General features: G+C 31.5%; 16 protein-coding genes and 1 pseudogene across 22 annotated transcripts; 7 read left to right on the top strand and 10 right to left on the bottom strand.

The window, feature by feature from the left end:
- The first annotated feature begins 3,079 nt into the window (after positions 1–3,079).
- On the top strand, positions 3,080–4,074 carry LOC114401513 (thioredoxin H2-like). Its single transcript, XM_028364065.1, has 3 exons — positions 3,080–3,267; positions 3,381–3,503; positions 3,692–4,074. Exons 1-3 carry the CDS (start codon positions 3,148–3,150, stop codon positions 3,821–3,823), a joined length of 375 nt encoding a protein of 124 aa, XP_028219866.1. The 5' UTR covers positions 3,080–3,147; the 3' UTR covers positions 3,824–4,074.
- Positions 4,075–5,244: 1,170 nt separating this feature from the next.
- LOC114410681 (pre-mRNA-splicing factor ATP-dependent RNA helicase DEAH1-like) lies at positions 5,245–10,449 on the top strand. Of its 3 annotated transcripts, none has more exons than XM_028374641.1 (3): positions 5,245–8,679; positions 9,347–9,712; positions 9,872–10,449. In XM_028374641.1, exon 1 carries the CDS (start codon positions 5,517–5,519, stop codon positions 8,613–8,615), a length of 3,099 nt encoding a protein of 1,032 aa, XP_028230442.1. In that variant the 5' UTR covers positions 5,245–5,516; the 3' UTR covers positions 8,616–8,679; positions 9,347–9,712; positions 9,872–10,449. The 3 variants fall into 3 exon arrangements, with proteins under 3 accessions (XP_028230442.1, XP_028230437.1, XP_028230430.1); XM_028374636.1 differs by having other exon boundaries at positions 9,848–10,449; XM_028374629.1 differs by having other exon boundaries at positions 9,347–10,449.
- A 3,863-nt stretch (positions 10,450–14,312) lies between these two features.
- On the top strand, positions 14,313–15,509 carry LOC114410707 (thioredoxin H2-like). The gene is made up of 3 exons (XM_028374652.1): positions 14,313–14,570; positions 14,658–14,780; positions 15,111–15,509. The coding sequence occupies exons 1-3, from the start codon at positions 14,409–14,411 to the stop codon at positions 15,240–15,242; spliced, it is 417 nt and encodes a 138-aa protein (XP_028230453.1). The 5' UTR covers positions 14,313–14,408; the 3' UTR covers positions 15,243–15,509.
- A 286-nt stretch (positions 15,510–15,795) lies between these two features.
- Positions 15,796–18,298, bottom strand: LOC114410698 (dnaJ homolog subfamily B member 5-like). Its single transcript, XM_028374646.1, has 2 exons — positions 17,694–18,298; positions 15,796–16,519 (listed from the first exon to the last, which is right to left on the bottom strand). Exons 1-2 carry the CDS (start codon positions 18,077–18,079, stop codon positions 16,072–16,074), a joined length of 834 nt encoding a protein of 277 aa, XP_028230447.1. The 5' UTR covers positions 18,080–18,298; the 3' UTR covers positions 15,796–16,071.
- Positions 18,299–24,725: 6,427 nt separating this feature from the next.
- LOC114410674 lies at positions 24,726–26,746 on the bottom strand. Its single transcript, XM_028374622.1, has 2 exons — positions 26,014–26,746; positions 24,726–25,340 (listed from the first exon to the last, which is right to left on the bottom strand). The coding sequence occupies exons 1-2, from the start codon at positions 26,562–26,564 to the stop codon at positions 24,926–24,928; spliced, it is 966 nt and encodes a 321-aa protein (XP_028230423.1). The 5' UTR covers positions 26,565–26,746; the 3' UTR covers positions 24,726–24,925.
- Positions 26,747–28,869: 2,123 nt separating this feature from the next.
- LOC114410664 lies at positions 28,870–37,853 on the bottom strand. The gene is made up of 5 exons (XM_028374618.1): positions 37,480–37,853; positions 37,047–37,352; positions 31,000–31,608; positions 30,000–30,279; positions 28,870–29,359 (listed from the first exon to the last, which is right to left on the bottom strand). Exons 1-5 carry the CDS (start codon positions 37,795–37,797, stop codon positions 29,325–29,327), a joined length of 1,548 nt encoding a protein of 515 aa, XP_028230419.1. The 5' UTR covers positions 37,798–37,853; the 3' UTR covers positions 28,870–29,324.
- An 11,024-nt stretch (positions 37,854–48,877) lies between these two features.
- On the bottom strand, positions 48,878–54,470 carry LOC114410655 (tetratricopeptide repeat protein 38-like). Its single transcript, XM_028374611.1, has 14 exons — positions 54,264–54,470; positions 54,008–54,160; positions 53,793–53,891; positions 52,278–52,379; positions 51,494–51,637; positions 51,014–51,108; positions 50,809–50,938; positions 50,619–50,723; positions 49,996–50,102; positions 49,862–49,913; positions 49,561–49,650; positions 49,390–49,474; positions 49,243–49,307; positions 48,878–49,135 (listed from the first exon to the last, which is right to left on the bottom strand). The coding sequence occupies exons 1-14, from the start codon at positions 54,354–54,356 to the stop codon at positions 49,046–49,048; spliced, it is 1,410 nt and encodes a 469-aa protein (XP_028230412.1). The 5' UTR covers positions 54,357–54,470; the 3' UTR covers positions 48,878–49,045.
- A 5,799-nt stretch (positions 54,471–60,269) lies between these two features.
- LOC114410646 (glutathione S-transferase U18-like) lies at positions 60,270–61,884 on the bottom strand. The gene is made up of 2 exons (XM_028374601.1): positions 61,496–61,884; positions 60,270–60,844 (listed from the first exon to the last, which is right to left on the bottom strand). The coding sequence occupies exons 1-2, from the start codon at positions 61,814–61,816 to the stop codon at positions 60,461–60,463; spliced, it is 705 nt and encodes a 234-aa protein (XP_028230402.1). The 5' UTR covers positions 61,817–61,884; the 3' UTR covers positions 60,270–60,460.
- Positions 61,885–64,804: 2,920 nt separating this feature from the next.
- On the bottom strand, positions 64,805–67,325 carry LOC114401417 (annotated as a pseudogene).
- A 2,316-nt stretch (positions 67,326–69,641) lies between these two features.
- LOC114410638 (glutathione S-transferase U18-like) lies at positions 69,642–71,274 on the bottom strand. The gene is made up of 2 exons (XM_028374596.1): positions 70,771–71,274; positions 69,642–70,193 (listed from the first exon to the last, which is right to left on the bottom strand). Exons 1-2 carry the CDS (start codon positions 71,089–71,091, stop codon positions 69,807–69,809), a joined length of 708 nt encoding a protein of 235 aa, XP_028230397.1. The 5' UTR covers positions 71,092–71,274; the 3' UTR covers positions 69,642–69,806.
- A 1,302-nt stretch (positions 71,275–72,576) lies between these two features.
- Positions 72,577–73,155, top strand: LOC114406550. The gene has a single exon (XM_028369286.1). It carries the CDS (start codon positions 72,577–72,579, stop codon positions 73,153–73,155), a length of 579 nt encoding a protein of 192 aa, XP_028225087.1.
- An 8,547-nt stretch (positions 73,156–81,702) lies between these two features.
- On the top strand, positions 81,703–83,469 carry LOC114410635 (wall-associated receptor kinase-like 15). The gene is made up of 2 exons (XM_028374591.1): positions 81,703–82,727; positions 83,073–83,469. Exons 1-2 carry the CDS (start codon positions 81,899–81,901, stop codon positions 83,126–83,128), a joined length of 885 nt encoding a protein of 294 aa, XP_028230392.1. The 5' UTR covers positions 81,703–81,898; the 3' UTR covers positions 83,129–83,469.
- Positions 83,470–85,794: 2,325 nt separating this feature from the next.
- LOC114410599 (hydroxyproline O-galactosyltransferase GALT6-like) lies at positions 85,795–91,419 on the bottom strand. The gene is made up of 7 exons (XM_028374563.1): positions 90,342–91,419; positions 89,087–89,319; positions 88,710–89,000; positions 88,483–88,611; positions 88,199–88,369; positions 86,624–86,731; positions 85,795–86,425 (listed from the first exon to the last, which is right to left on the bottom strand). The coding sequence occupies exons 1-7, from the start codon at positions 91,114–91,116 to the stop codon at positions 86,216–86,218; spliced, it is 1,917 nt and encodes a 638-aa protein (XP_028230364.1). The 5' UTR covers positions 91,117–91,419; the 3' UTR covers positions 85,795–86,215.
- Positions 91,365–102,987, top strand: LOC114410589 (exocyst complex component EXO84A-like). Its single transcript, XM_028374555.1, has 8 exons — positions 91,365–91,418; positions 97,347–97,490; positions 98,477–98,574; positions 99,699–100,749; positions 101,030–101,509; positions 101,686–101,874; positions 102,156–102,292; positions 102,753–102,987. Exons 1-8 carry the CDS (start codon positions 91,365–91,367, stop codon positions 102,877–102,879), a joined length of 2,280 nt encoding a protein of 759 aa, XP_028230356.1. The 3' UTR covers positions 102,880–102,987.
- On the bottom strand, positions 102,759–117,648 carry LOC114410614. Of its 4 annotated transcripts, XM_028374580.1 has the most exons (11): positions 117,262–117,648; positions 117,109–117,152; positions 116,729–116,972; positions 115,514–115,594; positions 114,991–115,404; positions 114,586–114,721; positions 114,273–114,435; positions 113,958–114,086; positions 113,446–113,640; positions 112,456–112,578; positions 111,637–112,369 (listed from the first exon to the last, which is right to left on the bottom strand). In XM_028374580.1, the coding sequence occupies exons 3-11, from the start codon at positions 116,916–116,918 to the stop codon at positions 112,262–112,264; spliced, it is 1,539 nt and encodes a 512-aa protein (XP_028230381.1). In that variant the 5' UTR covers positions 116,919–116,972; positions 117,109–117,152; positions 117,262–117,648; the 3' UTR covers positions 111,637–112,261. The 4 variants fall into 4 exon arrangements, with proteins under 4 accessions (XP_028230387.1, XP_028230381.1, XP_028230384.1 ...); XM_028374583.1 differs by lacking the exon at positions 117,262–117,648 and having other exon boundaries at positions 117,091–117,237; XM_028374574.1 differs by lacking the exon at positions 117,262–117,648 and having other exon boundaries at positions 117,109–117,237.
- Positions 104,841–107,267, top strand: LOC114410608 (LRR receptor-like serine/threonine-protein kinase FLS2). Its single transcript, XM_028374569.1, has one exon. It carries the CDS (start codon positions 105,114–105,116, stop codon positions 107,028–107,030), a length of 1,917 nt encoding a protein of 638 aa, XP_028230370.1. The 5' UTR covers positions 104,841–105,113; the 3' UTR covers positions 107,031–107,267.
- A 14,602-nt stretch (positions 117,649–132,250) lies between the features above and the next one.
- On the bottom strand, positions 132,251–136,760 carry LOC114410575 (myosin-11-like). Of its 2 annotated transcripts, XM_028374547.1 has the most exons (11): positions 136,618–136,760; positions 136,496–136,540; positions 136,300–136,398; positions 136,088–136,198; positions 135,365–135,539; positions 135,196–135,252; positions 134,754–135,053; positions 134,587–134,664; positions 134,076–134,149; positions 133,729–133,800; positions 132,251–132,748 (listed from the first exon to the last, which is right to left on the bottom strand). In XM_028374547.1, exons 1-7 carry the CDS (start codon positions 136,687–136,689, stop codon positions 134,872–134,874), a joined length of 741 nt encoding a protein of 246 aa, XP_028230348.1. In that variant the 5' UTR covers positions 136,690–136,760; the 3' UTR covers positions 132,251–132,748; positions 133,729–133,800; positions 134,076–134,149; positions 134,587–134,664; positions 134,754–134,871. The 2 variants fall into 2 exon arrangements, with proteins under 2 accessions (XP_028230348.1, XP_028230350.1); XM_028374549.1 differs by lacking the exons at positions 132,251–132,748; positions 133,729–133,800; positions 134,076–134,149; positions 134,587–134,664 and having other exon boundaries at positions 134,938–135,053; positions 135,152–135,252.
- Positions 136,761–143,665: the final 6,905 nt, after the last annotated feature.

The following is a 143,665-nucleotide window of genomic DNA, read 5'->3' as shown; positions in this document are numbered from 1 at the left end:
TAAGCTCTATACACTTATATTCAACACGACCATCACCTACATAAACAAGTTGGCGGTAAAAAAGGTTCAGTAAAATTCCACTACCTTCGATGGAGTATGTAATTGTTTTCCTTAAAGTATCAAGCGACATATCCTCACTTATTCTAACGACTTCAGAATAACTGGGACATTTAAACCATACCCCTTCAGATGATAAAATTATGTCACCCTTGTAATACACAACAATAGGTACATTCTCAATGTTTTCAACAATATGGTGAATATTAGGGCAAGAAAAACAATTGGAACTTTAGGAACAATTGTAACCAGGCTTTTGGTCCAAGCAATAGTAATTGGAACTCTAACAAATCCTCTTAGAGTGCTAGGAATGAAAACAAGAATTCTAACTGGAGTTTTGGGGTTCTTGGAAATAAAGATTCTAATTGGGAAAGAAAAGTAATTAGAATTGTGACTCTAGTGATGCTAATCAAAACACCACTTTGAGAAACAATAACAACTGGAACACAACAAATACCTTAAGCGATGATGGTGTAATTGAAGGTTCAAATGAAAATTTCTAATGGAATAAGTGGTGTGAACTAGAGGAGGTGGTTACTAAGGTAGATGTGACTTTAAAGGTAGAGGTTTTCGGGCTAAAGGAGAATGTGATGGCTTTGGTCTAACAATATAGATGGTTTAGACTACGTCTATATTTAATAGTGTTCGGTCAATACGTCTTAGGAAAAGTAGTGTTCAGTCAATACGTCTCAGAAAAAATAATGTTTAGTCAATAAATGTAGTGTTGCAGTATTCAATCAATAAAAAACACAAAATGTATTTTTATTTTATTCAATTTTTTAAAAAACAGTATAACAGAATCATGATTCTATTTTGATAAGGGGGTGTAAAAAAAATAACAATGGAATCGAGATTCCATTGTGATAAATGGGTGCCAATTAAAAGAAAAATAACAATAGAATTATAATTTCATTGTCGTGATTTCATTTATATTATACAACAAAATCATTATTTTGTTGTGATAAAAAGGGTGCGAATTTGGACATTCAACAAAATCATGATTTTGTTGTGCATTTTATTCAATAGAGTCATAATTCCATGGGAAGAACATTCACATAATAGAAAAAGCTATTAGTCCCAAGGTAGGGGCCAAAAGAAATTTCTATGAGACCAATAGCAACCCTTTAACTCAAATCCAAATGGCCCCAATAGACCTAAGACAACAAAAGGTAACCAACCTTGTCCAATAGGCCCAAATAAAAAAAAATTAAGGATAACTAACACATGATGATCAGGAATCTCTTAACAACGAATAATTCAAAGGTGTTAGTTCTCATATTAAGAGATAATTACTTTATGAGATGGAAGCTTCTTATATTATCTTATCACATCATGTCAATACTAGAAAAGGTCTATATACGAACTTAGATCACAAACCTAGGATGACCTTAATTGTAATCATATTATAGCCACATTCTAGCTTTGATTTGAATTGACTTTACCATCAAAATTCTTGTAGGTGGCTTCTCCCACTCCTCCAACTAGGAGATCACAATGAAGACATATACCCATTGAAGACCAACTTAAATGCTAATTAGATACATGTGCTTCTTAGCTTTGGGCTGATAAGAAACAAGATTTAACTCATTTAACATGTGATTAGATATTTTCTATTATTAAATTTGTTTTGAATAGATTTTTATTAGTTTGACATGTATCCTAAGCTTTTCATGTAAGAAAGTGAACCTAAATTAAAAATAAAACATAATTTTATATTCATAGAAATAGACATAAAACATTTGTTTTTAGAACATTAATGAATTTAATTAATGAACATATAATATAAAGAGTTTTTACACTATATTTATCTAATCATATATGATAAATTTATTAATTTTTATGATAATTATCTTAAAAGTTTTACATAATATAATTTTTTATTGCATTACTAAAAGGGAATATTAAAAGCGATAAGTAATTATAAAAATTAAATATATACAAACAAAAATACAAGAATTTGAGATAGTTGATTTTTTTTACCAATTACATGTATAATGTATGAAATACACTTCCAAGAAGTGAAAAAAAAACAAAAAGAATATTAGGAGTTCGAATTGAGAGAGTGAGAATACTAGTTTGTGCATTTTAATTTATAATATGAGTAAATAAAATGAAAATTATTTAAATTTAATTTATGTATAAGTGAGTCAAGTTTAAAATAATTGTTTAACATGATTTATAAATGTCATGTGAATTTGTTTCAATTTGACATAACTCATATCCAACTAGTCCCAATAGACCTAAGATGACTAAAGCCTAATGGTAGACAACCTTGTCCAATAGGACCAGTTCAACAAAATCAAGGACAGCTAACTCATGGCAAGGAATTTCTTAAAGATAATTTAAAGATTTTATTTTTTTTCTAAATATAATTCAAAGGTCTTAGTTCTCCTCTTAAGAGATAATATTCCTCTATCACATAACAGCTTATTATATTATCTTATCACATAATATTAACGTTAAAAAGAGTCTATATAAAAACATATATCACATATATCACTGGAAATTAACCCTTAAAAGATTATTTAAGCTCTTAAAAAAAAGGATTATTTAAGGAGTATGTTGCTATCATTCATGATCCACAAATTACCCAAACATTAAAAATATGTATTACTACAAAAAAAAAACACTTTTAAAGATGGTTCTCTGTAACTTTTCATGATAATTTTTAATTGTCTTTGAATCTGACGTTGTTTAACACTTTTCACGATGGTTTTTAGACCGTCTCAAAATCTCATATTCCACATCAATTCTATCAAAAAGCGTCTTAAAATATGTTTCTATTGTTTTAAAAAAGTTAAAAAAATTGTTAATTCTAAGATAATTGTTTCAAAATTTAGGATTCTAATTAAGCAGTGCTATTTTCTCCCAACTCGTGTATGGTAAGTGTCCATTCGAGTACTTACTAGCATGACAGTTAGCAAAGAATCCGATACGCTTGCAAAACTAATTAATTCCTTGTACTTTTCTAGTCCTATAAATGAGGCTCTCCTAGAAAATGCTTTCATCAGCAAGAAGCAAAACCTCTTCTAACTAGAGAATTATACAAACAAATTGTGGTTTTCTCAGCCACCAAAAGAAAGGAGCAAGATGGGAGCCAACTTATCCAACGTGGAGAATGCTCATAAATCATCCGGCCACCTTCTCACCTTCCATTCCACCGCTAAATGGAAGACTCACTTTGATGCCTCCAAACAAACTAACAAGTTGGTATGTACATACAGCTACAATTGTTAGCCCTTCATTTTTTAATTTTTCACTTTTTAGCTTTCATGATGAGATATTGTGTCCCCATTTTTTACTTTTAATTTTTTTTGCTAAAGATGGTGATCGATTTCACGGCTACATGGTGTGGACCTTGCAAATCCATGGACCCAATTATCCAAGAGTATGCTGCAAAGTACACCAACGTGGAATTCATCAAAATTGATGTGGATGAATTGATGGTATTGCTCTTTTTCTTTTCTTTCACTATTACTCATATGCCTCTTAATGTCAAGAGAAACAGACTATATAGTATATAGTATATGTACATTATTGTACATGTATTATTATTTTTGTGCGCTGTATCCTCGTTTAGATATTTAAAATCGACGAATCGTATCAATGTTCATATTTAATTAATTGTAAACAGGAGGTCTCTCAAGAATTCAAGGTGCAGGCAATGCCAACATTCATATTGATAAAGAAAGGCAAAGTTGTTGATAAGGTGGTGGGTGCAAAAAAGGAAGAGCTGCAAAAGCTTATTGAGAAACATCTAAATTAAACTGAGCTGCAAAAAGCTTATAGTAAACGAAGAGGAATAAGGAGAAATTCTTCAATATCTCCTGCCATACCCCATTATCAAGTAAAATGGTGTGATGTGTGCTTAGCTAATTTTCTTGAAACTCAAAAAAACAAAAATGTTTTGTTGGCGTTCAAAGAATGTATGGGGTAACAAATTGTCATTTATTTTGTAAGAGACATCAATGTCAGACGAGCGTTGGTTAATTACAATTTTATTTATGTGTCTTTGACATAATTTGAATGGATGACAACATTTCTTTTTTGGTTATGGATAATATTTTATGTGAAGTTATTTGGTTTATGAGACGTAATTTAATCTTAAGCAATATTTTTTGGTATGAAATATTTTATTATTTTTAACTAATAAGAAGGTCAGGAATGTATAAGTGAAGAGAGAATACATAAATTGATTAGAGAAAAATATTATCGGAATAATTTTAATGTAATTTGAATAGAGAGGATACAAAGATTTTTTTTAATCATGATACTTGTATGAAGTAGAGTGATGATTAACTTTTGTAGAAAATTGTAAACATATATAGAGTAAGTATTCTTCTTTTAATATAATTTATTTTATATCCAAAGGTTAATTAAAATTTAAAACCTAAACTACTTAGTTAAAAAACACAAATCCAAATGATCAATTACAACTATTTAATTAAATTTAAAGTAAATTATACAAACTTTTCCTAAATTTTAAAAAAATTACATATGTATATTCTCTTCTTTTAAAACATACACAAATCTCTCCTAAGGTATAAGAGAGTTACATATGCCTTCAATATGTTTTAAAATATATCTAGATTTAGTGTTATTAGTACTTATATGAAGTTAATTCAGGTGATTTTATGCATTAGATTTTTTATAGCTTGATTAGAGTAATTTCATTTGCTCTATGAAACCCATAATTGTCCATTTGATATATGGGTTGATTGAGTTTTCTACACATTGGTTTTCTTTCTTTCTTATCAAAATTATCTCATACTTAAAAGATGATGATAAAGATATTGTTGAAAAAATACTCATGTACAACACAAATGACTTATTATTGTCAAATATTTAAATTATATTTAGTAAGATTTATGTATGTTTTAAAAAATTGAGGAGAAACAATTTTCTTAAATCTCATATAAGATTTGCGTAGGTTTCAAATAGTAAGACATGTGTAGTTTTTTAAATCTTGAAGGAAATTTATGTAATTTACTCTTATATTTAATTAATTTTTTGTATTGTATTATGTATTTGAGAAGGAACTTGTTTCCCAAGGAGCTGACACATCTCTGGCTTGCTTCCCACGAAACAACTAATGTCTACTTGCTTCCCACGCAAGTTCTGAATTCCTTTTTATCATAATTATATATATATATATATATATTCTATTCCCAAAAGATTAACCCTAAACTAACCAAGCGGTATAAGATAAACGTCCACACCTTAATAGGCTTTCATCCATTGATTCACAATTTCTTCGAGTTTTTTACTTTGTGCGTGTGCTGTGCCATACTCTGTTCTCTCGCGCCAAGAACAGAGCTTGGGTCTGTCTTCTCAAACAGAGCGTGCGTGCGTCACTGTCGAAGCTCCACCTCACACCACCGCTCTACCGTCGCGTTTGGGGTTTCGCCACCACCGCTGCAGAGGGTTGTTGCCGCCGCCGCCGCCGCCGCCGTGTGACGATGGATAATGATGACAGTCTAAAGAATTGGGTATCCGACAAATTGATGTCTCTATTAGGATATTCTCAGCCCACCCTTGTTCGGTACATGATCGGACTATCCCACCAAGCTTCTTCACCGGCTCATTTGGTTGACAAACTAGTGGAGTTTCGGATCCCATCATCAAGCGACACTCGCGCATTCGCGGAGGAAATTTTTTCTAGGGTTCCTCGTGTACCATCGAGTTTGAATCAGTATCAGAAACAAGAGAGGGAGGCTGCAATACTGGCAAGGAAGCAGAAGACTTACACAATTTTAAAGGCTGATGACAATAGTGACCATGCATATGCATATAAATCTAGAAAGCCTGATAATCGTAGCAAACGTTTCAGGAAGAAATCAGAAGTTCACGATGATGAGGGAATTGCGAGAAAGGAGAGGGGGAGACAAGTTAAGAGAAGAATTTCCCCTCATAAAGATAATCATTCAGATTCAGAAGAAGAAGAAGAAATATTGGAAGATCAAAGAGAGAAGAAGGAATTAGAGCGGCATATGAGAGAAAGAGACGAAGCAGTGACACGGAAGTTGGTGACTGAACCGAGATTAACGCGAAAGGAGAAAGAAGAGGCCATTCGAAGATCTAATGCTGCAGAGAATGATGACATTCAAACCTTGAGAAATTTTTCGAGGCAAGAATACTTGAAGAAAAGGGAGGAAAAGAAATTGCTACAACTGAGAGATGATATAGAAGATGAGCAATATCTGTTTGAAGGTGTTGAGCTTTCAGAAGCAGAATTATGCAAACTGAGGTACGATAAAGAGATGTATGAGCTTGTGAAGAAGCGGTCGAAAGAGGATGATAATGTGAATGAGTACTATAGAATGCCAGAAGCTTATGATCATGAAGGCGGTGTTAACCAGGAGAAGAGGTTTTCTGTGGCTATGCAGCGTTACAGGGATCCAAATGCTGAGGATAAGATGAATCCATTCGCCGAACAGGAGGCCTTGGAGGAACGTCAAATTCGAAAGGCAACGTTGAAGTTTGACTCAAGAAATAGAAAACAAGCCTTTGATGAGTATCAGTTTGTGTTTGATGATCAGATTGATTTTGTCAAGACATCGGTAATAGATGGAGATAAGTTTGATTATGAAGAGATGGTGGAAGATTCACATGAAAAGTCCAGAGCAAAGACAGCTAGGGAAGCACTTCAGGAAGAGAGGGAAAAGCTACCCATTTACCCTTATCGGGAGCAATTGCTCCAAGCTGTTCACGATCACCAGGTACTTATCATTGATGGTGAAACTGGTTCGGGGAAGACTACACAAATTCCTCAATACCTTCATGAAGCGGGCTACACAAAACATGGAATGGTTGCGTGTACTCAGCCGCGACGCCTTGCTGCTATAAGTGTTGCTGCTCGAGTTTCCAAAGAAATGGGTGTTAAATTAGGACATGAGGTTGGCTACTCCATCCGTTTTGAAGATTGTACAACAGATAAGACAGTGATTAAATACATGACAGATGGAATGTTGCTGAGGGAATTCCTTGGTGAACCTGATTTGGCAAGTTATAGTGTTTTGATCGTGGATGAGGCTCACGAAAGAACACTATCAACAGATATTCTGTTTGGATTAGTAAAGGATATTGCTCGTTTCAGACCTGATCTCAAGTTGCTGATATCAAGTGCTACACTTGATGCTGACAAGTTCAGCGATTACTTTGATTCTGCACCAAAATTCAAAATTCCAGGGAGACGGTATCCTTATGAAATATTTAACTTTACCGAAGCACCAAGTGACTACTTAGATGCAGCAATTGAGGCCTCACTCAAAATCCATGTCACTGAACCTCCTGGAGATATATTGGTATTCCTTACGGGTCAAGAAGAAATTGAAACAGCTGAAGAAAACTTGAAGCATCGGATCAGAGGCTTGGGGACTAAGATTGGTGAGTTAAAAATCTGCCCTATATATGCCAACCTACCAACTGAACTTCAAGCTAAAATATTTGATCCCACTCCTGAAAGGGTGCGAAAGGTTGTCCTTGCTACTAATATTGCAGAAACGTCATTGACAATTGATGGCATCAAGTATGTCATTGATCCAGGATATTGTAAGATGAAGAGTTATAATCCAAGAACCGGAATGGAGTCTTTGAAAGTAACTCCAATCTCAAAAGCTTCAGCTATGCAAAGAGCCGGTCGTTGTGGAAGAACAGGTCCTGGTAAGTGCTTCCAACTGTATACTGCATATACTTTTCACAAGGAAATGGACGATAACACTGTACCAGAAATACAGCGGACTAACCTTGCAAATGTGGTTTTAACTTTAAAATGTCTTGGTATTGACAATGTAATGCATTTTGATTTTATGGATCCTCCATCTGATGATGCCTTATTGAAAGCTCTTGAGCTTTTATATGCATTAAGTGCATTGAATAAGTTTGGTGAGTTAACTAAGGTTGGTAGACGGATGGCAGAGTTCCCTCTTGATCCTACATTGTCAAAAATGATAGTGGCCTCAGAAAAGTTCAAGTGTTCAGATGATATAATCTCTATTGCTGCTATGCTTTCTGTTGGTAAGTCAATATTCTACCGTCCAAAGGATAAACAAGTATATGCAGACAATGCAATGAGGAATTTTCACACTGGAAATGTTGGAGACCATATTGCATTACTAAGGGTCTACAATTCATGGAAGGAGACCAATTATTCAACACAATGGTGTTATGAAAATTACATACAGGTAAGGAGCATGAGACAGGCTAGGGATATCCGTGATCAACTTGCAGGTCTTTTAGAGAGGGTTGAGATCGAACTAACTTCAAATTCTAGTGATTTCGATGCCATCAAGAAATCCATTACATCTGGGTTTTTCCCACACTCTGCGAGACTGCAAAAGTATGGAATATATAAGACTGTTAAACAATCACAGAATGTTCGCATACACCCTGGTTCGGGGCTGGCGCAGGTTCTTCCTAGATGGGTTGTATACCATGAACTAGTACTCACAACCAAGGAATATATGAGGCAGGTGACAGAGATAAATCCAGGGTGGCTGGCGGAGATAGCCCCTCACTATTACCAGCTGAAGGATGTTGAAGATTCATATTCCAACTAGATGCCTCATGGAGCAGGACGTGCATATTTGGACAGCTAGCGGGCACAGTGGCACATTTGTTTAGGTTACTCTTCATTTATATGCTCTATTTTTGTCATATTACTAGTAATGTGGATGGAAGATCTTCAACACTAACTATATATTAGTTTCTGTGTTATTTTTTTGGTTTTAGCTATCATAAAGTTAAATACCTCATTTGTTGCTTTATCTTGCATATACAATAAATAAGTTCGTTATCTGCTGTTAATTAGACTGAACACCAAAAAGTTGTAGTCATGTTTTGTGTCGGTGTCCACACCTTATAAGTCGGTGATGTTCATAATTTTGTGTTTAGGCAGGAACAATAAAATTTACATAGATTACAACATTTTGTTAAGTTTTTGGCAAGGAAGACCTTAATCTTTAGGATATGAAATGGTTAAAAGTGAAGCAATCATACAAGCTTCTACATGTACTGTTATTATACACAAATGGAATATTTAACATACATAGCCTAGATAAGAACTCAAATTTTCCATTATTTCAACTCAATTCTTTAATTCTCATTTGACTACTTACTAGCATAGCAGTGTGGCAGCTATCAAGAATCCGTATCCAGTATGTTTTCAAGTGATTCCTTGTACTTTTCTAGTCCTATAAATGAGACTTTCTTGCATAATGTTTTCATCCAAACAAGTATGCTGCAAAACCTCTTCTAACTAGAGTTATACAAATAAATTTGGTTTTCTCAGTCACTCAAAAGAAAGGAACATGATGCGAGCCGACTTATCCAACAAGGAGAATGCTCATAAATCATCAAAGGCATCCAGCCACATTCTCACCTACTATTCTGGTGCTAAGGAAGGCTCATTTTGATGCTTCCAAAGAAACTAACAAATTGGTATGTTATGACAGCTATAATCGTTTTCTTTTTCATTTTTAGCTTTCATGATGAGATTGGCTCCCCCTTAATTTTATTTTATTTTTACCATTTTTGCTAAATATGATGATCGATGTCATGGCTACATGGTGTGAACCATTTAAATACATGGACACAATTATCGAGAATTTGCTGCAAAGTACAGGAACGTGGGATTCATGATGTGGATGAACTGATGGTAATGTTATGACTTAAGAGCAACACACTATATACATCATACATTCATAATGCATTATTACTTTTTTGCGCTGTATCCATTTACATATTCAAAATAACTTTTCTAAGGTGTGGGAATTCTGTTTCAAATGGATAGGGATTTTGACAGTTCTGAATGCAGATATACGAAGTCAATTTCATCAGTTTTGTGATTCGGTAGGTGTTTGTGGATTGGATGGGGAGGGGTGGAGGGTGGCGTGGTTTTCTGTTATAAGAGCAATGTGGATTGGCAGGAATCAGATTATTTTTAGACATGAAAAGCCTTCACCCTAAGGATATTTTTGATAATGCTTTACTGCAAGCTTGGAAGTGACTTAAAGCAAAAAAGAAGGTTTCTGCTATTCGTTGACAGATTGGATGCAGAACCCGATTGTTTCGGGTGTAGAAATTTATGAAAAAGCTCCAATTTTGCAGGAGAAGGTTGAATGTTGATGGTGGTTTTGTCACGGGTTTTTTAATCATGTGGCGAGCTTGGGAGATGCTGGTAGATTGTAGAATGTACTGAAATGTGGCTACGGACAAAAATTATCAGAACAGAACACAACAGTCTTGGTTTTGTTTTTAATTTATTCATGTAGAGAAGTTTTATTATGGGAGTAGAATTGATGCTGTTGGATTGGTGTAAGGAGCTGTCTCGTTAAATGGCAGGACTTTGTTATGGTTTGAAGCATATGGTAGTATCTAAAGTATTCGTATGCAGCTGGTTTTTTGTGTAGAAGGTGGTGCGTCAGGTATGTTATGCAGATCTTTCATTGCAGCAGATTTGGGTTTTTTCATCATTAATTTATTAAAATTGATATATTCTTAATATATTAAGAGAACTATATAGTTTTAACAAATTTCTAAAAGATGTATCAAAATTTTCATTCAATTTAATTTTTTATGTATTGGCTATCATTCAATTTACACTCCTATAAAAAAGTTACGCATAAATAACTGTATATAAGGTTATCCCCTAAGAGAAAAAACATATACACAATATACATATTTAATAATTTTATACAATTATATTTCTTATAACTCTCTATTTTCTTTTTCTTTTTCTTTTTTCCTTTCTGATCCAATCTCCAATTACATCTCACATTTTCTATCTCTCTCATCTTCATATCTCAACCATCATTTTCAATAATTTTTCAATGCCTCTCTACTTTTCTCTAAATGTTTCTTAATGAGAAATTAAAATAATATTATTTCATTTTTTTTGAAGTGGATTTATTTTCTAATTATTCTCATGTTAAAAAATAAATTTTGCTTTGACAAAATTTGAGGGTTAAGTATGCTTTTAAAACTTTAAACATGATATTTAAATATAATAAATATTTCCAATAATTGCTATCATGAATTTTAAAAATTAAATGTTATTATTTTTCCTGCTACAACGTTATAATTTTGTATCTTTTATTTGGTTTATATAATTTTGTTTTTATCTTTACAATTTTGTTTTTTTATTTTAACATTGAAACAGAGATAGGTTTCTTCAAATTTGGTAGTAAAAGCTAAAACAAATGAGATTAAGTTTAATTTTTCATTTTCTCTCTCTTAATTAAATCCAACATTGAACATCACACTCTATTACATTTATTCTAACACACTTTTTATTATTGAATAATTTTTTTAGAAACTGTAGAATTATGAATAAAACTCATTATATAAGAAACAAGACTTACAAATTTTTCTAATTTTCAATGAAGTTAAAAAAAAAAATGTATAACCACTCTCCATTCAATCTTTGCTTGTAATAATTGGTGACTCCGTTGTCTTGGCTATACTAGTTGTTGGTTTCGGGTAAAATTAGAAAGCCATTGCTTAGACTTATTTATAGTATATTTTAATGTTGTCGACATGGGCAAGAGTTAAAAGCAGTGATCACAATAATAATTTAAAGATTGTTGTATATATATATTAATGAAAGAGGCAATGATTTTCTTATTTTTTGTCAAAAAAAAACCATTGCTTATACAATAAATAACGACTTAGACGCTATAAAATATAATGACATAGACTACATTTATAAAACTGTTAATGTTAGACAACTGCTGTTCTAATAGATGTCCCATCAATATATACTATAGTAAGTTACTTAGCTACAACAATCTCTTAGTTATAAGACACTTGCTTCTTTGTCTCTATTTTCTTTTTTTAAGATTTTAATTTTTTGAAGATAATTTGTCACCACTTACTTGTTATGTGGCATTCATTAAATTATATTACGATATTTGACTATTAAATTAAGTAACTCATTTTAGAAAGAAAAAAAAAAGAAGAAAAGAAAAGGTAATCTCAATTATTGATGAAAAGTTCAATGTTTATTACATACACGTGTTGAAATATCAATAGTTAATCTTCTCATTAACAATTAAAATAAACAAATTTATATTTATAAAACTATAAATATATTTAAGTGTTTTTATTTCTCATGTTTATTTTTGTTATTTTATAACAATAAATTTTTTTCCTGTATACTTTTTGTCTTTGTCATGTTGTTTTCTTCATTAGCTTTTAAGATTACAATATCATTATAGTTGACTAAATATTAAGGGATATACTACATACGCGTTCACTCTGGAAAAAATAAATAAATTAGGGGACAATGATTCGTGGTTAGAACTTTTATTTCAAGTTAGAGAAAGTCTTGTACAGTTACCAACCTTACACATCATATAAGTAGTATCTACGTGTGTGTAGAACTCAATACTGATTCATGTGTTTTTTAACACATCACATCGATCATTTCATTAAAGATCAAACATTTAATACAGGTTGGTGCAAAATCAAACAAATGGTAACTAGCATAAAATCTTGATATCCTAGTAAGGGAGTGTGTAACACGATTAGATTGCCTCTTAATAAAACGAATCGCAACGCTTTGAAGATCATGCATAAGATTGAGAACATACATGCGTTGTCATAAAGATATGCTCTCGCAATCCAATTGTGTAACAGCTCATTGGTGGTTCCACAAAAGTAGATGACTATGCAACTAGATCTTTTGATGAGGGTTACATCAGAATCTTGAGATGCTGCAATAGTTCAATAAAAAACTTCTTGCTGATATAGAAATCATGCTTTTACTTCAAGCTGTGCCAAGGGGGAATGTACACCCTTCTTCTTGATCATTTTGGATTTTTCTTTTCATAAGGTTTCTGTCTGAGGCTTAGATGAATTTAAGCGCGAGATTCTTAAATGCCATGTTGCATTGAGCCAAATACAATTCCTAGTATGGTTGCAGCAGAGTTGCACCACAGAAAACAAATTCAATTGAGAGAATATTAATCATTTTGAGGAAGAATTTACGTTAACATGCATATGAATCATTGTTGACAGGTTATCATTATTATTCTTTTTAATTTTACTCTTGAGAAATTTTATTCAGGAATGTTGTTTAGTTTAGCCTTCTATTTTTGGAATAAACTTTCTGGAAACATTCATGGCCAAAATTGGTTCTTGAGATCGAATGATCTTTGCCTAATATTCCTACACTTACATTCCCTTGTGATAAAAGAGGGTTTTCTCATGGCATGAAAACACATTGATCCGAAAAAAGAAAATCGACGGCAATGAGAAATGATAAATAGTCAATTAATTAAAAGGAGAGAATAAGATACAGTTATAACTTATATATCAATAAGAATAGAACATATATCATATAAATACTAACAAGTCATTGATACAAAGTAGAATTAAGTTTGTATCACTTAAACAAAGTTTCATATATTTTTTTGATGAAAAAAACAATTGAAAAAATAAATTTTATTAAAAGGGATCGACTAAATTTTCTAATGAAACTTAATTAACAACAAAATTAATGAATACTTTGTTCTAAAAACACAATTAAAAAAAAAGGTTTCAATCCATTTCTTTTCATTTTCAGACCAATTCTAACATATCATGTTTATTAGGTATAGTCAATTAAAAACTCAAAAATACACTAATAGTAAGCAAAAAATGAGATAATGTGATTAACATAGATAGAAAGCAAGATGAGATAGAAGAGTTGAAAGAGGAAACAATTGTATAAATATTATTCTTCTTTTCGTCTCATCTCAAATTTTATAGGTTGTGCATGATCATGCACGAATTTTCTGCTCTACTTTAGCCAATCATCAGCGATATAATTTGATAACGATTAATGTTAATAAAATAATTAATTTTTTTATTTTTTTTAAATATTAATAAAAGTATAATTATCTCATCAAAATAAACTAATTCATGTGACAGTATAGTTCTAGTACTTTTAAAACCTTGGTTGAAAGCAGGATTATACCTTTTTCTGGGGGGAAACATGAAAACTCAAAATGGCTATACTTTATTTATTTATTGGTTTATTTCACAATAACGTCATGTTATGCGAACAGCCATTTAACTAACGTGAATAATGAATGGTGCTACTAGCACCAGCTACTGATTCTAGCACTTGTGCTCTCGAATTTGTCTAATAAGCTCCAATGGTCCATTTTACAGCTTTCCCCACTTGAAAGAATATGATTCATTTCAAAAGAAATCACATAGTAGTTTAGTTTCCTACAACTTTGTTAATCTTTCTATATATATTCCAAGTTTTCAACCAGTTTGCCATCGTCCAAAGTCCAAAACAATTAAGAAACCTTAGACTTCTCTAGCTTCTTGGTTTATCATTCCCTGCCAGAAGAAGAACCAACATGGCTCCCACCATCTATAATTTTTCGTATTCTAAAAGGTTTTCAGAGTCATTCAATTCTTCAAAATCAAAAAGAGAGTCATCCAGTTCCAACATCCTTGCTTTCCACTCCACAGCTCAATGGAATGCTCATTATAAAGCCACCAAAGAAACTAACAAACTGGTATGTTTGTGTGGCTACACTCTTTTAACTAGTAACATAATCAGAAGGTAAAGTTGGTTTTTCTTATACAGTCTTTCTTTGGTGTAGATGGTACTTGATTTCACAGCCACATGGTGTGGACCTTGCAAACTCATGGACCCAGTTATCCAAGAGTTTGCTGGAAATTACACAGATGTTGACTTCATCAAGATTGATGTGGAGGAGTTAACGGTATGTCCCTCATATCCCTTTACCTAATTTGTTAGTTATTGTAAAAGCAACATGAGAAGGACTAGAAACATACTTCAAACATATTTTCTTTAATTAATTAAAATTTATTGAAAATTACAAAATAAGGAAAGAAAATCATTAACCTACAAAATTTTGTCATCTTCAAAAAAATTTAACTAATAAAACAGGATGTGTTCAAAAGAATGTGTGAAAAAGTGTATTGCTAGCATTTTTGCAACATACATAATATATAAATGATATTTTTTTTTTCTGATAATTGATTTTCACCACTTGAGAACTGATTTGTATTCATGGTATAAATGATAACAGGAAGTGTCTCAAGCACTCCAGGTCTACCAATTGCCAACATTCATACTCGTTAAGAAAGGCAAAGTTGCTGATAGAGTGGTGGGGGTGAAAAAGGAGGAGCTGAAAAGGTCGATTGAGAAGCACAGAAAATAAATGAATGATGTAATAAAATCAGAAAGGCTCAACAGCACATTCTGCCATAACCAATTCCAGGAAAAAAAAAAAAACAAAACTACCAACAACTGAGATTGCAATAAGTTGTTGTCCTCATCATTTTCTCCCAATGAGAAGATATGTGTCATTCTTTTACCATCACAAGTATGCAATGTAATATGACACGTGTAGTTGCTCACGTTTAACCTACAAGGGCATCTATTAACATATATATCAATATTATTGGCCAGTTTTGGGTTTATTTTACTCTTCCCATCAAAATCTTCAACCACTAAATTTTATTGTTGGCCACCAAATATAGTTCTCTCTTAGAAGGAAAAACAAAACAGAAATAATACTCTAACTGTCAACTTAAGAAGAGGTTCTGTTAAATAAAAGGCAAAATTTGAAACAGAAATGATGGGACCAAAACGAATGGACATTGAGACACGAAAGATTCTCACTTAATAATGAAAATATCTTCAAATTAGTCCATGTCAAACTAATCACATCATAACAAACAAGACACCTCTATTTAGGTGAAAACAGTCAATGCACAGATAACCATAGTTCTATTTCTTTTTCCTTAATCTAGAACAGCAGAGTCAAAATACCAAAAGTGTAAAATATTTATATAGACTTGTTTACAAAGCTGCATCATGCTTCATATATGGTAGCAAGTAGCAACTATGCTAGGTATATTTGTAATATACACAAATTTCATATAGATTAGAGGAATTACTTAAAAGTTATTTACAGTGTAAACTAATCTTCATGTGAAAGAGGATGGTTAATGGATAGTTACAGCCATTAGACTCAAAATATTGGCTTAGTAATAAACATCACTGAGAATCCTTCTCAGATCACACTTCTGTTGTGTGGTCAGCCTTGATGGAAAAATAACATCAAACATGATTCTGAGGTTTCCTTTCTTGCCAGGTTCCTTTGAGATTGGCATGCCTTCATTTAAGATCACCAGCTCATAGCCAGGTTTCACAATATCAGCCATTTGGATTGTGAGATCTCTTCCATCCAAGGTAGCCAAGTTGAGAGTCTTTCCTATGAGAGCATCTACAAGTAATATCTTCTGGATCGCCACAAGATCATTTCCATCCCTCTTGAAAATAGCATGAGGACTCTCATCCAACACAAATATTAGATCAGCTGGAGCAAATCCTGGTTCTTGGTTGCCTTTCCCAGGAAAAGTGATTTTTGTGCCCTTCTTCCAACCAGGTTTTATGTCTATCTTCAAAATTTCTTCTACAGACTTCAACTCTCTGCCAAAACAAAAAAAAAAAAAAAAAGGGCTCCTAGTGAAAATGAAATGAGGCAAAAATGAAAAATCTATATGCTCCAACGTTTATGTTTTAGATACAAATTTGATCCAAATAGCCAAGTTCAACAGGAAATAAGCCTTATATTCGAATAAACCAAAGAAACATATTTTACAAGCCTGATATTCACACAAACCAATGAAACATATTTTACATACTAACACATAACATCAAGGGGGCAAACGCAAATCCCCAAAACAATTAAATTTCACCTTCCTCTCTTCACTTGTGGGCACAGAATACAGATAAATGTTTAGGTATGCGTGACTGCACAAACGTGCATGATCAAGCCAAATAAGCGTAAAGTCAAAAGAAAAAACCTACCAAAACATAATAATAATGAAGACGACAATAATAATAATGACAACCAAACAAAATGACAGACACCCAAGGCATGGCTAAAGGGTCATCCAACTACCATGTAAACTATCCTAGATTTATCGTACAACAAAAAAAAAATTATATTGTCTTTAATACAATTCCATACTAGCAGCAAATTTTCCTCTTTTTCCAGTACATACAGCTTTGATAACAGTAACACAAAAGTGTTTTTAGTTTTAATATTAGTAAGACAAATACTAATCAATACTTTAGGACATTGATTATGAAATTAAAAGAAAAAAGGTTTTTTTATTGGAATGTGCAAAATTGTAATGTTCATAACTTTTTTTACGATAAATATTTTCTGTTTTAGTTCCTTAACCATTACCTTAAGTACACAGGATAACAGGATCCTATTATTAATATCTCAATTCAAATGCTACCCTTGAAGCCAACACAAACTTGCAATCTTAATCAATGAAAGTAGTCGTATGTACCAGGAATTTACATCGGCCCTTCCAATTCTGTTATGGACAAAGCTTAGATACAGTTCATCAGGTGTTTTTAGTGTTATTTTTCAATCAAAATTAGAGCTTCACCATGCTAATTCACGAAATAAATGTTCATATTAAATGTCAACATAAATTTTATGAAACTTTTCAATTCTGATTGAAGAAGGGCACCAACATACCTAAGAATCAGTATCTAAATTTTGTCCACAGAATTCTGCACCAACAAAAAACACAAATCTCTGCATGCAATGAACTAATTAGAACGGCATGGATTAGTTAATTACCCGAATTCATCAGGAGCAACAATCCTTGAGACCTTCAACTTCTTTTTGCAACCGTTGTAAAGTTCTTCAAGGGTACAAAGCAAGCTGCTTTCAACCACCCCTGCATCCTTCATGTTCCCACCACCATATTCCTTGGTGAAGCGTTGAGAGTTAAGGGGATAGTGACCGTACAAGTCATAGATCTGGCGCTTCTTGGGGTCACTTAGCACATCATAGGCCTCAGAAACTTGTTTAAACTTGGCCTCAAACTCTTCTTTCCTAAGAGGGTCTTCAAGGTTCTTATCTGGGTGCCATTTCATGGCCAACTTTTTATAAGCCTTCTTCAACTCTTCATCCGTGGCATCATGCTTCACCTTCAGTATCCTGTAGTAGTCACCAGCAACCATGTCAATGAATGAAACAAGAACAGAACAACTAGCTCTGCGTCAAAATCAGTGCTTTATGAGGGGAAGAGACTTTGTATGGCTTTGTCAATGACTTTGTATAAGTGGCTGCAAAAGGGTAGGTAGGTAGTAGCGGAAATCACGCTCTGGAAGAAGAGGAGATAAACACTGAAACCACACTCAGACGCGTACTTTCAATTTTCTCTTTTTTTTCGAATTATAGTTAAGAAAACAGTTGCTAGCTGTTAATGCTATTTGATGCTTCACATGACAGCATGTGCAACAAAATGCGTCCAATACACGGATAATGACTGAGAATAATATATTGGTGAAATTACTTACTTGATTCTTTTTTTATTTTTTTAGTTTAATATAGTTTTTTCTCTTTTAAAAAGTTTAATTTGATATTTTATTTTTTTAATTCAGTTTAGTCTTTTATTTTTAAAAAAGATTATTTTGATCATTTATTTTATTTTTTTAATTTAATCATTTAATCTATTTAAGATTCAGGTTGCATTTAAGAATAATTTTTTTTTGGTTAAAAATAAAGTGAAGGAAATGATTAATACATCAATTTCATTAGGAAATGATTGCCTTTTAACAATACATTCTAAAAGGATAATTAGTCGAAAACAATCTTAATTAAATAAATTGAAGAATCACAAACTAAAAAAAAGTAAGATAAAGAATTAAACTAAATCAAAAGATTAAGATAAAAAAACCAAATAATTTTTTTAAAAAGATAAGCTATTAAATTGAATATAAAAAAAATAAAAAATTAAATTAAATTTTTTAAAAGATAAAAGATCAAATTAAATAAAAAATAAGATAAAAGAAATCAAATATATCATTTAACCTAACGCAACTTGATAAGTCAATAGTTGAAATCTTGATAGAATACAAGGGTTAAAAATTGTGATACAATGCTGTTATTTGTTATACAGAGAATGACCGAGAGTAACGGCATGGTTTATCACTATTATTGATTTTTTTCTCTCTCACTATTGTAGATTTTGCTTTTTTGTGTGTGTGAATTAGGGTTTATCCCGTGGTACCACGATCTATTAAACGAATTGACATTTTTCATGCATGAATAAAAATCAAATTTTTAATTACATATTTAAAAAATAGGATAATTTTAATTGTATACTTAAGAAATAAATTATCTGTTAATCACGTTATATTATGGTAAATTTTACTTTTACTTTTTTTAAAAAATTTCAGGAAAGGTTCTCTAAAATATCTAGTGTAGCCTTTACGCGTTGTAGAGTAATTTTGATTTGAAATATAAAGGCATACATAGTATTTTATTTTATGATGTGGAGTATTATTTAATAAGAACCTGACACATGACAATCAGTATTACTGATTAATTAACAATTAATGTTTAATTGTGGTCTAAAGAATTAATATTATATGATTTTATAAAATAAGAGATCAAATTTGAGAATTAAATTATTGAAATTAAATTCAAAATTAAAAATAAATTGGGAAACTAAATTTATTTTACCTTTATTAAATTGAGACTTTTTTATATAAAAATATATTAAATTGTCTGAACGTACAGATGTACTTTGTATGAGATAGACTAAGATACTTTCTAATATTAAAGAGAGTTGAATGAAGGACTGACAAGATAGAATTGAGTCAACTATTTTTTTTTTCACATACTATTTCTGTCCTTTTATATAAAAATATTATATAAAATTAAATTATAACTAGTAGGCAGTTGTAAGGGTACACGCTTTACTTTGGAATTTCTTTTATTATTGACCTGGTTTTCCGTGTAGTGCACTACAATAAACGTACAGTAACTTTTAAGACAGTATTTTTTAGACAATAATAATAAATTTAAAATATTCCTTTTATTATAGATTCATTGAATTTATTTTTGGTTAAATTAATTTTTTAGATTCAACTTGGTCATCTAGTTTTTTTTTTTAATTTGATCCTCAAATTTTTTAAATTGATCCAATTTGATCTTTTAATTTATATTGTAAGAAATTTTTGTGATGGTTTAAAATCACACTAAGTGATTTTAAAGTGCTATAAAATACATATTTTTTAAAAAAAAATTAAAATTTAGAAGATCAAATTAAACTAAAAAAAACAAAGGAATGGATTTACCCTAAATAATAAATTAGAGAAATAAAAGATTAATTTAACCTTTATTTTTTAATCACTAGTGTGTCATAAAGAAATTTGGTCGATTGAAATTTTAAGTATGTTTTTGTGTGAAAATAATTTAAAATTATAATTAAAACAAATGATATGAATATTATAAGATGTTGAAAGGAAAATTTTAACATAAATGTAGTAAAAATATTGAGTAAATCATAGTTTGATACCTACGGTCTATATATATAAAAAAAATCCTAATTTGACACAGAATCCTTAGGAAACCAAACTAAATAAAAAAAACATATAATATTGTATAGGAACATGTAATTTAGTAAATAAAAAATAAAAAAATACCTTAAATAGGAGAATTTCTTAAATTTTCAACAACTTGCCTCTAGTTTGCATAAAATTTTCAACAAATATTTATAAGAAAAAAAATAAAGAGATAAAATCTGTCAACCATCTTTCATAAATTAAAATCAACTTATATGTATTAATTTTTATAAATTCTAAATGATAATTTTTTTGGAAATATATTATTTTTTTTTTTTATAAATATTTACTGATACTATTTAATATTTATTTAATGCAAAAGATCTGCTTCTGCCCAAGTTCATAGTTCCCCTTTCCTCTGCCCGTAGTAAAGCAAGAAAACAATGGTCCAATTCGTCGCCCAGTTGTTGAGGAGCCCATTTATTGTTAGGTCTATTCGGCCCAAACCATAGCTCATTGATAAAGTGCGTTAAGATAACGCTTATCTTTAGGGACATGCTAGGTGTACCCAGCAATGAACATTGCTGGTGTACCCAGCAATTAGGTGAATGGGTAAAATTATCCTTGTGTCAAAGTTTGAAAATAAAATTAATTTTAAAAAAAATAATTCCTTCTTTCGGAAGAAGTTTCTTCCGGTAGAACAATTTATTCTACCGGAAGAATTTGTTCTACCCGAAGAACCTTCTTCTGGAGAAGCTACCGGAAGAAGTTTTTCCGGTAACTTCTCCGGAAGAAGATTCTTTCGGATGAACAATTTATTCTACCGGAATAACCTTCTTTCGGTAGAAGCTACCGGAAGAACTTCTTTCGGTAACTCCTCCGGAAGAACACAAATTGTTCTTCCGGAAGAAGCTTCCAGAAAAACCTTCTCCTGAAAGAAGAAATTATTTTTTTTAACACAAGGGCAATTTTATCCATTCACCTAATTGCTGGATGCACCAACAATATTTCTGGGTGCACTAGCATGTCCCTTATCTTTAGACATAAAATAGAATAAGGCTTCTCTCACATTCAGTGTCGTTTTCTTTTTTTACTTTTTGGTTTTCTTCCCTTGGTCGTTGGTGTGACAAATACAACGCACGCTGCTAAACAGTATTTAAGTTTGGTAAGTTCTAATTTTTTAACATTGAGATATTAAATTGCTTCATCCATATCTTTGTGTTTGTGAAATTGCACCTGTTTCCTTTTGTGCAAAACAACAGAGAATTGTTCTTGTGCACCTTGTAATTGGACTAGTGCAACAGTTAGTTTATGAGTGGAAATGAAATTGAAGTTGAGGTGGGAATAAATGCATGTTCACTATTTGAGGTGCTTGGAAGAAGACGACGGCAATTTTGTCCAAGATTTTAATTAAACAAACATGTTCATGACACATGATGCAAGAGATGGGTTTAAATGACTTTTTTTTTATTCATTGGAATAATGATAATAACAATTTGTCCTCGCTATTTTAATAAAATGGCTTAAATGTTTTTTATTTTTTATAAATATTCAATTTGTATATTTACTTTTTTAAACTTTTGTTTTATGTTGAGTCTCTTATAAAATAATAATTTTATTTTTTATCTTTGGCATTTTTTTAGTTCCAGATGAATTGGCAAATTTTATGTTTATTTCTTTATTCATCAAGGACTAAAACAAAATATTAAAGAGCAAAAATAAAATTTTTATTTAATTAGAAAGTCAACACAAAACAAAAATTTATTAAAAAAACATAAAAATTAAACATTTATTAGGGATAAAAAAATGTTTAAACCTTTAAAAAATTATTTGTTGAATACTATGAATATTACCAATGACATTATGTTTTGTTGCACAAATTGAATATATTGAAATGCCGTAACAATGCAGGGGTACTGCTGGCACTCTTCAACGTAATAAAATTTAGTTTCTGCGGTGAAAAAGAAAATATTAAGAAAATCCTGAATGTCTTCAAATTAACGAAATGCTGTTGATATTTAATGTTTTCATCGTACTTCAACAAAATACTTTGCAAGCTTCTAAACAACCATATAAGATTTCTTTTCAATCTTTTATGTATTTAGTTATAACTAAGGGGGAGAATGGAGGAAGAGTTTAACCGCTCACACTCTACTCAACTCCTTAAAACATGGTATGGTCCAAATCTAATTAAATCAGTGATGGCTCTTTGTGGGGGTTAAGATTAGGCCTAAGCTTCTTGCACTCCGTGAAAAAAACAAACACCTCATTTATAGTTCGATATGTAAAAATTACATTTCGAATTAGACTTACTGGAATACAGAGAGAGTATTGTTTATTTTATGGAGTGCAAGAAGAAATACCCTTAAGATCAAATTGTAGCCAGGCATGAAGGCCTAACTGAAGAATTTAGTCCAAGAGGAAGATTGAAAAATTTGAGATCAAAAGCATTGAACTTCTTCACAGTCACGTAAAGCATGCATGCATGCATGCATGCATGATTGTTTCGGGGGATGAGTAAGGAAGTGAGGGCAAGTTTATCAGTATCCATATTTCTGGAAACCCTCTCTTCATTGGTAAGCGGTTTTCCATAAGAAACCTTTTATATGCTGAGGACCAGGCCATTTCCAAATAGATTGGAAAATTATGAGCTGAAGAGGCAGAGAAATGAAGAGAGGAAAGAACATTGTTGAGTGATGTGAAAACAAAATCCAATTCTTTTCATGTTGTCATGCATGGTTGAGATATTATACAACTCTAGATTAACATGTAAAGATCCAAAAAGAACTTTTGAAAAGACCCGGCCTTACTGAATCAAAGAAATGTAAGTTAAATACAAAACAAGGAATATATAGTGTAAATTTAAATGCAGTCCCAGGTATGAGGACATGCCCAAGTTACCCAAGAAAAGTCACGATAGTATAATTGCTCAGGCATGTGATTATCCCATTCTTCTTCTGTCTATTCCTGATTTTCTGTGTTATTAAAGATATTAAAACCTTCCTAGAGACTGAAATAGAGGTTTTATGTGTTTTAGCAGCCCTCATATGACTCCTTGGCCTAGTGAAGGACTTGGATATGTGAAGTCATACCGAGTTGGGTTTTGCTAGATTGAACCTAACAGGGTAGACTAAGAATGGGCAGAAACCTCATTCATAGAATTTATCTCACAATGTCCATGGCTTTTGCCAAATATAGAGCAGTAGTAGCACCACATGGGACTTTGACCAAAGTCAATGATAATAATAATTTAGACTTATCATAAATTTCACCAAACTTTTGTTCTAAATCATGAGAAAGTAAAGTTTCTTTAACCTTGTTCTAAGTCTAAAATTCACGATTCACAAGCAGCTTATATATTAGGAGCTGACAATAAAGTTTCAACATGAACATATTAGACATGGATCTACTGATAAACAAAATATTATACATGGATCATGGATATTTTTCTTTAGAGAGGGAGATTCTGAGCAATGGGCAGAAATAATACTCAAATCAGTATCCTTATAATACAACCATAATTGTTAAAAGAAATCAACCTTTACATGTATTATCTCCAAAATCTCCCTAAACTGTTAACCATGATGGAGATTATCAAGACAAAACTTTTCATCCAAAATACAATGAAGTCTGGAGAATCATTGTTTAGAACAACATCTCGGGCTTATTTTATTCACAATAGAACAAAACACTTGGAACATGAACATACCTTAAAGAACTTGAGATTTTGGGATACGGCAAAATAAATATTTAAACAAAAAGTGGAGGTACTTGTTCATAATACTACATGCATATAGGAAAAATAAGTGGACAATTGAGATGCAGAAATTTGATGATTATTCAGATTAGAGATTATTTATCAAATTCCCAACACCAGTAGATCAAAGAGCAAAATAGACTTGAGAAAGATTTAACTTTCGTACACTGTAAATGAATAACTTCTTAACACAGTTGTCGGATAACGTGTGGACAAATCATTAAAGGACTCTGACTATCAGAAAAAACTACCTAAGAGGTCAAACTCTGCCAATATTGCATCAACATACCATTGGATGATAGTGTAAAAAAATTTAAAATAACAAAGGACTAAATTTAGAATCAACTATTCTTTCCTTGACAAATGAGGATGTATTCAATCAGTAATCTACTTTCAAAGCAGAAGACGCAAAGTTATAGCTTAAAGATACTCAGGCTCAGCTTTAATTTAAAGAACAGGATATGGTGTGATCCATCTTAATGCACCACAAAGTTATAATTTAATTAGTTCAAAAGCTTCCCAATTGAAGTTATACTCCACATAAGAAAAGAAAAAATCTCCAACAAGGAATATCAGTCAGCCCATGATTTTTAAAACATCAGAAAAAGGGTATATACAAGACATAAGCCTTTTCATTTTTACATATCACTGAACTAGGATGCTCAATTATGAAAATATAAGAAAATGAAAACCAAGAGAATGAACAACAAAACTAACAATTGTCATCATGTTGGTAAAGGAAAATCAGACATTTCACGTCAATTTGACGAGCTCAAACCTTTTTTAAGATTTCTAAGGACACTCCACATGAATGTGGAAACAAAGAAAAGGATGACACCAGTAATGATGGCATACTTCAGACCAAGGTTCACTAACAAATTTACTAGCAACCCAGCAAATACAACACCAAAGAAATTAGCAGACACAGCAGCCCAAAATGGCATATCAAGAATGGATGCTATAAAGGCTCCGGTCCATGCTCCTGTTCCAGGAAAAGGAACAGCCACAAAGAGCATCAGACCAAGCCACTGAAACTCCTCCACTGGACCAGCCTTCTCTTTGGCATTCTCGAACAGCATGTCAAGGAATCGAGACGCAGAAGGGCTCCTCGCAGCAACGAAAGACGCAATTTTTTTAAGGTAGAGCACGATGAATGGCACAGGGACCATGTTCCTACATTAATTACTCAAAACTGGTTCATCTAACCATGGGAAAATCCCCAATATTACCAAAAGACAATCCAAATTACATCAATGGGCGCTAAGGAAACATCTTCTAAGCTCTAATAGGCCAACAACAAACCCTCTTCTCTCCATGAGTCAAAATTACATAGGAAAATATAGGGCTTGTTTGATTCACTTCTCACATTTTGTTTTAAAAAATGTTTTATTTAATAATTTACACTACTCGGTAATCAAATTCTCATCCAAATTCTACTAAGTCTTGAAATCTGTTTCCAAAACAAGTGTTATAAAAAACAAAAAACAGAAACAACTAGGAGATGTTTTCTCATTCTCTTTTTCATGTGCTATGTTCAACTGTTCAGAGGACAAATCTTTAGAAAACAGAAATGTGTTCATGGGACAAATACTTTCATATATGTTGAGGGGACAAACAAATTTTAGAAAACAGAAAACTGTTAGACCAAGTGAAGGTTCAATCTCTAACATAACTATTCCAAGTGAAGGTGCAATGCCACAACAAGGCAAACACATTAACCAAGAGGGATTCTAGAAAGCCAAGTAAGCAAATGGGTATCATGATTGCAGTGAATTCAAATAGTATCTCACATAAGTCAGCCAAAGAAGGGTGTACTTAAAAGAACTTGAAGAAGAAAAATACTAACCCCAGAATAGATAACACTGTTAAAGTTACAGGGTTAAGTTGCATCCAGTAACCAACAGGTATAGCCCCACGAAGCTCAAGCACAGGAAGAGTGGCAAGGGTGAACACCACAACCCAATCAGGCCAACCCAATTTCCTCAACGAATTGGCAATGTTGAAGCCAAAGCCAGAGGCTTTGATGGAGGATTCAACAGCAGCATTAGCATCCCTTGAAACAGCAAACCAAGCCAGGGACAAAGAGGCCCAAAATATGACCCAGAAAGCAAAATTAACTGGTTTTTCCTCAGAAAGCAGCAACCTTTGGGCTTCACCAGCAGGGTCAAAGCATTCATCAGAGGAAGAAGCTCTTGTTAGGGTCAGTGTGGAAGGAGCAATGGCAATAGGGGGTCTGAAGTGGGGGGAAGCATTCAGGGTTGAGAATGAGAAGTTTGATTTAAGAGATTGTTTACCCTTTTGGATGAGAATGAGAGGATGAGCATTGAGAGGTGAAACCCTGTTGTGGGGTTTTCTGAAATGGAATGGGGATGTTAGTGACAAAGCTGAGGCAGCCATTAATCCAACAAGTGGGGAAAGATGAAAAATTTGTTTGATAAATGATAAGAGAGGGAGTGGGAACTTATGAGTGAGAAAGCTTGGTATTCAGATTCATCGTTAGATTAGAGTGAGTGATGAGGCTGAGGACCTGAGGTTAAATGCTCTCTATGTATACCCACTACTACCCTCCTGTGTAACTGTAAGCAAATATTTTCAAAATATTTTGTTTGAATTGAAGAAAGAAACACATGAGAAAAAAAAATAAATGTCATGATGCATTTCAGTTTTATTTAATTAAATACAAATAAAATTTAGAAATTTTATATAGATAACTATTTAAATTTAAAGTTTAATGTATTGATAATTGGAAAGCAACATTTATTTGAATTTTAAGGTAATTATTACGAAAAATAATATATTTATTTCGTTATCAGATATGTGTGAGAGTTGTTCATTTAAAATATTTTAAAATCAATTTGATAAATAAACTCACACTGTCTTTGGATCATATGTTGCAATCCACCTATGTTTTCACATCCAAAACTCTCATGACACGGAAACACAAGTATTTTTTTTTTTTTTTTAAACTTAGTCCACGTTGAAGCCAGCAAATACCAATCCAAACATGCTATTAATAAAGTTTAATCTAAAAATACACTCAATGATATGTAATATTTATTGAGTTTGGATAGTTGGTAAGAAATTCTAAGATTTGAATCTTCTTGTTGTTTGTACACTAAAAATCTTTTCACTAGTTGTTTTTAAATTAAATTATTTTCTTTTCCAAATATCCGATTAGAAGAAAAAGGGATGTTATCATAGCTTTTTCTTTTTCGCGACATGAACCGATCTCAAATTTCTCTACACAAACAAACAGTTTCGAGGAATTAAAGGAAATAGTAATTAACAAGGATAAATCTTAGATAGACACAAAACGCAATCATCAAGGGGTATTACGTTACAAACAATGGGAGGACTTATCAAAGTGGTTTTTCTGACTGCTGATTTGTTAATATACCTTTTGGGAAGCATAGTTCGAGTGATGTCCAAGAGAAGATTGACCCTTTGATTGAGATGCGGAAAATATTGGGAATGGTCACTGTACAATCAAGTTAAGTTAGCTATCCCTACCAAAAAAAAGTTGAGTTAGTTATTCATTTGTATTTTGTTAATTGCAAGTTTAATGTAGTTTGTATGAAATGATACTACTATAATTTGAACATTTATTAAATTAAATTTATTCTACTTTATGTAACATTACCATGTTAAGAAAAAAAGTGGCAACACAGCTAGAAATTGCTTTTGATGGCATCGCACGATGGAAAACGGTGTCGAACGAAGGAAGAGTTTAGATAAGATGTATAGGATTCCTAATAATGTGCACTCTAGATTAATTCAAAAGCTGTTAATAATAGTACACCATGAGTCACATGGAGTAGTGATGCACCGTAGAACCCATCACAAGTTACTAGTTATCACTACTCTTTTGTAGTTCATTTCGTCCATTTTGTTTTTTTATGATGGATTCAAGAATAATAAAGCATAAATTATATGCATTCCAAGTAGCAAGGTATAAGTTTGAACTTTACACTATTTATGTACATGTACATTATACATTTAGTGTGAGTTTAGATTGGTGGTGAGTGAAACTCATCATGATTTTTTTAAATAAATAAATAAAATCATGATGACTTCATCACAAAAGCAACTACTTGTTGCTTTCAAAATAATAATCATTTAAAACCACCATTAATCCAAATATACGTATACTGAGATTATAAAAAGTAATCGTGAATCCTTTTATAAGTTATTTCAAGAAATACCACCAAAAGTAACTATGAATTAACCAAAAATGCACTCTTTTGGTAAAAATTATTTCCTAGTTCTGGAGAATCGGTTCAGTGTAGGTTTCCCTATTCATAAATAGAAGCATTCCACTTTCATGTAGTACATCTACTAAAAGCTGCTACTTTGAAATGAACTTTGAATAAATATGATGAATGTGTAATGAATAGGCTAACTCCTTCATAGAAGTGAAGCATAGTCCTCAACCAACTACTTTCAAACCTAGATAGTAGAAACATGCTCAACAGAACAATATGCATTCATTATTCTTTTGGGCCAATCTCGATATCATAGTTTTGTAAATTAAATTACCGTTTGGTTACATCGGATGTTCAAAATATGGGTTGTAATGCATACAACCCTTTTGGAATTATCTTCACGTATTCTCTGTTTTGAGTTGTGTAACTATCAGTCATACCACTCACTTCGCTTGAATCCACAAATTTCATTCAGAGACAACTAAGCAAGAAATAAACTCTGATTAAACAAAAATGTTTCTAAATTTCTGAAGAATATTAGAAATTTATATTTATATCTGATAAAAGAAAATCTTCTATTGCTGACAAAACTTATACTATTTACATGCGGTATATCCACCTAGAGAAAAAATCATGAACAAAAAATTACATAAACCATCAAACAACAAAATTCCCGGAATCCACATGCAACACATGCTTATATTGAAGCTGGAGTTAATGAAAAAGAAGCCCCAACAAAATCCACCATCAGAATCGCCTATAACACATGTCATTGATGAAAGGACATTGCTGTTTTGATCCATGCAATGACAACTCTAAGCTTCCCTCACAGGACCATGATGAACTCTGCTTAATAAATGAAATGGACTAGAACATATTCCTAAATTCTGAACTGGCTTCGATCAGTACATAACTACATATACGTAGGCTTTCGTTGCAAAACTCTAAAGGCTTCTCACAGTAAGCCTTGTGCCTCAAAGTCTCTTGCCACTGAAAAGGAAAAGACAGCAAATGTTATTAAGGTAACAAGATAGGACATTTGAAGGAGAGGAAGATATAGATTGGAACAAACAGAAATATGATTGATGTCTAATGTGAATGCAATGCCAGAAGTCAAAGCAGTAACACCAAAACTCTTCTCAAAGTTTAATTACATGATATGTTTCGTAGAAGCTAGAGATGCAAAGTTCTTATTCATCAGGTGCGGAAATTAATCGAATAAGATATTAATTATTAGTTGCATAACATTTCTGACAATTGACGAAGCTTCGCTTAACTAGTTGGTCCACCACGAAATTACCTCTTTCTTCTAATCACTTGGTCCTCCGCACCACAAAACATTTTTCTATGTATGAAGGTTGATGTATAATACCAAGGTGGTGTTCGAATTGTAGTTGGAAACTAAGATTTGTCCCAAAAGAAAAGTAACTTTCTTTCACTTCTCACGAAACATCGTGATCATGTCTAAATACCATTCAACCATAATTTTGACAAATATGAATAAAACAAAGTTTACTTTCTCCAAACTAAAATTTAGGGTATACAATCTTACAAGCCAAACATGTAATAAGCAAGTGAGCATCCAGAAGAAGGAAAAATTCAACAAGAAGGAATAGAAAAGAAAACTCACAATTTGACATGGGAAGAACCAAAACAACCCGCATGGTGACAGTGTTTGGAGGAAGCTGCAAGCGAAGAGGATAAAGCTTTCCATTCAAAGGACTCCGATTACACACAATGATTCCCTCTAGCCCTGTCTCTTCCTCGAACTTTCGAGTCAATTCTTCAACTCCATTCCCTTTGAAAATCAAAGAATACCCCTGCACACCTTCATCCAGCACCTCTCCATTGTCTTCAGCAATATGGTAGTATATAGTTCTCCCTTCCACCTTCGGTGATAAATCATTGGGCTGCAAACAAAACCAAACACAATCAACACCCACACACGCAAAAAATAATAATAATAAAAAGTGACAACTTAGGTTATTTTAATCATAAAAGAGAAAATGCTAATGAACGCATCAATGCTAATGAATCCATTATCGACTCCTTGATTAGCTAATACCAATAAACACTCTTTATGTAACAAGGTCCTCCTAAAATATACGTATTTATATAAATTAGTCCCCAAAAGATAGTACTCACAAACAAATTCATCGTATCAAACTCGTAAACAATTTCATCCCTCAAATAGATAACCAGTTCCTTTCAGATTTTGAATCATTTTTGGTATTATTCATTGTCAATATATTTAATACAAAACTTCATTATGAAAATCAAGGTTCTAAAAAATAATCCACAACTGCAATTTCATATTATGTCAAGAATCAGGACTAAACTGCAACTCAGATCACAATTTGAAACCTTGATGCAAAATTCGCCTGCAATTTCCAGTCATGTCAGGGATTGCGAAAAAACTGCAATCGCGATCACAATTTAAAACATCGATGCAAATTACTATAATAAAACTCAAATTCTGATTAAAGAACACTACTATTTATGAATAAAAGAATAACACCTAAAAAAATGATATGAATTTTGATCATTATGTAATAATCATGCTAAACCAAAGCAAGGACAACCCCGACAAAAACATCAAAGCTTTTCCAAGAATCTTATCTGATACATACCTGTTGCCTTGAAAAGCTAGCAGACACAGTTGGCGGTGGCGGCGGCGGCGCGCTCGCTAGTATGGGAACAGAGTCCTCAACCGGCAACGGCGGAGCGGAGGGTCTATCATGATTCGCGGGAGAGTTCACGTAAATCTCAACAACATCCACGTCCCACAGGATCCAATCCTGCGTGGCGGTCCTGTGCGGAATATCATGAGTAACGGAGTTTCTCCACGGCGGCAACCCGCCATTTGCCCTGAGGAAATTCCCGTAACGGGACTTGAGCTTCACGCGCCCTCCGTCCTTGACGGGTTCCCACTCGACAGAAGAGTCCAGCCTCGAGGGAAGCGTCTGGAGAACCTTGTGGCCCGTCATGCCCAAGAGGAAGAGGTGGTTGGAAGCGGTGAGGTACTTGCCGTAACAGCTCTTCAGGCGAATTATGTTGTCGTATTCGGCCACGTATTCTACCGTCCACCGTGCGCTTTTGGAGGAGCCGTTGCGGTCCTGCGTCACCGACTCCTCGTCCTCCTCCGCGAGGAGGTACTTGTCGTGGTGGCTGCGGAGGCGCACCGCCTTCGCGCGGTGGAAGAAATCCATGCCGCTCCTGAACTTGTTCGAACTTATTGTCTGCATGTGTATGGAGAATAAATTAAAAAAACAAAAGAATAATATATGATCAGAAAGATTGATTTGTGTCGGAAGCAGAGGCTCTGATATGGTTTTGAGTATGAAATGAAAATGGTAGAGGGTATTTATTTGTGAACGTGAATGGGGACCATTTTCTTGGGTTTTGAAATTGTTACGTTGTTACTGTTATTTTTTTCTATGTGTTGGGTAAGAGTTAGTGTGCGTGACTGGTTGACTGGTTTAGGTGTGTTGTTTGGACTGTGAATAGTGAAAAATGGGAAGAGGAAGTCCAACAGTGGCGACTTTGGGGTATAACACGTTTGGGTGCACGCGTGTATTACGTGGGCAAAGAGGGTAGGTAATCTCATTCATCTCTTGTCATGGTTTAGTTTGTGTTCAGTGTTGAGTGCGTCTAACTAGGGGTTAGGGAGTTAAGGGTAGGTGGAAAAAAAGAGAAAGGTGGGATCGTGGGCATTGATCATTCACATGTGGGTTTAGGAACATTGGGGGGGGCAGGGGAATGCATCATCAAGTTGAGTTTCTTAACCTGAAAATGAAATATGATAAGACCTAGCAATTATTGAGGTCACTTGAGACCCACTTGTAAGGTTGGATTTTTTGCCAAAAGTAATCCTTGGTAATTTATTTGGTTTTAAGTTGTGAATCCTCATATTATGATACACACACAAAAAAGTAAACAAAAACCCAATATATCTACTTATGGCATAGTAAGACAGCAAGTTAACATGCCAATGATAATTTCACTTCAAAATATAGAAAATAATATCTAATAAGAATTTTGTTCGTGTGTGATTGAGTTGATGATAAAATTACCATTATATTACTTATATAAATTATTAGGCGTGTTTAGAATTAAAAGAATCTATTTTGCTTGATTAATTGAATTAAGTTACATTAAGCGTAAAATTGTAAACTTAGCGTGTTTAACAAATACTAGTATTTGATTCATCCCAAATAAATTTCTTTCACGTTTCCCCCGACATAGTGTGCAACATTTTTTTAATGAACAAAAGCGATCAAGCTCACTTTAATCTTAGCATAAACCCAATTATTCACCCCAAAAAAAAAAGCATAAACCCAATTAGATGTAGGTTAAAAAGTTATAAACAGAATCCATAGCCCAATCCGACTAATCTTTTTACCATTGCTGACTCAACCCAATTAAATAAGGATTCATAATAAGTCAGTGGGTATTGGATATACTATGGCAGCTAGGTTGAATTGCTGACTCAACCCAAATCAATAAAGAGTCCCAATCAGTCACTGGTTTTGGATATACTATGGCATTTGATAATAATATGCGGTTTGTCGCTGCCTTGGCGTGTTTGTGGATACCACAGAAATTAAAAAAAGAGAATCAAAACAAAACGGCCTCTGACTAGAAAGCACCTTACGAAGACCTCAATCCAACAAATAAAAAAAAATAACAAGGGCATAAAGGAAGAGAGACCAATAAAAGAAGGAAAAAAGAAACAATATATACATGGGGTGAAAGCTATATATACGGAGATTTACATAGAGACAAGACAAAAGCCACTTAAAAGTATAAAACTATCGTCTACACAAGATGTCTTAGACAAATAGACAATGTGTTATTGAATAGGTTTCATTTACAGATAAATAAAATTAAATGTTGTTAACTTGTATTTCTCCATTTTACTCCCAATTATTATTGAAAACCCACCATACAAAAACTATATTCGGCTTCTAGTCCTTGTCAAGGCAGACGACATGAATGTGTACTTCCAACCCCCTTCCCCCGCCCACATGAATATGCTCTAATCCTCAGATGAAATCAGGTGAAAATCTATTTATCTTTCTATATATGTGTGAATGTGTGTGTGTGTGCGTGTCTAATCGGTATAGTATTAATATCCTTCTTATCTCACTCAAAAATCTTTTCATCTATACTAATTGTCTTGACGTAGACGTATAACTCCTTATAAGAAGTAGCATATAGACAACTTTAATTAATGTTATATCCGTATAGTATATTTCCAAGTTACTAGGTCACTCCGCATGTTATTAGTTAGAAACACGCAACCATCTATTGACCTTAATTATTTCAAGTTGAGCTTTATTTTTTTTATTAGATCAGAAGTTCAGATTTATACACTTTGATCTTAAGCCCCAAAAAAGAAAAAGAAAAGACTGGGCGTTGGAGAAAGCAATTGATTGCGGGAATAATATTACTCCCACACCAAGGAAATATATTAAGACAACAACTTTGCGATATGCTAGGGATCCATTTTAACAGAACTTTGAAATTTTGTTAAATGTGCACCCCATTTTTTGGGTGAATGGGTATAAGGAAAAGAAGAGATAGAGAGAAAAATACAAAAGAATATAAAAAAATTAACAAATGATATGATTGAATATAAAGAAAAAAATATTAAAAAATAAGATAAAATTAAGTTGTTAAAGAAATTGAATATATGAATACAGTAACTCCACAATTTTTTATTTGATACGTTATAAGTCCAAAACTTTTATAAAGGAAGAAAAATAAATCAAATTAGTATATAAGCATATCATAATTTATAAAGAGTGTGTTTGATTTTTCATTGAAAATCATGTTCAACCGAATTTTTTCACTTTCTAAAACAAGAAGGTAGAAACAAGTTTTGCTTTATAATGAAAGCTAGTTATATTCAACATTATCCAAACACACTCGAAATGTTTGGTAATAATTTTGTGAAAATGACTGATATTTCTCTAATTTGTTATATATAAATCAATTGTTCCAAGAATATTCATTAGGATTAATCTAATGGTAGGGGTTAGAATAGATATATAAGGAGTTAGATTCGATCAATATATATTGTTGTCTTTGTATACCAAAAATTATTCCAAGAATTAAAGTGTGCAGTAAACTGCTATTGTTTCAGTTTCTTCCTTTATGAAAGCTTTTTATTTTTCAATTTTTTTTGTAAAAAAAAGGGTTAATGTCAAATAACCAATTTTAGTAGTGCGTTTACTGTTTGGACTTTGGAGTGTGAAAGCATTAGTTTATGTATGAAGTGAGTGACTAAATTTTCGTTGGTGGAAAAGAGTTGGTGAAGGCATGAAGCAAACATCGCCTCAAATCCAACCAAGTGTCAATCAAATTGGTAGTGGACGACTCCCATGGTCATATAGGGGTTAGACTAAAACACTCGGCGTGTGAACGTCCTTAATTTTCTTTGGACATATATGAAAGCCAAATAAATCATACTTTATAAAAGCTAATTGGGGCCACATAAATTTTACTGCAATTTGGAAATGAAATAGATATTCGAGTGTTTCTACTATGGAAGTAAACAAAACCCTTCTCATAGACCTAAAGTACCTAAAAACCTAATGTATATGTGCATTACTACCACGGAATAGGATAGGTAACAATGCAACATGTTAAGGAGATATAGCTTAACTCACGTTAGCAGAGATAGGTCGTCAAATTGTTTATTAAATGAGTTAAGACTTTTTAAAGTTATTTAATTAAAAAGATAAGACTTTAGACTATTCAAATAAGACAATTTATTTAGGTAAATAATAATAATGACTAATAAAAAAATAGATTGTTAACTTGAAAAAAATGCATTGTTATGTTTTTTTTTTTACAGCAGATTGTTATGTTTTAAGATTATATATTATCAATTTATTTAGATATTTAAGCCTACTAATGTATACATAAATTTAGGTTCTTTAGAGACAATTTTTAACTCGTTTAACAGACATTCCAATTAAGTAGAATTTAGAAAACCCAGATTGAAGTATTGAACTAAACCTTCACAAAAGTAAGATACATTTAAAAAAAAGATTATATCAAATCAAATTGGTCAAGTCGTGAATATTTCAATAAAAAAAAAAGTAGGATAGATGTGGACCTTAAAAAATTTAACTTGCTAGTGCATTTTCAGCCTTATTTCAAAATCACCAATTTGAACTATTTGATTCAAGATTATGTTTTGATACTTTATTTATTGAATTTAATTTAAATTTGCTGAGACCATCTCATCTAATTATTTTAAAAATTTCAAACTAATAAAAATCATTTCATCTAAACTCAACTCCCAATAAATGTATTTTTACTGCAAAATATTTTCTATACGATGACATTACAAGTTTTATACTTACCCATTACATTACTCAACAATTTCACTTCACTTTAGCAAAATCAAATGCTTATCTAACTTTTATGCGTGTACATTATAATTTTTAAATAAAACAATGTTTATATATATAATTACGTTTTATCAATGGATTATACTGTTTGTATAAAACATATGATACGACAAATATTACAAGGTTATCTTACTAAAAAAATTTAATTAGATCGAATATATTAATACATTTTTTAACATTATTATTCAATCATGAATTGTTATGTTTATTAAGATTATTCAACTATTATGATATTACTTAAAAAAATATTTAAAATTATATCTAATCAATTAATAATATAATTTTTTATATTGATAATATATTAAAATTAAACTAAAAAAGACACTCTGTTTTTGGGCATATTTTGCATTCATTAGAATTTTCGAAGAGAGAATTCAATTACGTTCCCAAAATATCGACGGTTGAAAGTAGTACTCTTTTTCTGTTTGTTCTGTTTTTAGTTTTAGGGGCTTCAATTTGGTCAAGGGAATCAAGAGTCAAGACCGAACAGTGTGAACGTTTGTTTCAGAAAAATAAACACGGTATTCTCTAAATCAGTCAAGCCGTTAAACCATGGAGTAGTCATTTATAACAAAAAACTAGGAACTTTCCCTGAAGTACAGGGGTATTTTAAATTTTCAATAAAGCTTATAAATAAAAATTAAAAAATAATATCAATGATTAATTTTCTTACCAATAGCTAAAATTATTTACGTTACTCTTTCTCAATATTTCACAGGAGCCAAATTTCATAACAATTACACTATTATTCAAAGAATAACAAATTAAAGCAAACACATACTTAACGAAAAACTCTTAATAATAAATATTAAGTAAATGCATACGCTGGATAATCATCTGTGTTTCCTAGATTAAAAAAAATGTACTTACAGTCTTAAATAACAAAAAATTTGAGAATAAAAAAAACATATTAAAATCTCACATTTATTTAAGATAATATCAAAATAAAATATATAAATATAAAATAATTATCATCACAACCCGATTTTATAGATTGATTTAGACTCAAACAAATGTTTTAGATTATTAATTTTTATTAATAATTAAGATTATTTATATTAGTTTTAGTCAAATCACATAGAATTCCACTATTTTTTTAATAGTTGTTAACACGTTTGTTATTATTATTAATTTTAGCACAAATTGTCTCTAGAATCCGTTAGAAAAAAAAATTCGATCAAACAAAATCAACGCACGAAATTTCACCCCAAAAACGCAAGAAACCAAAAGTCAGTCCACGAAAACATACATACCTGCATCAGCAGCAGCTTGGAGTTCCGTCTAACCGGCGGCGACCGGAGCGAGAAAACCGACATCGGCGACGCCGGCTCCGAATCCACCGATAATACATCATCCGAAGCAAAAGAAGAAACGACGTCGTCGTTCTCACACAAAAACTCATCCACCAGCTCCTCCATGGCCTCCACAGGCTCCACGTCCCACAGAACCCAATCCCTCGTCGCCGAGCTGTGCGGTTCGTCCACTGTCACGGTGTTGCGCCACGGCGGCGTCCCTCCGTTGGCCCTCAGAAACTTCCCGCTCCAGCTCCGCAACCTCACCTGAAACCCATCGAAAGGAGTTATAAGATTGACTTATTGATAAAAAAAGAATGAAGAGAGAAGAAGTTGTGGTTCCAATCTTTTCACTAACAAAGTAACATTTGTGTATAAATTTTTTTAAAAGAACCTGAAATCCGTCGCGTATCACTTCCCACTCGTGCTTGAAATCCGCGCCGGCCTCGAACTCCGTTTGCAGCACCGTCTTCCCCGTCATGCCTAGCAGAAACGGCGTCTCTGTCGCCGTTAAGAGCCTCCCGTGGCAGCTCCTCAGGCGAACCTTATTATTAATCCCTCCTTCCGCCGCCACTTCCTCCACCGTCCACCACGTCCCCCTGCCGGAGCTCCTCCGGCTCTGGCGGACCCGCGCGCCGTCGGCATCCGCCACGAGGTACTTGTCCAGGTGGCTCCTCAGCTTCACCACGCTCGTTTTCGTGAAAAACTCCATCTTGTGCGTGTTAATCGATGGGCTGATGAAGCTGAAAACTATGACTATATAGATATAGGTGTAAGTGCGAGGAAGAAATCATAACTGTTTTTATATACTACTAATCCAGGTGGTGACTCATTAAAATATAATGAAAAAATTGTAAATTTGATTTTACTATTTTTCTCTTAATTTAATTTTGATTTCCTTATATTTTAATTTACAATTTTACGTTTTTTTTAATCTGGTTATTTAAGTTTAATAGATGTTGACGGTCAAATATTGTAATTTTATCTGAATTTGATGTTAATTAAATGTATGAAATTAATGTTTAATAAAATTGTGACACCTTAAATAATAGTCAATATTTAATTTTGAAATTATGACTCAAATGTTTATAAAATTAAATTCATGAATTAAATTATAAAGAATAAAAATCAAATTATAAAATAAATAGAAAAATCAAATTTACAATTAATTTGGCAAATAGAGGTGTTGTGCTGATGCCTACACAACAGAGTGCAGAAGGATGCACCGGTTCACTTGTAAATTACCTGTTATATCAGGTTTGGGATCATCTTATATAGACTTAAATCTTAAGTTATTGAAAATATAGAATGAGTCCTCTTACTAGTATTTTAAAATGTTTTTCAGTCCTTTTAACATAGCCTACATAAGTGACCTTAATTTTCATTGGTTTTTGCAAAATCTAATTATTTCGCTTTTCCTATAGAGAAATTTTTGCATCAACATAGATTCAATGTTTCATCTTTACACATAATTAATAATAAAAATATTTTAAAATAAAATAAAAAATCAACCAGTGAAATAAGATTTAAAAAAATGTTTACATTTAAAATAAAAAAAATTGCAAGAAATTATAAGATTGACTTAATAATGATAAAAAAAAACAGAGAGATATTATAGGTTTAAATTTTCCTTTTAATAAAAATTAACAATTAATATTTATTAATAAAATAAAGATTACGGTTATTTCCTCCATCTTTGTGTAAAAAGTGAAAATTATGATTCTTCCCTACATTTATAAATATGTAACCATAAAGTTTGTATGAAAAGCATAAATATACATATGCACTATTACAGTGTTTTATTAGAGTTAATTTTATTATATTTCGTCTGCTACGAAAAGAAGAAAGCATAATAACAAAAATGTTTGATTTTAATTTCACATGTTTCAATTATGTCATGTGTTCTCAATATTGCAAATATATGATTTTATTCAATTCTCTTAAATATCCTAATTGCACCAATTAGGTCCCTTAAAAGTGTGCCATTTCTAGTCCCTTTGGCAGTCAAAATGCCTAACATTGATTGATGACATGTCATATGTGGCATTTGTATAATAATGTTATGGATGACTAACATGGCATGCCTTTGTGGTTCCGGATTGAACGTATGCAATTTTAACCTCTCAAGTTTTATAATTATACAATTTTAGTTCTTGAGTTTTTGTGATTTTAGTTTCCTAAATTTTATAATTATGTAATTTAATCTCCCAAATTCCAATTCATTGTGTTTACGCTGTAAACAAAAGTGAGGGGAAATTAAAAAGTACTTATTATTATTATTATTATTATTATTATTATTAAATATAATTAATTTTGTTTATTATTAAATGTATTTATTAAAATATAATTTTATAAGTCTTTAAGGTAAATATTAAATATATTTAATAATAAATATTATAAATATTTATTATATTTTAATAAATACTTATATATTTAATTTTAAATATACTCATTTTTAATAAATATATTTCATAATAAATATAAGTATATTCTATACATTATATTATTTTTAATTTATCAATAAGTATAATATAAGAATTCATTGGTTTATAACATAATTTTTATATATATTTATGTTTTACTTTTTGCATAGCCAAACAATGATGATAGACTTGTGAAAAAAAAAATACTTGAATTGAATTAACATGCAGAGGATTGAAATTCTACAAAAATATATCATCATTGATTCAGTTATACTTACAAGACAGAAGTATTAATACATTGCTTGTACCTCTAATTAAGTGTTTATAGTTAATTTTCATAAACACAATTAGATAAGAGGGCCTAAATGAGGGGAAAAAATTCAAAGACCCAATTAAAAAAAATAGAAATATAATTAAAAATTTGATAAAAGTATGAGGTCTAATAGAATAATTAAATCTTCTTTTTATATAGCCTACATAAGTGACTATAATTTTCATTGGTTTTTGTAAAATCTTACAGTATTTCACTTTTATCTGCATGTATTTTAAGGTTGTTTTTGTAGAAATCAAATAATACAATAAATTTTGTTGGGTTTCTTATTTTATCCCATTTTCTTTTCATTTCTTAATAAATATATGTGTAAATTAATTAAATAATAGGATATGATTAAGGATATAATTTGTTAAAAGAATAATTAATGTAATTTTAAAATTTGTAAATAATAGATAAATAGAAGCAAAATTTTTCTAAAAATTTGAAAATTAAAAAGTAACGAATGGTAGTATTAGTATATGCAGTACCCAAAAATCCAAAATTGAACTTAAAACTAAAATTACACCTAAAACTAAACATTTGACATTGTTGAGCAATAAAAGACACAAGGGCAACCAGCACAGCAAAGTGTGACATTATCATCCTTCTTCTGATCCAGAAGTACACTAACAACTAACCAATTCCAATAAAAAAAGATTAATGAATCAGATCAACTCCCTATCTTACGAATCAGAGTTGCTGCAATGAGTGAGAGAGGAATCAATACACACATAAGCACCTGATTAGAGAGTGAATCAAAGATAGTGCTATTTGGTCATTAAATGATCCTAAAATTTAGCATGCGAAGTTACAAAAGGAATCAAGCCCCAAAACTCCACTGACTTGTCCTTCAAACATATCACATTGGCCAAAAATTTCTTTAATTATCAGACTACTTGCTTCCACAAGTTATTTTCCATAGTTATTTAGAAGTTTCATTGCCAATCCTTAAAAAAAATTTAAACGGCCAAACACAAGTTCATACGAAACATAAACATTCTTATTTTATGTAATCAGCCTCTTATGTGGGACATTCATCGAACTAACTTCCTGCTATGGAATGAAGACAAAAATTAAATGCATTCAGGTTTACAGAAACCCAATAGCATAAAGTTGAAGGTGTACTTTACATAAGTTCCATTTAAACGGAATATATGCCCAATTGACTAAATAAATAAAACTATATAAATTGCTTTTAATTTGCAATATGCTGGGAGAAAATCCAGCTAAGTACAAGTGGAAGGCTGGTAATTCAAATTAACAATGCAAACACCACCATGACCACAAATACACCACACCAAACCCAAACATAAAGCTTCACATTCCATACCCAAATAGAAATGGAAATGGTACCTGTCAACACTAGATCAATGGCATTGCATTTCAATCAAATACAGAGAACTGCAGCATACCATATGCCATCCATATTATGGATTATGCTCCCACCTATCTAATCGGCAAAACTAGATTATCAATATGTTAGCAACATTTTGTCTAATCCACATATTCTTTCAAGATAACATTTCAATTTTGTACATGTTCAATTTCATGCTGAGTTATCCAAAATCATGTTAAAATATACCAGCTGTTCTGGAGCTATTTTGGGTCCAGCCACGCGGCATAGGGCCCGTGATAAATATTTAATTACCTTTCCCATCACTTTATCACTATATTAGGTATTTCTTGCTTACAAGTACGTATCAAAATCTCGTTACTCATCTAACACATTTTCTAAATTAATCGTTGGAGTGTTTTTTGCAAATTTCATCGCTCACTAGAGATTGCAAAACAACCTCATGTGTCCACCATGTTTGGGTACCAAAATTCTCCCCAAAAGTTATGATTTTAAGTAAATGTTTATATGTTCACTTCTGCATTGAAAAAATGATTTTCAGTTGAAACAATTTTATATAATTTTTCTTTTATCGAAAATTTTATACTGATCTTTACTACCAACTTATTAATTAGATTACTAGGTCACGATTTCAATAGTTCATTAATTATGAAATGTAATTATGATTTTTTTATTTTGTTCCATTTGTAATTTTGATTATCTCATTTTAAAATTGAGATATTTAATTTTTTTATTTTTAAAAATTTATAATTTTGGTCTTTTCATTTTAAAAGAGAGACATTTAGTCCTTATGTTTTTAAAAATTTGTAATATTGGTCAAATTTTTAATTTTATCTATCTTTTATTTCTTTTCTTATAATCCAATTGAATCATAAAACTAACATATTCATTTAAGATATCATCAAAAAATGATTCAATTAACTATAAAGTAAGAAATAAAATTTAGGAAAAATTAAATATCAAAATTGTAGATTATTTAAAATATGGGACCAAAATTACGAATTTTTTAAAATATGAGAACCAAATATTTGTATTTTGAAATAGAAAATCAAAATTGTGAATTTTTTTAAAATTTAAAAATCAAATATCTTAATTTTAAAATATAGAGATCAATAAAATAAAAATAGCAAAACCTTAATTTATTAATTAGATAACGAAAATGATCTCATGTAGTCATACAATACTTAGACGCGGCATAAATAAACCTTGGTATTAATTAGTGAATTGTACAACGAACATTGGGGTTGAATCTCCGTGGAAATTGCGATGTAGTTTCTACGTTTTTATTATGGTGTTACGTACTTGTTGATGGGATATATATTTTACAGGGTTTTCAAAAATTTAAAAGATAAAATCAGTTTTATATTAATCTACTAATTAAATAAAAATTAATTATTAATATAATGTGATATGATTAACAAATAATCCTGTTCGCTCAATCTGTGATTAGGAATTCAATTCATTCATAATTCCTGCAGCATATACAAAAACATACCTAAAGAGATATCAAACACGTAAATAGATCTCAATATTTTGAAGAATATCCTGTTCACAAATAAAAAAACTCATGAAAATATATTTTAAAATTAAAAAATTAATCATATTTACATTTCTGTTAACATTATAAAGTATATATATATAAAAGGTTTGACTTGGTCACTTGTAGCTTGTAAAATAATATCTTTGACTTGATTTCTCACAAAATTTTGAAACTTCTTTTTAATTCGACGACTGTTTTGATTTTCTTTTTAGTCTATTTCTATGTTTAATTAGTTAAACTTTTATCTTATCATAAAAATATCAATAGTATAACATATTTATTTAGGACTCCGTGTTATTAATTTAACGTTGCAAATAAATCTCTAAGAACAAATAACACGTTAACTGCTCATTTGCAGTGACGAATCCAAGGAGTAGAAACCACGGCCTTGACTTCTCCTTCCTTATCATCTTTTATGTATATATCAAGAAAAAATTAAAGTTAACATTAAAAAGTATTAATAAAAAAAAGTATAAAAAATATATTTTTGAGTTAATATATATATGCTGATTTTTTTAGTAGTAGATCATTATATATATCTAGTTTTATACCTAATTAATAATAATTTTTTTTGTTAAACTTATTATTATTTATTAGAAGTTAAATATTTAAATAATTATGTAAAAAAAAATTGTCTCCCCTTAATACATTTTTGGATCCTTCCTGCTCATTTGGCTAACATATTTTTCAGTTGTTAAAAAATTAGAGTAATGATGTTGCATATACTTTCGTCACAATGAAAAGGCTAATCAAAAGGTTAATCATGTTCGGCCTTAACTTGTTTGCAAGTGGTATTATGTGATTTTCTTAATTAGTGGATATGATTAGAGATTAAGACAGCAGAAAATATTGAAACGAAAACCTTCTAGTGCGTACGTGGTTGATTCAAAAGAGTAATATAGAGTCTAGAATCGAATAAATATGGTTGACGACAGAGAAGGTTCCAGGTAATACAAATGCTTGAGACCAAGAACAAGAAGATTAATTGCTATCATTTTTGCGTGTGAAAATGAAAGTGGAAAACCAAAAATTGTCAGGGAAGGTGATGGAAGATTTGTAATGGAGCCATGATGACCCAGGTAAAATCAACTCAACCAACTTAAAAATAATTTGAAATTTAATTTCACAATTAATTCCTTCAATTTAATTTATGAACTAAAATTGATAAATTAAATTTAAGTTAAAAATTAAACTCATTAAATAAATAAGTCCAACTTCAATTACTTACCATTTAACTTGATTTCTGAATCGGCTCACACACATATATATATAAATTGATTTTTTATTATGTTATATATACATAGTGCAATAGTTTTCATTAATGTTGACTTTAGTTATAATTATATTTTTGTCATATGATTCAACAAAGCTAATAAAATAAATTTAGTTTTATCTTTTTAAGAAAATTAAATAATTATTTTATCTAAAATTTACTAATAAATTAAAATTTTAAATATATAGGATTTAAAAAATTTGAATGTTGGATTCAGTAAGTCAAGTAAATTAAGAACTAAACTAAATATTAAAGAGCCAAATTATACTAAACTTAACTTCACTCAAGCTCGACTTATTTTATTCATTGTTGGGATCATTGGAGTAGCTTTCATAGAGGGCGGTGTCATTTGCATTAGGGGTTTATTTGATGGGTAAGTTCCAAAAAAGATCTTTCAAATTTATCTTTCTCATAGTTGTTTGTTTAAAAATACTTAATAGTTCTTAAGGAAAAAATCATTCATTACGTGACGGATTCAAAAGTGTATTAAAAAAGTCAAAAATATTTTTTCTTTCAATATGAATATTATTTGTTTTTACAAATACTTTTTTCTTTTTACGGTCTTCATTGTTAAAATTGTTATTTTTTCCTTTTTTAAACAAAAAATTTGAGTGTTATTTATTTTCTTTTTTAATATTTTTCCTTTTATACTATATTTTAAAGATTATAAATATTTATATTTCTAATCAAATAACTTTATTATCCTTTCTCTTTATATCGATTTGAGAAATTAAATGGTAAGGAACAACTTGAATAGAATACTACACGCAATTTGAATTTTGAGACATACCAATAATTTTTTTTTTATTATTCATATATATCTTTTTGTTTCTCTCATCTGAATTTTGTTCTTATTATTATTTGTTAGTCATCAATCTACTAAACGGAGAAATATAATAAGAGAAAAAAACAGACGTGTGGCAGAACTAATCGTTCTTTTACTACTAAAGATTAGATTAACATAAAACAAGAGGAAAGCAAAGAGAGTTACCAACTATTAGTCTTTTGTTCATTAAGTCCATGTGATCTAGCAATAGTTGTATTGTTATTATTTATTAATTTTATCAAACACTTGGATGCGAGAAGATTAATGGGATTTGTAATAAAAAAATACTTAAAATTGATTGTAGAAAGGCTATTAAAAAACATACTTTGGTGGTCAGGTTAGGTTATCTTTTGCAAAATTGTTTCATCAAAGTGAAAATCTTGGTTAAAAAGTCTATCGGATGTAGGCAAGGTTAATCGGGTTAAACACAATGCGTTGATACTTTTTTCTTTTCTTTTCTTTTCTTTTTGATTGAAGTTCTCTTCTTTTATTTGTTTGTACTAACAGAAGGTAGGATTAATTGTGGAAAACCCTTTTTTTTCTCTCTAGAAAACCAAGGGTTTAAATAAAACTAATTTGCATCAGCTTAGTCTATAGGACAATACTTAATCTTTCATTACAAAAATATTTCTGTTGCTTTGTTTTTAGAATGCTTTTCTCAAAAGATTTTTGATCTGCACAAAAAAGTTTGAAAGATAACAAAACAATATTCTACCCTCGTTTTTGTTTAGTTTCTGCCTTTCAACCTCAGGATTAAACACTTAATAATGTTGAAAAGAAGATCCCAAAGTGACATGGCACATAATAAATAGCTAAAGGGACTTCTATCATCAAACTCATGAGGCCAAGATTGATGCTTAAAATTTAATATACCTTCTTATGACTTATCTAATATTATAAGACATGATTTTATAATAATTTGTACTTTAAATAATGAAATAAGCTTTAAATTGACTATTGTGAGATTACGGTAATTTCTTTTAATCATTTCACCTCCTTACGCACACAAAGCCCCCAACCACCTGCATTCATATATATCTTCCCAAGCCCAACTTTGTTTAGGTGAGTGGAAAAAATTACCCATCTTCTTTCTTTCCCTACAATTCATTCATCCTCTTCACGGTTGCATGCTCCCTTTTCTCAAATTTTCTTATAAAAACCTTGACATTAAATCAGCGTGACACTGCACATTGTAGTAAAAAAGGTTATGAATTTCAGCTACTAGAAGTATTTTCTTTTCAAAAGATAGGTTCTAGTAGGATATTTCATTCTCATAACCTCTCGATAAATTTAAATTCAAGCATGGCCCCTGAGTAACAAATCTTCTTATAAAGTTTGTTAGTTTTTACGTAAATATGCAATTCCCCATGTATTTATTCTGAAGCAGAATTTATATTCCTATTTGGGTTGTAGGTCCAGTGAATTTATATTCCCAATCCAAGCATGGCCCAACCCAGCCCATGAAAACTGTCATAGTGGATGAAAATGAAATGCTATGAAATGGTAAGAACAAGGGAGTTGCTATTGGCCCTAACCCCTTTACTATAGACCCCTATCAGAGTTGTGAAATCCCTCTTTTGCCCACTCACCCTTTCTCTTTCCCCTTCCCCTCAAACTTCTTACCATAACCCCCTCACCGCGCCACCATCAAACGCATCACCACCACACCAACTCTGCCGCAAATCTAAACCCAATGACCCCAATGCCACTGCAACAATGTTGCACGTCGCTCATTGCCCACTGTCCCAACAATCTCATGCATCGCTCCCAACCACTACAACACCGAAACACCGCATGACCCCTTAGCTTTGCACCTCCGTTCGCGCCGTTGTGCATTCTCACCGACATCATGACTAAACACCTCTGATTTGCATCCATCTAGACCCATCGACCCAGATCTTCATCATTATCATCAGATCTATTCTCAACGTGCAAAGGAAGAAAAAGAGGGAAATGGGCAACAAAAACATAGTTGTATTTTTCAGTTAAAAATAACAAATAGAATGTACAATGAAATCATGATTTTATTGTTTATTATTTTTTTTTTTTTTGCACCCCTACAGAAAGCAACAGAAATATAATCCTGTTGTACAATGTGCAACGCAATTTCATTGTTTTTTACCCTTTCAAAAAGCAACAAAAATACAATTACGTTGCACCCTATACAATATAATTGTATTTTGTTGTTTTGAGTTTCTTATTAAAGAGTTAAAGTATTTTAATTTTGATTTTTGAATGTATAAATTGATGATAATTTAGTCTTTGAAAAATAAACATTTTGATTTTGATGTCAAAGTATGACACAAGAATGGATTAAGAAATGATCAAGATAAAATTCAAAATAAAGAAATCACTTTAAAAAATGTATCATTCCATAATTAGTAATGATTTATTAAAACTATTAATATGTTATTTTTTTCCTTTATAATAAAGATATCATATATATCTTTATCATATTTATAGCATTAATTTAGGATTAAGTTAATTAGTGATATTAGAAATATATAATATTTTCTTATTTTCTTTTATTTGGATTTTAAGAAGTTTTATTTTTTATTATATAAAAAAAAACATATGTACTAAAAAGAGTAAGATTATTATTGAATTAAAAGTTTTCTCATTTTTCTCAACCTTTCTATTCTATTGAATCAATCAACAGATCAAATCTATCTTAATCTGGCATCCTTACGAATCAATAAGTCACTTTTGATATTTTTACGAATCAATGAATTGTTAAAATTCCTCAATCGATCTTATCATGTAAGCATCAGATTTAACCTTTGAATATATAAAATTTTATGATAATTTCATTTTACTGTTAGATTTGTAAAACCATTTTATTATAAAATTGTGACAAACATATATAAATTGTTAAAATTAAAAGTTAATCCATCACTAGCCCATATTTTAATTTTAACCTTTATAATAATAGTAGGAAGAATGACTTACTAGTTTTTTTTAACAGTGACTTGCCACTAAAGCATACAAAACATTTTCCGTTCAGAACTAAGGTATGTTATTATAACATCATGATGCACGGTGCTGTTTGAAAATCTTGAAGTAGCTCTTCGTTACGTATAGTCTTTATTGCATTATTACATTATTACATTGTACGAAACTGTACAAAATACTTGCCATAATGTACTTCATAATTTTACCATTAAAGTCGATGCCCATCTATCCATAATTAATATAAAAGATAAATGTTAACAACACACTTTCTAATGGAGAATTTTTTTATATATAAAATAACAATTTTTGTAAATTTTATATTTTTTTACAATTTTATAATTTATAATTAATTTTAATATATCTGTTTGTTAGAACTTAGACCTGTTTGTAATTTGCCGATTTCCAAAATACTTCTGAAAGTAACATTTCGAAATAGCCAAGTTACTTTAGTTTATAAAATTAAAACACAATTCATGGGAGTTCAGGGTACATATGCAATCGTCTTCAAGTTATTGGGAAGACAAAATAGTTGCAACGGAAATATCAAGTTTAATTATTATATATAAATGACAATTTTTGTTCACATGCTTTTAAATAAAACAAATTTAGTTTTAATCCTTTTTTTTCCTAGTGTAATGTTCACTACAAACAGTATCAATGCTTATAAAATGTAATATAAAATATGTTTCTTTTATGAATTTAAAAAACTAAAACTTAAAAAGTTTTATACATAAAAAGAAAAGTATATTTGAACCGTTAATTTACAAAAAAATAAAATGGTTTAAAACAAAAATAGGTGATTAAGTATATATTTGATTTAATTTTATTTAGAAAATTAAAAGAAAGAAACAATTATTTACTAAACATGCACTCAATTCTCTTTTTTTATTTTTACCTCTCATACACTTGAAAATGATGAGTCCTAGCTAGTAGCTTCTTCCTCCACCATCGCGTTGCAAACGGCGTTAGCGATGGAGCTTGCTTTCCGGTGTGTTGCGGCGGATAAGGACGACCGGCGGGAGGTGGTGGAGGAGCTGAAGCGGCTGCGGAACAGAACCATTACGGCGGCGAAGGAGTGAGTTTTTTTTAAAAGCTTTTAGTCTATATAATATAATGGTGAAGGGGAGGTTCTATATTGGTGAAGTTGGTTAAAAAGTCTTGCAAGAAAGAAGCTTTTTTGATGAGGGCATCAACGTTAAAATGATTATTTTACCCAATGAAAGATTGGGTTTTGCAATGGTAAAATGTACACACATGATTTGATTATATGATTATTCCCTTAATTGAAGTAACGACTCTCCAAAGCCGTGGCCTTCTCGTTCGCAATTCTTTCTTCTTCTTCTTTGTTAGCTAGTTTGTATGCCCTCTCCTGAAAAGATATGAATCAATAATAATTGTAATTAGTAACAAGTTAACTCCGGTTGATTATTCTTTAAAACTATAATTAAATTGCTTTGAGAACAAAGCACCACGTACTAGTAGACGCCACAAGTAGGGGACGCCATCTCTCTTCTTGATTTGCTTCTCTAACACTTCAATTGCTGTGATTAAATTCATTTTTCATTGTAAGAGTTAGAGATGATTCGTGGGTTTGAATGTTATGATAAAAGTTCGAGATTTTACCCTTCAACGGTTTTCCAGTATTCAGCAACATGTTATACCAAACTTCATTGAATACGTCGACTTGTTCATCAGATGCCCCAATGATCTTTCACACAATGTAATTGATTTTCTAAGTTCCAAAATCAACAAAAATGAGGCCGCATTACATAAAAATGGTTTGATTAGTACAACCTTGTAATCAGTGGCATCAAAATTTGGATCAAGTAGTTCCAGTCCACGATTGTCGTCATCTCTTCCATAAGCGTAGAGTGCTTCTGCAAGCTGAGTTAAAACAAGGGAAATGGAGGGAAGAGTTTTAAAGCAGTTATATATTGCTGGGAAATAATCTGTTTGAAGTACCAGGTTAAGATTGCATGTGACACGGCTAATTCCTTGTGTTAAAATGAGTGCAACAAATATATCTGAACTATGAACTAGACATACTATCTAAAGAGATTTTCATATATTCATGGAACCAGCTATTGAAGCATACCATCATTCCTCTCTGCATTCGTTGTTGCTTCTTTTTAGTCATCCTCAAAAGCCTACAGTAAGACAACATGAATACATCACAATTCATGCAAACATTGGATCTCAATTGCATTTTGCAAAATATAACACTTCCACCTGTTTTTTAAGCCCTTTAGAAGATCTTCTGCTTTAGAAATTTCTCCGGTCTTTGCCAAAGTCCACACTATCAATACATCAAAGTGCCATTCCATATACCAGTTTTCCTGACAATTTAATATACATCCATGAAATGCACAAGCATAAGAAAGTTTTTCCAACATGATACTTAAGCAAGTGCTCAAAAGTCAAAAGTTGTATCAAAATCAGCACTAAGAAACACATAAAGTACATTTATTTTTAAGAAAAATAATTCAAACTCATGTTTTACGTGTAATGTACATTTCATCTTGAAAATATAAATTTATGGACTTAAAAATAGTTTTATGTTGTTAAATATGTATATTTTTTCTGTTTGGTAAAATTTGTACCTTGCATTCAATTTTCACCTTTTCCTTTTATTTTTTGGTAAAAATTGTGAACTGGCAGCATTGCCAGTTTAATTTAATGTCCAATCTGGTTTAAGATTTTAATACATAGGAAGAGAACACAGATAAGTGTCAACCTGACCAATGTGTACCAGAATTCAAGACTCAGATCAATATTCCAGTTGCATATTGAAGTGTCATACAATATTACCATTTCGTTGATTCATATAGCATGTAGGGTGTATCTTAACCTACTTGATTAGTTAGGCATTCTGATAGAATCTTGAGACGATCACCAACAATATCCAATTCACCACGTACATACAACTGCAAAAGCAGAGCCGCGGCATTTAAGTAAACCTGCATTCAGAGGGATTAGAACTGGTTACAAAAGTAAGAAAGTGAGAAAATTACTGGTAAAGACAAAGCTTATGAAATCACATACGTCTGCACTCATAGAATCATTTCTTTCTAGCTCCTTCCATATATAATTGTCATATATCTCTAGCACTCTTTGTCTCGGAGCATTACCTTCTAAGTAACAAAGTGCTACATGCCACCAATTGTGTGTCAACCTGAAAGAATGAAAATTCTGTAGCTGACTAATGGAAAGCTAGACAAAGCCATGGTTAAATGAATCAAATGCTTACATAAAAGATGAAGAAGAACCCCATGATGATGAACATTCTTCCATGAACTTAACAGCTTCTCTAAAACAGCACTTATACTGAAGGACATGGCATAACTGCAGAACAAAATTCAATTATTACACTAATTATTTAGGTCATCATTTATGAAAAATTATTGTTACAACCAATTTCTGAAATTTGACAGAATAGTGTTTCATAACTTGTGACTTCATTATGCCTAAAACTAAAGCTTGAGATAATCCCCTTATCAATGGTTAATTGCTTGATTTTTCCGCAAACCTATTACTGCTTTCCTTTTTTAGACTCATAAGAAATACAGGGAACTTCTAAGACGTTAAGTGGTATTGCAATGTATGCAAAAAGAACAGGTGGAGGTTTATTCAAAATCTTAATTGTTAACTAAACAACTTGAAAGATAGTAATAAGTACTACTCTAAGGTAGAGTGAATATTCCCATATTTAACAATTACATTGACCTACAGCATGCTGTGACCAGCAGTCTTGCTTATTGATTTCAAATCCCCTTTTGGCAGCTTCCTCAGCTTCCTCCATCCGTCCAAGCTCCAACAAAGGAAAAGCAAGCATGCCATATATATAATTTTCTCCTTCATTGTGAGGCAGAATCTGTAAAACTTTAAAGTATAAGGTACTCACTTTTCATCAATAATAAGAAGCAAGCTACTCAAACAGCCATTTAATAGACAAATAATATAAAGTTGCTTCATGTTTGGATGGCAAAAATTAGTGATCAGGATAGGATAAGAGTGGATTCTGATTTAAGCATATAATATGATGTTCCTGATTCTGGTGTTTGGCCCAACATGACACATTTTCCCCTTGAAAAAATGTCAAATCAATAGAGAATTTTGGGTTAAGAACTAGGGTGATTATATATTCCCATGGCTAACAAATTTAGGCTGGAAGAGCTTCTGCCTTCTAACTCCCAATGTCATCTTAACTTTTTTAGGTAACCCAAACAAAGGAAGCAAAACTAATGGAAGTAAATTCATAGTAACACTCAACTTTTCTACACTCCAATTTAGTGGGCTTGAGATTTACAAACAATTTACTCCTCCACTATATAAATAAAAGAAAAATCTATTATATTAACATTTTGGCAACTTCTTAAACAATATACTGATATACAAGATACAGAAATATTTTAGTAATAAAACTGTACCTTGTTATAGGCCAAGAAAACATTTATTTGTAGAAATCAATTATAGCAGAAATCAAACAGAAATGTTCTCAAATTAGAAGGAACCTGCTGAATAAGAGATAAAGAAAGACCAGGCAGACCCATGTAGAAGCATAAGACTTGTGCTCTCTTTAGAGAAAGCAGATCTCTTGGGAACTCCTTTAGAAGCTTCAAAACAGAAACAAGTTGCATTAATCAAGAGAAATTGAGTAAAAATCAGATGAATCCCAATGCATGGTACAGGCATTACAATTGGCCAAACATGTCTGTAGTCTGAAGTAAGCTCCCCTCTTCAGATAGAACTTTCTAAGTAACAATATGCAAAAGATCATCTAACCTTGTTCAAAATTCAGTTTCCACACATCAGAATAACAAAGGATCAAAGTGTCCTGTACTCCTGTTAAAACAACAACCTCCTTATCCCAATAGGTGAAGTTGGTTCATGGATCACTTGATGTCATTCTGCTTCGTTAAAGACATCAAATTTTCTAAAACCAACATTTAATTTGTATTCCCTTAACTTTTACCTTCTAGGATATACTTTTGGTTCAGGGTTCTTTCTTATTCTCTAGTATACACATTATGCAGTTGATACCAAAACATTCATCAGCTGTCACCACTAACTTTGTAACTAGTAAGAACTCGGAATTATTTTTAACATTGCATCTACAGCATGAACCAATGTTGGCATTTGCATGAAAATAATTAACAAGTCGGCTAGAGTTGAAAGAACAAGAAAAAATCAATAAGGAGGACAGCATAATTAAAGATGCAGGCAAAACCTGAGATTCTATATGAACATTTGTTTATAGATCTTTCATTTGAATGTACAAAATAAGTCTATTGGAGCTTCAATTATGTTTCGGAGCCTTTTTGTAAAGAAGCTACCAGAAAACTAATCTGGACTAGTAGGTACCTATCGGATCCTAGCCTAATGGCACCCACACGATCAACTATCCAATGCCCTAGGGGGCACACCTCCTATACAAGAACACACTAAGGGTGAGGGATACTGCATCAGATATGAGATACCCTAGGCATTTTACTTTTCTACCTACATACTATCCCCCATTTAATTCTAGAATTAACTTGAGTGTCAGAGTATCTTTATAAGCACATAAGCTGTCTCAGACTGATGGATAGCCATTGCCAACCAAAGTAAGGCAGTCTCACACTACCTCCTTAGGTACAGGTAGGAACACCATCCCATAGTAATGCTCATCAACATAATTTTACTTTCAGCAATTTACATATCAATCTTAAGTTAACAAAGAACGAATTTTACACGCAGAGGATGAAAATATACGGAGATCCATTTTAATAGATAAACAAGAAGCAAAACAATGTACACAGTGAAACTATATTCTTGAATATAGAGTAAATACTTGTACTTATCTTGGTCCTGAAAGATATGAGTGTCATCAGTTTAATTAATCATCCAAAAATAAATAAATACACTAGAATTCAAATGACAAACTTTGACATCAACTAAGTTTTCCAATTTTATCTTTCTAAATCAAATTGGCCCTCAAACTGATGAGACTTGAATAATACTGAAAGGGACCTACTGAAGCCACTCACCTTAGAATGCAATTCAACAGCTACATCATCGTCTCTATCTTCAGATAGCATATAACTGATGGCATCGAAAACTAGTTTCTCGTACAAGGTGGCATGTTCCTGTAACAACAGAATTCCAATCATGCATCAAAGGGATTTTATTTTGTATTTTGTTTTTGTATCTGATGGATAGAGTCAGAGAAACAAAACAAAAAGAGAAGCAAATGAGAGGGTACAAGGTGGGACTTAGCGGCATGAAGACAAGTGAGAGCACGAGAAGAACCAGAGGAGTAAAGGAAATGTGCTGCCAAGATGTTGGCCAAGACACAGTGTTTGTCATGTGCCACTGCTTCCAGAATCACAGACCTCTCTCTACCATAGATGAGAACCTTCACACCCCCATTTGAGTATTGGTATCAAGGAGTTTCAACAAAGACAAAAAAATCAAAATCAAAAGTCAGAGAGAGAGAGACATGATGTGAAATGTGGTACCTGATGGTAGTAGGAGTTGATGGCTGAAACGCAGGCCTGAGAAGAAGTTGCAACCTGGTATCCCCATCTGTCCTCCAATTTCACACCTTCCATCGTTCTTCACACTCCTTTCGTCTCTGTCTAATTTCTCAAGTCGAAGTCATTGGTTATGGTTTTCGGGTTTAACTAGGTAAATGATAAAGAAGAGCAACATGGGAAACCGACACAAGTACGAAGTAGATCTTATCTAACAACTAACAAGAACAAGGTATTATTAACACGTGTAATTCCAAGTTAGTATCCACGATAAAAGTTGCTGGCAAAAGTACCAACAGGGTGTAGTTTTTTTTAAAAATTTACCATTTGGATAGATTTTAAATTAATATCCCGTTTAGTAAGCGTGACATAAGTTATGATTTCTCAACAAGTTATGATTTGTGAATTCAACGTCGTAATATTTCATATCATTTTTATTTTTTATTTTATTAAAATATTAAACTCGTAAAATTTTATATGACTTTAATTTTTTTAATACGAAAGTTGTATCAGTTTTTTATTCCGACTTTAAAGTTGTGAAATAAATTATATTTTTTTATATTAAAGTCGTAAATTCTATCATGATTTTAAAGTAGTATTTAAAAAAAATTGAAGTAGTATAAAATTTCACGACTTTAATGTTTTTTTAAGAAAAATAGAAGTCAAGTGTTATGATTTTCAATTTAGAAATTGTCACATTGATTATGATTTATCTCTAGATGGATATTAATTTAAAATTTGTCCTCAAATGGTAATTTTTTTAAAAAAATTACATCTATTGGTAATTCGTTCCTGAAAGATGAAAATTTAAATTTTAGTCTCTAAAAGTGAAAAAGTGTGATAAATTCATTCATTTGTTAACTTTCGTTATGAGTTATTATTAATGAAAGAGCATATGTGATACAAAAAGTTACACAAATGATTATCAATATGGCTGTTGAATAGATTGAACCAAAAGGTCACTAAGTTTTCATTAGACTAATTTGTCCGACTCTAAATTTCGTTTAATTTAAGGGTAAAATATAATTTAATTTTTATATTTTCCCTCATTTGTAATTGAAAAATATTTAATGATTGATACACTGTTATAATATTTATTTTAACACATTGGTAGAATGTTTATTTTTAAAATTTTATTGTGACAATATTAGGTAGTGACAAAATCAAGTTTGATTTTATTTTTTTTATAAGGATTAACTTAATGGTTGTGATTTTTGCTTGGGTTTATATTTTGGGTAAGGTATTGTCAAATTAAAAATTTCATAGCAATAAAAAGATTATGCTTATTATTATGTTTATTTAACTTATGTTTGTTTTCCTATTTTTTAAGTGTTTTACACATTCAATGACACAAATGACTGTTTATCCTAAAAAAATAAAATTATTTTAGTATGTCACATAATTTAAAGTTGTTTAAGATGGAGAGAATTGTTTATGAGTTACTTAATTTTATATTAAATATGAGAGAAATTTTTTTGTAAATGAAACACTTGTTAGTAGAAACTTTTAGGAAAGAAAATTAATTGAATTGTTTAAAAATAAAGTAACATCAATTGAGTTTGCTTATATAAGTATCATTGAAGATACATGTTATGTGTTATTATCGTTTTCAGTAAAATTTCTTTTTTAATTATATTTTTTATTCACATAACTCATGTGTTATTTAAATTTTTAAAATATAATTCCACCAGAATTGATGTGTGTATTGCAATTAAACATTATTTACACATATATTTTACAATTAATCATGGTTGTTGATAGATTTTGTTGAAAGATGTAAATTTCACTTTTATGATCTCTATCATTTGAAGCTTACTCTTTTTTTTATTGTTGCAACATACGGTTGATACTTGATATAAACAAATTTGCACCGGATTCCTCATCCTTAGATATGATAGCGGGGCCTTTTCTTTTTACACCCTGTAAAAGTTATCCTACACTCTCTTCTCATCTAAAATTTCATATGATTCCCAAAACACTATGCATTGCTTATTCTTGATCTTATGTTTCATAATTATTTTTAAATGTATTACAGATTAAGCATTCTTAAAGTATGATATTTCGGTTATGGAATAAGTGTTCCGAAAGAACTACATCTACTGGGAGGTATTCTGGAATACTTTCATAAATATTTTAAATCTATTACGAAATATGCATCCCAAAAGTATGATATTTTGGTTACAAAATATGTGCTTTAGAAGAACTATACATATTCGTAAAGTGTTATGAAATATCTTTTTTTGTAATTATTTTTTAATTTATTATAAAGTAGGCATTCCAAAAGTATGATATTTTGCTTATGAAAAAGGTGTTTTGGAAGAGCAACACCATCCATAAAGTGTTCCCAAATATCTCTTTCGTAACACATTTAAAATACCATTACGGAATATGAATCCAAGAATACATTTAGAGTGTGTTTGGATGGAGAAATTTAAAATTCTGAGAAATTTTAAATTTTAAGAATTTCAAATACTTCAATTGAAATTTTTTTATTTTCAAATTTTGTGTTTGGATGAAAAAAGTTAAAATTATGAGAGTGAAAAAATGAATGAAAAAAAAGAAAAGATATTATTAGTGTGCTAGTTATACGTGTTCCTCTACGTTCTCAGGTCCGATCGATGTTCCACAATCTCAGACGGTATTTTTTGAAGAAGACGGTAAGAAGAGAATTTCAATTTCTCACCTTTTAGAAGAAAATTGAAATTTCAGATTTTTAGTTATTTAAAATTCTATTTTAAAATTCCAAAATTTTAAATTTTTCAAAGAAAAACATTCAAACAATGAATTATAGATTACAGAAATTCAAATTCTCTGATAAATTACTTTCCTCGGTTAAAATTTTCTATCCAAACATACTCTTATATTTATTGAATTATGTATTTGGTAACTAACAAAGAAAAACACATGAAAATTTTTACAGACATACAAGTAATGTTAGTTTAGGGGTTTTGAAAATATTAAAAGAAAAAGGAGGTACAAGGTGAGTTTTAAGTGTGCAGGAAGAAAGACCTTGACACCGGAGTATGATAGCTCAAAGTGAGCTTGGACCAAATAAAAGATATTAAAAAAATTCAAACTATGACCAAAAAATTCAAACTAGTTCTACTCTGCCTGGACCAAAAAATTCAAAAAAAAAAAAAAAAACTATGACCAGCCTACCACACACTACACATGAGATATTGAGATTGGCACAATCAAGTACTTCAGCTGGGTGCACATATTTTCTAATAGTATTTTGAAAGTGGAGGACCCAAGAAGACTAGTGTCATTTTCAAATATTTTCTGTTTGGTTTCACTTTGTACGATTTTATTTTATCAACATCAAGCTTATTCATGTTTTATTATACTTATTTTGTATGGATTTTCATATTAGTATCGGTGCTGATATAACTTTACACAATTCTTAAGGAGTGTTAATTTTGATAAATGATATTTTTAATATTGATATTGATCATAAATAAAAGAAAAACCACAGGGCCAGCCTACTACCTACTTTAGCATGATAATATCGAAATCATGCAGTCCATAAATTAATGCAACTACGACTATTTATCCCAAGTTCTTAAATTAATTTTTTTAATCATAAACACTTTTGTTACTTTAATGGAATTTTTCATGAAGTTTCATCATTTAAATTGGTTATGAAACTAATTATCGATAAGCATAATGTATGATGTGGGGGTGGGGTCAATTCCTTTTCTTTAATTATTTAAATAAGTAGCTTCAAACAAATAATGACTTCCATAAAAAAATTGGTTGGCTTAACATATAAAACTAAAATTCATTTTCATTTCAAACAAAAAAAAAAAAGAAAATTTCCTATTTCAAACTATAAAAAATTCTATAGTCCACAGAATATTAATTATTTTAAAAAAAAATAATGCAATAATTACTTTTTTTTTAAAAAGAAATCGTTGGATAGTATAATAATCACTAAACATATCGTTGAGTACTCTTCACGTCATTCTCAGGTGCATAGTATAATAACAGTCTCAGTATCCAAAAAAAGAAAATAAAATGAAAATGAGGTTTATTGTGCGTATGGACATGGCTCCCGATACTAGAAGCAATCTCGCTTGATTGGTCCTCTGGATTTCTTGTCCCATTCAAGAACCACATCTGACTTGGACTAAGCAAAAACCGAAAGAATGAATCTGCAATTTAATAGAAAATATGCCATGCAAACCATTTGGATTTTTCCTGTTTTGGCATTATAATTGGATTCATTACGGGGAAAATTCGTTTGAGTAATCGAAAATAAATATGTTAGTCTTTCATTTTTTTTATTTTATCAACTATACATAATTTATTTTATTTAGTGGGATAAAATTGTAATTATTATAAATTCTTTTTTATTATACTAACTGTGTTTACACTTTCAACTAGGAGAATAATGAGATTAATTTAGAAAATTATTTGGATTAGTAAGAATGCATTTAGAATGTAAGTTAAAATATTTTAACTTTTTAAAAAATATAATCATTTATGAACTTGAAACAGAAAAATCTTCGATTATATTCACACTAGAAAACTATCTGAAACATATAATTTCGCAAATAAAGATATATCGTTGAAGAAATTGAAACATAAATTCTTCGATAATCAGAAAATATGTGAAATAAATATCTTAAAAAAATAAAGATATATTATCGATGAAATTGAAAAGGAAATTCTTCGATTGCGTTCACAAAAAAAAATAAAAATTGTGAAGAAGTAAATGTATAATTGTTTGTGTAATCAAAATGTAGTATGAAAATGAAAAAAAAACGAGCTAAGATTTTGGAGAAAAAATAGAAATGGTAAAGAGTTTAGAGTTTGATCCACCAATCCACATATGATGTGTAAACAATGACATTTGTGTACCTTAGTCACTAAATTGATTAAAAGAAAATGAATGATAGAAAAGTTAAACTTCGTTAATACATTGTTCCTAGAATTGGTAGCCTGTTCCCATGCAGCATGATGATGTAAATGGAACTTGTGTAAATGTTTTTCTCCCTATTAAAAAAAATGCCTACCAACATGTTTATTTATAGTTTTTCGATTCAACGATTGAATTAAAAGGATTATACATGTATATAACTTATTCAGATAGACTATCTAAGATGTTGACAACTTTCCTTATTTCATTTGTTGAAAATCGTCGATAACTATTTTTAAGTGCGCGATCAAAAGCTACACGTCTTCAATACATTTTTGTTTGTGTCTTTGAATGATTTGTTCTCAAAAATTATTTTCACATATCAAAATCACCAAACACTTAGAAACTTTTTATATGTTTTATTAGACAAATCTCTTTATTAACTCTCACGTTTTGATTATCCCGAAATGAGCGATACACTTTCTATAAACTTATTTCTCTCTATTAACTTTCACATTTCCATCAAGATGAGCATTGCACCTCCATCAAACTTCTTTTTGATTGTTCAATCGAAATGAACATTCCACCTTTGATAAACTTTCTTTCGAATTGGTAATTAAATCATCATCCATTATTGCAATTGAATGACTTCCAAATCTCACTAAACAAAATATATGCACTTGATTCTAATGTCAATACTTAATCATAACATCAACTTACAAAAATTTGCTTTTGATATAATCAAAATATATTTCTCTTTGAACCATAAATTGAAAACAATATTTTCACATAAATTAAATAAGTCATTTTTAAACATGACATAAAATCTTCACACTTATAAAATTTTACTCACAATTCCAATACAATAGTGATGATGACTTTTTTTATTAGTAGGAATTCCAGATAAATATCAAGGATTTTACATTGCTAAATCATCTTAAGTAGACTCTTTATTCAATGTTGATGACTTTGAAACTTTGAATTGAACTGTGTACCCTTTGCAAATATGTTGAATTTGCTTAATTTCAGACATTACAGCTCAAAATGCATAACAAATTTCAAATGACTTACTTTATTATCATAGTAACATTTATTTTGTATTTTTATTTTTTTTATTCATAGGAATAATCGAAGATCATATCAAGTCAAAAGATTTATAATAACTCAAAATTTTTCAACTAACTTACTTAAACTTTCTTAATATTTTACATTTTAAATTTAAAATAACTTTTAAATAAATAAAGTTGCAACAACATAGCCTGAGATAAAAACAACTTGGACAACAATTTTGAAAATACTCTCGCAATTAATTTGATTCCATTTACTTTGCAGCTGCAGCTGCTGCAGCAGTCCATTTTAGCTGAAGAATCTTGGCAAACTCAACAAGCTTATCAGTCTCTGGAAGAATGCCCTTCACAGCAGGATCAGCAGCAAACGTTTCAGCCCATTGGGTCAAACCAGGGTGCTTCTTTTCATCAAGCAATTTTCTTCCACTCATCTCCTCTATGACTCTCATCCAACTCAAGAAGCTCCCAAAACCAATGTCAATGAATCCAATGCTATCTCCTCCGAAATAGGCCTTCCCTTCACTGTACTTGTTGAACACTTCTTCCAACCTCTCAAGCCCTTCTTCTGCTTGCTCAAAGTGTGGCTTCTTTGCCTCATCATCTTCAGCCACTAGAACACTTCTCAAGGACGTAAACCACTACTCCCAGTAGAAAAAAACACACAAAAAATAATTAGATAAATAACTTTATTAATTGTATATAATAAAAGAACAAATGATGCATGCACCAACCCGAGGCCAGAAAAGTTATTAAGCAGTTCAGGATTATCACACCATTTACATGTGTATTATCCCAACTAATATCTACATAACCCATTTAAGTTTTATAGTTTACCTAAAAGAATTAACAACGTAGTGTCACGGGTGAAGATTAGTGAGGATTATAACGTTTTTAGTTCGAAGGCTCAAAAGTATCTTCAACAAGAAAAATTGAAAAAGTATCTTGTTTGGTTTTCAGTTGAGCCTAATTGTAAAGAGTTTTGTCACAATTTTGCCTTGAAACTTAATTTGAAACTTAAGTAAAAGGAGAGTCGCTTTTATAAACTTAATTTGTAAAATAAGATTCATCTAAACTTAAGTTTACAAGCTTTAATAAAACATAATTTATAATATTGATTAAAGATATTAATTTTTATAATAATTATCTTAAATAAAAGTCATGTGATTAATGATTTCTAATTGATTCACATTGTAAACCTTTTTTCCATTGTTAGAAATTAAACTCTTCATATAAATTATTTGTGACATTAGTTAGTAGGAATAAGAATAACATAAAACCAAAAGGAGTACCTTCTCATCAATGTAGGCAAACCAAAATCGAGCATTAGCACGATCATAAGCATTTTGTGGAAGGATGGAGGGAACATTAGTCCAAGCCTCATCAATGTACTCAACTATGATTGCAGATTCACAAATGACTTTATCTCCATGGAAGAAAACTGGGATTTTCTTGTGCACAGGGTTGGACTTAAGAAGCAGGTCACTTTTGGGATTCAAGGTCTCTTCAACAACCTGATATTCTAGACCCTTGAGGTTAAGGGCAATCTGCACCCTCAGGGCAAATGGGCTGAACCAGCCTCCCAAAAGCTTCAAGTCTTCGCTTTTAGACATCACAATAAGAAGTTTTACAAGGGGGCTAAGTTGTGTTTGTTTTGTTGGGGCTATATTTGCTATGGAACGAGGCTTTTATGTATGTGAAGGGAAGGAAGGTGTGAGATGATAACATTTTTGTGGTATGCAGCATGCCAGCTACTAACAATCAATTCGAAAAGTTGGACGGTGGACATAACTGCGTTTGGGACACAATAAATCAGAATGTTATTACAAATTGGGAGGGCTAACTCTATTGTCTATTCATTAAGCAGGCCAGAGTTGATGTGAGGTTTACATTTTCCCGAACCTCAATATTATTACAAAAACCAGAATATAAATCACCACTAATTTGAATAAATCTATTTTCTGATTCGTAATATTTGAATTTGAGTCTTACTCAACATAAATTAAACTTCTTATGTTTTGACTAATAAACATTGATTGACATGTGGTACTTTTGCCTAATGAGTTTGAGATTTCATGTACTAATAAACTAGCTAGCAAGTGTACCTATAGGTAAAAAAAATATTCTTACATGTAATTTTGGTTCTCTATTTCTTTAAATTTATAGTTTTGGTCTTTTTATTTTAAAATAGATATATTTAATCTTTCTATTTTTTAAAATCTGCAATTTTAATTCTTTTATTTTAAAATAGATACATTTAACCTTTTATTTTTATAAAATCTGTGATTTTGATCCTTCAGTTAAACTCAAAGCATTGATGGTTAAAAGGATAATGTTGACTATGATGTAAATTAAATAAATAATCTCATGCCACGTCATTAAATTTTAACCACATTATTAATTTTTGAACAATCAACACCTTTTGAATTGATGGAAGAATCAAAATTACGGATTTTATAAAACTGGATAACTAAATATTTTTATTTTAAATAAGGGGACTAAGATTATATATTTTGAAAAATATGAGGATAAAATGTCTTTATTTTAAAATAGGGAGAAAAATATTGTGGATTTTATGTACTAATAAATTTTTGTCTGGTTAAAGTCTCTCAATTTTTTTTCCATTAAGATTTTATAAAAATAATGGATTGAAATTTTTGTTCAGGAACTAAAAATTTAAATTTCTAAAAATTAAAAGATTTTGACCAGTTAAATAAAAATTTAGAAACTAAAAATCTTAATGTAAAAAAGTTAAAGAATTTTGATCAGTCAAATAAAAATTTATGAACTAAAAATTTATTATCAAAAAAGTTTAAGTACTAAAAAACTTAGTTAAAAAAAAAAAAACTAGTAAGTGTTCATGTGCATTGGTTACTATTCATACAATAGGTGAGCAATGTGATTGCGTTATTTAAAATGACTAATTGTATGTTACCTTCGTTTTCATTTCAACCATTGCTCTTCTTGTAGTTATTCAAAATGTGACTTGCTACCTTCATTTGTTACTAGGTTTGGGGGAGATTTCAGATTGGTTGTGCCATTTTTTTAAATTCAAAGTGTACCATTACTTCGTGGAAGCATGCGTTACCATTACTTTTTTTTCCTCTAACATTCACATAGTTAGCGATTGTAACCGTTAATATTAGACCTTTTTAAACCATTAATGAAGTTCTTTTTATGCTATTGCCTCCGTTAAATTGTGCTCCAAAAAATAGTCCCAAGATGCAGAAAAAAAATATCTATGCCATGAATGAGTCAAGCATATAAGGTAAAATACCGGCTTGCTTGATCAACTTGATCGCAGGAAGTGAGTCTGAGTGACATTTGATACTATCAAATGAAGTGCTGGGTGAGGTTAATGGCGAAAGGTTTGAGAGTAGTAAATGGAAAGAACAAGGCCTGTGTAACAAAGAGCACATATATGTTTTTTTTTTCCTTTCTCCTATCTTCCATGTGTTGAATATTTTTATTTCTTTATTTGATGTGGACTTATTTTTTTTAATGATAATTATATTAGTTTTTATATTTAGTACATTATATTTTAAGTCATGGAATTAAATGAGTTCATTACTTCATTACACTAAAGAGTGAATACTTTTGTTGATATGTTTTGATATAATGGGAATCACATTAAAGTGAATAAATAAGAAACATTGATTATGGTATGGGATATTTTAATTACAAAAGTTTTATTAAGATATTAAGAAACTTAGGTGGAAGAAAATTCACACAATCACAAATATTCTTATTTAGTTGTTCATGATCATGATTATCACGAGTCTTTTAAATCAATAAGGTGATTAATCAATATAGATATATGTATTTATTATAATCCTCAAGAAAAATATACCGTAGATCCTGGTATTTATAGGATGTTTGGTGGCTAAGATATATAACAGGATATCATAAGATAATATAATTATCTTATCATCTTATAATATGTTATTTGTTGCGCCAATGATAGCATTATCATGTTGTTTATCCTATCTGGTTGTTCTAGTGTATTTTTTTTTTCCTGATGGAGAAACAAGTTAAAAAAAGCTATTAAAAAATGCCTAGATGTGAGCGGAGAGGAATCATAATTTTGATGGTTAATATTGTTGTAGCATAAATTCTAGCATTTGTTTTTAATTCATGGCATGTTTGATAGGAGAAATGTTTTTTCATTTCTGAGAATCAGAAATATTGAGAATTATATTTTCCGTGGATGAATAAAAATTGTTTGATTGATCATTGAAATTTTTTAGATAAATTTTCTAGAAACTAAAGAATTATATATATTTTTTACCAATTAAATTATTTATCATATTTATATAATTTAATAAAAAATAATATGATGTTTTTATGGTAGCAAAAGAAAAATTAAACTCAGAAAAGATTCTCACTTTTCCCATAGGAAATTTTTTGTAGAAAACTGATTAAAAAATATTTTCAGAAAACAATTTTTCCCAATTTTTTTTTTAAAAAATACATATTAAACATGAAAATTTTATGATATCTGGAAACCAAAATCTTTCCTCATACCAAACTCTCCCTAAGTAAACTTTAAGCCAAAATAAAGTTAATTAGAACAAACAAACATAGGCTACCAGTGGAAAAAAAAAAAACTTAAACAACTTCGAAATTCCATGTCATCTTGCAACTAATATAATTCCATTTACTTTGCAGCATATTTTTGATAAGAGCCTTGGCAAACTCAATAAGTTTGTCTGTCTGTGGTAGAAGGCCCTTTACAACTGGATCAACAAACGTTTCAGCCCATTTAGCCAAAGCAGGGTTCTTCACTTCATCAAGCACTTTTCTTCCATTCATCTCGTCCAACTCAAAAAGCTCCCAAAAGCAATGTCAATAATTTAAATTGTATCCCCTCCAAAATAGGCCTTTCCTTCATTGCACTTGTTGAACACTTCTTCCATCCTCTCAAGTACTTCTTCCATTTCCACAAAGTGTAGCTTCTTTGCCTCCTCATCTTCAGCCAATAGAATATTAAATATGGACTTAAACCACTACTTCCAGTACAAAAATAAAAAAACCCCATAAATATTAGTACTTATTCAATGAAAATCACATGAATGTTTCTACCTTATGATGATAAGCTTTTCCTGCAACTTTCTAAAATAAATTAATTAAAAAAAAACTTATGAAAGGGTCACTGGTAACAACAAAACCCTTAATTTAACTGATTACATAATATCTTAAGTTCAATTAATTTTCAGGCTAAAATTAAACTTTTATTCTTCATCTTTCTTTTTTTCAATTTAGTTTTTAAATTTAAACAGCTTTATTTTAATCTCTTAAAATATCCGTGTTAGACCAAATTCATCGTAATATTATTATTATTATTATTAGGTTTAGTTTTGGTTAACATCACAAATGTCCATCAAACATCAAACATGACATCTTTCTTTATATATCACGTGTCATAAAAATTTTGACCAAGTGTCGTAGTAATAAAATGACAGAATGACCAACTTGGTCTAATAAAAACACATGCTTTAAGAGATCACGGTAAAACTTTATAAATAAGAGACTTATTTTAACATTAAGAATAAGCAAAGCCAGAAGGAGTAAAGACACAGAAATATAAATACCTTGTCATCGAGGCAAGCAACCCAAAATCGGGCATTAGCTCGGTCATAAGCATTTGGTGGAAGGAGGGAGGAAGCATTGAACCAAACCTCATCTATGTACTCAACTATGATTGCAGATTCACATGACTTTATTTCCATGGAAGATAACTGGGATTTTCTTGTGCACTGGGTTGGACTTAAGAAGCAGGTCACTTTTGAGATTCAAGATCTCTTCAACAACCTCACAATCTAACCCCTTTTAGATTAAGGGCAATCTGCACCCTCAGGGTAAATGGACTGAACCAAGCACCCAAAAGCCTTAAGTCGTTTTTAGCCATTACTATTCACTATAAGAGATCAAAATTTGTTTTGTTTGGTTACTCACCAAGAACTGATCAGGCGTTATAACATTGTGGAATACGTAGCCACTAACAATCAACTCAAATAGTTGAGCAGTGCACAACTGTGTTTGGGACAATAATTCAAGTGGGGATTGTACTGCGGTTTAATGAACATAGCCAGAATTGGCGTGATCTTTTGTTTTTCTTTCTGTACCTCAATATTAAAAATCCATAGAATAATAATGATCCACGATGGCCATGCTTTTTGAACCTTTGAGATAAAAAGAAAGGCTTAAATTTAAATATACTTTTAGTTCCTGATAAATACATTTTTTGTGTTTGGTGCTGATAAATTTTTTTTTCGGATTGGATCTCTAATATTTCAAAAATTTTGCCTTAGATTTTTATCGTTAGTCTGTAATCGTTAACTGCCTACATCATTGTTAATCGGCCACGCGGGCATACCACCTGTGGTGTCAATTGTGATTTTTCTTTGACTGGGATTACAAGTGAAAAAAATAATTTTTTTAATTAAAAACGACGTTATTCTGCTAGCTCCTTCTTCCTCTTTTCTGTAACCTCTCCACGCACCACCGCCACCATCGAACAACAACCCACACCCAGAACATCCTTTCTTCTCCGGTTGCAAATACAAGCCCAAAACATCTAACTTCCTCGGAACTCCACTCGGATTTCCTCAAAAGGGAATCGAAAAGGACATCGAAAATTGCAAAAAAAATAGAGGAACTTACAGAGTCGTTGTTCGATGTGGAGGGGTTGGTGGTGAAGAGGACTGAAAGGGGTGGCAACGAAAAGAAGAGAAAATATGACAGAGAAGAAGATCTGAAACAAGAACAAGCTACCAAAACTAGAACCACCTCTGCCTCCTCTCGTGGCAATGGAAAGAAGAGAAAATATGACAGAGATGTGAAGGGGTTGGTGGTGGTTTCAGATTTGGTGTGTAGTGATTCGGAGGACAAAACGGTGCGTATTTGGAGAGGGGTTCAAAAGGAGTAATTGTGTTTAGCTGATGCACACTTTCACGACGTCGTTTTGTACCTTTTTTTCTTCTTCTTAAAATCCACGTGTAGTCCTAGTTAGAAAGATCACATGTGACATCACACGTAACATATTTGTGTGGCCGATTAACGACCACATAGACATTAACGATTACGGACTATTTGTGTGGTCGATTAACAACCACATAGACATTAACGATTACGGACCAACGATAAAGATCTAAGGCAAAATTTTTGAAATATTAGGAACTGAATTTGAAAGAAAAATTTATTAAGGACCAAACGTAAAAAACATATATTTCAGGGATCAAAAGTATATTTAACCCAAAAGAAAAAAAAGTGTAAATATAATTGATATTTTTTTTGGGTAACGTAAATATATAATTGATATGGGATAACATTTTTGGTCGGGAAGTTCTAAGGATTAAAATGAAAGGTAAAAGCTTTTCATTTGATCCAGCAAAGGAGGAACATACAACCTATTTCACTCAAGTCACACCCACGGAATTCAAGCACAAGAGACTTGGTCATTGTCATCTTGAAAGAATGCTAAACATGAAAAAAAGGAAATATGCAAAAGAAAATTTGAAGAAGTTTCAAATGGAGGAATACAAATCTGTTAGCACACCAATGAATCAAAAAGAGAAGTTTAACAAGGAAGAAGGTGTTGATAACATTGATGAAGAATATTATAGGAGCTTGATTGGATGTCTAATGTATCTCACTACAACAAGGCCAAACATTCTATTTTCTCAAAAGAATAAAATTGGAATTTTTGTTGACAATCAAGTAGCCATTGCTATTGCAAACAATTCCGTGTGTCATGGGAAGACTAAACATTTCAACATCAAAGTCTACTATTTGATAAAGATGCAACAAAGTGGAGAAGTGAACTTGATTTACTGCAAGTCTAAAGATCAACTGGCTGACATGTTTACAAAATCACTACCTATCAATAAACTTGAACTCAAAGAATTGGAGTTTGCAGTTCCAAAAGTAAAGAGGAGTGTTGAAGATATACTTTTGTAAGTGCATAATATTTTATTTTTTTTAGTTTTTAAAATAGGATTTAGTAAATAAGTTGATTTTCTATATTTTAGGAGTAAGACAGTTTTAATGGATTAGCTTAGTCAATAAGTGGTTGCTATCTTTAAGGAGCAAGTTAGTTTTAATATTCTGTTTTGCTAATATCTTGTTATGTAATTAGTTTATCTTTTGTTATTTATTATATTGCTGCTGAGAACAATTTGAATTAGAATAGAATAATTTTATTTCTTCTTCTCTCTTCTCTTCTCTGTTTTTTATAATTTCCTCCAAAAAATCAACATTTTCTTTTTTCTGGCCCTCATGATTCAAAAACCAGAATAAATCACCACTAATTTGAATAAAAGTCTTGACAATATACGTTATAATTTTTTTTAAACTATATGCATTTTATTTGAGTTGGCATAATAAATTTGTTTTTAAGGTTTTATTAAGAGAAAATAATAATAAAAATTGCAAGACATAAAATGATAGTTTTAAACAAATAACTGAGTCCTCATCACATCTTTTTACTGTGTTTTAAAATTGCAAGACATAATGTACCTTGTGTTATGCAGACGCTGAGTTCTCATGACATCTTCTTACTGTTTTTTTGCCAAACATGTGGCTTTGGCTTGCTGGTACCACTCAATGCTCTTTTTCTGCTTCAAACATGACTGATCTTTGTGCAGCATGTAACAATCAGGGGGGGAGTGCAAACTAAGCAATTTTTCATGGCTGCTGTTACTTACATTGTCTCCATTGTATGGTACTGCAGAAATAAGGCCAAATTTGACAATGTAGCTATCAGTTTAGACTAGGCCAAAAACAATTTTGAATCTGGTGGTGAACCTCCGTTCTAGCTCAATGCAATCATCCATTTAAGATTACAAATTTTAAAAGCATTCAACTTGGACATTCATTCAGGAAAGACTCCTTCTATAATTCAAGTAGATTGGCTTCCTCCTCAACATAACTAGATTAAGTGCAACACGGATTGGCTTCTTGTGAGTATTTTTTGAGACAAAAGTGTTGTGTTCCTTGGCTGCTTCTGTACTTATCTAGGGATTTCTCCTGTCTTCAATGCTGAACTCACTGGTGCTATGCTTGCTACTGAATTAGCCATCGAAAAAGGATGGACTAATCTGGTTTCGTAGTGATTTAGAAATAGATGGTTAAACTATATAGAATTAAATTAGAAAGATTAATTTTAGATACTCACATTTTTAGAGAAGAAAATTAAATTGGCCTATTTTGACATTCATGTACAGAAATTTACTTGGTGGAAAACCCTCCCTAGCTTTATATGGGAGGACTTTCTTCGCAATAGGTATGTATTGCATTTCTTTAGGTTCAAGTAACTTGTCCTGGTTGAGGTTTATGCCACCAAGTTTTTTATTTTTATTTTCTTGCCTTTATAATAAATTTGGTTGTGCTGCATCTTAGCACTCCTTTTTGCTAAATAAAAAAACAGGAGACATGAACTACAAACAAGAGAGAGAGACTCAGTTGCTAGCAGAGACAACCTAGACCTTTTAAAGTAACTTTTAAGCCAACATAAAGTTAGAACAAACATAGTCTACAAGGGAAAAAAAATGAAAAGTAAAACTTCACAATTTCAAGCCCAAGTAATCTAGCAATTAATTTCATTTACTTTGCAGCTGCAGCAGCCCATTTTTGCTTACGAATTTTGGCAAACTCAATAAGCTTTTGAGTCTCTGGAAGAACACCCTTCACAGCAGGATCAGCAGAAAACTTATCAGCCCATTTAGCCAAAGCAGGGTTTTTTGCTTCATCAAACACTTTTCTTCCATTCATCTCCTCTATCACTCTCACCCAACCCCAAAGGCTCCCAAAAGCAATGTCAATAATTCCAATTGTATCTCCTCCAAAATAAGCCCTTCCTTCACTGCACTTGTTGAACACTTCTTCCATCCTCTCAAGAGCTTCTTCCATTCCCACAAAGTGTGGCTTCTTTGCCTCATCATCTTGATCAGCCGCTTCAGCCAAAATAGTATTCCTTATGGACGTATACCACTACTCCCAGTACAAAAAAAATACACCAAAAAGATCAGTACTTATTCAATAAATTAAAATCACATGAAAGCTTATAACTTATGATGACAATTAAGCTTTTCATATATGCAACTTAATTACTAAAACAAATCAAAAAAACTTATGAGAAAACCACATGTAACTTAACGAAACAAACAATTAAGTGTTACTCAATAACTTAAGTTCAATTAATATAAATTAGGCAAATGATATCCGGTGCCCTTAAGGCTGGTTAAAAAATAAAAAATAAATATTTTTATTAGGATGCAAAAATTTATACTGACTTTTTTTTTACGTTCCTCTGTTACCACAATAAATTATTGCTAACATTAGTTAGTAGGAATAACTGAATAAGAATAACATTTAATGATCATGCTGGCAGAGATTGTCATCTAATCATACATAATTATGGATGTAAAATTTAAGATAATTATTATAAAAGTTATATGATAGTCGGTAATTGAATGATAATGTAAAATTATTTTAAATTAGGGAAAACTTTTTTTCTAGTAAGAATAAGCAAAACCAACTGGGAGTAAAGACCCAGAAATACAAATACCTTGTCATCGATGTAAGAAACCCAAAATCGGGCATTAGCTCGGTCATAAGCATTTTGTGGAAGGATGGAGAGAGCATTGTTGGACCAAACCTCATCTATGTACTCAACTATGATTGCAGATTCACATATGACTTTATCTCCATGGAGTAGAACTGGGATTTTCTTGTGCACAGGGTTGGACTTAAGAAGCAGATCACTTTTGGGATTCAAGGTCTCTTCAACAACCTCATAATCTAGACCCTTGAGGTTAAGGGCAATCTGCACCCTCAGGGCATATGGACTGAACCAAGCACCCAAAAGCCTCAACTCGTTTTTAGTCATTTCTATTCACTATATCAGATCAAAATGCACTGTGTTACTTAACAGGAAATGAGGCGTTTTATGTATATGAAAGAAAGAAGGTGAGATAAAATTTTGGGATGCATCAGATAACAATCAACTCAACAAGTTGAACGGTGACACGTACAACAGTGGTCGCGACACAATAATTCAAGTGGGGCGGACCAATTATATCATTTGATCTTACGTTAGCATAGCACAGATATCTATTGTACCAATTATTAATAGTTATAAAAGTATTATTTTATTTTTACTATTTTAAAATATTTTAAATTTTCTCCTGAGTTATGTTATTGGTTAATTTAAAAAGATATACTAAAACAATTATTGGAAGAGTTATGAACACGAAATCCAAAATTAATTTTGTTTCAGAGTTAAAATGTTCAAAATTAAATAAAAGAAAAATGGTAGGAAAATTAACAAATAATCATTTTGTAGGCTTTCCTATTTAGTATTCTTGAAGATGTAAATACATGAAATTCTTTCTTGATTATTGAAATAAAAAACACCTCAGCAAATTAATTACAACTTCAAATATATAAGATTCAGGTATGCACACCTAATACTGCTCTTCATCCTTTACTGGATCTACTTCCGAGTGATAGATTAATTATATAAGTTCGGATGCAAAAAATAGACTTCAAATAAGGGATACAGAACATTTTGATGCACACATAAAACTTTTAATTTTAAAATTTTCATTTGATTTAATAATTATTTTTTTTACCATGATTGGATTCAAATTAGAACCTTTTTTTCGAGGAAGATTGAAACTTGTAACCTCATGCATATTAATAAAAAAATTATTTGATTTGAGTTAATTTAGTAACAATGAAATAATAAAAAAAATGACTTTAGTCATCACTGGTATAATAATATTGTATTAATACTCTACAGGAACATGCTGAAACATATTTTTGCTTTTTTTCTTCAAAAAACAGTAGTTAAGAGCTCCCCTAGGGTTTCGATTAGAGATACGGGCCAAAATGATACGACCATGGGTCAATCCACTAAGAACCTAAGTGAAAGATGCTGGAGAAGGGGTCTAGTGGTTGTGATGCAAACATCTTGGAATTCCAAGCAGAAGGAATTGGTAGTAAGGATAAGTCTTATATGGATTCTTTGCTATCAGTGGGCTTCTTCCAATGTTAGCAATAAAATGTTAGTTTCTGATTTTTGGTTAAATGAATTTTTCTATTTTGATTAATATGGTCAATTGTTGACCTATTATTTAGGGATGTGGTGCCATGTGTTTTTTTGTTTTTGATCGTAAGGCTATAAAGCCAAAAGTTTGCAATTTGAATAAATAACATGAGATTTCACAAAAACAAAAAAAACCTTATCTTTGTGTTCACAATTGGTGCGAGAATTTTATTGAGTGTGAGAGAAACAGTTGTGAGTGAGTTTGTGAGCGCACCTATGAGTGAAAGAGACCAACAACCCCCTTTATAGAAAAGAAGAAGAAACATGGCAGAATCGAACAACAACAAAAATGTGCAACCTGCAATCCTTACATTTGATGGACATTATGATCATTGGGCGAAACTCATGGAGAATTTTCTTCGCTCTAAGGAGTATTGGCATTTGGTAGAGCATGGGATCTCCATTGTTACAAATAAAACAACTGCATCAGAAGCTGAACTTAAGGCCATGGAAGAACAACAACTGAATGACATGAAGATAAAGAACTATCTATATCAAGCCATCGATCGTGAAATTTTAGATACTATTCTTAATGATGATACATCCAAAGACATTTGGGACTCTATGAAACAAAAATTTCAAGGGCCTACAAGGGTGAAAAGAGCACAATTGCAAGCTTTGCGTCAAGAATTTGAAATGTTGCAAATGAAGGAAGATGAAACAGTGAATTCATACTTTGCCCGCACCTTGAAAATTGCTAAAAGTATGAAGGCGTGTGAAGAAAGAATGCGAGAGAACATTATTGCTGCAAAAATCTTGCGGTCCATGATTCCGAAATTTAATTATGTTGTGTGCTTGATTGAAGCATCCAATAATTTGGACACTATGACGATCGATCGATGAACTATAGAGTAGTCTTTTAGTTCATGAGCAAAGGATGGTGTGTCATGAAAAGGATGAATAGGCATTGCATATTACACATGAAGATAGGGGAGGAAGAGGTTCTTTCCGTGGCAGAGGAAGAGGGAGACAATCAATCAACGAAGCTGAAATTGAATGCTTCAAGTGTCACAAACTTGGACATTTTCAATATGAATGTCCTATCTGGGAAAAAATTAAATTATGCTGAGGTGGAAGACAAGGTAAATTAGGAGGATAAACTCTTGCTAATGGCTTATCTTGATTTTAAGCAAGGAACGACAGAGGAATGGTTTCTCGACTCCAGGTGTAGCAACCACATGAGTGGTAACAAAGACTGGTTCTCAGAATTAGATGAGAACTTTAGACATGCAGTAAAACTTGGCAATGACACTCGAATAGTTGTAAAGGGGAAATGAAGTGTCCGATTGAATGTTAATGGAGTCACACATGTAATCTCACATGTGTACTACGTTCCAAAACTGAAGAACAATTTACTAAGCATAAGACAACTCCAAGAGAAAGACTTGTCTATACTAATTCAGAACGGGAGTGTAAAGTCTCTCATCCTGAAAGAGGACAGATTCTGGAAATAGAAATGAAGGGAAATAAGATGTTTGTACTAACAACTACCAAGGCACCCTTGAATTCAACATGTTTTTAGATGGAACTAGAGGAAGGGTCACAGCTTTGGCACAACCGATTTGGTCACTTAAGCTATAGTCGCTTGAAGACACTTTCCTCCAAACAAATGGTGAATGGATTGCCTAATGTCAAAGTTCCAAGAGAGATCTGTACGCACTGTTTGGTTGGGAAGCAGCATCGAAAGCCTATGCCTAGGAAAAGCCTATGGAGAGCATCAAACAAACTTCAACTTGTGCATGCAGACATATGTGGACCTATCAATCCAATATCAAGCAGCAACAAGAGGTATATTTTGAGTTTCATAGATGATTTCTCCCACAAAATCTGGCTTTATTTCCTGAATGAAAAATCAGAAACCTTTTCACTCTTTAAAAGGTTCAAGGTGCTGGTTGAAAAGGAAGTTGGTGTAAGCATTGGATGTTTGAGGACAGATAGAGGAGGTGAATTCACTTGAAATGAATTTGGTGAATTTTGTAAAAACCATGGCATACGTAGGCAGCTGACTGTAGCCTACACACCTCAGCAAAATGGAGTTGCTGAGAGGAAGAACAAAACGGTTATGAATATGGTGCGATCTATGTTGGTTGGAAAACAAGTTCCTAAAATATTTTGGGTCAAAGCTACAAGGTGGTGTGTTCATATTCTCAACAGAAATCCTACAACAGTCGTACAAAACAAAACTCACGAAGAAGAATGGAGTGGAGTGAAGCCTACTGTTGATTACTTTCAAGTATTTGGATGTTTGGCTCATGTCTATATACCAGATCAACACCGAGTAAAACTGGATGATAAAAGAAAGAAATATGTTCTCCTAGGAGTAAGTGATGAATCTAAAGCATATCGATTATTTGATCCTATCAACAAAAAGGTTTTAATCAGCAAAGATGTGGTTTTTGAGGAACAAACAGGTTGGAATTGGAAGCAGAATGCAAAAGAACATCAACAGGATACTCTAGAGTGGGGAGATAATGAAGAGTATGTGAGTGATTCTAAAGAACAGTCTGAAGAAAATGTTGTGGAAAGTACTAGTGCTCAAGAAATCTAGGATCAAAATGAAGATGATGAGAACAATTCTGTAGGTACTGATACTTATCCTAATGACTCTCATATTATTAATTATAAGACTCAAGTTGAGGGGGGGGGGGGGGGTTATAAGGAATAGGAGAGAACCAGTTTGGATGAAAGATTACGAAAGAGGAGAAGGTCTATCAGATGATAATGGCCTAAATGTAATGATGGTCACCGAGGATGACCCAATCTCATTTGAGGAAGCTATTAAAAGTGAGAAGTGGAGAAATGCAATGATGAAAGAGATGGAATCAATAGAGAAAAACATGAATTGGGAGCTGACTGATCTACCAAGAGGAGTAAAGCCAATTGGAGTCAAATAGATCTTCAAAACCAAATTTAAAGAGACTGGAGAAATAGACAAGTTCAAAGCCAGGTTATTAGCTAAAGGGTATGTGCAACAATATGGAGTGGATTACACAGAGGTATTTGCCCTGGTGGCCAGGCTTGACACAATTCGCTTAATACTTTCTATAGCAGCACAATATAGCTGGAATGTATTTCAGCTAGATGTGAAGAGTGCCTTTCTTCACGATGAACTTAAAGAGGAGATCTATGTGTAGCAACCAAATGGTTTTGTGAAAAAGGGTGAAGAAAAAAAAAGTGTACAAGTTAAAAAAGGCACTTTATGGCCTTAAACAAGCACCGAGAGCTTGGTACAACAAAATAGAGGCCTATTTTGTTCGAAATGGATTTGATAGATGCCTTTGTGAACATACACTGTTTACAAAATCAAAGGAGGGAGGTAAAATTTTAATTGTAAGTCTCTATGTAGATGACTGAATATATATTGCAAATGATAGAAGTATGTGTGATGAGTTTAGATGATCCATGATGACAGAATTTGATATGTTAGATTTAGGCAAAAATGAAGTACTTTCTTGGTATTGAAGTTGTGCAGAATTCAAGTGGAATCTTTATGTTAGGGGAAATATGCTCAAGAAGTGTTGTCACGTGTTGGCATGGAAAACTGTAATGTAGTCAAGAATCCAATTGTTCCAGGCACAAGATTGTCAAAAAATGATGTAGGAACCAAAGTTGATGCAACTTTGTTCAAATAAGTAGTTGGCAGTCTTATGTATTTGACTGCAACTCGGCCAAATTTAATGTATGGAGTAAGCTTGATCAGCAGGTTTATGTCCAGTCCCACTGAATCTCACTGGTTTGCAGCCAAAAGAATACTAAGGTACTTGAAAGGAATAACTGAACTAGGCATCTACTACAAGAAAGGGGAAAACGCAAAGATTGTAGCATATTCTAATAGTGATTTTGCTGGGGATATAGATGATAGAAGAAGTGCTTCTGGATTTGTATTTTTATTTGGCTCTGGAGCAGTCTCATGGTCCTCAAAGAAACAACCAGTAGTCACATTATCCACCATAGAAGCTGAGTATATAGTTGTTGCCTCTTGTGTGTGTCAATGTATTTGGGTTCAAAGAGTGTTGGAGAAGCTGAGCCTTGAAGAACAGAAGAACACACTGATTCTATGTGATAAAAATTCCACGATACAATTATCAAAGAATCCAGTGTTTCATGGGAGGAGCAAACATATAGACATTAAATTTCATTTTTTTAAGAGACTTAGTGAAAGAAAGAATGATCAAGTTAAGTTACTGTAGCTCACAGACTTAGGTTGCTGATATAATGACCAAGCGACTCAAGTTAGAGCAATTCTCAAAGCTGCGGAGGATTAGGCATGTTGAAAGCTGCAGAGATAAACTAAATGCCACTACATCTAGTTTAAGGGAGGGAGTGTTAGCAATAAAATGTTAGTTTATGTTTTGATTAATATGGTCAACTGTTGACCTATTATTTAGGGATATGATGCCATGTGTTTAGAAAACTGCCCACGAATTCATACGTGGAGTTAGTGGGTGCAGAGTCAATTTTTTTGTTTTTGATTGTAAGGCTATAAAGACAAAAAGTCTGCAATTTGAATAAATAACACGAGATTTCACAAAAACAAAGAAAACCTTACCTTTGTGTTCACACTTCCAAGGTTATGATCATGAAGAACCCATGGGTGAAAAGGACCCGCGTGGTGTGGAGGAAAGTGGCAAGGAGAAAGATATGGTGGACCAAGAAATTTTGTTTCATGCCCGGTAGTTCCAATATCAGACTCATAATTCGCTCAATGGTATGCCCTATGGAAAGGCTTCCTTGTTTTTCATGTCCTAGGGAAAAGTGTTAGATTCAAGTTTATTGAGTACGAGCTTCAAAGGGATTGGGAAAAAGCTAGAAAGATATGTGTTGTTGACATGTCAGATGGCTTTTTCTTGGTACAATTCATTGCAGAAGATGATTATAAGCATGCTCTATTTGATGGTCCATGGATGATTACAGACCATTATATTATTGTCCAAAGATGGAGGTCAACTTTTTTAGAAAGCATGAAAATGATGAAGAAAGTGGTTGTTTGGGTAAGGTTTCCCCGTTTGCCAATGGAACTGTACCATGGTACGTTTCTTCAAATGGCAGGGTCAATGTTGGAAATTGTCTTGAAAATTGATAAGTTTACGTCAATTCATTCAAGAGGGAAATTCTTGAGAATCTATGTTGAGGTTGATCTGTAGAAACAACTTGTGTCAAGGATTGAAGCAAGAGGGCGTATGTACTTTGTGGAGTACGAGGGATTACTAGTGATATGTTTCTAGTGTGGGAGATATGGTCATAAGGCGATATAATGTACTAATCAAGGAAAAGGCATTGCAGAGAAGGTGAATAATGGTAGTGATTATACAACTCTGGTGGAAACACCACCAATAGCCATGCTTGTTGCAACAGAGGGAGTTAATGGAGACAAAACCATTAATGTTGGTATCAATATTAACACTAACGGGGCCACTAATGATGGGGAGAATGTAATTGAAACTGTGGTTACCGAAATTAAAATGGATACACAACCCCATGATTTTAGCCCAATGGATAACACTAACATGTTCCTCAATGCGATTATAATGTTATTATGAAGTGTAAAGTGATGGCATTGGGTTGTGAGCTATGAACTGTATAATCACACAACTGTAAAACCCTTTAAGGATGATGAGTTAATGCGCAATGAGTATTGTAATGGGATCCATTGTGGGAATCCAACGAGTTGAATCACTTTGAGACACGACGAGTTAAAATGATTTTGAAAATAATTGAGTAGTTGCGTGTATTGCATAGTTCAAACTCTAGTGACACATATATGATTTTAAATGTTTATTTAATGAGATGATTAGTCATATGAACATAACATATTAATATTATTACTATGTGATATGTATATGATGCATGAGGCGTGATAACATGATGTCTTGGGATTATGATAGTGTGATAAACTGTGTAAATGACAAGTTGAGTATATGTTAAATTGTGAGATCACACGTATATTGAGATGTTGTATGCATTGAGTTATGAGTTATAAATCATACAATCACACGACTGTAAGATCCTTTAAGGGTGACGAGTTGAATCACTTTGAGGTACGATGTGTTAAAATTATTTTGAGAACAATTGATGAGTTGTGTGTTTTGTATAATTCATAGATGGAGTCTGCGCGCTAAAATATTTTTTGGGTTAGACCTAAATCAGAAGGGAGAGGCCCTAACGGACTCTTCGGAGTCTAGACCTTGGGGGTAATGAAATATATCTGGTTTGAGTGCTCCTTTAAGCATGTGCTAATCTCATGTGGTTTGAGCATTCTCGTAAAATAATATGACCCTGACTAGTCTCCCTATGATTTTACCTAGTGAGAGTGACCTGACTTACCAGTGAGTGGTCTGTCATGTCATATACTCATAGGCGCCCGACGAGGTTTTTCATTGACATGGTACCACATTACATATAGGATTGAGTCTTAATGTATTTGTTGCATAACGCCTGTGTAATGACCATTGTGACTTGTTATGTGATGGTGTGTAATGGATTGTGTAAGTGTGAGATGTGGTATTGTATTTGAGATGTGTTGTCTTGAATATGTGATTAATCGTGAAGGCGTGGAATGTGATTTGTGATTAAATTATAGGACAAGTGATGTTACGTGTTGAGTGTTGAAATGATGCGAGCTGTGCCAAAGTCGAGCCTTGTTATATTTATATTGTTGTTATAATTATATTATTGTTATATTTATATCATACTTGTATGCTTTTGTTTATCTCTATTTGTTGAGAAATGTGATGACTCACTCCCTATGTGTTGTTTGTGTTTGGATCCTGTGATGATCTCGAACCTTGTGTTAGTGAGAGCAGATGACTAGTTGAATTGCTTTAAGGAACCTCGTGCTAGAAAACACCGAGACACAATGCTCTAATAGAATGTGATATTGGGGCATGAGTTTCTATTTTAATTGCATGATGTTCCGAACATGTTATTTTACTTTATTTTATTTTGCTACTTAACTAGAGTTTTTTTGTAAACTTGAACGACCTTATTTTGAGCTAGAAATATTTCTAGAAATTTTTATTTGGTAACAATGAAATGAATGTGGATCTTTTATCCATGTGAATTTACTTACGATTTTATTGAATAAAATTGATTTAATTATATTTCACTTTTTATATGTTTTTCTCATTTATATGTATGTTGAGGTAGATGGTGTCACATAAAAAATTAGTTTCGAATATCTACCATCAATCATGTGATCTTCAAAGATGAAACGAAGATTTTAAATGAAATTTTAAAGTACATTAAAGGTATTTAAAATTTTATTTTACATTCTAAATTATCAAAATTAATAATAAAATATTCAAAATTACTTACTAGAGATATTGAAAGTTATAAAAAAATATAAAATATTATTGGGAGACACTTTCACGATTTTTCACTTTTGTTCATTCATTGAAAAAAGATTATAGTGTAATTTGTATTCATTTATAGATAAATACATAGTTAACACAAGAGAATAATTAAAGATCCATTAAAACTGACTTAGTGGTGGAGGATTTGGATAACTTGATATCTTAAGTTTTAATCTCATTTTTGCTATTATAAAAAGAAAGAAAAAATATAAAGAGAGGATAAAAGAATAGTTCAAGCATCTTAAAAGAGAGGAGTACGTGTAGTTTATTTTGTTTTCATTGCACGTATATTTTTTGTAGTGAGCTTCTAGATCTGAGCAATTCAAAGATATAATATGGAAATTGTTAAGCAAAACTTATCACATATAGAGAAAATCTTCAGCAAGAATTGGTGCCAACAAAGAATAAACGTGCATGTGATGTCGAGAAGATTCACATGGAGAACCAGTAGAAATATTGTATCAGGACCATTGACTACATAAGAAATATTCATATAATTAACTTGGGTTCGGTAGTAGGAGATGGATAACAGAATGTGCGGTAAACAAATAAAGTGGAAAGATATGATTATAGATGAGATAAAAAAATGTAAATATAGATGAATATATTCTCTTAAAAGTTATTTGCATTTTAAATATTCTTCCTTCCACCAACTTTAGTCCAAATGTCTGCAGGCGCGATGTAATTGATTAGTGGATGATATATAATTGGATAGTAATAACAAGAAAAAAATACAGGGATTGGAGAAAAGTATAAATGTAATCATTACTACATTATTCTATTCATATATTTTAGTTTTATTCCCTTTTACTTGTTATAATTAAGCAACAAGTGCGTCGGCAATCATCGTAAGCCTTCAAAAGCATAAACGTTTGGCCAAGCTTGTTTTGGGGACTGAAGAGTGAAGAGTGAAGAAGTAGGTATCTATTGATTCTTTTATGAAATCTTTCCTTATTATTTATATAAAAGTAATAACAAATAATAAACATCAATCCTAAAATATTTGGAAAAAAAAGTGTTCTATAAAATTACACATTACACACTTTATAGATTTTAAAAAATTGAATTGTAGGTCGACCCTTTTAACTCGCAGGTCTAACTAATTTAATCCAATATCTAAATGTACTAAACCAAAGAAAGCTTACATTTAAACAGTATAAGTTTTTCTTGATCCTAATCTACGCGAATGAAGGTTTATATATGCCCAGCTTTTATTTAGAAATGAGAAATACTCAACGTACATACATTTGTTTCTTCTTCTAGCCTACTTTTACCTCATTTGTCTTTCTCTCATTCTCTTTTCATATAATTTATTTGTAACATCTATCGTTTCATTTTATTTTTCTCTCTTTATCTTTCTCTTATTTCCACTCATACATCCAAAAAATGGAGTTTATGTTTATTATTCGCTTTAGATATAGTATAATGAAAGCCAAAGGTTTTAGACTCCAAGCACATTTGCCTGTGACTTGTGTAAGGTCCTAACGTGGCTGCTCGAGCACATGATCATGTGATTTCTTAGTGAGAGATTTGAAACAATTAATGTGCTCTAACATCTTATCAATTTTTTCACTTTAAATTAAACACACAATATATGAAGGTGGAGATCGGCCAGAAGAAAAATAAAGCCCGTTCCATCATAATTCTAGTATGGTACTGACAAAAAACACTGATGATAACTAGTAGATCACCGAACCATCTAATTAATCTTTAATCTAATACTAATAAAAGAATGGACAAAACTTATATATTACTTTAAGTGTTTTTGGTGTTGTTTCCTTATCAGAATTTGAGTTTCATTTTAGTAATTAACATAATAGATGTTTGCAGATGAAACTTTAATTTTTATGAAACACAAAACTAAAACATTTATGAACCTCCATGTAAGTTTTATCCTTAAATAAAATATATAACAAAATGTTAAATAGCATATCATGACAAAAGATCTAACTCATTAGGTAAAGTGCACGAGTTATTATAAATTCTGTAGTATTTATCTTCAATGTCTATGGATAAAAAAATAGCATACCGTGAAAAGTGTTAAGGAAATTCTTACACAACAAAAACTCAAGTTCCTTATACCTTCTTCTCAGAAAGTCATTATTCATCTGCTAGCTAGCTAGAGGCTAGAACCCTTCAAACAATTCAATAAATAGTTAACACCAGCATCAAACTTATTAGTCCCTCATCTTCTTGCTTCACCACTTTCCGTATCCCTCAGCTTCACGACAACAATGGATTTCACTTACCCTTCACTTCTCTCCATTTTCCTTCTCCTACTACTTCCTTCTCTGATCTCATCACAAATCTGCCAGAAAAACTGTGGCAAAGAAACTGTCAAGTACCCTTTTGGCAGTGGTCCTGGTTGTGGAGACCCTCGTTTCCAACCACATGTGACATGTAGCAACCAAAAGCTCACATTCACCACTCACACAGGCTCCTACCCTGTTACCTCAATTGACTACACCAACCAAGTCATATACATCTCAGATCCCACCATGTCAACATGCTCTTGCACTGTCCCTAGCAAAGGCTTTGGCCTTAACTGGGATGCACCATTTACCTTTGCTGATAGCACCATCTTTGCTCTAGTAGATTGCTCAATGAACTCATCATCCATATGCCAATCAAATGGCTATGATGATGGGAGCAATTCTAAGCTTTTATGTGATCAAGGGACACCAATTTGTAGTCTTCTATATTCATGCAGACCTATTAGCACCATCAACCTTCCAATCTCAACGTGCTGCGTTTACACGCCGGTTAATCTCGGTCCGGCTTTTGAGATGGATCTGCAGAAGCTGCAATGCCCTTCTTACACGGGGTTCTACAACTTCAATGATCAACAAACGGATCCTGAAAAGTGGAACTATGGAATAGCACTCAAATACAAGTTCAGTGTCACAAATGACTATCCTGGCTCGTGTGATGCGTGTGAAAGGAGCCATGGTGTGTGTGGGTATGGTGGAGCCTATAACTCGTTTGTCTGCAATTGTCCTAATGGGATTAACACTACAACAGATTGTTTCTTCATATCATCTTATAACAAGGGTTTTAGAAATGGTAAGCAGAATTGTCCCTTATTATCTCTTGTCAATTGTAGCCTTATCTATTATTTAAAGCTTGTTCGGGTAAACTTATTTGTCAGTACTTATTGGAGAAGAAAATAAAGATGAAATGAATTTAACTCTAATAAATTAAAATTGACTTATGCACTTAACTTTTATAGAAACTCTTTCATCTAACTTTTCCAAGAGTTAAAGTGCACAAGTTAATTTTAGCTTACGAGAAAAACTCAATTCATTTTTTCTTTTTCCCTTTGATTATTTACGGAAAAATTTATCTAAACAATACCTTATTCATTTGTAATGAGCAACACTAAAATTGTTTTGGCCCTTCTGTTTTCAGGGGTTGCTTGGTTGATCTATCCTGTAGCATGGTTTCTTGTTTGGTTTTTCTTGTAAGTTATCTTGGATGGTACTTCTACAATCTAGCTCGTGACCCAGCAAGTAACAAATCAAAATATTTCTGAAGGTTGTGACAAGTTTTATTGTTGGGAACTTTCGTGGTTTGGGGGGAAATTATGTCTGACTTTCATGGTTTGGGGGCAAATTATGTATGACTTTCTCGGGTTAAAGAATTTGGCCTTTAATTAATGGTGTCCTACTGTGGCAGATGTGTGCACATGCAACCTGTAATGTGAATCTCCTCTCAGTTCATTTATGTTCAGAATTCAGTGAATGCCAATTTTATTTTTTTATGGAATTTATAATAGATTGCTTGCATGTCAATTACCATAGTTCAAGTGGTAAAGAGTTTGATTCCTCTTATAACGATTTAATTTGGAGTTTAAGTAATTTTCGATGTAAAAGATAGACATTAGATAGCTTTCCTCTCTCACTGGATCTATACGACTTCTATTAGTCGTAGCCTAAGTAAATTAATTCAACAACCAACAAATTCTGTTCCCAGAAGTGTCTATCAAAAAAATTAAAAACACTTTATAAAAGAAGTAAAATCTGACTCTGTAATGTTTATATATCAAAAGCATTAAGTTGCAGCTGTTATACACTTGACATATAAAAAGAAAATATAAAAAAAAAACATTTTTCAACCAGAGTCTTTGACTCAGACCCTAAGGTATTGTCACAACTCACAAACTTCAGTCCATTAAATTGACTACAGAATTTATTCTCGATCTAAGATTTAATCATAAGTAAAGTTTCTTATCTCTCTAAACATATGTTCTGCAGCAAAGGAAACCATGACTTTCCCCACAATTGAACCACACTCTTTGCTAAAAATATTAGCATGATATATAGAAACCAGTTGAGCAGTAAAAAATCACGATTAGGACGTAAAAATTATAATTTTTAGCTTTTTAAAATCACATCTCAAAATATGAGACCAAAAGTACTATAAATAACATTAACTCAACTCAATTTTGACCATATGAATTTTTTGCACCTCATTTTTAAAAAAAATAAAGGTAAGCAATTATGTTATATATAAAGGTGGAAGCTTCGTGGGCCATCATCAGCAATTGAGTTAGTGATATACAGCCAGTACATTAGTGAATCTCTAAAGTGTGAACATGTAGAAGTAGAAGACTAGGAGCCTGTTTGGATCTAAGGTTAGAAGTGTTTTTAAGAGTTTATTTATTAAAAAATAATCTATATTTTTAATAGAAAAAATGTCAAAAGTATTTATGATTTGTATCCAAACAGATCTTAGGTGGATTGGTAAAAACAATATGGGATATGGAATGGAATTCCCTGCCTTTAGTCTCTATCCACTAACAAAGAATCTCCAACTTTATCAAGACCCTTTTTTGCTTTTTCTCTATTACCTGAGAAGGTGCAGCAAGCTTTAAGCCTACATGTTTATTCTCACAGCAATAGGGCACTGGCCTCACGGTTAGAAGTTTCATATATAAAGCACCGAACCGATTAAGATATACATCTAGAAAGTACGGATATGATTAATATATATAGCACATACACAAGAATGCCACAAATTTTGACACACTTATAACAGAACATATAAAATTATCTTGTTTAGATAAATTTCTCAAATCCTTATAAGAAAAAAATACAGCAAATAAGTTTTTTTTTATAAACTAATTTGTAAAAATTTTCTCATTAATTTTTCTAAAAATAAATTTCAATTTACACGAGTCAATTTTAATTTATGAAAAAAGTTTATTTTATTTTTTCTTATTTTTTATAAGTACATATGAATAAATTTATCCAAACAAAGCTATAAAATTAATTTTAAAATCTAAAGAGCGGATTAATGTCTTAAATATAAACATGAATTATTATAAATACAATAAAATTTATAATTCATCAAGTTATTTTTTCACGTATTAGTATAAAAATTAAAAATAAAGAATTATAATACACAATTAAAAATATTCAACCTGAATAAATGTTCAAAAACAGCAAATGTGTGGATACATGAATGTTTTAACTTAATTAATGATTTTAACTTTGTGTCATAAGTATATACTATGTAATTATATTAAATATTTAAAAAGAGAAATTTGATGTCAAAAAGCAATAAATTATTGTTCATCAATTAAAAAAGATCACTGATGGCAATTTTAAGAATTATGTTGAATAAATATGGTTAAAGTTAAAATTAAATTTACCTTTTCATAATATTAAAAATTAATTTAAGTAATAATATAGATATTAGATATATTCTACTTAATGGTGTTCCAAGATTTCCCACTTGAGTTCTTGCCTTGGAGTTTTTGGGTCATTATGAAAACCTTTTGTTTTTTAGGTTCACATGTTAACATTTATCTTATTCACTGGCACATAATTTATACTTGAGACTATAAGTGCAGGATAACAAGTTCTACTGTCTCGCTCCTATTTCGTCCTTGTTTCCATCTTAAGTAACACAGATTTTTGTGATTGTTTGGAGATAATAAATCATACTGTTTGGCACAAAGCAATAATACATTATATATGTTATGATTTGATATTTTACTTCTATTCTTTGGTTCTTTCTTTGGTATTTTCTCATAGGCTTATTGATATTAAGAAACTAAATACAAAATCAATTAGCAAAATATAAGAATTAAGAAAATCAAGTAATTCGAGACAAGACACAAAATACCTCTTCACGGTGAAGACAGCAACTTCTTTAATGCATGAAAGAACATAGGAAAATGAAGTCAAAGCAGAAAAAAGTAATTTTATTCTGCTTCTGCACAATTTTGCTCTACGTTACAAACCATAGGTTTGTTCCTTTACCTGTTCCTGTAGTATCCAACTTTAACTCTATCTAAGATGATATACCTACACCATCTATTCTTTTAGCTAAAGGAGGGTGGGTGATGGATCAAAATAGGGGGGAACCATAAGCATAGAAACATGGCACAAGCATCCTCACCATTTCAAAGTAACCCTCCCCCCCACCAAAAAAAAAAGTGCTTTTATATACTGAGATATATATTATGATCATAGAACTTGCCTAGTTAGCTGTGCATGTTTCTTTTTCCCTTGTTGTACACATCACCTATACCTACCCTCATTTTGTCATCTCATGTTGCAACAGAGTGGTTTTCCTTGATGTTGCAATTTTTCCCACATGCATGTCATTTGTCTTGGTGATTGGTAGTGTGCAGTGTAGTACTCTTCAAAGCACCCAAATTGGCAGAACTTCAAGTTGTGCACATACTCCACTGGTCTTGTGCTGTTGAACTGCTCCACCCACATTCCCATGCTCACATCCTCCATTTTGAATAACTGCACCACGTCAAAAATTGGTTAAGTGTGTCATCAACAGCCAACAACTTCCTTCAGTGTATGTCAGAAAACAAACTGAGATATTAATAAATCCATATGCATGAATGCAGGTGTGTTCACACATACACCAAAGTAGAGAGGTAGAGATTGGCAGATAGAAACCAGGAATAGATGAAAAAAGATGGTTTGCAAACATACTTTTAATTTGCGCTTCTCAAATTCAGATACAATGAACTGAGCTATGTCAGCTGAGACTATGTAACCTGGACCATTAGCATAGATGGGATATTCTTCCTCTACCCATTCCTGAAAGTTAAGGGCAAAGAAAAAATAAACAAACATAGGTCAGAAGTGCCTCCACAAAGTGAACATGAGATGACAATCTAGAGTCACAGAAGAAACTGCAAGTCCATAACAACAAATGCCATAATTTCAATGTGTGAAAGTTGAAGTCATTGAATTGAAAGCATATTATGTGAAAGTTGAAACTCTGCCTGTCATACACCAAAATGGAAAGGCTAATCTGTTAGTAAACATTTAGTAATCATCCAATCAGAATATCACTGCAAGCTCAAAAAATAAGTTGCAGAATTTTAGTTGATGACCAAGAAACTCAAATGTTTCAACTATCAGAGAATTTGTCAGAGACAACAATGCCAAATGGAAGTCTTAAACCATTAAATAAAGCTGACCACTGTTCATATTTATTAATCTCATATGATATAGACAAATAGTGGCACATAACAACCAACTCAAAAAACACTAGTGGTATGGCACATAGTAAGATGACCACTATTTGAATTTAGATATACAGATTGATTAGTTTATACTATTTTACATATAAATGCTCAAGAATTTTAAAAAAAGAAATACTCAATTCATGACATGTTCATAATTAACAATAAAATGTCATAGGTTTTAAGCAAAACACACAAGCAAATAGCAATAAAATAAAAGTCAAGGAAATAAACAAAATTCAAAAAGACATTCATATTTCAAATACAAGGCATCTGTAACATTCAATAAAAAGTGAGAGTGGGTGTTGCACAGAGAAAAGAACACAGAAGGTTGAGGGATCAGAATAGGGGTGATCCGGAGTTTAGAGTGCAGAAATGAATGGAGGGTGGGTGTTGCCAGAAATACTACTGGAGACTAGAGATGGGTGGGTGACGATTGAACAGTGTGGGTGTTGTACAGTAGATAGAAGCATGGAAAATTACACCCAATTAGCAATTTTTTAATTTTAAAGAGGGACGGAAATCTCAACTTTGTCCCTAAGAAATCCCCCCAAAATGATGCTGTTTTGAGGGCACAAATTGATTGTTGAAAAGTCTCCCTCTAGTGCTGCAATGGCTGCTATTTGAAAATGGACCATTATTCAAACTTTGTAGTTTGCAGTGGCCCATGGCCACTCAACAACTATAACATAGTGCCCTATTGATAACTACGGCACCAGTAAATTGATTTTATATGAAAGGAAAAAAAAATATGAGCACCAGCATTCATAACACAAATAAAAGTGGTACTTAAAAAAAAAAAACTCAACCGCAAACAGTAAGCCTAAAACAAGTAATGGAAAGTTCAAATTCAGCTACACTGTTCAAAAGTAGACAAATCAACAAAATTAAATAATTAATTGGACCACTGATACAATATTTCATGATGATTACACACACATGGTATCAGTAGCTAACTGCATATGATAAATTGAAACAGATTTTAAAATATAGACAAGCACTTCAAAAAGAAGAGAAATCAAGATGAAATTCATACCTCATAAGTTACAGCCCATTTCCCATGGCGAAGAGGCCTGTGGTGATAATTCATATTTCCCATGTAGAGACTTCTACTTTGAATTTGTCTTGCTTCGTTTATGATAGAATCCACTCTGACAAATGTGTCATCATCACATTTCATGATATACTTAGAAGCCACAGTATGAATCTGCAACATGCACATTCAATAACTAACAGTCAGTGATAATGCAAGCTAAAAGAGAATAAAATATTAAAATGTGGGCATAAATAAGCAACATTAACTCATCTCCCATCACTCACCCCATATTCACAGATAGCTATGGTCTTCAACACAACAAGGTCATAATGATCCATGTATGGGACTATAATCATATCACCAAAATACTCTGCTTCTTTCTTTATGTCCACATTTATATCCTTCCTTGCATGCTATCATATGAGAAATGGAAAAATAGTAAGTACAAAGCATTATGTAATTGTGAATTTTTTATCATTATTTAGGAGTGGATGATGCAGTGACCCTTTACCAAGGCTACAAAAAATCGAGCCACAACATGTGAAGATTGGATTAGCTTATGCTGCATCCAGGACTTCCTCACTGCCATCCGTTCAGCAAAATGGTTTCCAGCAGAAAGGATACCAATGAAAAGCTCCACATTCATATTGCGAAGAGGAAGAGCTTTCCACTGAGGAAGCAATTCAAGATGCATCTGTGGAGCAAAGCTAGGATGTGATGTAGGTAAGGAAGCAGCAAATATAGAGTGCACATCAACATCCCCATTAATAGATAGTCCAGTAGCATCCTCAAGAGCAAATCCCTGCAAAATGTGAATATAACACAAACATATAAGAAAATACAATATTCCTGCATGCATACAGAAGGAGATATGATTTGGGTATGCACCGTGCGATAGGGAAAGGATGTCACATGCCTCCCATCCACACTAACATGGTAACCTTCCAAGCCAGCACTTATGGTGAGAACAAATAACTTGCCCTCAGCAAAAGGATATGGCCAGTCTACCGTCACCTTCTTTTTTCGCCCTATCAATCTGTTTAACCACCATGTCGCCTTCCACTCTTCAGAACGATTATTGTCATCACGAATCCACTTTTCACATTTCACATGTCCATCAACTTCACAAAAATAAGAAATTCAGCAAAGAGAGACAATGTCCCTTGAAATAAGACATGCAAAAGTAAAAAAAAAATACAAAAAAAAAGAGAAGCAAGCTTGCAAGATGTCCACATTCACAAAAGATAAGGAAAATGACCGTACAGAATGAAAATCTTCTCTTTTTTCTCCTTTTAATTTAAATTTGATCCCCAATAAAATTCATCAAGTCAGGCTTTCCATATAGCTGTCATCATAGTCAACAACAATAACAAACATCATATTTCACTAGGTGAGTTCAGCTACATGGATCACCCAATGACCTTCAATTCAGTTAAAGACCAAGTCATGATGGTCAAACTTTAATACTTTGGAAAAACACCACAGTTTAATAATGTTAAAAGATAGGATCAAAACTAGAGCCTTTTTCTTTTTTCCAACTCACAGCACAGACAGTCCCCACTCCAAAATCAACTCCAATGTAAAAGAGTGCCCCCTTTGTCAAAACCAACAGAAATTTTATCCCGCTGGGTGAGGACGTTGGGTCAACTACATGGATCACATAACGCCACTCAGCTCAGTTAAAAACCAAGTCATGATAGTCAACCTTTAATAATTTAGCAAAACACAACGATTCAATAATGTAAAAAGATGGGATCAAAACTAAAGCCTTTTTTTCCTTTTTCCAACTCACAGCACAGACAATCCCCACTTCAAAATCAACTCCAATGAACTAAAGGGTACCCCCGTTGTCATTTACAACAAAAACTCCAAAATCAACTTCCTAACCCCCAAAGTAACCGAATCTCCATACATATATAACAACCCCCTTATCCTAAAAGATTTGACATTAAACGTCAACACGCATTATCGTGGTGAAACTCCAATTCTAATCAGAGATCAACACCAAAAACACAAACAACAACACTACACCTAACTTTAAGTTTTATCCTATCCTAAATTCAATTAACAAACTCATGATGATAATAAACTAACAATGAACTAACAACACATTTTAAAAGCATATAAACAACAACCAACTAACCAGTTTCTTCATCCGCACGAGACTTCCACCCCTCACACCTGAGAGCAGAACCCCACTGCATCCTATAACAAGTGTTCTGCTCAATCACTGGCTTCCCACTCCAATCACCTCTCAGCCTCGGATTGAAATGCAGAATCCTCGGCGGCTCCTCCTTGTCCACGGCCTTCAAGCCTTGCAACTCCATCATGAACTGCGACACCATCACCGCCTCGCCCCCGTCCCTCACCACCGCAATCTTCGGGTCCCTCTCGGCGTGCGCCCACCGTGGCGTCCCCACCACCGTCACGTGCGACCAGAGCGTCAGCCCGCACGGCAGCACCATCACCCCCTTGTCGCGGAACCCCGCCCCGGACACCGACACCGAATTCGGGCACGAGTCCGACCCGTTTTCGACCTTAATTTTCACGAAGCTCTCCACTTCCCCCCAGAGCTTCTCCCCCGCGACCCACGCGTGCCGCGCCACCTTGTGCAGCTCCGAACCCTCCGAGAAGCTCTCGTTGAACCTCAAGGTGGAAACTTTCTCCAACTTCAGCCCTCTGGGTGCTCTAATTTCGACCCTGTTGTGTGATTCTTCGAGCAAGAGCGGCATGGGCATGGGCAATGCGTCGGTGAGGAAAACGGCGCCGTTTTCGGTACCTAGCCCGGCTCTGAAAGCGAGAGGGATTTCGAAGCTTATGAAGAGAAGGTAAAGGAGCATCACCACCATGAAAATCTGAAGCAGTGTGAGCCTGTTGGGTAGCACAAAGGGGTCTACTTTACTACTACCCCTCTTCATGGCGTTCTGTTCCGTTTCTCTGGGTTTGTTCAACTTTTTTCGAAGCTCGTAAATCCTAAGGAAGAGAGAACGGAACTTTGGGCAGGGAAGAAAAGTGGAAAAGCCTTCTTCTTCTTGTTGCAATCACATGCAGAAAACAGAGGGGAATGAATGAATGAATGAATGAAATTGAAGCTTTTGTTGTGTTTTGTGTATAAAGTTTTGAAGTGTTATTTATATTATTAATAATTTATTATTATTACTATGCCATGGAAAGTAAAGGGAGAGGAGATCGCAGTGGCTATGGCATGGAGCTGAAGGAGGTTAGCGTCGTTCATTAGTTCAGTTTGGAAGCTGAAAACGACATCGTCAGAGGAATGGTGGGGTCCACACGACACTGCGATGCAGACATGGAATGCGGATTTCATAATCAGAATCTTTTATCCCAATTTTTTAATTTAATTTAACTGGTTTTGTAAATCAAAATTAACTTTTTTTATGAGTAGGAAAATTAACAAGAAACAAAAACTTGGAAGCATTTAAAAATTAGTACTAAATGTATGTACACTAACAAAAATGAATACCACTGCTGTATCAATTAATTGTATAAAAATATTAATATTAATTAGTATCATATCTCTCATCATGCACATCTATCTCATATCATATGTAAGATATATGTAAGATTGATGATTGAGTATAATACATAAATTATTGTAATTATTTTTTTATATTTGTTATCATATTTTTATAAATAAAAAAATATTATATCTTAAAAAAATGTAAGAAAGACAATTTTCTAGGATAAATTTTATTTATATGCAGTTAATTGTAAAATTAAAATTTTAAAAATGAAATATAATAAATTATGAGAGAAAGATAAAAATTTTTATATAAAATATAAAATATTTTATGAATACAGAACTATTTGGCTTTAAATATATATCTTGTGTGTCTCTAAATAGAATATGGCAAAAGTAAATATTGAAATTTTTTTTATTAAAATATTTATTATTTTCTAAATATAAAATATGATAAATTCTAATCATAGCTAAGAAATTAAAAAGAGAAAAAAATAATTAGATGTATAAAATTGTATTATGTATAATTTTTTTATAGTTCGTATCGTTATTATAATAAATATTTTTTTATTTTAGTTTCTTAATCAACAGGTAATACTCTACAAATATTTAATACTTAATTTTTAAAAATATTTAATACAGTTTGAATGTATTCATGCAATGTAAAAATCTTTAATTAATTGTGATATCAAACTTACTTTTCTTTGAATCCAAAATTTCTTTAATTAGTTAATTGTGGAAGAAACTTTCCTTTCATTGAATAGCCGCACAGGTGGCCATGAACCACACACACTTCGTTCTCCTATTGCCATTTGAGTCGGTGGCTGTCAACTTTTCATTCTTTCATTCTTTCTCAAAGGAATATTATAGTTATCGTACTAATAAAATATGGGTCCATTTGCACTTTAGTTAGTGTTATACTCTTTTTATATAAAAAAAATCATCCCAAAAAGTGTACTATTTATTATACTGAATACATAAATATATTTTACTTGTATTCTTAAAATCTTAATAAATATTTTAAGGAGAAGTATTAGTATTAATTTGCTATAAAATATCTAGTTGTTTTTCTTGTGTATAAATATTACTTTAAAATAATATTTTTATTATTATATTATTGACATATAATATTTATTAGATTTATCGATGATTAATATTTATTAGATAACTTGATTAATTATCTTTAATAATATTTTTTATTCATAAGATTTGAATCTAACATCATGATTAAGAGAATTAAATCAAGTATAGGTCATCATAACAAACTTATATTTACTTGGAAGAAATTACAATTATTAATGAAAAATAATGAAAGATTAAAATGGTTTTGGTTTGAGTGGAAGACCGCTTGAAGAAGGACTTGAATTAGAAGTGGCGTGGGTCGTGGTCGCACGATGTGTTAGTGATGTATTCATTCACTTTTTAGTATTGACTCGTCACGTATGGATTTATTATAGCTCACGTTCAGGTTTGTACCATCTATACCTATTGGTACATCAAAGCATGTCTCCAAACCTATTATTCCTATCTCATTTACGAATTAGGAAAAGTTAAGATCAACCTAATATTGACGGGTCAATGAGATTTAAAATAAATTTTAAGAATTTTTTTTATTAAAATATCATTAATTTTGATTTTTGGATTTTATCAACACTTTAATTTTAATCTATGAATATAACGATAAAAATAATTTTTTTAAGAGATAAAAATTAGTTTCTTAAGATTGTAATTCGTTATGTACATTAGTTTCCTTTATTTTATTTTTTTTTGAAGTTTAATAAATGTGTCTACATAATATGTTTGTATAGTTTGCATGTGTATGAAACTTTTTCAAAAAGTTTAAAGTTAAATATGAAAAGTTGTAAGTTCTCCTATTTAGTTGTGAACTCAAATTATCATATTAACTCTTGACAAAATTAAATATAAAAAGATTGAAATTACATGATAGAGTCCCTCAATATATGTCAAATTGAAGGTAATTGTCTTGTACTTACACAGGTACTAAGGTAAGTTCTTCCTCTCCGATGTAGTGTCGCTTCCTCTTTCTATTATGTGAACTCCTTTTTTAATGTGACAAAGGTGGATATATGAAAAGACACATCAACACTTAAGTTAGTCATATCCCTAAATATATTAAATGTGAGTAAAAAATAAGAATGAATAATGTGTATTACCTCTGGAATTTCACTCTTTATTATATACATATTAATGGGACTTATCCATGGGCCTTACTTTTAAGGTTAGTGTGGATGTTAATCCATGATTATCTACTGATGAGGTCTTAATGGTGATTATATTACTTTTAAGTAATTTTTTCCTCTTAATCCCTAATAAGCTCCCTGCATTGCTATAATTGAGGAGCGTTCAACCTTGAACAAGAGGGTGTTCTATTCTGGCTAAAGGGTATTCATCAATTATAATTAAAGGTGTTTGGTTATGGGTGAGAGGATATCTATCGATCCTGGTGATATCATCCTTTTGAGATGGGTACATGTCTCTTCCACTTAGTAGGTTATACAAATAAAATTCTTTACCTTAATTATGTTCTTGAGTTTTTTCCTCTCTCAAAAGGAGTGCGAGAAAGGAAGATGAATTTCTATGAAAAATAAAATAAAAAAAGAATTAGAATAATTTGTCTAAAGTTTTATACCTCTCAAATGGATATATTTGGCTATTAGGGATATTAGACTAGACCATCAACTTTAGCCTTACAGGGTACATGAATTAGAAGATTCTCCATTAATTGAATCAAAGAAGTTTAGCACGAAGGTTTATTCCAACTTGCATAACTTGAATATTATTTTCCATAACTCTTAATTGTTTAACATTTATACACTGTTTGGCAGCAATAAAATAAATAGGATAGATGATAATAGGTAAGAGAGAAATGGACAAAAGAAAAAAAAACATGATAGATTTTTGGTTTGTTTGAATTGAGAAAAAAGTAAAATTGGAAAGAAATAATATTGGTGTTGTTTGGTTTAGGATGAATGAGAGGAGAGAAATAAGATTAAAAATAGAAATATTATTTTATCTCTATATTACATGTTCACAAATTACTATTGTATTTAGGATGGTGACGGGACAACATAAAAAATATTGAAAATCAAAAGAATAGTCACCAATATTTATTTAAGAAAAGATTAGAAAAAACCTTTAAAAGAAAATGATTTAAAAATCAAATTTTGGATTCAAGAATCAATCACATGGAGAAAATGTGTTAATACCCCTATGACATTCGTCCTAAAAGAGTTATTTTCTAATCAAATATGCAAATTTGAATAATTTTAAAATTATTTAATTTATCCCTCAAAACAAAAAAGAATATTTTTAATAAAATAAAAACTTTAGAAAAGAAATTTAAAAACAAAAGTGTCTTAGATATCAATGCACCAAAAACAGTGTATGCAACTTCCTATTATTCTTTCACATGCATATCTACTTTAAAAACAAAATGCATAATTCACCAAAACAAAGAGATAGAAAACTAAAGAAAAGAAGGAAAAGACACGATCAAAGACTTGTCATACACACAGGGTCTAAGATTAGGAAGCTGAAGCTCACACGAGTAGTAAGTAATAAAATATAAAAAAGGAAGACGCATGGAACACAACAAGATTCAATTAACAGTAACCAAATTTTAGAAGTAGTGAAGCAAAACATAACGTACAGACTCAGCTATGCACACACATACATGAGCAGATGACATAAAAAAGACAATGGTAAAGACAAATGGAAAAACAAGGAACTGATCAGCTGCACACAAAAAAATAATGGATGTGTCACATATCATATATGTATATTGTTTGTGTGCAAGAATTATTTTTAAAAATTTAAGGTTAGATAAAATAAAGTTGTAAATTCTTCTATTTAATCCCTGAATTTGACATACGTACGTTGTTATATTAACTCCTAAATTTGACGAAATTAAAAAATAGTTTCTGAATTTGTATGTCATAGTTTACAATACTCCAAATATTTACTCATGTATGTTATCTAATTTAATGGAATTTCCTAGTTGGCACCTTAAGTACGTACCTTGATGACACACATGTAGAATGATCTTCATGTTCTAATAAGCAAGGACCAAGGTTCAACACCTTCATAGTACTGTTATATCTCTATTCTGTGTTGTTTATGACTACCATCTCCATTTCTGGGGTTCGAAAAGGTTTGAAACTAAAAGGACATCCCCCAACTTGAATAACAAATTAACCAATTTTAATATTTATTTTATAGGCTTTCATCAAGATCTTGTTATTCTTCCTATGTACAATTTTGTACAACCTTAGAAAATTCTGAAACTACAAAAAGACTGGAATCACAGATTGATACATGTTAAATTGAAGGTAGATTTCACCACCACTTAGTAGGCTACACAAATGTGGAATCATCTACCCTGACCTTATTATTGAGTTTGTTTTAAAGAGAGTGTAAGAACCTAAGAAGGAAAGACAAATGCACTTGCTGATGTATTGTGTAGAAATTAAGTGATAGGCAACCTTGCCCACTTCCTTGAAACTAGGAGGGCCAATAATGAAGGAGTCTGATCAGGATCACGTAGCAATTGTAGAGAAAGCTTTGAAACCATGTACGAGGCCACTTTTAATACATGTTCAAGTTCATTCAACCTTGGCAAACAATATTAAGGAAAATCAAGATAATGATTCCCACTTGAGAACAATACAAAAGATGCTCAAGCAAGCAAAAAAATTTATTTCAGGAAATAATAACCTAATTAAGTGCAGATTGATTTTTCAAATAAAAAATTTAATCTCATAAATTAAATATTAATTAGCAAAAATTTCATTTAAAAAATTACTAATAGCTGTACTTCTTTGTATAATTTTTCTTCTTTGTCGTATGAAGATTTTTGAGACTTTAAAGATAGTACTTAGCTCTTCAAATGATTCGAATGAACGTCACAATATTTTCTAAGGGTAACACACATAGTGATTCTTCAGTCATTTAGTGAGTCAAATATTACCTTTAAATTAAAATCTCATAGATCCTCATACAACAAAGAAGTAGAATATTAAGAGTACCCTTGTGCAAGTACAAAAGAGATTTATACCATTAACACGTGAAAATAAAATAAAATAATTAAATTATAACTAATATATATACATATATGTCATTTATTTAAGATAAATAATAAATAATAATGTTTCTTGAGCACAACTTGTGCTTGAGTTTTATTCTTTAATAAAATTTGATCTCTTAGCTTTTAAAGAAAAACTTAAGATAAATAATAACATATTAATTTGATAGCAATCCAATACATATTTATATTAAATATTTCAAATAAAATTTAAATATATCGTATACAATGATTATGAAATGTTTTAGTTTAGATAATTAAATAGACAGCATTACATTTACGAGTCCTATGAAATGGTTGCAGTGCATGTTTGTCGCGCCTCTCTTCTCTTTTGCATACACACAACATTCCCTAGTCCGTCACATCACATGTATCAATCTGATTATTATGACTTCCATTAGATTTTCTGCACTTTCATTTCGTCGATCATTAATCCTCCATAGCCAATTGGATTGAACCTTCTGCGGCAACGTGGTGTTTTCGCAATTGCATGCATACAACATAACATAGACAACCACGTACGACAACAACAACAACGTAAAATGGATCAGTCACCATTCCTGGCTCAGAGAGGATCTGTGTCATCCAGCCTTGGAAACTCTGCAGAACTTGATGCCAATCTCACACTCAGCGATAAGCTCAAGGTTTTCAAAAGCTCCACCTTTGATCCCAATAACTATGTTGCCTCCAAATCCCGCAGCATGAACGAGAAGGTCACTCTCTCTTTACCTTAACATTAATTTCATGTTTTTAATGAGTTCCATTGCAATATTGGATAAATAGGTCTATTTGTTGATGACTGATCATGTGTTGAATGAAAGAAAAATTCTATGGAATCCTTAGAAAATTTAAGGGTTTTGGTTTATGGAGAAAATCTCTCCTCTTCTTTCTCGTGTGGCATGTCTAAACTCATTCAACTATTTGCTCGCTGTATCAAAACCCTTAGATTTTTGGAAAATAATCCATGGACACTTAACACTAGATGTCACCCAGAGAGAGAAAGAGAGAGAAGTATAGGTATGATAGCCTATATAATATGATAACAAGAGTGATAGAGAAATAATAATTATTGATGGAGTATATGATATATATAAGTGTCTATATATATCATCACTGTTGGGTACCATTGCAACTCTCAAAATGATATCTTGGTGAGTGTAGGACAGACATGATACCCACGAGTCCCTGATGTGAATGTGAGAAGTGTGACTATGTATATTATACGCCAATATGAAAAATTAAAAAGCTGAGTTTTTAGTTGTTTGAAAAGTGTTGTGCTTAAAAATACTGTTAGATGTTAGAAACAATCCGAGAGGCAATCTATTTTTTTTTCTTTAATCGAGAAAACCATTTGTTGCAACTTGCAAGATCTAGCTAGTTTAGACTCCTGCAGTTTACAAATTTGTGATGTAAAAGTGTTAGACATTCATCCTATTCCTTGTAACAGGGAAATGCAGGCTGGTTAAGTAATCCCAAACTTTTTAGAATTAAACAAGTTTCTTATGCTTTGAAAATGTAATGATAATTGTAATTTTTATTCCATGTCGTTCTTATGCAATGCATGCCAAGTTCCAAAATGATTCTTTGTAAATGAAGTCAGGGAATTATGGAAAAATAAAATTGTACTGTTTTTTTCTCCATTTGATTGAAGAAATCTTGCTTCCTTCCTATTTCATCAATTTCTGTACACCGTTTACAGGAGATAAGACACTTGTGTGCTTATCTTGTTGATCTGAAGAAGGCTTCGGCAGAAGAAATGCGCAAAAGTGTTCTTGCTAATTACTCAGCCTTCATACGGTGAGTACACACACCCCAAAATTGCTAACTACATATCTTAGCTTTGCTGCTACGATTTCAAATTCTTATGCATCTTATCTGAACATTTGAAGAGATTTAAGCATTTCCATTTCATGAATTTTTCGTTACGATGAGAATTGATCCAATGCCTTCCCTTTCAGAAGTTACTGCAGATTGCATCATTGTCAACATGTCAAGTGGTTGTATGAAATTTAGAAACAGGTGTTTGTTCCAATGTTCTGTCCCCATTTAAGTTTTGGTACGGGATAGATTTCTTAGATGTTTGTAACTCTTTACCCCTTTTGTAGTACATGAAAAAACAATGTCTGATGCCAGCAGGCAGCTACCAGAATAAACTCCAAGAAGCTTTCAGGCTTCTTTAATGAGGGAGGGACACATTCTGAAAATATTTTTCACTGATTTCTAGTACACTGGAAGAGTAAGTAGATGAGAGGAAGTAAGAAGCTGAGCTGACTTTCAATTCTGTTACACAACCTTTTTTGTTCTGTTAGTAGAAAATTAGACATGGAAGTTAATTGGAGTGAAAAAAAAGGGGGGAAAGAAAACATATTCTGTTGCATTAGTTGAGTATAAAATTGTAAGATATGATTGTTAGGGGATTGAACAAAATTATCAATGTGAAATTTGGATTTCATTCCTTGGTTAGTTTTCTAAAGGTAATATTTCTAATATTTGAACATAACATTGTCCTATATCTGCTGATAGTGTTTGCCACTAACAATTCCATCATTTTTTGCTGTGTTTTATTTGGTATAAGATTTGCAACTTAAGCTTTTAGGTAAGGGTCCAAATCCAATAATGTTTTTTATAACTTTTCCTTTCTTATAAACACTGACCATGTATGACCCATAATTCATGATTTTTATAACTTCCTTATACTGTGGATGTCAATGATTAAACTTCAGACCACTTAGTCAGCAATATATAAACATCAATTCAAGGATCCAATTAAGAAATTTAAATTTTTGAACAAGAGGCCGAGAAGGTTTTGTGATTCTACCGAAAACTGACAAATCTATTGTTGTCTGAAAATTAGGATAGCTACTATCTGTAATCATGATTATTACTGTCTTCATGACTATCTCTGCAATACTTTTATGCAGTACATCCAAAGAGATTTCAGATCTTGAGGGAGAGCTGCTTTCCATGAGAAATCTTCTAAACACCCAGGCTGCTTTGGTTCATGGTTTAGCAGAAGGGTGCATGCTTAGTTCCATGATTAGTGGAAATGAAGATTCAGACATGGATGATTTACTAGCTGAAAAAACAGATATATCCAATACAGAAAAATGGCTAATAGGATATTTAGAAACCCTTGAAGTTCTATTAGCAGAGAAAAGAGTGGATGAAGCTATGACTGCATTGGACGAAGGAGAAAAAATGGCAAAAGAAATTAGTGAAGGGAAAACTTTAAGTCCAAGTTTATTCCAGGCATTGCAAGATGCCATTAATGAACACAGAAAAAAACTGGCTGATCAGCTAGCAGAAACTATCTGCCAGCCATCGACTCACAGTGCAGAGATTCGATCAACAGCATTGGCATTGAAAAATCTTGGGGACGGTCCTCGTGCTCATACATTACTACTAAATTCTCACCAAGAAACGTTGCAACGTAACATGAAAAACCTTCAATCCAGCAATTCTGGTGGAGTTGGAGCATTTACTGCTACCCTTTCTCAGCTTGTATTTTCAACCATTTCACAAGCAGCATCAGATTCTTTGTCAGTGTTTGCTGAAGAAGAACCTGCCTATACATCTGAGCTAGTAACTTGGGCAGTAACACAGGCTGAGAAATATGCTGTTCTCCTTAAGAAATGCATTCTTGCCTCTACAGCTGCGGCAGGAGGTTTGAGAGTTGCATCTGAATGTGTTCATGTTTGCATGAGTCACTGTTATCAGCTAGAGGCTAGTGGGCTGGCCCTTTCCCCAATCCTAATAAAATATTTTAGGCCCTTTGTCAAGCAAGCACTGAACACAAATTTGAGAAGAATTGAACAAAGTAGTTCTGCACTAGCTGCTGCAGATGATTGGTTTCTTGCTTATGCACCAACCAGCAGCAGGCATTCTGGCCTACCTCCATCTTCTTCTCACAGTAACTTAAGTTTTCAACCAAAGCTTTCAAGAAGTGCTCACAAATTCAACTCAATGGTTCAGGTAATTACTTACTTTTTGGTTCTCATATCTATTTTCGTTGTTGTAATTGTAAGCTCTTTTAACATGATTTCACAATTGTGTCCATTTGAATTTTTTTTTCAAAAATCCATTGCTCAGTATCCTATATTTATTTGAAAGTATTGATGTTACTAAAAGTTAAGATAGCCAACTGAGAGAGTATAATATTGTGAAAAATTATCATGAAGCTTCTTTCTTTCACTCCTTGACTTCATATATCTTTGCTCAAGATACTTAATAAAGTTTTTTGTTATGTGAATAGGAGCTATTTGAAGATGTAGGACCTCTTGAAATACTACAATTGGACGTTCTTGCAGTTGAAGGCCTTCTACAAGTGTTCAACTTCTATGTCAATTTGCTAATAAATGCATTGCCAGGTTCAGTGGTAACTGAGAATCTGGAAGGGCACAAAATTGTTAAGATTGCTGAGACCGAAGAACAGCAGATAGCATTGCTGGCTAATGCAATGTTGCTGGCAGATGAGCTTCTCCCGCGCGCTGTCATCAAACTTTCAAATAGCACCAGAGGTGATGACTCTCACAGGAGAGGATCAGACAAACAGCGTGAACTGAAGAAAAGGCTCCAACGTGAAGTTGATCGCCTGCGGGACAGCTTTTGCCGGCAACATGCTCTTGAACTTATCTTCACAGAAGAAGGAGAAGCTCGTCTAAATGCATTAATATATTTGGGAATGGATGGTAATGTAGAACAACCTGAATGGTTTCCTTCTCCAATTTTTCAGGTAATATATGTAACACAAAAGGATGCTTCCTTTGATGCTATGTTGTTAAATGTTATGCCTTTGAATCATTATAATATGCTTTTTCTTTAGTACTCAAATACAAGCATCAATAGAAACATAGTAGTAGTATCTTTGTTTAATTATAAGGTTTATCTTTTCCTTCGTATATTGTTCAGGAGATTTTTGCAAAGCTTACGGATGTGGCAAGCATTGCAGCAGATCTGTTTGTGGGAAGGGAAAGATTTGCCACTGTTTTATTGATGAGACTCACAGAAACAGTGATCCTGTGGCTTTCTGATGACCAAACCTTCTGGGAAGAGGTTGAGACAGGATCAACACCTTTAGGTCCCATCGGCCTTCAACAGGTAGTCACTTGAACATGAGTTTTATAGAGTGTGACTGGTTCCAACTTAATGTAAATTAAAGCTTTGTTGGTGCTCTATGTAAAGCTGCTACAATATTGGAAATTAATTTATAAGTTAATGTTAGAGGCCAGTAAAAATAATTTCTTCTATAAACATTTAAAAAGTTGCTTTTGAGACCTGTTTTTAGAAGGTAGTTATATTGAAGACATTTATTTAATGCTTAGGAATTAAGATCACTTAACAAAATTAATATCAGACTCATTGTTTGATCATTCGTGCAGCTTTATTTGGATATGCAATTTGTGATGATATTTTCATCCCAAGGCCGTTACTTATCTCGTCATTTGCATCAAGCTATTAAAAACATTATTGAAAGGGCTATTAATGCTGTTGCCGCTACAGGTCTAGATCCCAACAGGTACATCTATTCAGCTTAATACTATGTTTGAATATCTAATGCTAAGTAAAATGAAGTGGATTAGATTAGAATGCAATGAAGCTACGATTCTCTTGTTTGGATATTTTATGGCGAAATGGGTAAAAGAAAATTGTTCCATTACATATCTCCCAAATTCGAGGGAAAGAGAAAGAAAAAGAGGGATATTGGATGGAAGAAGATGGAATTCATCATATCATATCCCAATCCTATTTCAAACAATCAAAATAAAGGAATCTAGTATCAATACATTCTGTTTTGCTCCATTCCAAACATGTGTGTATATATAATTATATACTCATATTGAATATCAATAGAAAGAAACTAGAGAGAAAAAAAGGAAAAATATGTCTTGACCAACACCATATAAATACATTTATGATGGAATTAACCATCTCTGTTGTATACTGCTTCATACTAATTAATAACCTTTGAATGACAGTGTCTTGCCGGAGGATGAATGGTTTGTTGAAGTTTGCGAAATAGCTATAAAGATGTTAACTGGGAGAGCAGCCTTTGACAACGTAGAGGATGATGTTGCTAGCCCCACTTCATCTGTCCAAACATAATCAGTCTCATTAGTCTATTCTCATGGAAAGGATTAAAGTTCATCCACTTGTACATCTTGACACATTCTAGAGAACAGAAGGGAAAGAAGACATTGAAGTGAAAGAGCTTCATGTTTATCATCTATGCCGCTACATGATCACATTACTATGATAAATGGTGCTTGTTATTGAGGTGCTTTTCAGTGTTCAAGGAATGTGTTTCACTTCAAACTTGTGAGGATGAATTGTATTACATCAGTGTGCATTCCCACGCTACATGTGTCATACATTGCAGGTATGCTAAAGGATGAAGGAGATCAAGATTTAATTTTGGTCCAGCCATACCATCTTGTGAAATTTGGTTGATAAATCACCAGATTTTCTAGAAACCAAAACTGCTACCAGGGCCTTCAGGTTTTGGATTCATTGTAGCTACTTGTATATTATTTTTTCCAATATAACCATAGCCAATTGATTAGTTTTAGAGATTTCAGGCATTACTTTTCTGTTGATAAAAAATTTGGACCTATTGATTAGTTTTAGAGGATGAATGGTTTGTTGAAGTCTGTGAAATAGCTATAAAGATGTTAACTGGTAGAGCTGGCATTATCAAGGGAATCAGAAACTAGGATTCCTTGTGCCTATGTCTATGTAAGAGTGTATCTTGATCCTATCAAACTTCAGCAGTGAATCTTTTGAGAAGTTTGCCTGCTCTTTTTATAAGACTCCTTCTACGTTAAATTCTTTTTTTAAGAAAAATACTCTTAATTACTTAACATTTTTTACACAATAAACAATAAATACAGTAAATCAATTTGTTGAACTCTTTTCATAAGTATAGGAGAAAATCACAAGCCAAAACTATTTCTGTAATATCCTTTACTTGTTTTTATGAAATATAAAAAATTGTTAGTTAAGATACTTTAAGTAGGTAGAAAGAGTTTAAGAGATTGAGGTAACAATAATTTTAAGAGCAATTGTTTAAAAATAACGTTAGATATATGAAATTGCTGACAAATTTAATACTATTAACCAAATTAACTAAATTAATTTTATTAAAGTGACTAAAGCATCCATATGTAAAAGATTAAAATCTATATTAGAAGAGATATCCATATTTACTATCAAACAGTGTTTTGAACATGATTGTCTACAAAGGAAATTATGTGAGAAACTAAAAAATGGTTATTTATATGACCAGAGGGAGCAAACGACAATGAAACTGAAATAGCCCTTCATAAGAAAATCCCAAGCCGACACTACTATGTCAAGGTAAACGATTGAGGATTTTGGTTGCTCTGCAGTGATTTTTCCCATCTTAAAAATATCTGTTGTGACAGATATCTTCAAAAGAAGCACCTAGTTTGATTTTATATTTTTCCTTTTAAAGAAAAGATAACAAGACCCCTGTACAGTGTAGATATATTTCTTTTTGCAAAACTGTTGCTTTCTGGGTGACACTGTCAATGACAAATAATTGGTACTCGAAATTGGGATAATCTTATGCATAAAAATAATGAAGTGTGCAGTGGTGGAGCATAGAAGGCTCACAAATTTAAGTAAGATGCCACTTGGAATTTCAAATTATGGAGAGAGATCACTCCTTGAGTCATTGAAGTACATAAAAATTACAATAACCAATGTATCTCCTGATTTCTCAACAAGGAAGTCATAAAGGAAGAGTTTTATGAGAACATGGAATTTGACAAACTCCCAAAAGAGAAACTTCCAAATGTGCACAACCACCAAACTCTCACCATTATCAGATTAATCCTTACCATGTGCTTGGCCATCTGTCATGCTTCAAAGTTCAAACAGAGAAATTTGGTTTTCAACTACTACATTATAGTTGCACCTTTCTAATAGAGAATTTTTATATTTCGTAAAAGCACAGGGGCCAAGGTTTAGTTTAATCCAAATCATGTACGGGTACGAGAATTCTGGCGCTTATCCAGACAATCAAATGGGCCAGTCTATGGAATCTATCACTCTTAAGTACTGTTAAGGAAATCATGATTCAGACAAATGTGCTTTCCAGCTTTGAAATTTAAAAGAAAAGTGGCCAAAAGGAAAGTGAAAAAAAGTTGGATCTCGAAAGCAATGATACTTGTTTGTATCTGCATCTCGTGAAATGTGGATTATTTGCCAAAAATACCCAAGCCAACATTCTTAAGGGGCATTTTTCAGTTGTAAGAAAGCATTGCATAAGATAAGATAAGTAAGAAACACTTCCATTGGGCAGAGCAACCAGCACCATGAATTATGAGCTGCTACAGATAGTTGCACTGCTGACAGTGATAGCATTTGGAGGAGCATTAAGGAAAGCAACAGGAGCATGCGGTTCAGATGACTTGGAAGGTTTGATGGGCTTCAAGAATGGCATTCAGATGGATACATCTGGCAGGTTGGCAAAGTGGGTGGGTAGGAGCTGCTGCGAATGGGAAGGTGTTGTGTGTGACAATGCAACCACTAGAGTGACACAGATCAATCTCCCAGGTCTCATTGAAAAAGACTTGTTTCAAACCCAAATGGTTGGCCAGCTTTCTCCTTCCATAACACTCCTCACTTCCCTTGAAATCCTTGATCTTGGTGGCTTAGTAGGCCTCACTGGGACAATTCCACAAACAATTGGCTTGCAAATGCCAAACCTCCAAAAGCTTTACCTTTATGGCAACAATTTAACTGGACCAGTACCAGAAAGCATTGGTGACTTGCCAAGACTCCAGGAACTGGCACTGCATGAAAATAAGATATCTGGGTCAATCCCTTCTACCATTGGAAGCTTAAAAAAGCTCAAAAGTTTGCTGCTTTACTCAAACCAAATTTCAGGTACAATACCCTTCTCACTTGGGAATTTGACCAATTTGGTAGAATTGGATGTTCATGATAATGCCATTATGGGTCAAGTACCCAATAGCATAGGTCAGATGCAGGCTCTGGAGAAGCTTGATCTTTCAAGCAATATGCTTAGTGGAAGCATACCTTCTTCACTAACCAATTTAACTGCCATTTCAGTTTTGTACATGGACACCAACTATCTTGAGGGAACCATCCCATTTCCCTCAAGATCTGGTGAAATGCCTTCTCTGGGTTTCTTAAGACTCCACAATAACCACCTGAGTGGAAATATACCCCCCAGTTTTGGCTACCTAGTTTCTCTTAAAAGAGTTTCATTATCAAACAACAAAATTGAAGGAGCATTGCCTTCAAGTTTGGGCAATTTGCATTCTTTGACAGAGCTTTACCTAAGTGACAACTCCTTCTCTGGCCAAATACCAAAATCAATAGGCCAACTCTCTCAGCTCATAATGTTGAACATTTCCAGTAATTTGATTGAATGGCCATTGCCTCAAGAGATATCTTCCCTTCAAAACCTTCAAACCCTTGATCTCTCTTTCAACCCTTTGAACCTCTCTTCCATTCCACCCTGGCTAACAAGCATATCATCGCTTTCCCGCATATCCCTTGCTGGCTGTGGCATCAAGGGCCAAATTCCAGACTCATTGCAAACAACACAGAGTCCAATACAAGAACTGGACTTATCAGGGAACCTTCTCAGTGGATCCATACCATCATGGATAGGATCACTCAGTCAGCTCTACTTGCTAAACCTCTCAAGCAATTCACTTGATTCACACATACCTGAATCCCTCACAAACTTGCCTGATCTTGGTGTTCTTGATCTTCACTCAAATAAGTTAACAGGCTCGATAGCTGGAGTATTTGACACTGAACAAGGTACACTAACATACATTGATCTTTCTGATAACAACTTCTCAAGTGGAGTTGAGGCAATTGGTGTGGGAGAGCAGTTAAACATTCAGTACCTGAATTTGTCTCATAACCTTCTGAAGGGTACATTGCCAAGTTCTCTTGGAAAACTGAATTCCATTCACAGCTTGGATTTGAGCTTCAATGAATTAGCCTCCAACTTGCCAGAGATGCTGGCAAAGTTGACCTTGTTGGAGAGACTGAAGCTGCAAGGCAATCACTTCAGTGGTAAAATACCAAGTGGATTTCTCAAGTTGAAAAAGCTGAAGGAATTGGATTTATCAGATAATGTGCTTGAAGGGGAAATTCCAGAGGGTAAGCCTCTAACTGACTTTCCTGGGAGCACTTATTCTGGAAACAAAGGTTTGTGTGGGAAGCCTCTTAATCCCTGTAAAGAGTAAACTTTGAGAATTGTAAGATATGATTGGAAACCCGTGAAATCAATTGAGTTTTGGCTACATATCATTGTGAAATATTTGCTTCTATTTTCGTGGTGTAAAATCATAAAGTAGGACATTCACTAGTTTCATTTCACTATGGAAAGTAGAGAATCTCATGTGTTCCTTAACCTATCTTCTTGCATCCCTCTAGAAATAGAAACTTGTGAGTTGTGACAAATGTTGGATTTTCCTTTTGCAGCTACTGAGCTACTTTGAACCAAATTTAGAATCCCAGTATATATTCATATTGAATATCCCATAATTCCCCCGACACGCACACACAAAATGGAAATTATTAGGTGCTTAGAAGCATATAATAGTATCCCAAATTTTCTAATAACTATATGACAAGCTAGAATCATCAAAATGTTTAAAAAAAATGGCATTCTTGTGCCATTTTATTTTCCTGTCAAGTATCAACTTAGCAATTCTAAAACAATCTTCAATTAATTCTATTAGAATATCTCCAACGGTACTTGAATCTTAAGTCGCGGTCATGTGTCGCCCCCAGATAGTGACCGATTCCATGTTTCCCCGAATTTCATCAGTTCCAGGCTTTCAACACTTTTTCTTGCTTTACCAAGGAACGGTGATAAATTAGATATTTAGATTCCAATTTGAATTGGCAGCAAACACATGTTAGTAGAAAAGAAGTTTTTGGTTTCCTAATAATCATAGTCTGGAAACTTAGTTTTACATATTTGGTTTGCATTTTAAAACAATAACATTATTGGAAAAAGATATTTTCGGGGAAATATTTTTTAATCAATTTCTCACAAAAACTTTTTTATGAAAAACGTGAGAATCAAACTTTTTTAAGTTTAATTTTTAGTTTACTACATTATTCTTTATTAAATTATATAACGTAATAAATAATTAAAATAAACGGTAAAAATATGTATGACTTTTTAATTTTTAAGAAATTTAGGTAAAGATTAAACAATGATCAATTAATCAAATAAATTTTATTTATTCCCATGAAACACAATTATCATGAATCATAATTTATGGACATGAAAAAATTTCTCTCCTACTAAACATCCTGAAATAAAGAGCATTATTCATGGGTTTTTAACATTATTGCAAAACAATTTTATACAACAATTGCTATATTTATATAAGCAACCGTTCTTAACATTATTGCATTATTAAAGACAAAACTTGTTAAAATTCTTAAATTACATATAGTATTGTAAGACTCACCAAAAGTGACCACTAGGGTGGCTTAGTGATGGGAGATTTGGATAGTATGAGTCATATACAAGTTTAAACTTTAATATGATGATTGTAAAAAAAACTCATCAAAAGTGAATTAAATAACTTCATTAAAAATGTTATATTTTGTTTCAAATTACAATACAAATTTTAATTTTTGTTAAGTATTTTGTATGATTTTGTTGTCTTTACCCCAACCATTCTTTTTTTTTGAAACGGCAAAGAATTATATTAAGGTAAGCAAGGTACCAGTGGTATCACAACCATTCTATTTTGTTTCTGATTTCATTCTATTGAAACATCCGAAGTGAAACTTTGAATTTCAACTTGGCCGAATTAACATCTAATCTTTATTAATGGTAGCTTATTTAAGCTACAATTGCTTAATCAAAAACGTATCTAAGAATCCGAGAGCAAGAAAGAGACGGAGATTGAAGTTGGAGACTCTACAGCATAGGGAGGAGCTGGTCTGGCTGAGAAGAGAGGAGAGAAGGCAGGTCGGCGGGTAGAGGAGAGACAGCTGGAGTAGGGACCATAGGTGGAGGAGCGACTGGTGGAACATCGGGAGTGGCTTGAGCCCTGACCCGGGGAAGACGATGGAAGGATTTGTAGATTCCAGCTGTTCTTCCGAATGTAGGCCAAGTTGATCACTGGGCTCAGCGAATCGAAGGTCAGGGAGTCAAAGGTAACCGCCTTTGCATCGCAAAGAGTTATGATCAGCACAGGGAAGCCTAACTGCAATAAATTGGGCTGGGCAATCTGTGTAATCTGGAAAGAGATGAGGCTGCCCAAATCCAAGTCCATCTTCATCACAAGCCCATATATCAGGCGGGCACAATCGACGTTGAGGTCAGAGGTGTGGGAGGTAGGGGCCAGATTGAAGTAAGAAAAGACACTCCACGTCTATGCAAGTGTGGTTTGGTCCTTCCTTAGAATCTTCCATGGAGCCCCCTCAGCAGTCAAAATAAACTTACCACCTAAAGTGCATAGCATCATCGTGATGGTCTAATGGTCAAGGTAGGTGTGGAGGTACTAGGCGTAAGTGGCCAGTTGCTCCCCTTTTGGAATGATGATCGGGGTCTCAAGGAAAGCGTTCAACGTCTGAGCGCCAAACTTAATGAGTTTCCCCTTAACCCTGCACTACTTCGGGGAGCCATCCTTTGGATCATATATGTTGGAGTATAACTCCTTTACCAGTGCCACATCGATGTGCTTTTCTAGCAAGCTGGTGAGTCGCTGGTGTCACTGCCTTCGCTTCAGCTCATCGTAGAATTCATCATACTGATTGGGCGAGAGCTCCACGCTCCGCTCTAGAATAATGTTACAAAGGTGAATGTTGTCTTGGTATCGATGTCATGCAACCTCAAAGACAAAACGGGTGGAGTCCCATGCGGGCTCTGCCCCCTAAGGTTGATTGGGACCTGCCCTACGCTTCTTGGAGGCCATTTGCAAAAAGAAAATACAAAAGACAAGACCAATAAGATAAACAAAAACATGAATTAGTAAAGAATAATGTTAATCAAAGCAAAGCAGAAAAATAGTCGGGGCATTAAGCCGCCATGTTGGCGCTTAGCGCCACCCCAACAAAAAAGAGGATGAGGACATTACCATCAAATTTCTTCTCATATGTCACAAACTAATGTCTATGTGGACACATATGATAAGAACAACCTGAGTCCAGTACCCATTGTTTAAAATGTTGTTGTAGTTGTTCACCAACAACCAAAACCAAATCGCTTTTCGATGAGGAGTAATTTTAAACAAGAGCAACTACATAATCTTTCTTTGCTTTCTTTGGACAGTCTCACTTCCAATGACCCGACTCTTTACAGTAATTGCAGATGTCCTTAGGATAAGCTTTGCTCTTCTTACCACATTTGTCTTTCTTCTCCTTCTGTCCTTTAGAAGAATTAGTCACCAATAGTTCGAATGTAGAGGCTTCATCACCATTCCTAAACGCCTTTAGTCGAAGCTCTCTAAAATAGAGACTAGACTTGACTTCTTCAAGTGTAATAGAGTACTTACCTATACTAAAAGAACTCACAAAATTCTCATAAAAAGGAGGAAGAAAGACCAATAGAATCGTTGTTAGATCTTCATCTTCTATCTTGACATCAATGTTGCGTAGTTCCATCAAAACAAAGTTTAGCTCATGAAGATGTTCCTTCAATGGTGTACCTTCCTTATTCAGAGGCCAAACAAACATTGTTTCATAAGCTACTTGTTGCAGATTGATTTCATCATAAAGAATTTCTCCAATTTGAGCCAAAGCCCAACAACAGTCAGTTCTTCAGAAACTTTATAAAGAACCTCATCAGATAGAGATAAGAGAATTAGTGAATGCACCTCTTCCTCTTGTAACCCAAGGGTTGACTTATCAATCTTCAACAATTGACCGAAGAAAGGAGCCCAGATGCCTTGTTCTTTCAACAAGGCTCGCATCTTGATGTGTCGAAGGTCAAAGTTATTCTTCCCTGTGAATTTCTCAATCTTGATTGTGTTGACCATGTTCTTGATAGAATCTTGAAAACCCAACACAAACAGATAACAAACAAAATGTTTGATCGCTAATGACTTCATCAACCACGAAACGGATGCAAAACATATCTTGAACAGAAGATCTAATACCAATATGTTAGGAAGATTCAAGAAATTATATTCATCTCCAACAAATAGATATGTAATAACTGATAATATGTAATAAATAGATATTTTTTATCGTATCTTAAGAGGAAATGTGTGTTCCTAAAGGAGTAAAATGGGCATTTGCTTCATCTCTATTTTTTTTTCTTTTATTATTTACCTACTACTTTAATTCAAAATTTTCATCTCTTTTACTTTCTCTTTTGTCTTTCAATCAAATAACCTAACTTTCTTTCATCTCTTTCCATTCCTCACATTTTCATATATTTTTATCCCTCTCTACTAAACACACCCTGCAGCACTCAACTAGTATTTACTGCCTATAGATATGAATGGGACAAATTTTTCAAATACATGTATGAAAAACGAGTACTATACTCTTTCAAACCTCCCCTAGATCAAACTGACCCAACTACGTTATCAAATTGGCTAGACCGACCCAATTAATATGAACAAGTTGACCCAAACTTGCCCACATCTCTACTGTTTTTTAATGCTCTTCCCAATTAGTATCATTCAATTTTACTCATTTAAAGTGGAAACTTCTTTATCAACAAAAAAAACGTGAAATTTTACTTAAAGGGATTATTTTAAAGGGAAAAAACAAAACTATACCTGTTAATTGCACAATCAATTAATGCAAATGCATTACAAATTAAAAATCATCGAAGCTTACTCTTTTTAAATTGTTCAATTGACAGGTATATCATATATGAACCCAAATCCATAAATATTTCCGGCTGTCAAGGGGAAGATTCCACCACTAGTTGCATTCAATCACTATGCACACGTTCAACTAGTAACGCTGTACTACATTTTTCACTTATAGTAGTTGTACAATCAGAAATGACCCCCATAAATATATAAAAAAAAGGACATTCTCTGATCAGAACTCACGCGTCCACATTTATGTTGGTTTATTTCTCCTTGCTCTGATAATAAATGTTTTGTTCAAAGAATGAGTAAATGCAAAAGTATGGACCCTTCATGTCCGAAATTCAAGTAGGCGTAGGTAGGTCCATGTTTCTATTGTTGTGCTAGTGACCCCTCCTTAATTTGAAGCTGGCATCTTACACAAAGTTGCCACATCTTTAATCACACGCATGTTGTCTACATGATTGATAAAATAAAAAATAAAAAAAATCCTAATAACAATTTTTAACGTACTTTTTATTATTAAATAAAATTCACATGATTGAGTTTTATTCATTTTCTAATAAAACTCACGTGAATTTTATGCAATAAAAAAAAGTATACACGGAAAGAATCGCTTATAGAAATGACTATAATTAATCATAAATTGAAAGATTGCAAATGCTTTTGTTATTTTTATATTAGAGGGGGTCCTGAGTTAGCCCCAGTTGTTGGTAATTCATGTAGTCAATGCCGTTTAATCTAATACAACATAACACATGCTCTGGTAGCTCCTCCTGTTTGTTCCCCTGCTACACAAAATGTTATACAAAAAATCAATAGGAGCATCAGAGAAAATAAAATCGTTTTTTTGGCACAAGAGAAAACTACTTGCCTGAATTGTGAGGCCAACATCTAGAGTGCAAACCTTTAATCTGTCCAAGAAAGCTTCAAACCCTTTCCTGGAGATATAACTGAATCTATGCATATCCAAATCAATCTCAAAGTAATTTTCCCCCTGAAAAAGATAATTAAATAAGAGATATATTAATCATACGCAACACTTGTTGTTTGTATCTCTTTTCATCACATCATTTATTACATCTCAGTATTTTTCTCTCTATCTCTTTTAGTTGTAAAATTTATTGTACAATTTGGGGTACAGATAACATTTTTCATTAAATAATTAGGTAAATCATAGTGGTTAGCTGATTGGAAAGAAGTGTCACAAATTGAAAAATACTGCATGTGGAGGTCCCGTGTCTTTTATGATGAAATGACGCCACTGAATTGCGGGCCAATGATATAAAGGTAAGAAAACCAAGCAATCCATAAAGATGCAACCAAAGAGTACACACATCAACAAGGAGAAGGAGGCCCCACATGAAAACTTGAACTTTACCTTTCACTTTTTCAAAGTCTAAATTTCATGATATACATTTTTTGTTTTTCTCGGCTTGATTGACCATTCTGAATTCACTATTCAAGACTTAATCATGCTGGCACTAACTGCCATATAATCACAGAATGACATGAATGTGGACACATGCAGGACCATTTTATCTTTAAAGTAAAACACGTATGCATGTATGGAACTTCACGTTCAGATTTCACTGAGAAACAAAATAGACCTGTGACATCAATGGGGACATCCAATACCTTATATAGAGACTCATAAAGATAATACAAAGATAGTCATATCCAGCTTCAAGATGGTATTAAATGAAATAATGGAGTGAGTAAATGAAAATATATAAGTACTATAGCAGCAATTACTGTCATCCAAGAACTGATTGCTCATTACCAGGTTGAGTGAGCAGTTATAACTTGACAAGTTTATTGAAAGAAAACATTGCAATCAGTGGATGAGATCATGATGACAAACCATGTAAAACTCATGTTGGGGACGCGAAAGAACAGGTTTCTCATTGTAAGCCTGCATAAGCTTCCTTTCTGCAGCACTCAAATGAAGATCTTCCAGGTTGATGACACGGCCTAATATTTTCAACCTTTCCCTGAAGGGTGCAATTGTATCTACAGGAAAACCCTTTACCTTTTCAACTTCATCATCCATCAATCTCTGTAGAAAGACATAGGTAGATGTTATTTCATCACCTACACATAGGACAGTAAAAACAAGTAATAGAGCTTTCCTCAAATTAACAGACAAAAAGGCAACAATATGGTAATTCAATAGGAGACCATACAACTAGAGGACTATAAGGGAATATTTGGTCATTGCATATATCTATTACTTGGCAATTTTTATCTTATGGATAATGAAACAACTAATATTAAAGTAACCAAGAAAAATAGAAATGACAGCAATTTTAGCAGGATGTATAAGACTATCAGGAATATTAACCACTAAATTGACACATGAAGGCTCCATCTTACTCTGATGCTTTCTTGAAAAGTCTGTGGAAGTTCCTTGGAGTAACTTTCCGAAAGTTTAAAGTACAAAACAATGCTCATTCCTTCACCATCAGTTTCTCCTTGAAAAAGTGTGGCAGGATAGAGTGGAACCTGAAATCCACAAAACAAAAATTATAAGAATATGCAGCATAAATTTTATAAATTGTTCTGTTGACAATGTGCCATATTAAGGAAAAGACAAAAAAATAATTAAGGAATCCCTGTTGGAAATACAAAAATAAATACAATAATACTATAAAGTACTACTATAACTAAATTTCAGAAAAGTAGGAGTACCTGAACGTTTACAACTAGTATGGGAGGAAATTTCGCGGAGGAACTCATAACAGGAAGTTCCACAAACCGAGCTATATGGTCAACTTTCCGTGGAGACAAGAAAACATCTACACCAAATGGGTAATATGCAGGATAATTAGGAGCAAAGTCCTTTTTCTTGTCCCTGTCATAACAATAGCCAAGTCAAACATTGTCTGTGGATATGTATGTAAAACATCTCACTTTGACTTCATAGTGTAAAATATTTGTGCATTTATTTGCACATGGATGCACATGCACTGTCAAACAAATTACAGACAAATCTTAATCTTACTTGAAATAATTTACTCCTCGAACTTTGAAAGTGCTTGCATCAATTTGTGACCAACAATCAAGCATTTTCTTCTCAATTGGACAAAACGGCACTTGAGAACCAGCAATTGGTCTTTGTAGAAGCATCTTTGAGGAAACTGAAAACCAGAAAAAGGAACAGAATAAGAATTACTACAATTGTATTTTCTCACAATTAGATGACAAGATAAATGCATTCTCCTTGAAAAACTGCAATTTATTAAATCAACTTTAGCAATGTAATTGATAAATTAACTCTAAATGCATATGAAAAAATAGAGTTATTCCTTCCAGCTATTAGACAAAACTTTTAAGATGATTTACAATGGTTTAAGATAAAATAAAACCATAGAGTCACAAGAATAATGTTTCAAGAATTTCAACTCACATAGAGTAGCATTCCCATGTCCTTCTTTCCATTTAAAGGAAAGTTTTGTTGTAGGCTTCTTCCTTGCATTAGGAGGACTAGAACTTGTTGATCTTCTCTTCTCAACAGAAGGAATGGTAGATACAAGACATGGCAAACAATTGTTCGGAAGAATCCCACAATTATCCAAAAGTCCATCATCCTTGTTGGAGTTCGCGTCCACTGAGGAAATTTCATCAAGGAACACGGGCTCATGTTGAGAATCAATGGCATCTACCACAAAATATTGGACATCTGAACTTCTGGCTGCTTCGGATCCTGCCAACAACTCCTTCTGTTTCTGAACATGATCTGTGGAAACTCCATGGTTGGCATCTCCTGAAGATGGAAAACTTGATACAGATCCACCTTCAATCCCACTCAGAGATACAACATCTGCAAATATCAATTGTATTTAATAATAATTTTTTAGGGTAAGAATATCTTATTCATCAGAGAAGTAGGAAGTAGACTATATCTAAATTTTAAAAAATTTAAATCAAACCATCAGGAACACTCTGATAATCATCATCACAGTCAGAGTCAAATACTGCAACCGAATCAAACCATGCCTCTTCAATACTTCCTGTTGCCACAAATTAAAATTCCAATAACACGTTAGCAATAATAAAAGTCATACAAAAGCTCACTAGAATTTCAGAAAAAAGAAAAAATGTTTTATGCAGTAGCTATAGTTAAAATAGATGTTATATTGCAAGCTGATGAAAATGTATCTGAGAAGAGAAAATAAACAATCATCCACAGAAGAAGCAGATCTACAGGGTCAGAGAACTGAAATATTACATTGAGTTTTTTTTCAATAAAGATGACTTAGGTCGGAAATGAAATCCCTAATGATAGAAATTAACATGTACATTCAGTTCCCATTTCAAAATTTTCATTTACACTGCTTAAAATAGTAAAATTCATGCAATTATAACTTATAAGTACTAATTCTGCAACCTGTCCCTCCATGTCTGTGATAATAAGGACCTAATTCCAGCAACAAATGCTAGTTTTAAGTCCCATTATTGATCAAGCCTCAAAGCAAAGCTGAAAAGGCTAGAGGCATATCATAAATGCACAACTCACCAACTACAATTGTGCTCATAATCAACCTCTCACGCATAGACATCATCTCAGTATTATAGTATTACCCCAAATTTCAACACCACTTTCTCACCGGAAGTCTTATTGCGTTCATCACACTCCAAAAGTTGAATTTCAACACCTCCCTTACAGAAAATGAAACTAGTTGAGCTAAGCCTGCAAACATATCACTAACACAAAATATTGACAATGCTTTCGGTTGCAAATGACAATAATTTGCACCAATTATTAGCATCCACTCCATCCACCTAAACTATTGCTTCGCTTCGCTTTAGCCGTGACTTCAAATTTCCAGAGTATACACTACCAATCCTATACACACAAAGTGATCAACTCCACCAACAACATTCCCCAGTGTGTAAAACTCCAATTATCCAACTACCCCAAAAGCACAAAAACAATTGGCAAACTCACCATAAAAAGAAGGGGGAAAAAAACGTTAAAAGGATTCCGAGTTTCTAACAAAAAATTGAAATTGCAATTCAAAACAAAACAAGACCAAACATCTCTCAGCTCTCTCATTTACAACCTTTCCAGAATCATTTCACAGAAATGCAACCCAGAAGACCAAACAAAAAGATTAAAAGAAAAAATGCAATAAAAAATCAACCTTGGAAAGTGGGATTGGCAAAGGAACAATCAGGCAACCCTGCCACATCAATTTTCTCCAATGATTCCTTACACAACCGAGAAGTAACTCTTCTTCTGAGTCCCTCTCTCCTCCTCTTCCTGGTTTTCTTCTTGGAAGAGCTCAACCTCCCTCCCACGCAACCTTGTGGAGTTGAAACACACGCTCCCATATCATCAACACCTTTGCCTAAGATCCCTCAGCAACACCAACACCCCAGAGAGTTCTGTCATATAGACACAATGATAAGGAAAACACAGACACAAAAAAAAAAAAAAACAATGAAACCAAATAGAAAAAGAAAAAGAGAGAAAATAAACAAATGAATAAAAAAAAGAGAGAACTTGAATTGAAGAAGCTACCCGCTGAGGCTGTTTGTTGAAGTTACAAGAAAGAAAGACTCTCGCTGTTGTTTGCCCCCCATAGTCATAATGAAACCAATAAATATAAGCTACCCCAGAAAAACAGAACACAAAAATTCAAAAACCAAAAAAAAAAAAGTCAAAATTTTCAACCTTATGATGAGTCTGAGAAAAATAAAAACAAAACAATAATATTGTACAGAGACGGTAGTTCTTGTAGTTGGCAGGACCGTAAAGGGTCCCCCAGGTGCCACGTGGCGCGAGATGATTAGGCGAACGTGTGGAAGAGTGGTACAAAAATGAAGAGATTGTGGACCAAGTTCTACGTTGTTGTTGTTGTTGTTGCTGGGTACTGTACTTTTGGCGTTTATCTGACGCCGTTTCACACACTCATGTAAAGTTCTCAGTATCTTTATCCACGTCCGTGTATTGCGTGTAGTCAATCCAAATGTGTGTTCATAGTCGCTGAATATGAGTGGCACTGGATTTAGATTTTCCAGATACAAAAAATGAGATTTCATCAAAAGTAATTAGCTAAATTTTCTGACGAAGATGAGAATCTTCCGTAAAAAAAAATGTAACAAATCAAAATCGATGGGCTGAGACATCTATTCATATTAGTACCCTTTTTCTCAATTACAACATGGGACCCCTCAAGCTCAGGTTTTAATGATGTGTGCTGGATCTGAATCACAAATTAGATCTGTAGTAGTACCAGGCAAATGAACCCTTTCTTCGTGACTTTTTATTTCTCCTTTGAAATTCTCGGATTTTATTGGTGAAATGTAATTTGAATTCGGGTGTGGTTGTTTATGACATGGGGTGAGAACATGCATTATATCTTTAGTTTAGGAAAGAAAATTTTAATTTATTTTTTAAGAATTTATGATTTGTTTTAAATCCTTAGGATATTATTTAGATTTAAAAATATATAATTTTTAGGATATTGTTTGGATTTAAAGATATTAGTGGTAAATAATTAAGAATTTATTTTCTCTCTTTAAAAACGTATCTGATATTTTTAGTTTAGGAAAGAATAATTTAATTTATTTTTAAGAATTTGTTATTTGTTTTAAGTTTTAAAGATATTATTTAGATTTAAAGATATTATATTAAAATAAATAGGAATGCATGTGTTTCCTCTTTTTATGATAGGATGTTAAATCTGAAACGGTTATTTTTTATATGATAAGAATCAGTCAACCTATAAAGGGATCACCAACCAATCTCAAGAGAGGATCATAAACAAAAGATTTGCAAGTTTTTCTTAAAACTTGTAATGAAGATTATGTCTACGGGTTTATAAATTTTTCATAAAAATTTATAATAAAGATGAATAAAACATTGATGATACTCCTTTGCAGAAAATATCTCCTTTTACGAATATATTTATTAAAAAAAAAAAAAAAACACCTTCAACATGTTGTTTGGACTTTGGAGTTGGGAAATTCTGTCCTAGTGAGTTTGTTCTCGATAATCAGCATTATTTTAAGATCTTGTTCATGATATTGTACAAACAGGTTGCAGTCTAGCAGCTTTTGTATCACTTGAACTTGAACGTCTCTTGTGGATGCTAGTAATTATCTTATTTAATGGTTTGAGTATACAGCATAAAATTAGATATGGGTGTAGAATTGATTCATGCATGAACATCATTCTTTATCCTGCTTACATAAAAGTAATTTAATTGCATTTCCACAACGTTTTTTTACACGAAAAAAAAAAGAGAGAAAGAGAAAGGAAAGAGGAAAAAATATATAAAATAAGATGAATAATGTAATGGAAAGATATATAAAAAAAAGTCAGCTGTGGAATGGTATTTTAAAAAGGTAAAATATGAATAATATAACTCATTTTGAAATTGTTTTATTTGATTTTGAGTCATAATCAAAACATGGTCATATTTAATTTAAATACGATATTTCAAGATTAATTGAAATTTGGATTTTTTTTTTAATGACATGCATGTTATACATGTATTAGAAAAACGTTACAAAAAATATGACTCAATGTTAAAAATTAAAAGACAATAGTATTATAAAGTAAAATCAAAGTGAGTTAAGGGAAATAATACTTTTTTTAAACAAGAACTTAGTTAATTTTTTTAAATGATTATTTTTCAATAAAAATGAATTTTATTATTTTAATAATACAATAAATTTAACATAGTAAAATAAAATACATCAAAGTAAAGGAACCATATTATAGCTTTATAAAAGTGGGAGACTTATCCTAAATTGTATTTGATTTGTTAAAATTTATGATATTAGGAAGTACAAATATTTTTATTTCATGGTTGATTTTAAAAAAAATATAGAACAACACAAAATTAATCAAATCAAATGAAGACACAATAAAAATTTAACTTCTTGTTATTCAAGAAAATATAAGTTATATTATTTTGTTTGTGTTGTCCATTGTTAATCAAACATTGCACATGATAAAAAGTTATCTTGTAACTCAAGTATTTATTTTGTATTATTCTCTTTGTTATCTAATTGTGCATAACAAAACCAATCTAAGTGTAACATATCCACAGAAAGAGAAGAAAAAAAATTGACTTGATGGTTAAAAGAAGAAAGAGAAGAAAAAAAAATAGTGAGTTCAAAACTCTCTCATTAAAAAAAATTAATAATTAAAAAATTAACGACTAATATTTACCTACATAAAAAAATTACTAAAGTTAACATTTTAGTTGAGATTTACGAAATTCAAAATACGTGAGTCGTATAATAGAATTGCTGAAGGGGAAAAAGAAACCTTTTTGGTTATGGCAGATATTAGTTATACGAATGCAGATTATGGCTGGCTGCTGGACCTGGTACAGCTGCGAGAGAGAAATTAAATACAGCTGCTAAAGCACACGAGAGAAATGATCAAACTTTTTTGTCACAAAAATAGGGCCAAATGTCATTATCATACCAAAATGTTTAATTAGGACAAGGTTGAGTTTGGGGACAAATGAACCTCTCCTTAAAATGTCCTTAATTAATGAATTTTCACCTAACCAATAATAATATCCGATTCCGTGGTGACTAGCCAGAGTTTATATTAATGTTCAATAATGATCAATTAAATCAACTTGATAAAGCAAGTTCCCCGTCGAAAGAATATGGAAATTTTAAAGGAGACATTTTTATGGTCCATATAGAAACTTCACTATTCCAAGTACACGATTTAAGGTAGATACTTGGGAAAATTTGTTGAAATAAAGTTCAACTTCTATTTTATATTGATTTTATTTTGTACAATGCCTGATCAATTTTTTCTTTCTTTTTTTGACTGATCTAGTGTTGATAATATTTTTCATTTCTGAGCTTTTCTATCAAAGCTTAACAAAGGCCAATAACTTTTTTTTCCCAAAAATTTCGTCATTTATTCGTAGATTGTCTAATAAGCCAATAACAAAACGTCAAGCTAGATAACATCAGAATTGACCATTCTGGCTGATAAAAAAAATGAAAATTGACCACTCTACGAGGTCAACAATACCTTGCACAAATTTAAATTTTGATTTCCGTACTTAGCTATACAATTATCAAATAAAAATATCACTCAACAAAAAAAAATATTCCTAGTACTTTATGTGAATTTATATATTGTTTAAAGTATTATGCGAGTCTTAAGTTTTTAAGAAAATAAACATGAACAAGTCAAAATATAAACAAGTTGCTATATTACTAAGCGAATGGATTCTCTAGAGTTAAATGAAAACTGCATGGCGTGCATGCGCAGTTCTAAATTTCACGGCTCAATATTTGTGACTAGAGTTTATAAATTATATTTCTATAACATAGAAAATGAAGACATAGATCGTCTAAAGTTTAGTTAAAACTTTAGAAGAACCAAAACATTAATTAAGTAACATGTGAAATGTGACCCATTAAAATATAGAATTAGATTACTTTTGTACTTGGTTTATATTGGTGTGATTATGATTAGGCTGGTAGACAAGAAGTTGGGTGCATAAAAAATTCAAAATGTGATAGTGTTCAGTATATTGAAAGAAAAGCAGTGCATTATTTATAATTTGTTTTCTAAAGGGAAATGTTAAGATTCTTATGATCATTTCTGTATGAAAATAATATCAGTACCAGCTCAAAAAAATATATATTATTCATGATTAAATTTAAGATATTTTTTTAAAAAAAAAATGGAGGAAGGAGAAGCTAAGGAAGTCACCTCTGAAACTCCCTAGAGCAAAAAATAGGGTAGTTTCCCATGATGTAGAAACTAGAATTAATAGCTAAATTAGCTAGTTTGCTAGTACATATGTTACATTCTCTATAAATAGGACTCCAAACTGCACAAAAGTAATTCTATACAAGTAATTTAATCACCTATTTCTAATAGAATGGGGAACCAAATAGGTTTTAGAGAATGTTTGGACTAAAAAGAAGAGTCACATTCGAGCCAGACTTTACTCCAGCCCTTGCTAATGGCATGCTCCAAAGAAAGAATAGTAGCCATTGAAGAGGGGGATGCCAAAGCACCTAAAGAATGATAGGACATTATATTGTTGATTTCAGCAACCAAGTTGGGGTAAAGATGAGGCCAATCTTGAGGGATTAACCAGCTAGCCCATGCAAGTTAGAAATAAAATTGCTAATTTTGCACCTAAAGAAGGTTGCTAACCTTAGGAGGGATTCGAAGACTTTTGGAAATAGGCTCTGTGAGCCAAGCATCCTTCCAAAAATCAATGGTGTTGCCATCCCCCAACACCCAAGAGCTATTGTCGATGACATGCTGAAAGTTCTTTTTCATTCCGGGCCAAATGGAGTATATAATAACATTACAATACAGTTTTTTATTTATATATAAATTATTTACTACCTCTCTACCACTTAAGCTATGTTAAAAAAACTCGTTTTCCTACCTCTCAAAGTACATTTTAAAAAAAATAGAAATAACAATAATAAGTTTTTTTTTAAGTCAAAAATATATAGTAATAACAATAATAGTAACATAGGTATACTAGTATATGCTTAATAATAACAATAGGGGTTACTTTCATGAATAAATGTTAAGCTTCCTTCCAACATTTACCCGAATATATGCTTAATATATATAGTCGCAATAGTGAATATAAGACAAATATGGAAGAAATAGACGAGGGAAAAAAAAAGCAATATTCTCTTTCTATTTGTTTAACTAAAAAGGAAAAAAATGGATGGGTGAGTCATGTAATGTAATATAATATAATATAACATGATATAATAATATAATAATAATAATAATAATAATAATAATAATAATAATAATAATAATAATTATAAGCGTCTTATTGTATCATTATTTCATTAATTTTTAGCGCATTTGCACAAATAATTTTCTGAAATGTTAAAATATAATATTATTTAATAAAATAAATAAATAAATATTTATTTATTTGTGCACATATTGTATTTTTTTCTTTTCTCTTTATATTATAAGAAAAAACTTCAAATCAATCTCAAATTTTACATGAAATTGGTTCATATCGTAGTCAATGACAGCAAACATTTTTTTACTGAATGACAGCAAACATATATCCTTGTTTAAATTACACTAATATCTCCACAAAAAAATTACAATAATATTAATTTTTTACATAATTCGGAATATTATAACTTACTACCCGGTTAATTTAATGTAATGTATCATATTAATTAAAAAAACTATCCAACTGCCATGAAAAAGAGGTAATTGAGTTTAATTGCAGTACTTGATTATTCTTTGCCATCATATTGTGACAGTGTTGATAAGTCTAAAACATCACTCAATCCTTATTATGTTTTCATGTTAAATTATTAAATACATGATTAAAATTGATTCTTAGCAACCAATTAAAAAAAACAATGTGCATGTCTTATGCACAAGCACAATTGCACAAACACACCTTAACAAAATATTGATGAGTTATATAGACACCAAAACAAAATCCATCCCCCAAAAAACGGAACACGTGCATTCATAGTTATAGGCATTAGTTAATTTTCTGATTACTACAGACACCAAAAAGAAAAGAACAATGGAGTTAAATAAAATGAGTTGTATGCGGTTCAAGTTTGGATTAACATCTTTCATCTAAGTTTGGTCAAATTTTTATGTCAAGATATATCAAAAGTAATTAAAAGTTATTTTTTGATTCACGTTTAAGTTGTGTGGATAAGAATTTAAACACGCTAGTAATATAAATCGTCCCGTTTATCATACACACACTAACAAAACAAATTTAAACAAACTAAAATGAAGACAAGATTATACTAAGATAGAAGTCAAACTCTGATAGAAAAAAATACTGACACAAAAATTTAAGGTCTTAATTAATTAGAATGCATTTTTCCAAATAACTTAATTAAGATACATTCAATTTCCAAATGAAAAACCTCATTCAAAGGTTTGGTAAAATGGAACATAGCCTGCATATTGTTTTATAATTTGGATAAAAAAAAAATTAATGTCTATACAATAATAGTGTAAAATAGTTTATTAATGATATGTGATTTGATGATAATGTAAAATAATTTTATACTGTAATCAAATCATAAATCATTATTTAAATTATTTTAAGATAATTATTTTAAAAATTAATAATTTTAACATATATATTGAATGATTATGTAAAAAAATTTATATTAATCAATATATAACTTTTCTCTATAAAAAAAATACAAGAAAAAACTTGGCCTAAAATGGAAAAAGACTTGCAATCTAAGACAGTTTAATTAGATGAGGAATTAAATTGAAACAGAGAATTAAGAGGACAAAACTGATAACCAAAGCCAAATTCCAAGAAAATGGGAGAAGCACAAAGTCTAATTATATTACTGGAAAGAATTAATGAAAAATAATCGATCTCTTTTCCCAACGAATTTTCTGGTTGTCTAATTCTGAGCGAGTGTAATTTTGTAAACACTAAACAGTAAACAAAATGAGACGCACACGGCACACTTATTTATTTCTCAGCAATTCCTCTGAGTCTGACTAATCAAACCCAATAATAGAATCTTAATCATTCCCTGGTTCTTTCCCCATTACTTTCTTTTCTTTTTCATATGAACCAAACAAAAGTGTTGTTTACAAATTTAATTCCAGCTGACCAAATAGAGAAGTAATTCATTTTCTTTCTACTCAAATCATGTTTTGGAATTGATCAATACTATCATGTTCAAACACACAGCTCTATCATGTTTTGGAATTGATCAATACTATCATGTTCAAACACACAGCTCTATCATAATTTTGTCAAATACTACATGTTATTTATAAATAAAGTTCAGTTACACTCAATAAACTAAAATTAGGTTCCCCAAATTATAATTTAAGCATGCCACTCTAGCCTCTGGATTGTCCAAGACTTGTCCCACAACTACATGCACAATAGTTTTCACTATTTTTTTTTAAGAAGATATTCTGAGAGTCAAAAATTATGAAACTAACCGTAAAGATATAAAAATTATTAAAGTAAATTTTATCTTTTTCAATAGAATTTTTTTCATACACGATCAGAAAATTAAATCACTATCAGCATACTTAAGAAATTTAACCATCATCTATCAATTATGTTGTTCTTTGTTAATATAGTCTATGTTTATCTTTACAAACTAATTAAAATAAATTATTTTATTATTATTATTACATAGTTAGAAAGTTTATGTATAACTCAGTTAAAAGTTACCAATACTTATATAGGTAAATGTTTGATGAGTCAACATGATAAAAACGAATGTTGCTTTTATTAATATAATGTACGTTTAAATTGGATGATGAATGTATTCGAAAGGCTGATAAAAAAAAATGTATTCGAAAGAGTTATTAAAGAAATAAAGGTGGGTCCTTAAAAAAGAAAAGGTAGGAAATTTTTATTTGAAAACACTTGCTTAATAAGATTCTTTGATATGTTCACATAAATTTATCTGACAGCATTAAATTGTTTTTCTTTAGGAGTGGGAAAATAAGAGAGAAGAGGATAAAAAGAAGGATTTTGATGGCATTTAATAAACAAAGCCACCATAGAGAATCAATTAAATGCAATTTTTGAAAGCCTTCGAAAATTTAAGAGAGAATTTTGTTGACGAGTGTTTATAAAAAAAATTGATTAAGAAATAAATAAATATTACAATAGTTATGATAAAAAATACATTAAAAATCATCTTAAGTGTAAAACTTTTTGTTTCAAAATTATCAACTAATACTGTAAAAACATTTATCGTCCTTCTCCCTTAATTAATTAAAATAGGATAAAACTTAAATGAAGTTACTTAATTACTAGGATGTGTTTTTGTTGTTTTTTAATCAAAATTGTAGTTTATTTATACTTATTTTTAATGCAAAATTATTTTTATTATACAATTACTTAGGTGAAATTAATTTTAATTCTAACCGAACAGCAGTACTAACAGCATATGGGTAATTAATTGCATTTAAATCTTTATAATAAAAAAATTGCATCTAAAATTTTTTCATTAAAATATGATACGATGTTCCGTGGTTACCCAAGAGGATTATATGATATACTAGATTCTTTTTTTTTTTTTCTTTCCGTCTAAGGAATTAAGGATTATGGTAACACTTGCAGGACATGCTTGTCTTGAAGTATGCTTTTTTAGGTCATTTAACGTCTCAACCAACAAGTTGATTCATAAGTGTGGATCCAAGTTAAGGTTCTTTGTACAAAGTCTTAAATAAGGGTCTTGTATTAAAATTAAAAAAAAAAAGTCTTACTAATTACTAGTAGTATCTAGAAAGACATTGATTATATAATTAATATAAAAAATACGGAATTTATTCTTCCTTTTTATCGCAAATTAAAGCGTGTTGAAATGGTAATAATATGCTTATCAGGTAACCAGGTGCATTTGCTCACTGATGATTCTTCTCCTTATTCAAAGGCAAATGTTAGTTGGGAATGAGAATATTTTTCTTTTGGGGTAAACGGGGAATAAAATACTTCTCTTTTAATTATTTTTTTACCAATTTGGTATTAGGTATACAAATTAAGAAATACTAAACATATTAATTACTTAAAATAAGTATTAAGTACTTTCTATTTTAATATATACTGGAATAATTAAATTTTTAATAAAAATAATCATTTACATTGTAGTGCAAATTAACACAAAGTCTCTACTAAACCAAAACATAAACCCCTAAGAATATGTTTGGATAGAGAATTTTAATTGAGAAAAATAATTTATCAAAGAATTTAAAATTTTATAATCTAAAATTCATTATTTGGATGTTTTCTTTAGAATTTAAATTTTTAGAATTTTAAAACAGAATTTTAAATAACTAAAAATATAGAATTTCAATTTCCTTCTAAAATATGAGAAATTGAAATTCTCTTATTGATAGAAGAATCTTTTAAAATATTTGTGTATTTTCTTTATAACCTTCTTTTTCTCTTCCATCTGAAAGTTCTCGAAATCTCATTTTCGAACTCGTGACTCTTTTTCTGATGATCTTTTTCTTCAAGAAATATCGAATTCGTGGAGCATCAATCAGGTGTGGGCGTAGGGAGACACGTAGAACTCCACCCGCCAATCAGGGGAGCAGCCGTCGCTATCCATCACGCGACAGAGGTGTTCGCCGAGATGAAGGGTCTGGGTCATGCCTTGCGCCATTGACTCAATGTTGTGATCAGATGTGGCGGTGTAATCATTGTGTTCCAGTTCCCTACGACTCCTTTCCATGCCACATCAGTATTTTTCTCTTTGAAAGCACACTAATCATATATTCTCTTCTCTTTACATTTATTTTCTTTCATCTTCATAATTTTTTTTTTGCCCAAACACAAAATTTTAAAAGTAAAAAAAATTCAATTAAAAAATTTAAAATTCTTAAAATTTAAAAGTTCTCAAAATTTTAAATTCTCTCCTTCAAACATTCTCTAAATATTTTTAAACTAAATTTATTCTAAACAAAAACAAACACTTGAGAGTGAAGCATAAAAGTAAAACTAGTGTCTTTTCGTTATTAGTGAGAAACGAGTGCATCGTGGAGATAAAGATGAGGTAGCTAACACAAAGTTGAGTTGGGAGAGGACGACTGTGGATAAAATTCTTTTATTATCACCCATTTATATATTCAAGAAGTAAATTAAAATTTTATTATTTTATTATAACCCATTTACATATTCAAGAAGTAAATGAAAATTTATGATTTTCTTTACGAAGATCCGAATCCTCCGTTCATTTATTGGTTTTTGTATTTTTTAGGGTCATTTATTGTTACTATTAATGCATTGCAAATTACAACTCCATACTTCCTTTGGCAACCTCCCATCATTAGTTTCTGCTCACCATTACCAAAGTGGCTCTTAAATATATGTAGGAGTACCATTTAATTATTCAGTGCATTAATTGGTTTGACTCGATGTATGCACGTACCGTCGTCTCGTCTCTCGTGCTTTGAATAAAGTTAGAATAGAATGATGAGGCATCAAACATTTGAATTTTAATGTGTGCAAGTAAAACAGTTCTTGTATTGTCAAATAATTATCACATTTTCTATACCAAAACAAATTAGGCTCAAATAACAATTTAATACTTATAAAATACCCTATCCTTTTATTATTGTTTTAAAATGTATTTTATTTTAGTCATACACAATTTAAAATGTTTGATTTATTCTTTATTATTAAATAATAATGTATAATTATTTTATCATATCTTCAAGGAAGTTAACATAATAGTTATATTATCTTTTTCTTATAAACTATATTTTTAATCTATCATTAATTAATTTAGTATTTATCAACTGTTATGAATAAATAAAAATTTAAAAATATAATTTACAAAAAAAATCTACACATGATTATCTTTGATATAATAAGTTAATAGATTATCGATATAATTATATATCACATCATATTATTACTTAATAAAATAATTACTTGTATATTATTTTTATAAATTGCTTTGTTAATTATTCACTAACAAGTTTGATATGATTAACTATTCTAAACATAAAAAAATACCTAATTGTCTTTTCATATTTCTTGATGAAGTAACAAATAATAAACTTTTAATATCATTATTACATTATCCATCAACGTTATTACTTTATGATATGGACTAAAAAAAAAAAAAGAATTTAACAATGATTAAAACTTAAAAAATAAAAATTGAAGGGCTAAAACCTTAAATAGAATACTTTATTGAGATTAATTTATAAGAAAAAAATTATCATTTTAATAATTTCTAAATTATTTACTCTCTTCAAACTCAAATATAAGATAAAATCATGATGCTCATAAGTGGGAACATCAAACTATGTCATAAATCGATCATGGAGTTGGAGCAACAATTAGTGAATAGTATTACTTAGCACTTTTGATGTAAAAGTTTACCAAACTATAACCTGTTCGTCTTCACTAGTAGTAATAACTTTTTTTTTAGTTACTTTTTCTTCACGGAAGTTATCTCCTTTGTTGACTTTACCTTCGTAAATATCAAAATTGTTATTGTCTTATAGATGGTGTAAGATATGGGGCAAATGTTAGATTATTAAAATACTCCATGATTTGTGGAAACAATTTTAGCTCGAATCTCGAAGTCGTCCTCCCATTTTCTTAAATTAGAGCAATTTAATTTTTAATATATTTTTTTATTAAATAACGTATTTAGAGTAATTTTTAATATTTTTAATTTCAAAGTCAAATTCCTTTGTAATACAATCACGCATATCCTTCTTTTCAAAAAAATTTATGGTCTTCTCAATTTTAAACATATCTATCTCTAATATTTGCTTTACATTTTTCTCTTTTAGTGTGTGATATTATCAATATCATATTAAGGAGTACTATTAGGATTCAGTCTAGCAGAAAAAATTAATTTCCTATAATATGATAAATCAATATTCAATTTCCTACTTCTAGAGACATTTACATTTAATATCCAATTGTGTTTCAAATATAATTATTTATGAAGGCAGATACTTATGAGAAATTAAAATAAAATAAAATTCTTAAGGACTGATTAATGCCATCGATAAAAAAAAACTTATTAAAAATGTATTTATTAAATTAGTATGAAATTATTAATTTCCTTTTTACAATAGTATGTTTTAGTCTTGAGCGTTTAATAACAATAACGCTTTAAATGTTAGCATGAAATGGCAACATGCTCTATTACACAGTTTGTCCTAAAAGAAAAACTCTCATTAAGGCAAACATGTTATAATTGAAATATATGATATTAACTTTGAGATATAAAAATTATTAAAGTTTTATCTTTTCCGACAAAATCTTCTCCATATATTTTATACTAGTACTATCACAGTTAAAATATGCTCTTTAACATCCGTTTTCAGAGGACTGATTAAAAGAAAAAATAATTATTAGAATAAAAAAAAAGGAACAAATGAGTGGTGGCATCATGCATTAAAACAGTTTGTCTTAAAAGAAAAGGCCTCACAAAGAAAAACAAGTTACAATTGTATTTGACGAATTATTATTGATCATCGAAACTCGAAATCCTACAAATTTGAGTGGTTTTTGGCAATAGCAGCATCGTAGCAACATGGTTACGTTTTTCTTGGTACCTCAGAATCTAATGCCTATGTATTGAGCTAACCCTATGTATTGTACTTACCCCTTGTTATCCCATGCAAACAGGGTAGGGAGTTCTTGTTTTTGCTTCATAAAATTATCTGAAAAGTTAAGTGAAAATTAAAAAATTAATTGATGATTGAAAAGTAATTAAAAGTTAAAAAAATTATCTTATTGAATTATAAGTATTTGATAAAATTATCTGTTAAAGTAGTTGAAAAATATAAAATTATATGAATAAACATATTTATGCAATACTTTTTATTCAAAATTTAATTTGATTTTCTTGATAAAAATATATATTTGTAATATTTATAATTTTGGTATTAAATTAATTTTAAACACTTGTAACTTTTTATTTATAAAATATCCAAAAAAAACCTACATAAACTTATTATTATGTATCACTATCAGTATATAATAAAAAGATAAAAATGAGAAAATTATATCATATGTAAAAAAGGTAAAAATAATAAAATTTTACGTTAAATAAAAAAGATTAAAAAAGAAATGTAATAAATATCTAAAGACAAAAAGAGAATAAAAATAAAAAATTAGAAATTAGAGTTTTAAAATTTTTATTCCAAATAATTTCTAAAAAATATTAAAAAAATTATTTATCAAATAAATTTTTCAACTAATAAAAAAATTAAAAATTAATTAAAATATCTTCTCAAACACACTATTACTAACGTGATCAACGGCCCAACCCTATAGAATATGGCCCACCAATGAAAGCGCTAAAGTCTGTGCACTAAGTAAGGTGTATATGGATCAGATTGATTTGGCTTTGGATTTAGAGGGAAAAAAAAATCTAAACTCATTAAAATTAATCAATTCAAGTTATTTTTTATTTGAGGCAGTTGCTTCGTGCACTTCAATTTTGCTTCATGCGTCTTGTAAGTTTTCTGAATGCAAAATTATATTTCAGAAAGGTTTTCTAGAATGTAAATTTTTACATTCCTAAAAAGGTCTTTACATTTCGGATTAGGTGCAGGAAACAATTTAAAGGTGCTGGAAATAATTGGCTAGATTTTATTTGATTTGATTTTTAAAAAAGAAATCGAATCAAACTAAGCTTAATGTCATGTAAAACAATTTTACACCATCATTTAATCACAAATCACTATTTAAATTATTTTATAATAATTATTTTAAAAGTCAACAAATTTATCATACTTGGTAAATTGTAATTGAATGATTGTATATAACTTTTTACACTGTTAGTTCATAACCCTTCTTCTCTCAAACTAATCCCATGAAAAATAAGTTAATTTAGTTCTAGTCATCAAATGAACAACCTATAAATACGGTTTAAATTTTAATTCAAAATAAAGAAAAATCATAAATTTGTCATCAAAATACACAAATTATCATTAAAAAAAATGGTCTATTATTTTTGGTAAGCTAAATCATTTCATTAGCAAAACAAACTTGACACAAGTAGTGATCAAGTTTAGTAAAAAATGAGGTACAAAAGAAGAGTTCATAACATACCCTTCCACACCAAATAAACAAAAGAAAAATAAACTCCCACCCTTACAAAATGATATAACCAAATCATCACATTCAAATATGGTCTAATAGTTTACTTTATAATAGTAGATCTTATTCCCAATTCAATAAATTGATACGAAGCTTAAGAATTTGAGGCAAACCAATTGTATTTGTGGGTCTTGATCCATAGTTTCAAAAGAAGTGAAGAAAGTTACTTTTCAATTGGACCAAACCATGGTTTGTCTACAATAAAAGGATGATAAATACAAAATTCAGAAGCTGGACAACCCTTCATCCCGTTAGAACTTGTGAAAGGGTGACAAACTGACAATTACAAAAGTAATGATATATCTTCTTATCATATCATCCTATTAATTCTCTTACTAAAATAAGCATTAAATGAAAAAAATACAATTTAATATTTCAAACACGTAAAATACATTAAATTATTTCTTTGTTTAATGGTTGGATTTGTTTAAACTTAAAAAAAAACAACTTTAAAATAAAATCTTTTTATATAAGCACTTTTTTAATAAGTAAATAGGATTTCCTTCATGAAAAAATAGAAAACTACTTGTTTTAAATAAAAACAGTTTAGACAAACACATCATAAAATTATAAAATTATTTATTTTATTTTTAAAAACACTTATTTTAAAAATAAGTTTAAACAAACTAACCCAATAAATAAGATATTTATTCTTACTAAAAGGCAAATGAAAGTACCAAACGTTAGTCAGATAATATCAAAGATTGAATTTGGTTTAGGTTACTGCATTCGTAAATACAACTACACAACATTCCAATCCTAGAAATTATTTTATTTGAATAGAAAGTAGCTAAATAATCCCATCGTGAAACATAAGACAAATATTGTTTAATTGTTCGGTTTTCCACTATTATTTCCATCCTTTTGTGTAAATAACTCAATATTAATTTACAATCAATAACATCTTTACCATCTAGAGTAACAATAGAACATCGTGCATTAATCAGTGCTGAGGGCTCAAATTGTATATCATGAAATATTTTCTTGTAGTTGAGATATTCATAGATTTTCCTGAATCCATTCTCCTAAGAATCGCTTAAAAAAAGTTCATCAAAATTCAAGATCTAATAAATTGAATAATTGAATATTACTCTTCAATTTAACAATCGTAAGAAAATTTAAAAAATTGACAATCGAACCATGCTTTCAAGTGGCATTACATGTACAATCTCATACTTCCTGCCCACTTGAGCTAAATATCCAACTTAATCAAAATAGGATGTCTGTTAAAAAAAAATCAAAATAGGATGTCTGAGTAAACAAATCTTGATCAGGTAAGTAACCTATTTGCATTGTTGAACACCAACACTTATTGCATAATTATCCCATACACTAAAGAATATGGTCAGACATTAGCGGAAGGGGTTGAAAAACAGTTTGAAGTGCTCAAAAACTTAAATTATTTATGAGCACATCTTTCAATTTTCTATGCATTCACACACCCTGTACAAGCAGAAAGAAACTCATACCAGTCCGCCAGTTATCAGAGATGCAGATGGCTGTGTAGTGAACCATTCTGTTGATCATTTGGTCTCAATCCATCGTCAGCCCAAAACATTTCCACTACACAATAAAACAAATGCATACCACACTTGCCTTCAAAGTAGTGATTGTGCTCATTGACTGAAATAAATTACTGAAGAATAACAAGCATGAAATAAACTAAAGCTTCATTTCAAAACATCAAATGTCCACAGCCAACTTAGAAGAAACAGGGAGGAGGGTGATTAGATCGAGCAGAAAACAGAAAAATACTTCAAACCTTTGAAAGTTTGTGCCTATAGATTTTAATATTTATGTCAGATATTGCCCATACATAATGAAGTCGCTAATTACCTTTCTAACCTCATGTGAAGGTTCTATTTCGATGGTCTTCTAATCACTGTGTCATTGAACTTTTTCTATTTCTTTCCTTTCCTCCATTACAAGATCTATGGATTATAGTCACAGTATTGATTACCCAGTCTCAAACTTCTCACTCAAAAAGACTCAAGAGAGAACCTTTTGCACTAGTTTGCCAGCAGCTTCGCCTTTTATTCATTTATTTATGATGACCTCTCTTAGATTTTTTTGATAATTCTGCATTTGGCTACATATCTTAAGCACATGGATGATGTTCATTTTATATTTTGTGGTTTTTGAAATAACTCAAGGAAACTGAACTCTCTTTGCAAGTTGCAACAATAAACTGATGAGTTTCTCTCTTCAAATTTGAAATGTTGAAGAATACACAACAAATCTTAAACTAAGAATTTTTCGTTCTCAAGTTCAATTGTGAAAACAGCAATTTGGTGCTTCTTTGGCTATTTGTGGACCAGGTTAATCAACCAATTCCTCACAATAAAGTCTAAGATGAAACTTGAAAGTATAAAAAAATTTCTTCTTCAAGAAAAATGTGTTCTTTATTGATTACCATGGTTCAAAGTTACTCTTCCTCATGTCAAAAACAAATGAAGCTATAAACAATATGGATTGTTGTGAATATAGTCAGTTCCAATCAATATGACTACAGTGTTTACAAACAAATGAAAGACTGAATTAACCTGTGCCTTTAAGAGAGCAATCAAGTAGGTTCCTGAGTCTTCTCTTCATTGTTTTGAACAACATCTTCCATCCTAGGTAAGTGATGAATATTTTAATGAGAATGAAATAATTTAATTATTCATCTATAAGGCTAGAACTGAAGGAAAGCCCAATATCTTCTCTTCATTCATTATCAGGTACAATTCACATGCTAACTAGAATGGACAATGACCAACAATGAACCAGCTGTCTAGGAAAGACATGTCCATCTCCATGAGATTTTTTCTCTCTCCCTGTATTAAGCCTATAAATTCAGACAGTAATTTCTAAGAGTTAACAGATGTACCATTAAATAAATTAACCTTACCCGTTATCTACAATCTCCATATCCGTTACAATTGCTTCTTTATGTTGCAAAATTGATGAGAATAACCTTTTGTCCTGGAATAAAAATAAGCATCATAGATTAGATTGTGCTGATATAATCATATAAACAAAAATAAAATAGAATATGCTCCTTGGATGCTGTCTAGAAACAGTGGAATAAGAATTATTTGTGAAACTGACTATACAGACAACCCTAAGTTATGAAGCAGATGAAGAATTTTACAACTATTCATTGAAACAGAAACCAGCATACTTGTGTAGTTGTGTCTTTCTACAACAAAGTGCAAGGTGAAAATATTATAATTGGAAAAATGTGCTTCCAGAGTTTCAGTGCCAGGAAAATAGTATTTTTTATTGTCCTCATATACTTTTGTAATTTACAATATATAGATAGTTTAAAAAAGAGGACTAAATACACACATTAGATTTAAGTCAGAAATTGTGTTGAAAAATCAAATCATTCTACCTAGAAAATGATGGATTCCATTTACCTCTTCATTCATATTTGTGACAGTATCCTGAATCCTCTGTAAGACAAGTCTTAAGCTTCCAACTTCATAATGTAAAACCTTTGGATTATTTTTTAAAAAAAATGATTAGAAATCATAAGGACTTTCAATCAGAAGTCATAATATAATGAAGAAATTAAATATTAAACCTCTTTGTCTGAAATTAAATTCTGTATCTCTGCATCCTTTGCAGATAAAGTTTTCTGAATGTGAGGATGGTTAAGAAAATATTAAAAAAGAATCCATAGATGAAAGTGCAAATAAACTTTATGGTATTTGATAAAGATAAATATTCAATGCAGGTATGGATATATCTTCCATTTTAGCTAGGTTGTGGTTGCAAACTTTTGCCACATCCAGCTTTGCTTCAAGTTCTGAGATGATTCTATCCTTTCTTCTTAATTCAGCCTCATTGTTTTCCAGTTTATTTCTTAGATCAGAGATATTTTCTGCAACAAAAAGGAAGGATTTTTCAGTTGAAAAAACTTAGACGGTATGTAACACAGTGCATATATACAGCTATTATTTATATCATACTAAGTATTACCATGTTTTAAAATGTAGGACAGGTTAACAGGATTTCTAGATTACCAACAAATTCTTTTTCAGATGCAGAGACCCAATCCATTTTGTTTCTCAAGCTGGCCACTGAACAAAGGAAATAAAAAATAATTGAATCAGCACTTAAATTTCTATTGTTTGTATGGATATCCACAAATGAGCACACTTTAGAGACAGTACTAGTTAGGAAACTACTTACCAATGCCCTCTCTATCATTGACAACATTCTGGACTTTATCCACAATTTGCTTGATAGAAAACGCCTCCTTCTCTATTGAATCAAACAATGCTACATAAGAGCTTATTTTCTCTGAAAGTACACCGAGCATCCTATCTTTGGCTTCAATTGAACGTTTCATTTGAGAAGTAGATTCCTGTATAACCCATTATTCAAACCCAAATAAACAATCAATTGCAGTCCATAATTAGGAGAGTTCCAAGTTCCAACATTTATGTTCCCCGATAAAGTAGGAGCCTTCATTGTGTTGGTTGTATTTCAGTTATGCTCAAACATGTTGATTAGGAACAAGTAATAATAGCTATATTAGGAGACGCACAGAACTGACAATGAAATAAACGGCCCAAAGCTTCCAGCTGTGGCCCCTTCAGAAGATTCAAACAAACACACTCAAGACAATTACTTATGGTAACAAGTAACATAATTTCCTTTCAAGCTAACCAAGTGTGTGTATGTTTGTTTGTTTCTTCTTTTCTTTTTGACAGATGTCTGCACGGGGTGGGGTGGGGTGGGGCTCTTACTTTCATCAGTAGGAAAATGTTTGCATGAAATTTTATGCATTAGTAGCAAAATGTTGTGGGAAGATATTGCATTACTCACTAGTACCCCTTAACTTGAAAGTTACCACGGTTTATGCGGTAACATAAATATCAGATAATAAAAGCACCAATCACACACAATAACCTCGTAAGCATTCACAAAGTTTTCCCTAGACTGAAGTAAATTATTCAGCGTTCCCTTCAACTCTTTCTGCTTGTTCTCAAGCAGCACATTATCGTTCTCAAGATAAATCACCTGCATTACAATTTACAAACACAATTCAATTAATTTTTCCATCTTTTTATGCAGAAAAAAAAAAACTTCAACAATTGCACAAACATTAAATTCCCCCAAACCTTTCTCTCCAGTTTCTGGCGTTCCTCTTTTACAGAAGCCAACTCGTCCTGCAATTCCTGTATCTTTCTGCCGCACTCTTCCTCGTTCCGCTTCAGCTTCTGCTCTCAAACGTGGCAAACCGAATCAGCGTGAAAATACAGAAAGCGCTACGCTACGCGACGAAGAAACTTGACCTAATTGAAGGGAATCGAAAACCTGGATTAGAAGGTGGTGCTGCTCGGTGGCGGAGCGCTCCCTGTCCTGAAAGTGCGAAGGTTAGTGGAAGAGGAAACGGCTTTGGCGAATTAGCGATTGGTATTGGAGACGGAGATTGTTACCCTGAGATCACGAACTTCGGCGACGAGGGCTTGTAGTTGGAGCTTCAGCTTCGAAAGCTTGAGCAATTCCATCACTGTTCACTGTTTTTCTTCATTGCATTTCAAATTCGTCAGCTTTTTATAGCCAGGGGGTCTCCTTGTGAAACGACGTCGTTTCACTGCAGTTGGTGTTGAGCATTATTTTGGATTAAAATATTATTACCATACACATATTTACCATCACTGCTTTTTTATTAAAAATAAAAATAAAAATTGGTAGGGCAAGGGAATCAAGGAAAGACTAAATAGAGCTCTGGGCCAATATGAAGTGGAGGGTGCAATTCTTGGATGCTACTCTTTTCTTACTCTTGAGTTAGATTCTGAAAGTTTGCTCAAATGTTTTTCCTTATAATAATCAAAACACTAGTAGAAGATCCTTCAAATTTCTTACTATTTGTATATTTAAAATATTTTATCTTTAGTGATTTTAACTATAAAAATTTGGCTTAATTTTAGTTTCATAAATCATCCTAATGAGCTAATCCCAATTAAATTTAAAAGCCTTATAATTATTCTTAATCATGTAGAAGCAAAGTTTCATGATGAATCAAGATTGATTTGATTCAAAGATGTTTTGATGATAACAAAGATGATAACAAAAGATGATGACAAAAAACTCAAAGGTCAATCAAAGAATGAGTTCAAGATATTCAAGATAGAATCAAGAACACTTCAAGATTCAAGAGAAAAGTTGATTTCAAGAATCAAGAATCAAGATTCAAGAGATCAAGATTCAAGAATCAAGAAAATGCTTAATCAAGATAAGAATGAAAAGGTTTTTTCAAAAACTGAGTAGCACATGGATTTTTCTCAAAAACATGTTTACCAAAGAGTGTTTACTCTCTAGTAATCGATTACCAGATTGTTGTAATCGATTACCAGTAGCAAAATGGATTTGAAAAAGTTTTCAACTGAATTTACAACGTTCCTATTGATTTCAAAAAGCTGTAATCGATTACAATGTTTTGGTAATCGATTATCAGTGCATTTGAACGTTGAAATTCAAATTCAAATGTGAAGAGTCACATCCTTTCACATAAAAGCTTGTGTAAACGATTACACTGTTTTGGTAATCGATTACCAGTGATTGTTTCTGAATAAATCAAAAGATGTAACTCTTCAAATGAGTTTTGACTTTTTCAAATTGGTTTTAAGTTTTTCTAAAAGTTATAACTCTTCAAAATGGTCCTCTTGACCAGACATGAAGAGTCTATAAAAGCAAGACTTTGTTTTGGATTCAATTTATTCATTCAATCTTTCAAAGAATCTTTCTATCCAATCAATTCATTACAATCCTTTACAAGCCTTGAATCTCTTTGAACTTCTTCTTCTTCTTTGTGCCAAAAGCTTTCCAAAGTTTTCTGGTTTTTCTAAACCTTGAAAACTTGTGCTATTCTTTCTTTTCATCTCTTCTCCCTTTGCCAAAAAGAATTCACCAAGGACTAACCGTCTGAATTCTTTTTGTGTCTCTCTTCTTCCTTTTCCAAAAGAACGAAGGAACCGCCTGAATTCTTTTGTGTCTCCCTTCTTCCTTGTCAAAGAATTCAAAACGACACAGTCTGAGAATTCTTTTGATTTTTCCCTTTCCCTTATACAAAAGTTTTCAAAGGACTAACCGCCTGAGAATTCTTTTGTATCCCCATTCACAAAGTATCAAAGGTTTAACCGCCTGAGATCTTTGTCTTAACACATTGGAGGATACATCCTTTGTGGTACAAGTAGAGGGTACATCTACTTGGGTTGTTGACTGAGAACAAGAGAGGGTACATCTTTTGTAGATCAGTTCTAGTGGAGGATACATCCACTAGGTTCAAAGAGAACAAGGGAGGGTACATCCCTTGTGGATCTTTGCTTGTAAAAGGATTTTTACAAGGTTGAAAAGAAATCTCAAGGATCGCAGGCTGCTTGGGGACTGGATGTAGGCACGGGTTGTTGCCGAACCAGTATAAAAACTCTTGTGTGTTTGTCTCCTTCTTCCCTACTCTTTTATTTTCCGCTGTGCATTTTAATTTCTGCTTTTACTTTTGGTTAAGTTTCTCTTCTACTCCTTATTCTCTTAACAACATAAGTAAAAGCCTTAGAAGAGTAAATTTTTAATTAGTAAAGGTTTAGGAATAATTAATTCAACCCCCCTTTCTTAATTATTCTGAGGCCACTTGATCCAACAAATCAGGTATAGAATTCATTCATACGAGTTATCTTCATCAAAACCTTTAAACCTCAACAACAAATCAAGTTCAACATTTTTTTAGTCTAGATCAACACTTACCTCAAAAAGACAAACTCATAGATAGTCGGCAAAAAAGGAACTCATTACTATAATGCTGGTAAAGTAGGAGTGTGAATGGACGATTGGATAAACTCTATTACGTAAAAGATAAGATTAATATTAGCATTAATAGTTATTTTCATTCTTCAATTTATAAATTATTGATAAATTTATCTTTAAAAGATTAAAATTCAAAATTTAGTCATCAAGAGTATAAAAAGTACGACAAATTTTTTTGATTGTTAACTTTCATCCGTTATAGTTAATAAAATAATCTACGTGACACATATACACGAATTTGTCACAAAATAGATTATCAATGTGGTCATACTGAATAAATTTGACTAAAATGTCAATAAGTTATCATTATTGGACCTAAATGTCAGTAATTTTTTGTTGGACTAAAATGTCAGTAATTTTTTTTTGAACAAAAATGTCAGTAATTTTTTTATCAAAATATTAGTACGTTTTCATTGGGAAAAAATGTCAGTAAGTTAGCATTATTAGACTAAAATGTCAATAATTTTTCATTGTATCAAAATGTCAGTAATTTTTTATTAGATATAAATATCAATAATTTTTTGTATAACCAAAATGTTAGTACGCCCAATAAAAATTACCGACATTTTGATATAATAGAAAATTACTGACATTTTGGTCCAATAAGGATAACTTAGTGACATTTTTGTTCAATGGAAACGTACTGACATTATGGTCTAAAACAAAAATTACTGACATTTTCGTTCAAAAAAATTAGTGACATTTAGGTCTAATAATGGTAACTTACTGACATTTAGGTTCAATCTATTCAGCATAGTCATGTTGACAATCAATTTTGTGACAAATTCGTCCCTTTATGCCATGTGGGCTATTTTATTAATAGTAACGGACTCAAGTTAATAGCTGGATAAATTTATCGCATTTTTTACACTTTCGGTGACTAAAATTTGAATTTTAATATTTCAGGAATGAATTTATCAGCGATTTACACATTCAAGGACGAAAATGACTAATTATCCTTACTACTACTATGAAAATTAGGGGACTAAAATACTACTGTTAGTGTAGCAATAAAATTTAGAGACTAAAATAGTAACATTACAAAAATTAAGAACTAAATCACAATTATGAAATTTGATGATTAAAATTGTACATGTCAAATCAAAGGTCGACATGTTAATTTAGATATCATGTCGGCATGACATTATACACACAAATCATGTAAGTATCACATCAACAAATTTTTACAAGCAAAAGGACTAAAATTATACAATTGTGATACTTAAAAGATTAAGAATTTCGCTAATGTAGATCTTATTTTAAGATCTTAAGTCATTTTTTGGTGGATTTTGTATTGTCATATAGGATTCAAGATCTCTTTCATTAGTGGTAAATCTCACTTTAAGATATTAAGTCACTTTTTTAGGTCCTACAATGGACCTATCTTTTAAATTTTTATTTAAAAAATAGTTTAAAATAAATATAAATAATTAATTATATAAACTTTAATTATCAAAAAATATTAAGAAATAGAAAATAAGAAAAACAATAGTGCAATTTTTATTTTTTTTAAACAAAATCTTTTCACACAGACATCATTTACACATCCATTCTTCCCCTTCACGCTCAAACACAAACAACACTTATACCCTATCTTCTTCTTCATGCTCCTCTTTACAAAATGGTAGAGGGGGGGGGGGGTGAAAGGTCTCGTTGGGGAAGGGCTAATGATGCCGATGATGGTTTGTCATAGCCACAACATGCTGAAGGTGCTCAATGTGGTGTTCATTGGCCACACATAGAGGGAGGTGAAGGACCTCCTCAAGAAAGGAGTGATGCGGCTTGCTGTGGTTTGAATTGTCATTGTTAACATATTTTTTTTAATTTATTTTATTTTTTCTTTCTTATCTTAAAACTTGTTATTGTTCTGAATTTGTTCATAATTGAAACTTGTTATTATTGTTTGGGATCTATTCATATTCTGGATTTGGTTGTTATTTTTTATTCTCTTGTTTTCATTTTCATTGCTTCCAGACTTGAAGCTGTTAGAAATAAAGACATTAAAAAACCTTTGTTTAAACAAAAGCAAATATGTAGAGTTCTTCCACAAGAACTCATCATCCACATTGAATATCCGAAATCAATGTCTAGTTATAAATCTTGTGAAGAATAGATCTTTGAGTTCAAGAATTCAATTTAAGATCCAACATTAAAAATACTTTAAGTTGACACAAATAGAACATGAGAAACTAAAATTACACATTTATGATACTTAAAAAAAACTTAATTGTCCCATTGAAACTTGAAAGATTAAAATTACATAATTACAATACCTAAAAAACTAAGAGTACAATTAAAGTCAACCCACTGGCCAAAAATCAAGTTAAACATTATAATTTTCCATTTGTAACTCTTATTTTTCCTTTTAAGTTAAGTTTTTTTTTCATTCACGTTATTAAGTTACCTTTACCTAAAATACTAAAAGTACAATTACATTTTTTTTATTGACAATGTGTTTTCTTTTTTCGTGATTTTCTCTAACTCTTGTTTAATTTCTTTTATTTTAATTTTCAATTTAATCAAACAAACGAAAATAAATTATTTTTTCTTTCTTTCCTAATTATATTAATGCAAACATCACACATTTTTATTTTAAACTCATTTTTATTTCATTTTTTTCTATTTCTTTCATCTCAATGTATTTCCTTTGTATTTTATTCATTGTCCAAACATAGTGTTTTTGCTCAATGTTATATGTGTAGTTGTGATCAAATAAAACTTTTCTAATAATTTAGGCAATTGTAATAATTCTCTCAGATGGACCTTTGACAATTTCCTCAGCATGCTAATATATTACTTCCTATTACTTTATGAAACTTAGAAAAATCAATGTTATTGAACCGGTCCAAACCAGTAGGATTGGATATACATATATAACTTTGTACGAATCGAACAGATTTAGCATGATTTGGCTTTAAATTGTGACGTGATTGACTTGGTGAGTCATACACTTTTAGTTTTTTTCTTACAATTGAATCAGATCACTCATATAAAAAAAACTCAATTCATATATTATACTTGTGTTATTTACAATTTTTTTTTTATCAAGTATAACCATATCTTACAATTTCAAACGATAAAGATGTTGTGACATCCAATTTTTTCTTAGCATAAAAATAGTTTATATTGTACTTTATTTTTTTTCTAAGAAACAAGTATTCATTATTATTTAACATTTTTATATTTTGAAAATAGTAAATTATTAATGATTTTTTAATTTTTCTTTTACGTTAAATTTTAATATTAAGATTTTAATTTTAATAATTTTTATCTTTCCGTAAAAAATATATATTTTTCATCTTAAATTATAATTAAATTAGTTCTTTTCAATCTTTTAATTTTCCTTTTTCTCAAACTTTAAATCATTATATTTTTATTTAAATTAAAAATATTTATATAAAAACTAGATATTTATTAATTTAATATAAATTAAAACTCTTCAAATAATAAATAATTTAAAATGAAAATAATATTAATAATTGTAAGACAACGAGATCAAATCTTTAAAATTTGTTTTGCGGTTGGTGATCATCGAGATGGGTCAATATGTTGTTAAAAAAATTAAATTAGTTTTTTTCTCTGATTTATTTTTTAAGTTTAATTTGATTTTTTATTTTTTTCGGAATTAATTTGATTCTTTAATTTTAAAAATTAGTCGATTTAGTTCTTTAATTTTTTTTTGTTTAATTTAATTTTCTAATTTTTAAAATTAATTCAATTTAATCTCACCATCTAAATTAATTTATGTGATCTTATAATTTAAATTTTATCTTACGATCTAAATATGAATTTTATAATGATTTAAAATTATCATTAAATAATTTTAAGTCGTTACAAAATGTGATTTCTTAATATTATTAGTTCAACTTAGATAACACGATAAATTGAATTGATTTTAAAAATTAAAAAAATAAATTAAATTCCAAAAAAAAGTTAAAAAATCAATAAACTAATTTGACCTAAAAAAAGTTGTCCTAGCCAAAGGTGGATCATTCTAATTAAATCAGGCCAGTTTTTTTTTTCAAGGTGATCGTTGATTACATGCCTTCCATATTGCAGCTGTTTCCCTGTCACTTTGATACTGGTTTGTGTCCTTAACTAAAATAGCAGAATATCACTTCTCACATCAATGCTACTAATACCATTTTTTACAATTTTAATTAAGTTGTTTATAACATAAATTGGTGGTTTGTTGTTTTATTTTTCTGTGAATAAATGGTGTCCATTTTAAACATTGATAGTGTTATTTACACAGATGTGTTGTTTTTATATTATTTTAAAGAATGTGACATTTTACTATTTATTTAAATCTCAATTTTATATATATTAATTTATCTTAATTTTTATGTGATATCCTATCATAATTAATCTTGTCTATAGTATTTATATATGTGTATTTGAATAACGTAATACAATGTATGTTATATTAATATTTTATTTGTTAATATATGTTTTTATTGATGTAATTATATTTGATAATTATTTCATGAAATAATACACTCAACATGCCAATTATTTAAATGTTATAATAATCTTTTATTACATTTTTATCCTACATGATTTTTTTATTAAAATTTTAACAAAACACATTCTTAGATCGACATCCAAGATAAAATATTATGAATAATCTATTAGTGGTTGTTGGTATTTTTTATTATCTTTTATAATTTTTCTTTATTT

This window comes from Glycine soja, chromosome 1, assembly GCF_004193775.1.
Source record: "Glycine soja cultivar W05 chromosome 1, ASM419377v2, whole genome shotgun sequence".
Taxonomy (NCBI): Eukaryota; Viridiplantae; Streptophyta; class Magnoliopsida; order Fabales; family Fabaceae; genus Glycine; species Glycine soja.
Note: the sequence above shows the minus strand (reverse complement) of the source record. Positions and strands in the feature narration are given on the sequence as shown.

Bases quoted from the DNA above. Each gene is read 5' to 3' on its own strand.
- LOC114410608 (XM_028374569.1), top strand. From the start codon at position 105,114: ATGAATTATGAGCTGCTACAGATAGTTGCACTGCTGACAGTGATAGCA.
- LOC114410707 (XM_028374652.1), top strand. From the start codon at position 14,409: ATGGCTCCCACCATCTATAATTTTTCGTATTCTAAAAGGTTTTCAGAG. The intron at 14,571-14,657 runs GTATGTTTGTGT...TCTTTGGTGTAG, and splicing joins CCAAAGAAACTAACAAACTG to ATGGTACTTGATTTCACAGC. The intron at 14,781-15,110 runs GTATGTCCCTCA...AAATGATAACAG, and splicing joins TTGATGTGGAGGAGTTAACG to GAAGTGTCTCAAGCACTCCA.
- LOC114410655 (XM_028374611.1), bottom strand. From the start codon at position 54,356: ATGGAAGGTGTGAAATTGGAGGACAGATGGGGATACCAGGTTGCAACT. The intron at 53,892-54,007 runs GTACCCTCTCAT...CTGTTGTTACAG, and splicing joins ATGCCGCTAAGTCCCACCTT to GAACATGCCACCTTGTACGA. The intron at 50,724-50,808 runs GTATGTGATTTC...CTCTGAATGCAG, and splicing joins ATGATTCTATGAGTGCAGAC to GTTTACTTAAATGCCGCGGC.
- LOC114410664 (XM_028374618.1), bottom strand. From the start codon at position 37,797: ATGGAGTTTTTCACGAAAACGAGCGTGGTGAAGCTGAGGAGCCACCTG. The intron at 31,609-37,046 runs GTATGTATGTTT...ATACACATGCAG, and splicing joins CCAAGCTGCTGCTGATGCAG to ACAATAAGTTCGAACAAGTT. The intron at 29,360-29,999 runs GTGAGTTTTCTT...TTTCCTTTTCAG, and splicing joins GGTTCTTCCCATGTCAAATT to TGGCAAGAGACTTTGAGGCA.
- LOC114410681 (XM_028374641.1), top strand. From the start codon at position 5,517: ATGGATAATGATGACAGTCTAAAGAATTGGGTATCCGACAAATTGATG.
- LOC114410599 (XM_028374563.1), bottom strand. From the start codon at position 91,116: ATGAAGAGGGGTAGTAGTAAAGTAGACCCCTTTGTGCTACCCAACAGG. The intron at 89,320-90,341 runs GTTAGTTGGTTG...ATTTTTGTGAAG, and splicing joins TCGTGCGGATGAAGAAACTG to TTGATGGACATGTGAAATGT. The intron at 86,732-88,198 runs GTATGAATTTCA...CTTAACTTTCAG, and splicing joins AATGGGCTGTAACTTATGAG to GAATGGGTAGAGGAAGAATA.
- LOC114410646 (XM_028374601.1), bottom strand. From the start codon at position 61,816: ATGTCTAAAAGCGAAGACTTGAAGCTTTTGGGAGGCTGGTTCAGCCCA. The intron at 60,845-61,495 runs GTACTCCTTTTG...TACTGGGAGTAG, and splicing joins TTGCCTACATTGATGAGAAG to TGGTTTACGTCCTTGAGAAG.
- LOC114410698 (XM_028374646.1), bottom strand. From the start codon at position 18,079: ATGGTTGCTGGTGACTACTACAGGATACTGAAGGTGAAGCATGATGCC. The intron at 16,520-17,693 runs GTAATTAACTAA...TTGTTTTGGCAG, and splicing joins GTTGCTCCTGATGAATTCGG to AGAGTTGAAGTCTGTAGAAG.
- LOC114401513 (XM_028364065.1), top strand. From the start codon at position 3,148: ATGGGAGCCAACTTATCCAACGTGGAGAATGCTCATAAATCATCCGGC. The intron at 3,268-3,380 runs GTATGTACATAC...TTTTTGCTAAAG, and splicing joins CCAAACAAACTAACAAGTTG to ATGGTGATCGATTTCACGGC. The intron at 3,504-3,691 runs GTATTGCTCTTT...AATTGTAAACAG, and splicing joins TTGATGTGGATGAATTGATG to GAGGTCTCTCAAGAATTCAA.
- LOC114410589 (XM_028374555.1), top strand. From the start codon at position 91,365: ATGGAAAGTAAAGGGAGAGGAGATCGCAGTGGCTATGGCATGGAGCTG. The intron at 97,491-98,476 runs GTCACTCTCTCT...CACCGTTTACAG, and splicing joins CCCGCAGCATGAACGAGAAG to GAGATAAGACACTTGTGTGC. The intron at 102,293-102,752 runs GTACATCTATTC...TTTGAATGACAG, and splicing joins ACAGGTCTAGATCCCAACAG to TGTCTTGCCGGAGGATGAAT.
- LOC114410635 (XM_028374591.1), top strand. From the start codon at position 81,899: ATGGATTTCACTTACCCTTCACTTCTCTCCATTTTCCTTCTCCTACTA. The intron at 82,728-83,072 runs GTAAGCAGAATT...TTCTGTTTTCAG, and splicing joins TAACAAGGGTTTTAGAAATG to GGGTTGCTTGGTTGATCTAT.
- LOC114410614 (XM_028374580.1), bottom strand. From the start codon at position 116,918: ATGGGAGCGTGTGTTTCAACTCCACAAGGTTGCGTGGGAGGGAGGTTG. The intron at 115,595-116,728 runs GTTGATTTTTTA...TTGTGGCAACAG, and splicing joins TGCCAATCCCACTTTCCAAG to GAAGTATTGAAGAGGCATGG. The intron at 115,405-115,513 runs GTTTGATTTAAA...TGATATTTGCAG, and splicing joins TTATCAGAGTGTTCCTGATG to ATGTTGTATCTCTGAGTGGG.
- LOC114410575 (XM_028374547.1), bottom strand. From the start codon at position 136,689: ATGGAATTGCTCAAGCTTTCGAAGCTGAAGCTCCAACTACAAGCCCTC. The intron at 136,399-136,495 runs GTTTTCGATTCC...GTTTGAGAGCAG, and splicing joins AGCACCACCTTCTAATCCAG to AAGCTGAAGCGGAACGAGGA. The intron at 135,054-135,195 runs GTAATCTAGAAA...TTTTTGTTGCAG, and splicing joins ATCTGAAAAAGAATTTGTTG to AAAATATCTCTGATCTAAGA.
- LOC114406550 (XM_028369286.1), top strand. From the start codon at position 72,577: ATGGCAGAATCGAACAACAACAAAAATGTGCAACCTGCAATCCTTACA.
- LOC114410674 (XM_028374622.1), bottom strand. From the start codon at position 26,564: ATGGCTGCCTCAGCTTTGTCACTAACATCCCCATTCCATTTCAGAAAA. The intron at 25,341-26,013 runs GTTAGTATTTTT...TAATTAATGTAG, and splicing joins ACAGTGTTATCTATTCTGGG to GAACATGGTCCCTGTGCCAT.
- LOC114410638 (XM_028374596.1), bottom strand. From the start codon at position 71,091: ATGACTAAAAACGAGTTGAGGCTTTTGGGTGCTTGGTTCAGTCCATAT. The intron at 70,194-70,770 runs GTATTTGTATTT...TACTGGGAGTAG, and splicing joins TTTCTTACATCGATGACAAG to TGGTATACGTCCATAAGGAA.